The sequence below is a fragment of the Helianthus annuus genome, chromosome 1 (assembly GCF_002127325.2).
Source record: "Helianthus annuus cultivar XRQ/B chromosome 1, HanXRQr2.0-SUNRISE, whole genome shotgun sequence".
In the NCBI taxonomy this organism is placed as follows: domain Eukaryota; kingdom Viridiplantae; phylum Streptophyta; class Magnoliopsida; order Asterales; family Asteraceae; genus Helianthus; species Helianthus annuus.
In genome coordinates this window covers 76,829,586-76,961,717 of record NC_035433.2, presented here as the reverse complement: position 1 = coordinate 76,961,717, position 132,132 = coordinate 76,829,586, and the positions used below count along the sequence as shown (strand labels likewise).

Sequence of the window (132,132 nt, the reverse complement as noted above, 5' to 3'; positions counted from 1 at the left end):
AATACAACTCTATTTTAAATAAAATTTATATCCGAATGTAGAGAAAAAAATAGCGCAACCGCGTGTTAAGTTTTTATAAACAAAAAACTAACCGACGAAAGTAATAAAAAGGTAAAATGATTTGGTTAAAAATGCATACTATTTGTAGTATATGGCGTGTAATTGGAATTTAAAAATTAGAAATTAAAAAAGATAGTCAAGACAACTATTAATTGAAACTTAAAAAAAAGAGTCATGACAACTATGTTCATTATAACAACCCTCCTATAACCCTTAACGTGACCCTAAAACGTTCGTAATATACCCCGTACGCGAGAAACGAGCACGAAATACCCTTTATTTATAAAAATCAAGAAAAACAAAATATATAGGGTTGTCGCGGGCCGCGACCCAGACCCCCTTGGTCTATCGCGGGGCGCGAGCTCCGATTTCTTGTCGGACACCCAGGCCGCCACATGTCGACATGTAGCAGGTCTAGATACGCTAACTGGCCAAGCCTACAGCCTAACCTATGTTTATCGCGGGGCGCGAAGGCCGAAGCCTTATCTTAAGCGTGCCGCGAGCCGCCATAGAGAAAGCCTATAAATAGGATCGATCGATTTCATTTGAATTCGTTCAAAATTTCTAAATCTCTCTCAATCTCTGTAGGCAATTATTATACTCGGGCATAATACCCACTTTAAAACGAAACTCTGCCTCGTTGTAAGTATTATAACCCTGCTATTACCCTACATGATCGATTTAGGGCTTTGTAACGCATGTCAAGGCTCTACCTGACTCAGTCGTTGGAGTTCTGTCTTGTGTTACACCCGATTGATCTAGGACTCCGTAATGCATGTCAAGGCTCTACCTGACTCAGTCATTGGAGTTCTGTCTCGAGTTGTACGGTTAATGTGATTTGGGTTATTTTACTAACGCGTGTGCATTGTTTAAATTTTAATAGATAATAACCAGGAGAATCACCAGGAAGCTATAGTATTATCACCTAAGTCAACAATGTAAGTACATTCACTTTTTCTCACTATTTGAGAGTACATTTTTGTGAGTCAAAATGTTTTACCAAAACCTCAAATGTTTTCAAATACAATTAGAGTGATTAAGTCTTTGTAATTCTACAATTGCTGCCAGTATTTTGGGGTTTCTATATAGTACTTGATAACCTTCACAATTGGGTACGGGTATTCAATGTGTGATATGACCATAGTGATGTGCGTGAAGTGTGCTATATTTTTGATGTATATTTTAAGCCCTTTTACACATTTTAGCTAAGTTTTAAATTTATAAAACACGATATTTACTAACACTAAACACACATATGGGCAAGTGCACCCATCGTGAGCGTAGTATAGTGTTGGTAAGATACCGAAGTCGTCCAAGGACACAAGAGCTTTTAGTACCGGTTTATCCTCAACGTCTAATCAAATCAAAAGTTAGAAAAAGGTTTTTAAACTAGAAAAATAAAACTAACTAAAATGCTGAAAAATAAAATAAAAGTAAAAACAGATATACAAGATGAATCACTTGGATCCGACTCGTGTATAGTGTAACCTTTGATTATTTCCGCACTTTTGCACTGTATTTGTATGCTCAATAAAGGCTCAAAACTCACTTTTCGTGGGAATGGGTTTTTATGTGATCAAATATATATAATCAAATATTAACTAAACTTGTCATGTCGTTTCATAATTTTCTTATGTTGGTTCTTTTTATCACGACTCTATCGGTTGTAAATTTGTAAAAATATAACCTTTTTAGAACTTGAAATTCCCAAATTAAACCTAGACAAGTAAACAAATGAAAATTTTTTGAAAAAAATTTGGGGTGATTAGCGGTTCCAATAGAGTTTTGTGTAAGGCTTGTAATTAGGACTTGCAAGATTCAAGGTTTTAGCATCCCCCCACACTTAAATTACACATTGTCCTCAATGTGTCCCCAAAATAAGTTTTTAGGTTGATTGAATGTGTAAAAAGGTGTGAAAAAGCAAAATTTTATGTTACTGGGCGTCTGGACACGGCCCCGTGGTGTCTGGGCACGGCCCCGTGTTCAGCTCGCCGGTAACAAAAGTTTGTAAAAAGAAACAGAAGCCTGGGCACGGGGGCGTGTTCAGTGAGCACGCCCCGTGTCCAGTTACCTGAACTGGGCATTTCCTGCAGATTGTGCAGCACGGGGCTGTGTTTGTGACAACTCGTATTTCCGAACTAATACATGTGCTTAATGTAACGTATGTGAACTTGGTGTAATTATTTGATATGCTAAATTAATGAATGTTATGTTTGATATGTGCTATGTGTAATATACGTATGTATGCAAACGAGCCCAAACGCACAACACACGCCCAATCGCACAATCCCATTCGGGCTATACAACTTGTATTCGGATCAAATGGGCAGCCCAAGTGAGGGTTTGGCCCACTCTCTTTCATGCGCATAACAACTAGGGTGTTAGTAACCATCTCACATTTTAACCAATACACTTTACACACAAAACCCTAGTGCTCTCTTCCTTCTCTCTAGAACTCGACGGCAACAACACCCTCTCCCTCGAAGCTTGTGATTCGGATTAACCCTGATTCATCTCTAATCCGGTTAGTGTTTTAAGTGTTTGTTGTTATTTGATTTTATGCTTGATCGATGAAGGTGTATTGTCATATGATTGCTTAAATCCGTTTAGGGTTCCTGTTTGTGGAATCGTTAATAATAAGGCTGCATGATGTTGTGATATATGTATGTTTTACATGATGATTTGGGAATGATATCAGATTGATGGTGATATAACTGTTAATGTTAATGTCGTGAAATCGGCTCATATGTGTATGATGATGTTAATCGGATTAGAGCTACAATCGAGTATGATGTGTTGTGTGATTTAATTCCATGATTTCATAGTTAATATGTAGGTTGTTGTTATGATTTAAATATTATTAGAGTTCACATGAATTGCTGATGATTACTTGGTTTGATCGAACATTAGTTAGGATAGAAACTGTTGATTGATAATGGTAAAATTGGAAACTATTGAATGATTGTAACCGAATGGCATGATATCCGGAATATTTAAACCAATCGCACAAGGCTCCTGGTCGCACAAGATCAGGTTGTACACGATCTGATCTGATCGCACAAGGAGTCCAGTCGCACAAGATGATCCAAACACACAAGGTGTCCCCAGTCGCACAAGGCTTATTGGATCGCACAAGTTGTATTATTTGTTTAACTGTTGGGCCGGGTACACATGTTGGGTTGGGCTGGTTCGGATCGCACAACCCAATCGGATCGCACAAGCCATCCGGATCGCACAAGACCAATGTTTATTTGTTTGGGCCGTTGCATGTTGGACTGTTTATGCTTATAGCGGGCCGGATACTATTGGGCTTCTAAGGGTGAATCGCACACGGCAGTTGGACTTGTGCGAGCTCGATTCCTTAAATCGTACAAGAGTGATTACGTTATGTATTTATCTGTTAAATGTGATGATGTGTATTTGCCATAATCAATGTGAGTTCTTAAACTGCAAGCTTACGTGATACTTATGTGCAACTCGAAACCAAAACCTGACTTGTATGGTAACCCTGTTAGGACGTGGTTGACCACTCTTAGTTCAAGTAACCTTTCGTGTAATCTGCCGAGCAAACCAAGGTGAGTTCACACTCTTACCAAGGCATGGGATTCCCAGGGTCGGGAATGGGTTTGGAAGATTTCTTATACTTAAGTTGTTATCGGGATTACGTACTATGGGCCTCGGGAGAGGAAGGATAATTGATAGATACTGCTAGACTAGTGATACAAATACTTCTCTTCGCACACACGCCGGGAATGGCTGCGATAATAGAACCGATCTTCGCACACATGCCTGGAATGGTTGCGAACCATATACTAAACTTCGCACACATGCCGGGTGGGCTGCGATACAAATATACCTAGTCTAGAATACTTGGGAAACTCCCACTAATCTTCGCACACATGCCTAGAGGGCTGCGATACAAATGCATACGATACATGGATTACTAAACGAACATACGATTTACAATACGATTACTATAACTGAACAAACCACTGTGAACTCGCTCAACTAGTTGTTGACTCTCTGTTACGTGCCTTGCAGGACCTTAGGTAAACATGGAGCTTGCACAGGAGGCACAGTCGTTACGGTCATGGATCGTGGACGTTTTGATAAACACTTATGACAGTGAAAACTTATTAATTACGTTGGATTTTATACTATGCTTCCGCTACTTAAACTATGTTATTTGAACACCTTTCATATTGTGGGTTGATATACACTTACGTTTATTATTACTTATTATGTTCAATATGATTGGTGGCTTGATCCTGGTCATGTCACGCCTCCAAGCGGTGGTACTCCGCGGGTGGATTTTGGGGGTGTGACAGATTGGTATCAGAGCCATTGGTTATAGAGAACTCGGTTTTAATAAGGGGAAAATGATTTTTATTAAAACCAGACTATAACCAGAACAGTGCTCTCAACGATCCACAACGACGCTTCGCTCCACGTGCAAGACTCAACATTCTAGGTAATATGGTATACGTTTTATTGCCTACTTGCTAGATTATATAGAACTTTGCTCAGGGTATGCTTAGATACACATAACCACAATTGCTAGAGAACACTTGTGTGCTTACTCTCTTCTGTCATCGCACTTTTCGCGAACCTCTCTCACTTATGTTACCTTTGCTATGAAGATCATGTCTGGACGTATTAGCATGACCCAAGCCCAGTTGACGGCTCTCATTAACGAACAAGTTGTTGCGGCACTTGCAGCCGCACAGGCAGGAGGTATACCCTGCAGTTGTAACTCACACTAAGATCTTTAGATCCTACACTTCTAGACCAACTTTTGTGTTTAACTATGTCCTATTCGTACACAATAGGTCAACACGCACAGCAACCTGTTTGCACTTTCAAGAACTTCATGGACTGTCGTCCAAGCACGTTTAGTAGCACAGAAGGAGCAGTGGGACTCCTCTATTGGTTTGAGAAGCTCGAGTCGGTGTTTGAAATGTGTGAATGCCCTGAGGCTCGCAGGGTGAAATACGCCACTGGTACTTTGGAAGGAATTGCGCTGACTTGGTGGAACGCGCAAGTTCAGATTATAGGGCTGGCAGCTGCTAACGCCACCCCTTGGAACGATTTTAAGGAACTGATCAAGCGAGAATACCGCACGCGTGATGACATCCACAAGTTGGAAGTGGAGCTTTACCATCTGAAAATGACAGGATCGGAAATCGAGGCTTATACGAAACGGTCAAACGAGCTGGCCATCTTGTGTCCAACCATGGTGGACCCTCCAATCAAGCGCATTGAGTTGTACCTCAAGGGTCTAGCCTCAGAAATTCAGAGCCATGTGACATCGGCTAACCTCGACAATATCCAAGACATTCAGCGTCTTGCTCATCGCCTCACGGATCAGGCAGTGGAACATAACAGACTGCCTAAACGTATCAGCGCTACTGCTACCGCTACCACTTCTGCTACTCCCGCTACTCCCAATGACAACAAGCGGAAATGGGATGGGGATTCCAGCAAGGGCTCAGCTACCATTCAGTCTCAAGCACAGCAGCGCAAGACTAACGATTACCAGAGTCTAGGTCAGCAAACTTCTGGTAGTCAGGGGCAGGGTGGATATCGGGGAATTCACCCACTATGTAACAGGTGCAACAGACACCACAGTGGTCAGTGCCGCAAGGGCCGCTGTCAGAGATGTCTCAAGATAGGGCACGAAGCTAGAGATTGCAGGAGCTCACGACCTGCGAATCAGAACCAACAACAACCACCAGCTCCTCAAAACCAGCAGCAACAACAGGGCAACAGGGGATGCTATCAGTGTGGTGCTGAAGGCCACTTCAAGCGGGATTGCCCCAGTTGAACCAGAATCGCAACAACAACAACAATCAGGGGAATGGGAACAACAACGGTGGAAACAATAATGGCAATGAAGCTAGGGGACGTGCTTTCGTGCTGGGGCCGGGAGAAGCAAGGAATGGTCCCAACGTAGTTATGGGTAAGTTTCTCCTCGACGACTTTTATGTTACTGTATTGTTTGATTCGGGTGCGGATACAAGTTATATGTCTTTGAAAGTTAGCCAAATGTTAAAACGTGCACCAACTCCCTTAAGCACCAAACATGTCGTAGAGTTAGCTAACGGTAAAAGTCTAGAGGCCACACACATAGTTCAGGGTTGTAATCTTATCCTCGCTGGTCAGACTTTCTCGATCGATCTCATTCCCATAGCTCTGGGTAGTTTCGACATCGTCATTGGAATGGACTGGTTATCCCAACAGCACGCAGAGATCCTATGTAAGGAGAAGATCGTTCGTATTCCCCCGTGCTGGTAAAGAACCTCTCGAAGTTCAAGGCGACAAGAGTGGTGCTGTGGTAGGCATCATCTCCTTCCTAAAGGCTCAGAAGTGTTTGCGTAAGGGCCACACTGCCATTCTGGCACTTGTTACCGATGCATCAACAAAAGAAAAGAAATTGGAAGACATTCCAGTTGTACGCGACTTTCCTCAGGTGCTCCCTGAAGATTTACCTGGTCTACCGCCTCATTGCCAGGTCGAATTCCAGATCGAGCTAGCTCCAGGAGCAGCACCCATAGCTCGAGCACCGTATCGCTTAGCTCCATCAGAGTTGGAAGAACTCTCTGCACAGCTACAAGAACTCTTGGATAAGGGATTTATCCGACCTAGCTCTTCACCTTGGGGAGCTCCAGTATTATTTGTGAAAAAGAAGGATGGTACCTTCAGGATGTGCATTGATTACCGTGAACTGAACAAGGTGACAGTGAAGAACCGCTACCCTCTTCCACGTATTGATGACTTATTCGACCAGTTGCAAGGGTCGAGCTACTACTCCAAGATAGACTTGAGGCCAGGTTATCATCAGCTGAGAGTCCGGGATGAGGACGTCTCCAAAACAGCATTCAGAACTCGCTACGGCCATTACGAGTTTCTAGTCATGCCTTTCGGGCTAACGAACGCACCTGCAGTCTTTATGGATCTTATGAACAGGGTGTGCAAACCCTACCTAGACAAGTTTGTCATTGTCTTCATCGACGATATCCTGATCTATTCCAAGAGTCAGGAGGAGCACGAGCAGCACTTGCGACTTATTTTGGAACTTCTTCGATCAGAACTGTTGTACGCCAAGTTTTCAAAATGCGACTTCTGGCTTCATGAAGTCCATTTTCTAGGCCACGTGGTAAACAAGGATGGGATCCATGTTGATCCATCCAAAGTAGATTTGATCAGGAACTGGCCTGCACCACGTACACCAACGGAAATACGCCAATTCTTGGGTTTGGCGGGTTATTACAGACGATTCATTAAAGATTTCTCAAAGATTGCACAGCCGCTTACACTACTGACACAGAAGGGTGTCACCTACCATTGGGGTGATACTCAGGAAACCGCTTTTCAACACTTAAAGGATAGACTTTGCAGTGCACCTATCCTCTCATTGCCAGAGGGCACAAACGATTTTGTGGTCTATTGTGACGCATCGATACAGGGGCTTGGTTGTGTATTGATGTAACGGGATAAATTCATTGCTTACGCTTCGCGCCAACTTAAGGTTCACGAATGGAACTACACGACGCACGATTTAGAGCTGGGAGCTGTTGTTTTCGCGCTCAAGATATAGCGACACTACCTGTACGGTACCAAGTGCACGATCTACACCGATCACAGGAGTCTCGAGCATATCTTCAAGCAGAAGGAATTGAACATGCGTCAACGTCGATGGGTTGAACTACTTAACGATTACGAATGTGCCATCAAGTACCATCCAGGCAAAGCCAACGTTGTGGCAGACGCTCTCAGTCGAAAAGACACTCTACCTAGACGCATGCGAGCACTATAGCTTACCATTCAGTCTGGTCTTCCTGCACAGATACGAGATGCTCAGGTAGAAGCACTGAAATCAGAAAACGTAAGGGCTGAAGCCTTACGTGGCTCAAGGCAACGTTTAGAACAAAAGAAAGACGGCGCCTACTATGTAACGGGACGCATTTGGGTTCCACATTATGGAAACTTACGCGAGCTGGTAATGGATGAAGCTCACAAGTCTCGCTACTCGGTACATCCAGGTTCGGATAAAATGTACCACGATCTCAGAACTACGTACTGGTGGCCTAGCATGAAGGCCCACATTGCAACTTACGTCGGCAAGTGTTTGACTTGCGCGAGAGTCAAGTCGGAATACCAGAAACCATCAGGCCTACCTCAGCAACCCAAGATACCACAATGGAAATGGGAGGAAATTTCCATGGATTTCGTTACTGGCCAGCCTAGATCTCAACGTGGAAACGATACGATTTGGGTGATCGTGGATCGACTCACAAAGTCTGCACACTTCCTGGCTATTAAGGAAATGGACAAGTTCTCCACTCTAGCAGACGTATATCTCAAGGAAGTTGTCTCAAGGCACGTGGTGCCAACCTCTATTATTTCGGATCGTGATGCACGATTTACTTCAGAACTGTGGCAAGCAATGCACAAATCTTTCGGCTCACGATTAGACATGAGCACAGCATATCACCCTCAGACGGATAGGCAGTCTGAGCGTACCATTCAAACTCTTGAAGACATGCTTCGAGCATGTGTTATTGATTTCGGCAACAGCTGGGAAAAGCATCTCCCTTTAGTGGAGTTTTCGTACAATAACAGTTACCATACCAGCATCCAAGCCACTCCATTCGAGGCATTGTACGGACGTAAATGCCGGTCACCTCTCTGTTGGGCAGATGTGGGGGATAGTCAAATCACAGGTCTAGAAATGGTAGTTTATGCTACTGAAAGGATTGCACAGATACGGCAACGCATGGCGGCGGCTCGTGACCGTCAGAAAAGCTACGCTGATAAGCGCAGGAAACGTAGTATCTGGAACCCTTCAGATTGGCAAACGTAGTATCTATGTGTTATTCGATACAGGAGCAACTCATTCTTTAGTATCCCACTCGTTTACTAAGTATCTTCCGATAAGACCAACTCTCTTAGATCATACTTTAACCATTTCCACTCCCATAGGAACTTCGTCCGTAATCACTTACGTATATAAGGATTGTCCGATCCGTATTGAATCTATTGTGTGTAAGGCAGACTTATTTCCAATACATATGTGTGACTTTGATATTATTCTAGGAATAGATTGGTTGTCTAGACATCGTGTAACTATAGATTGTCATTCTCGCCGAGTTATTTTCGGTAATCTTCATCATCCTGATATTATATATCAGGGAACTCAAGCTCATAAATCTCTTAAAATTATCTCTGCGCTTAAGGCTCGAAAATCCATATCAAACGGCTGTGCTGGATTCCTAGCATCGATTAAGGATATTTCTGCTAGTATTAAGAGTATCGATAGCCACTCCGTTGTCCGTGAATATCCTGATGTATTTCCGGATGAACTTCCGGGATTACCACCCGACCGTCAGTTAGAATTCACCATCGACTTGATCCCTGGTGCCGAACCTATTTCTAAAGCTCCATACCGTATGGCCCCAATGGAACTGAAGGAGTTGAAGGAACAATTGCAAGAATTGTTAGATTTAGGATTCATAAGACCCAGTGTTTCACCTTGGGGTGCTCCGGTCTTATTTGTGAAGAAGAAAGACGGTAGTATGCGTTTATGTATTGACTACCGAGAGCTGAACAAGATTACTATTCGTAATCAGTATCCTCTGCCTCGCATTGATGATCTCTTTGATCAACTTCAGGGGGCTCAGTTCTTCTCAAAAATCGACCTGAGGTCTGGGTACCATCAACTAAAGGTCAAGAATGATGATGTTCCCAAGACCGCTTTTCGTACTCGATATGGTCATTACGAATTTTTGGTTATGCCCTTTGGGCTAACTAATGCACCCGCAGTCTTTATGGATTTGATGAATCGCGTATTTCACCAATTCCTAGACAAATTCGTTATTGTCTTTATCGATGACATTCTGGTATATTCTAAGAGTCGCGAAGAGCATGAAGCACATCTACATATAGTACTTGGAACCTTGCGGCATGAGAAGTTGTACGCGAAGTTTTCCAAATGTGACTTTTGGCTTAGCCAAGTGTCATTTCTAGGTCATGTCATATCAGCGGAGGGAATTATGGTAGACCCAACAAAGGTTGAAGCTATTACAAAATGGCCAAGACCCACTTCTGTTACCGAAATACGAAGTTTCTTGGGTCTTGCTGGCTATTACCGAAGATTTGTTGAAAAATTTTCGGTAATTGCTTTACCACTCACAAAACTCCTAAGAAAAGGGGTGAAGTACTCCTGGAATGAGGAACAAGAGAAAAGCTTTGAAGAATTAAAGAAACGACTCGTATCCTCTCCGATACTCGCTCTCCCTTCTGGATCAGGAGGTTACCAAGTCTACAGTGATGCCTCAAAGAAAGGATTAGGTTGTGTGCTAATGCAACATGGGAAGGTTATCGCTTATGCCTCCCGTCAGTTGAAGCCTTATGAAGTTAACTATCCTACACATGATTTAGAACTGGCCGCAGTCGTTTTTGCACTTAAGATTTGGCGACACTATCTGTATGGTGAAAAATGTGATATCTTTACCGACCACAAGAGCCTCAAGTATATATTTACGCAGAAGGAGCTAAATATGAGGCAAAGAAGGTGGTTAGAACTTTTAAAAGATTATGACGCAAATATCCAATACCATCCCGGCAAAGCCAATGTTGTAGCTGACGCATTAAGCCGAAAGAATTCCGGGACTATATCTTGCCTACAAATTCAACCTCATATTAGGAGGGATCTTGAAAGGATGAACATTTGGCTTCAGGATAGTAAATCTGATGGATATCTAGCTAGAATACAGATTGAACCCGACCTCATATCCCGGATCAAAGATGCACAAAAGCAAGATGGAGAACTTTGGGCAATTGTGCAAAATCTCGAGTTGGGTAAGCAATCTGAATTTAGTATAGACCATCAGGGGGTGATTTGGTGCGGCAAAAGACTTTGTGTACCCGATGACTCCACCCTTCGTGAGTCATTATTAGCCGAAGCTCACAGCTCACCATTTTCAATTCACCCAGGATCTACCAAGATGTATAGAGATTTAAGACAGAACTTCTGGTGGAATGGCATGAAGGAAGACGTTGCTCGATACGTAAGTAAATGCCTCACTTGCCAACAAGTGAAAATTGAACACAAACGAGCAAGCGGTCTGTTGCAGCCATTGGATATTCCCATATGGAAGTGGGATGAGATCACAATGGATTTTGTTACTGGCTTACCTAAGACGTTCAAGAAGAATGACGTTATATGGGTTGTTGTTGATAGATTATCAAAGTCAGCACATTTTCTACCAATTCAGCAAGGATTTTCGGTTAATAAGTTATCCGAAATATTTCTTCAAGAAATTATTCGACTCCATGGCACACCATCTTCCATTGTTTCCGATAGAGACCCACGTTTCACCTCACGATTTTGGAAAGGTTTTCAGGCAGCTTGGGGGACACGACTAAAGTTTAGTACGGCTTTCCATCCACAAACAGATGGGCAGTCAGAACGTACGATTCAGACCTTGGAAGACATGCTCCGAGCATGTGCACTTGAATGGTCTGGAAACTGGGATGAATATCTATGTCTTGTTGAGTTCGCTTACAACAATAGTTGGCAAGCAAGTATTGGCATGGCACCCTTTGAGCTTTTGTACGGTCGGAAATGTCGTGCACCCATATGCTGGGATGAAGTCGGAGAAAAGATTATTGAAGGGCCAGAATTAGTTCAGATTACAAATGAAAAAGTCATTATAGCCCGAGAAAAATTGAAAGAAGCTCAGAGTAGACAAAAGAGCTATGCCGATCAAGATAGACGACCCCTCGAATTTAAAATTGGTGACCACGTATTCTTAAAGGTATCACCTTGGCGTGGCGTTCGTAGATTTGGAATTAAAGGAAAACTTAGTCCCCGTTTCATCGGTCCGTTTGAAATCCTTGAAAGAATTGGAGAAGTATCATATCGACTGGCTTTACCGCCTCAACTCTCTCACGTTCATAATGTTTTTCATATATCCTCTTTAAGAGGATATAATTATCATCCACTCCATGTCATTAGTTATCCGTTACTTTCAATTCACGAAGATTTGTCCTACGAAGAGGAACCAGAAGCCATCTTAGATCGACAAGAAAGGGTTTTACGTAGGAAAGTAATCCCGTTCGTTAAAATCCTTTGGAAAAATCACTCTGAACGCGAAGCAACATGGGAATCCGAAGAATCAATTCGTTCTCTATACCCTAATCTATTCTCGCAATAGAATTTTAGTCGAGTAACGGTAAATCTTGCTATTTGATATATGTTCATTTGTTTCTGTTTACGGTCATTTATGTTTTACCTTATGAGAAGATATTTTAGCTATAACTAAGTATATCTATGTAGGAAATTTCAGTACTAATAGTCACTCTAAGTATCTGAAAATCTCTATTAAACTTTTCATACGGTAAGATATCTTAGTAAGAAGGACCATTAAGGCACATATATAAGGTAATTGACAAGTATAGTCATAACCTTAGCTATGAATTTCAAATACCCATGTGTAGTTAGAAAATTCGGGTTATATAAGTTAGTAACTCTGCTAGGAAAGTTTCGTTTCTGTTACTTATACGATAGGTTATATTCTTATTTGCAAAATTTCGAGGACGAAATTTCTTTTAAGGGGGTAATAGTTGTAATGCCCATAAATTTAAAATCATTTTTATAGAAATAAAAAGAATAATAGTAATTATTTATTAAGGAAACCCTAAATGAGACACCCAAGTAAATTGGCATGAACCCTAAAAATTTTTAGAACAATAGGAATCAGGATCAGGGCCCCTAAAACTCAGGGGGGGCAAAACCCTAGTTACGATTATCTAAATAACTTGCTGGCCGTTTTGAATTTTACAATTTTATCAACTCAGCTAAGCTACTTAGACACGAAGCTACCTATAGAAAATAGGTGACCACTCGCGTAGCGCGACACGTATAGGGGTTACCCCTCGCGCTACGCGACAGGGACAAATTTCGCCTAACATAAATTACCAATAGCGTAGCGCGACGCCTACAAGTGATACCCCTCGCGCTACGCGACGGTGTCAAAATTCGGGTATAAATAGAGGAGTCTGGGACTTGATTTCTGGCACAAAATCGACGGAAAAACTCACAATATACACAGAGTTATCGTCGTTTTACTTCAATTAACACACACACTATTATCGAGGTGCTGCCGCAATCAGGGTAATTACTCGATCGCTATTACGATTCATTGTCCGGAATCAATATATCCCAAAGAATATCTAAGTGCTGCCCATATTTGGGTTATGCTTCATCTATCGTCGGTAATCCGATGACTGAGTCGAAGCAGTGTACTTTATCGTTGTCGATGATTCGATATACGAGCCGAAGTACTGTACTTTATCGTTTGTCATTTTGATAAATGAGCCGAAGTATTGCACTTGGACATTCATTGTACAAATTGATCTCGGGAAATTATCGTAATCGTTGTATTGATCAATAACTCTGTTTTGTGTGCATTATGGTAAAATTAGGTTAAAGGATTGATCCATAGTCGAAACTCTAAAATATTAGCATAAGGTAGCTTACTTTGAAGTTTTTAAGGTACGGATCCTTACCCCACTCTTTATTGCTTCAATTCAAATTGTTATAAAACTACTAAATTACTATATCTGTTAAAAACTCCTCACGTCTTTGATTATCGATTCATTTGACAGTCCGTTCGATTCCTATCCTAATCATTTGATTTAGCTTTCATATCATGCGATAGTATTATGTTATACTCATTATCGCATGTTCCAATATATGTTCCGTTTTATTATGAAAATAAGTTTTATAAGTTATGTGAATAAGACCATTTGTACTCTGATACCCTGAGTATCGCTTCTCGTGGAGTGTCCCACGAGCATGTTGTTGTGGCATCAACATCGTGTGCTCCATCCGTGACGGAGAGATTAGTTCACGGCGTCTCTTAAGTACAAGTGTGGTACATAAAGCTATTAGGATGCGTATGGATCGATCCTAGGATTTAAGTATAAGTATAAGGAGGTGGATAACGGGTATGCCAATTCGCCATCTCATGTGATAAATATACAGGAGTAGCTACCTGTGTATTGTCACGTTTTAAGTTTGCTCATGGGTACATCCGTAAGATATGATTATGAAATTTTATTCTTGCATCGTATCATTTTCGCCTAAAGTTCCATCCGGATAAGATTTCATATGAAGCATTTATTTGTTATTTGAGCCTATAATTCCGTACTGAGCATTCGGCTCATTCCGTAAACTTTTTGTACATACAGGTCCACAAGTTACTTTGGGAGGGGAAAAGAGAGAAGAATAAAGCATAGGAATAAATCTGAAGATATTAAGTTAATTAAGATCAATATCTCCGCTTGTGTATAAATTTTAATAATCATATGATTGTATCCTTATCAAATAAATAAATGGAATTATGACTTTTGTTATGCTACCGTTATTGTGACACGTCAGCCCTTCCGGGTTGGGGTGTTACAGCTATGGTATCAGAGCAAAGGCTCTTTCCTGTAGAAAACTTGAAGATAGTAATTAAGACCTGTGAGGAATGGGTAGATATCTATGATATGATTCAACTTGATCTCTTATTTGATTTAACTCCTATGTCTATTCTTATAGATGCCTCCTCGTCGTCCGCCACGTAGGAATACTCGTACTAACCATGAACGTAATAACACTTCTTCGAATGAGACTCCAGTTGATCCAAACATAGTTAATGCTATCAACCAGGCTGTTGCTGGGTTGCTTCCAAACCTTGTTGCCCAAACAGCTGAGGCCGTTATTCAACAAACTCGTCATCCAGAACGCACTAACACTAATACAACCTTAGGTGGTGAAACTCGTGAGAATACCACGAACAATATTACGTATACTATAGACATATGGATTAGTAAATTCCAAAAACAAAAGCCGAAATCCTTTAGTCACGCTACTAATCCAGTCGAAGCAAGAAATTGGATAGCTCACATTGAAAAGATCTTCGGAGTTCTTGGAGTTCCGGAGCAATACAAAGTTAGACTGGCTACCTACAAATTTGAAAATGACGCACAAACTTGGTGGGAAGGATATAAGCAAGTCAAAGGAGGGGATGATTTTGACGCTAATCTTTCATGGGTCGACTTTCGTAATATCTTTTACGACAAGTATTTTTCGACCGCTGATAAAGAAGCTTATATCAGGGAGTATGCAGTGATTCGACAGGGGAGTGATGAACCAGCCTCTGAGTTCATTACTCGATTTTCAAGATTGGCTAGTATTGTAGGAGATGTTGCAGGATCAGCCGAAGTCCAGGCTGAAAAATGCAAGTGGGCAGTTAATGATCGAATTCGGAAGTCGATCATGTACATAAAATTTAAGGATATCACCGAAGTTGCTGATGCAATCAAAACTTTTGAATTCGAAAGGAAAGAATTCCTATCTCGAACTGGGGATAATAAGAAGAGAAATAGGGAAGGCCAATTTAAGCAGGAAATCGGCCAATCATCCACTACACCACCACATCAAGCTCGCAAAGTGCAAGGAAATCCAAACTTTGGAAATCAAGCACGTCCATGGCAACCTAGACTTCAAAACCCGAGACCTGCTCAAAACCAGATTCAGTTATATGCAGAACCTATTAGAGCTCAACCACTGAATCAACAAGTAAACCCGAATCAGATTACATATCCTCCATGTAATACTTGTGGTAAGAGACATCAGGGCGTATGTCACCGAAGTACAGGAGCATGCTTTAGATGTGGCCAAACTGGACACATGATCAAGGAATGTCCTAAGAAAGATACTAAGAAGAATAATCAACCCAATATTGGAGGAAGAGTTTTCGCACTTTCTGCTACTGACGTTGCTAATGTTCCAGGTACTGTATCTGGAACCCTTCAGATTGGCAAACGTAGTATCTATGTGTTATTCGATACAGGAGCAACTCATTCTTTAGTATCCCACTCGTTTACTAAGTATCTTCCGATAAGACCAACTCTCTTAGATCATACTTTAACCATTTCCACTCCCATAGGAACTTCGTCCGTAATCACTTACGTATATAAGGATTGTCCGATCCGTATTGAATCTATTGTGTGTAAGGCAGACTTATTTCCAATACATATGTGTGACTTTGATATTATTCTAGGAATAGATTGGTTGTCTAGACATCGTGTAACTATAGATTGTCATTCTCGCCGAGTTATTTTCGGTAATCTTCATCATCCTGATATTATATATCAGGGAACTCAAGCTCATAAATCTCTTAAAATTATCTCTGCGCTTAAGGCTCGAAAATCCATATCAAACGGCTGTGCTGGATTCCTAGCATCGATTAAGGATATTTCTGCTAGTATTAAGAGTATCGATAGCCACTCCGTTGTCCGTGAATATCCTGATGTATTTCCGGATGAACTTCCGGGATTACCACCCGACCGTCAGTTAGAATTCACCATCGACTTGATCCCTGGTGCCGAACCTATTTCTAAAGCTCCATACCGTATGGCCCCAATGGAACTGAAGGAGTTGAAGGAACAATTGCAAGAATTGTTAGATTTAGGATTCATAAGACCCAGTGTTTCACCTTGGGGTGCTCCGGTCTTATTTGTGAAGAAGAAAGACGGTAGTATGCGTTTATGTATTGACTACCGAGAGCTGAACAAGATTACTATTCGTAATCAGTATCCTCTGCCTCGCATTGATGATCTCTTTGATCAACTTCAGGGGGCTCAGTTCTTCTCAAAAATCGACCTGAGGTCTGGGTACCATCAACTAAAGGTCAAGAATGATGATGTTCCCAAGACCGCTTTTCGTACTCGATATGGTCATTACGAATTTTTGGTTATGCCCTTTGGGCTAACTAATGCACCCGCAGTCTTTATGGATTTGATGAATCGCGTATTTCACCAATTCCTAGACAAATTCGTTATTGTCTTTATCGATGACATTCTGGTATATTCTAAGAGTCGCGAAGAGCATGAAGCACATCTACATATAGTACTTGGAACCTTGCGGCATGAGAAGTTGTACGCGAAGTTTTCCAAATGTGACTTTTGGCTTAGCCAAGTGTCATTTCTAGGTCATGTCATATCAGCGGAGGGAATTATGGTAGACCCAACAAAGGTTGAAGCTATTACAAAATGGCCAAGACCCACTTCTGTTACCGAAATACGAAGTTTCTTGGGTCTTGCTGGCTATTACCGAAGATTTGTTGAAAAATTTTCGGTAATTGCTTTACCACTCACAAAACTCCTAAGAAAAGGGGTGAAGTACTCCTGGAATGAGGAACAAGAGAAAAGCTTTGAAGAATTAAAGAAACGACTCGTATCCTCTCCGATACTCGCTCTCCCTTCTGGATCAGGAGGTTACCAAGTCTACAGTGATGCCTCAAAGAAAGGATTAGGTTGTGTGCTAATGCAACATGGGAAGGTTATCGCTTATGCCTCCCGTCAGTTGAAGCCTTATGAAGTTAACTATCCTACACATGATTTAGAACTGGCCGCAGTCGTTTTTGCACTTAAGATTTGGCGACACTATCTGTATGGTGAAAAATGTGATATCTTTACCGACCACAAGAGCCTCAAGTATATATTTACGCAGAAGGAGCTAAATATGAGGCAAAGAAGGTGGTTAGAACTTTTAAAAGATTATGACGCAAATATCCAATACCATCCCGGCAAAGCCAATGTTGTAGCTGACGCATTAAGCCGAAAGAATTCCGGGACTATATCTTGCCTACAAATTCAACCTCATATTAGGAGGGATCTTGAAAGGATGAACATTTGGCTTCAGGATAGTAAATCTGATGGATATCTAGCTAGAATACAGATTGAACCCGACCTCATATCCCGGATCAAAGATGCACAAAAGCAAGATGGAGAACTTTGGGCAATTGTGCAAAATCTCGAGTTGGGTAAGCAATCTGAATTTAGTATAGACCATCAGGGGGTGATTTGGTGCGGCAAAAGACTTTGTGTACCCGATGACTCCACCCTTCGTGAGTCATTATTAGCCGAAGCTCACAGCTCACCATTTTCAATTCACCCAGGATCTACCAAGATGTATAGAGATTTAAGACAGAACTTCTGGTGGAATGGCATGAAGGAAGACGTTGCTCGATACGTAAGTAAATGCCTCACTTGCCAACAAGTGAAAATTGAACACAAACGAGCAAGCGGTCTGTTGCAGCCATTGGATATTCCCATATGGAAGTGGGATGAGATCACAATGGATTTTGTTACTGGCTTACCTAAGACGTTCAAGAAGAATGACGTTATATGGGTTGTTGTTGATAGATTATCAAAGTCAGCACATTTTCTACCAATTCAGCAAGGATTTTCGGTTAATAAGTTATCCGAAATATTTCTTCAAGAAATTATTCGACTCCATGGCACACCATCTTCCATTGTTTCCGATAGAGACCCACGTTTCACCTCACGATTTTGGAAAGGTTTTCAGGCAGCTTGGGGGACACGACTAAAGTTTAGTACGGCTTTCCATCCACAAACAGATGGGCAGTCAGAACGTACGATTCAGACCTTGGAAGACATGCTCCGAGCATGTGCACTTGAATGGTCTGGAAACTGGGATGAATATCTATGTCTTGTTGAGTTCGCTTACAACAATAGTTGGCAAGCAAGTATTGGCATGGCACCCTTTGAGCTTTTGTACGGTCGGAAATGTCGTGCACCCATATGCTGGGATGAAGTCGGAGAAAAGATTATTGAAGGGCCAGAATTAGTTCAGATTACAAATGAAAAAGTCATTATAGCCCGAGAAAAATTGAAAGAAGCTCAGAGTAGACAAAAGAGCTATGCCGATCAAGATAGACGACCCCTCGAATTTAAAATTGGTGACCACGTATTCTTAAAGGTATCACCTTGGCGTGGCGTTCGTAGATTTGGAATTAAAGGAAAACTTAGTCCCCGTTTCATCGGTCCGTTTGAAATCCTTGAAAGAATTGGAGAAGTATCATATCGACTGGCTTTACCGCCTCAACTCTCTCACGTTCATAATGTTTTTCATATATCCTCTTTAAGAGGATATAATTATCATCCACTCCATGTCATTAGTTATCCGTTACTTTCAATTCACGAAGATTTGTCCTACGAAGAGGAACCAGAAGCCATCTTAGATCGACAAGAAAGGGTTTTACGTAGGAAAGTAATCCCGTTCGTTAAAATCCTTTGGAAAAATCACTCTGAACGCGAAGCAACATGGGAATCCGAAGAATCAATTCGTTCTCTATACCCTAATCTATTCTCGCAATAGAATTTTAGTCGAGTAACGGTAAATCTTGCTATTTGATATATGTTCATTTGTTTCTGTTTACGGTCATTTATGTTTTACCTTATGAGAAGATATTTTAGCTATAACTAAGTATATCTATGTAGGAAATTTCAGTACTAATAGTCACTCTAAGTATCTGAAAATCTCTATTAAACTTTTCATACGGTAAGATATCTTAGTAAGAAGGACCATTAAGGCACATATATAAGGTAATTGACAAGTATAGTCATAACCTTAGCTATGAATTTCAAATACCCATGTGTAGTTAGAAAATTCGGGTTATATAAGTTAGTAACTCTGCTAGGAAAGTTTCGTTTCTGTTACTTATACGATAGGTTATATTCTTATTTGCAAAATTTCGAGGACGAAATTTCTTTTAAGGGGGTAATAGTTGTAATGCCCATAAATTTAAAATCATTTTTATAGAAATAAAAAGAATAATAGTAATTATTTATTAAGGAAACCCTAAATGAGACACCCAAGTAAATTGGCATGAACCCTAAAAATTTTTAGAACAATAGGAATCAGGATCAGGGCCCCTAAAACTCAGGGGGGGCAAAACCCTAGTTACGATTATCTAAATAACTTGCTGGCCGTTTTGAATTTTACAATTTTATCAACTCAGCTAAGCTACTTAGACACGAAGCTACCTATAGAAAATAGGTGACCACTCGCGTAGCGCGACACGTATAGGGGTTACCCCTCGCGCTACGCGACAGGGACAAATTTCGCCTAACATAAATTACCAATAGCGTAGCGCGACGCCTACAAGTGATACCCCTCGCGCTACGCGACGGTGTCAAAATTCGGGTATAAATAGAGGAGTCTGGGACTTGATTTCTGGCACAAAATCGACGGAAAAACTCACAATATACACAGAGTTATCGTCGTTTTACTTCAATTAACACACACACTATTATCGAGGTGCTGCCGCAATCAGGGTAATTACTCGATCGCTATTACGATTCATTGTCCGGAATCAATATATCCCAAAGAATATCTAAGTGCTGCCCATATTTGGGTTATGCTTCATCTATCGTCGGTAATCCGATGACTGAGTCGAAGCAGTGTACTTTATCGTTGTCGATGATTCGATATACGAGCCGAAGTACTGTACTTTATCGTTTGTCATTTTGATAAATGAGCCGAAGTATTGCACTTGGACATTCATTGTACAAATTGATCTCGGGAAATTATCGTAATCGTTGTATTGATCAATAACTCTGTTTTGTGTGCATTATGGTAAAATTAGGTTAAAGGATTGATCCATAGTCGAAACTCTAAAATATTAGCATAAGGTAGCTTACTTTGAAGTTTTTAAGGTACGGATCCTTACCCCACTCTTTATTGCTTCAATTCAAATTGTTATAAAACTACTAAATTACTATATCTGTTAAAAACTCCTCACGTCTTTGATTATCGATTCATTTGACAGTCCGTTCGATTCCTATCCTAATCATTTGATTTAGCTTTCATATCATGCGATAGTATTATGTTATACTCATTATCGCATGTTCCAATATATGTTCCGTTTTATTATGAAAATAAGTTTTATAAGTTATGTGAATAAGACCATTTGTACTCTGATACCCTGAGTATCGCTTCTCGTGGAGTGTCCCACGAGCATGTTGTTGTGGCATCAACATCGTGTGCTCCATCCGTGACGGAGAGATTAGTTCACGGCGTCTCTTAAGTACAAGTGTGGTACATAAAGCTATTAGGAGGCGTATGGATCGATCCTAGGATTTAAGTATAAGTATAAGGAGGTGGATAACGGGTATGCCAATTCGCCATCTCATGTGATAAATATACAGGAGTAGCTACCTGTGTATTGTCACGTTTTAAGTTTGCTCATGGGTACATCCGTATATGATTATGAAATTTTATTCTTGCATCGTATCATTTTCGCCTAAAGTTCCATCCGGATAAGATTTCATATGAAGCATTTATTTGTTATTTGAGCCTATAATTCCGTACTGAGCATTCGGCTCATTCCGTAAACTTTTTGTACATACAGGTCCACAAGTTACTTTGGGAGGGGAAAAGAGAGAAGAATAAAGCATAGGAATAAATCTGAAGATATTAAGTTAATTAAGATCAATATCTCCGCTTGTGTATAAATTTTAATAATCATATGATTGTATCCTTATCAAATAAATAAATGGAATTATGACTTTTGTTATGCTACCGTTATTGTGACACGTCAGCCCTTCCGGGTTGGGGTGTTACAGTTCGGCCCACTCTCTTTCATGCGCATAACACCTAGGGTGTTAGTAACCATCTCACATTTTAACCAATACACTTTACACACAAAACCCTAGTGCTCTCTTCCTTCTCTCTAGAACTCGACGGCAACAACACCCTCTCCCTCGAAGCTTGTGATTCGGATTAACCCTGATTCATCTCTAATCCAGTTAGTGTTTTAAGTGTTTGTTGTTATTTGATTTTATGCTTGATCGATGAAGGTGTATTGTTATATGATTGATTAAATCCGTTTAGAGTTCCTGTTTGTGGAATCGTTAATAATAAGGCTGCATGATGTTGTGATATATGTATGTTTTACATGATGATTTGGGAATGATATCAGATTGATGGTGATATAACTGTTAATGTTAATGTCATGAAATCGGCTCATATGTGTATGATGATGTTAATCGGATTAGAGCTACAATCGAGTATGATGTGTTGTGTGATTTAATTCCATGATTTAATAGTTAATATGTAGGTTGTTGTTATGATTTGAATATGATTAGAGTTCATATGAATTGCTTATGATTACTTGGTTTGATCGAACATTAGTTAGGATAGAAACTATTGATTGATAATGGTAAAATTGGAAACTATTGAATGATTGTAACCGAATGGCATGATATCCGGAATATTTAAACCAATCGCACAAGGCTCCTGGTCACACAAGATCAGGTTGGACACGATCTGATCTGATCGCACAAGGAGTCCAGTCGCACAAGATGATCCAAACGCACAAGGTGTCCCCAGTCGCACAAGGCTTATTGGATCGCACAAGTTGTATTATTTGTTTAACTGTTGGGCCGGGTACACATGTTGGGTTGGGCTGGTTCGGATCGCACAACCCAATCGGATCGCACAAGACCAATGTTTATTTGTTTGGGCCGTTGCATGTTGGACTGTTTATGCTTATAGCGGGCTGGATACTATTGGGCTTCTAAGGGTGAATCGCACAAGGTAGTTGGACTTGTGCGAGCCCGATCCCTTGAATCGTACAAGAGTGATTACGTTATGTATTTATCTGTTAAACGTGATGATGTGTATTTGCCATGATCAATGTGAGTTCTTAAACTGCAAGCTTACGTGATACTTATGTGCAACTCGAAACCAAAACCTGACTTGTATGGTAACCCTGTTAGGACGTGGTTGACCACTCTTAGTTCAAGTAACCTTTCGTGTAATCTGCCGAGCAAACCAAGGTGAGTTCACGCTCTTACCAAGGCATGGGATTCCCAGGGTCGGGAATGGGTTTGGAAGATTTCTTATACTTAAGTTGTTATCGGGATTACGTACTATGGGCCTCGGGAGAGGAAGGATAATTAATAGATACTGCTAGACTAGTGATACAAATACTTCTCTTCGCACACACGCCGGGAATGGCTGCGATAATAGAACCGATCTTCGCACACATGCTGCGAACCATACACTAAACTTCGCACACATGCCGGGTGGGCTGCGATACAAATATACCTAGTCTAGAATACATGGGAAACTCCCACTAATCTTCGCACACATGCCTAGAGGGCTGTGATACAAATGCATACGATATATGGATTACTAAACGAACATACGATTTACAATACGATTACTATAACTGAACAAACCACTGTGAACTCGCTCAACTAGTTGTTGACTCTCTGTTACATGCCTTGCAGGACCTTAGGTATACATGGAGCTTGCACGGCAGGCACAGTCGTTGTGGACATGGATCGTGGACGTTTTGATAAACACTTATGACAGTGAAAACTTATTAATTACGTTGGATTTTATACTATGCTTCCGCTACTTAAACTATGTTATTTGAACACCTTTCATATTGTGGGTTGATATACACTTACGTTTATTATTACTTATTATGTTCAATATGATTGGTGGCTTGATCCTGGTCATGTCACGCCTCCAAGCGGTGGTACTCCGCGGGTGGATTTTGGGGGTGTGACAGTGTTGGGCGGGCACGGCCCGTGCTGAACTTGCTGTAATGTAGAAAAATTTGTCGGGTGGCCCTGTTTTTGTGCTTGGGGTGCTGGTTCAAGTTTCCCCTAGTATCCTTCACCTCCCGAGTGTGTTTTATCCATTACAACATCATCTAAACACCAAATTAACTAAAACCGTCATTCATTCAAATAGAGAGAAATTACATAATATTCCTAATAAGTTAAAATCCTAGATAAATAGGACAAAAAAAGCACAAGAAGTTTAAACCAAGAAGTTCTAGCCTAAAATTTATTCTATTAGCAAAATTTCTGAAAAGATAATTCTCTCGGTTGGATGTGGCTTGAAGAACTTCTTTCTCCGGGCATGGGTTCCTCACACGTCGGCGAGCCACTCCTCTATCTCCCTTGGGAGAAGAAAGGCGGGCTCATTGGCATCGGTTTGAGGGGGTGCAACCTCCACCGGGATTTCTTGTAGATCTTCAAGAGGAGGCTCCGCTGGAATGTCATCCCATCCGGTAGGATTGTTGACTCCAAGTGCTAGGTTCCAATCCTCTTGAGGGAGGATTGGTTCCATGGGAGGTGTTACAAGAATGTTCAACCTCTGGTGCAAGAGGTTGATCTCTTGAAAACTGTTTTCCAACCCCACCGTAAGATAATTAATACGTTCTATGAGGACCTCCTCTACCGGTGTTATCTCATCAAGCGGCTCACGTAATGCCATCACGTAGCGTACGAGAGGTTCTTCAATTGAAGACCTTCTTTCCCTTCGATTGTTTCTGGAGTGCGCAGAAGAGGTTCCACTGCTTTGGCTTGACATTCTACGAAAATAAACGGAAAAGAGTTTATTTTAATGAAACAGTACCCTCGGACATGGCCCCGTGCTCAATGAGCACGACCCCGTGTTCACCTTTCTGCAGATTTTTGGAACAAGGAATCTTGGAGTTTTAAATTATTTTTCCAACTTTTAAAGCATTTTTGAGCAGAAATAACTTAAAACAATGTTGCAAAACTTATTTTTAACAAGATTCCTTGAACAAAAACCTAACAAACATCACAATAAAGCTTGGAATCATGGTGATTTCAAGCTCTAATGGAGGTGTTGAGGTGGAGAAGAAGGTAATGGACAAAAGAGGAAAGGACAAGATGGTTGTTAGAACCTTGTAGATCTTCTTGGGTATCCTCTTGAGATGAATTAATAAAATCCATCTTAAGTTCTTTTAACCAATTAAGAATTAGATCTTCTAATTGAAATAGTTCATCGAGAAGCATTTCTCCTAGAAGGTCCGGTTGAGAGCATTCGAGGGAGAGATAGGGATTATTTTTACTTTCGCCCCTCTTAAGGCTACAGGAAAACAATGGGTCTATATAATGGGGCTTATTATTTAGAAATTAACATTCTAATTCTTTATGATGGCCTCCACATATTTGACACCACGTACCATAAGAGTGCCGAAAGTAAAAAGTATCAGTATCACTCATGTTTGTGTCAGAAATTACCAACCGCCGGGATCTTACGGTTCTGTTTTCAGTAACTGAAACTTGGGCACGGGGCGTGTTGACTGGGCACGGCCCCGTGTTCAGCTTACTATCTGACTTAAAACAGGATTGCTAGTTCCAAAGATTGGGCACGGGGCGTGTTCAGCGGGCACGACCCGTGCTGAGTTCTGCAGAAGCTGAAAAATTAAGAAAATCCTAAAAAAAACAGAAAAATTAGAAAAAAAAGATTAGGCTGTTGATTCCTAACTTTCTTAAAATCCTTGTGTCCCCGGCAACGGCGCCAAAAACTTGATGTGCGTGAAGTGTGCTATATTTTTTATGTATATTTTAAGCCCTTTTACACTTTTTAGCCAAGTTTTAAATTTATAAAACACGATATTACTAACACTAAACAAACATATGGGCAAATGCACCCATCGTGAGCGTAGTATAGTGTTGGTAAGATACCGAGGTCGTCCAAGGACACAAGAGCTTTTAGTACCGGTTTATCCTCAACGTCTAATCAAATCAAAAGTTAGAAAAAAGGTTTTTAAACTAGAAAAATAAAACTAACTAAAATGCTGAAAAATAAAATAAAAGTAAAAACAGATAGACAAGATGAATCACTTGGATCCGACTCGTGTGTAGTGTAACCTTTGATTATTTCCGCACTTTTACACTTTTTAAGAGATTATCTTAGTTATTGTAGTAGGCCCCTCTTTTGAAGGTGACGTTACCCTCAACCCAGTAGTTTGAGTCAGCAAGGATACAATCCTAAAGGGTCGGATTATTGAAAGATAATTAATTAAGTTATTAATGCATAATGTGGTAGGCCCCTCTTTTGAAGGTGACGTTACCCTCGGCTAAGTAGTCTGAGTCAGCAGGGATACAGTCCTAAGTAGCCGGGTTAAAGTTTTAATAGTAGCTTACATATGAGGGGATCAAAGAGTTTGGACCCTCGCCATCCAATACCGGTGGGTATAGAAGGAGGTCCTACTAAATTTGACCCAGGTCCTTGCAGGATCTATACACTGAACAAGGCAAGACTCTTACCAAATCGTTCCCTTAAACCCCGACCAGGTAGCCAACATATCTCCATATAGACCGTGGAGATATGAATGGTGAAAATCTTTTATTTTATATAGACAGTAAAATAATGCCAAGACACCACGGACAAACGATAAGGAAGAATCACCTTCAACATAAGAAACTAGTTATTAAAGTCATTAATACATAACCAAATAAAAAGTGAGAAAAGATTAAAAATAAAAAGTATTACACTAGACACTTGTCTTCACCAAGTGATGTAAGAGACTTAGGCAAACATGGCCTTTGATTGTCAAGAAATCTGACGATCAATCTTGGATCCCGAGACGACTTACACACTCTATGATGGATGATGGATGATGGTGGTGGATGATGGTGTTGTGATGGTGGTGGTGGTGATGGGTGGGTGAAGTGTGAGAGAGGTGGTGTGCCAAGGGATGGTTGGCAAATGAGCCAAGCACCCCTATTTATAGCCTGAACAACAGCTCGGGCACGACCCCGTGTCCATTGGGCACGGCCCCGTGTCCATCCTCCTTCTCTTTCTTCATTAAATGCAGTTTGTCTGCATTAGTTGACCACGCCCCCGTGTCCGCTGGGCACGACCCCATGTGCAGAAGCGTATCTGTACTATCAAGATTTCCCTAGATTCTCCGAATCTTAGAGTTGACCACGGCCCCGTGTCCGGTGGGTACGCCCCCGTGGTGGGTGATAGAAGCTTCCACAACTTTGTCTTTTCTGCAGACACTTGGGCACGCCCTCGTTCTCACTGAGCACGGGGCGTGTTCAGCCTTCTGTTCTCTTGTTTTGCTTGGGAAGATGCTGTCGGGAGGTCGGGCATGCCACGTTTGTTCCTTTTCTTGTATTTATGTTAGATTTAGCTGCCTTTTTGCTTCTTTTGTTCATTTGAGCTCATTTATTCCTGAAAATACAAAAGGAAGACAAAAACACACTTTTTCCAACATTAGTACTAAAAAAGGTTTAGTTTTATGCCACAACTGATGTAATTTATATGTTGCATTTTGTGTACATCAATAGTCACAAATCCGTCGAGTGACACGTACTGACTGAGTAATTGTGTAGATATAAACATTGTAATCGCCCTTAATACTATAATGTGTAAACAAGTGATGCTTTACAAAATGGAATGTACTTGCCAGTATTTCTTGCTGATAAAATGTTTTTAAAACGTGTTTAAGGTAACACAATGTGAAAGCCAATAGAAGCCAGCTGGAGAGCACCGAAGGCTTGGAAAAGTGGCTATAAAAGTTACCTAAATAAAAATGAGTTTTTATTTTTAATAATTAGGGTTTATCCCTACAAATGTATGGTCAAATGAACTTGGTTTTTATCCCAATGATTTGTTATAAAAAGTTTGTGTTTAAACTCTGATAAAAATATTTCCTAACTACGGTCCTGATGTATTCCGCTGCCAAATTAATAAACTCCGATACCACTGATCTGGATCTCGCGGCGCCCGCTCCCGGGGTAGGGGTCGGGGGTTGCGACATTCATGAAGTATGTATAATTTCTATTTGAAAAAGAGTTGTATTTGAAATAATGGTAAGGCGACGAATCTAGTCGGTATTGTAATATTTACAATGATTTTACTACACAAAAGTTATATCATGTAACTCAAAACATAAATTCATGTTTTACATCTATAAAAAAACTTAAAAAGCGAACAAGGGACAATAAAAACACAAATGAAACTAATGACCTATTGATTTATTACGGGCTATATGAATAATCTAAATTACTCTTTACATTGTTTATCCTTTGAAAAAAAAAACAAGATTCGCGCGAAGCGCGTGAGGTCATCACTTAGTTTATATTTTAATATACAATGAATGAATGAAATAATTGTAATATATAAATTAGCATGTTCAGGAGTCGGCACAATCTCCAATGGAGGTAGCCACATTGTCAAGAGCATTGTTGCAGTAGGAGACCATATCATCCTTGAGCTTTAATAAGTATGCCTTTAGCCGGAGACAAACCGGTCGAGAAACATGACTCCGACACAAGGGACATGTTGGATGGTCCTTTAACCATGACTCAATGCGCCCATCATGGAACTGGACCCCATGCTCACAGTTAGTGAGCCTTTTGGACCCACTATCTTCTGGTGCTACTTCACAAAGACATACCACACATTCATATGGAATCAGCCCACGAGCATCACAATTATCACCGGCGTCCGACACATCGTTTTTTTGTGACAACACCGTCACTATGTTGTCATTTCGGTTGTTTAACAACCTTGATTTAGCATGCGACAACCGGTTCGAGTGTAGGCAGGAACACCACTTTGCTGAGGTCAAACCATCGACGACCACAACCATGGTAAGTTTTTTTATCATTAGAAGTTATTTGTAGTTTCGCCATTTAACCACAAAACTTTCTTATAGTCTCTTCACCTAATGCTAGACTTTTGTTTTTGTATAAATGGTGATGGTCATATGGTGTATATATATATATTTATTTATATAGTGATGTATGTGACAATATATAGATTCTTCACTGTTGATCTTGATAGAGGTGTATCTTCATGTTCAAAGTTTGACTTTTGACTAAACTTCTATTTACGTGGAATGTGGATGCATATTATGATTTTTGTATAAAATAATTACAATACTTGTTTGAGATCCATTTAATAGATTCTTTTTTGGCAAATGAAGTATTAAAACTTTTCAAATGTCACCGCCTGTACTAATTTTAAAAATTGCATTATGTAATAAACTTGTAAAATTTCTGGCAAGTTGCAGTAGAAATTCAGTACTCGTTTGATTCATTATGGTATCGATACTCGTTTACTATGGTACCAACACTTGTTATAGTAACCAAACGAGAAAATCTAAAAAATAAAGTTGCGATATGCCAAAAAGATATAGACACTTGTTTTACATAGATTGAAGATTATAATATCGATACCATTATGGTATCAACATTCGTATAGAATAAAGTCACGATACGTCGTACATGGTTGCTTTTGAAAAAAATTCTCGCCATGCGGATATAAGTTTTATTTGAAAAAGAATTGTTTTCGAAATATTAGTGTGGAGCCGAACCGGGTTGATATAGTGATATTTACAATTTTTTTTACATAAAAGTTGTGTGATATAACTCAAAAAATTAAAGTCGTATTTTACATCGATAGAAAACCATAAAAGCGACTACCGATACATATTGGTATGAAAGTTGTTCGGTCGGTGCCGACTTAGTTCGTCACCATACCATTATTTCGAATACAACTTCGTTATTAATAAGATTTATTTCGGAATGTTGAGAAAATTTTTTAGCGCAACTGTGTAATTAGTTTTTATTTAGCGCAACCGTGTAATTAGTTTTTATTTAAAAAAAGCAAACAAACGAAAGTTATAAAAAAAGTAAAACTATTGGGTTAATTGAAACTTAAAAAATAGAAATAAAAAAAAGTCAAAAGAAATGTTAATTGAAACTTTAAAAAGGCAAGACAAATGTGTTCATGTAAATTTTATTTGAAAAAAAGTTGCATTCGAATAATGGTAAATTGGCAAACAAAGTCCATATAGTAATATTTGCTTTGGTTTTATTACACAAAAGTTTTAAGATGTAATTAAAAAATAAAGTCGTGTTTCACACGTGTATTAAAAACTTAGAAAGTAGACACAAAAAAAAAAAAACAAAGATGAAACTAATGAACCATTGATTTGTTAGAGACTGTATGAATGACCTAAATTCTCTTTACATTGCTTATCCATTGAAAAAAAAGCATGATATGCAACGAAGCACGAGGTCATCTAACTAGTTTATATTTTAAATTACATTGAATGAATGAAATAATCGTAACATATAAATTAGCGTGGTAGGAGTCATCATAGACCATAATGGAGGTAGCCACATTCTCAAGAGCATTGTTGTAGTAGGAGACCATATCATCCCTGACCTTTATGCCTTTAGCTGGAGACAAACCGACAGAGAAAATGACTTCGACACAAGGGACATGTTGGATGGTCCTCTAACCATGACTCAATGCACCCATCATGGAACTAGACTCCATGCTCATAGTTGGTGAGCCTTTTGAACCCACTATCTTCTGGTGTTACTTCACAAAGATACACCACACAATCATATAGAATCGGAACATGAGCATCACAATAATCACTAGCGTCGGACCCATCATCTTGTTGTTATGGCACTGTCACCATGTTGTCATTTCGGTTATTTAACACCCTTGATTTAGCATGCGGCAACTAGTTCAAGTGTAAGCAGGAACACCACTTTGCAGAGGTCATACCACCGACGGCCTCCGCCATGACAAGTTTTTTATCATTAGATGTTATTTGTAGTTCTGCCATTTAACAACAAAACTTTCTTAGTGTCTTCACCTAATGCTTGATTTTTTATTAGGACTAAAAGGTGAAGGTGATATTGTCTATAAATATATAGTTGTATAATGATGAATGTGACAAAATATAGATTCTTCAACCATTGATTATGATAGAAGTGTATCTTCATGTTCAAAGTTTGACCTTTGAGCAAACTTCTACGTATGCGGAATGTGGATGCTTATTTTTATTATAAAAGAATTACAATACTTGTTTGAGATTCGTTTAATAGATTTTTTTCTTGTAATTTTGAAGTGTTAAACTAGTTAAATTTTCTGTGAATTGCAACGGGAATTGTTGACCTACAAAAGAACAAATGATATCCAAAAGCCAAGACATGACGATCAGATCAAGAAATAAACAGTCAATGAAGCAATTCTCTCCCCAAATATAGTGAATCTTGAACACCTATTCAGAACATCTGTTCAAGAGCATGGCTAACATCTGATGAAGTCTTGGAATCGCTGTTCAAGAGTACCAACAACTGTTGAAGGCTAGCATCTGTTTGAAGGCCAAAGCTCTGATAAAGCAAAGGTCTAATGAAGAAGGCCAAACAACTGTTAGGCCAAACAGATGTTTGGACAACTACAACAGAGGATAGCTTAGACAGTGTTTTCTATTGTTGTTATTTCATCAGTATTTAGCCTAGATCAAAGGATACGATTTGCTCAGATGTTTGCAAACATCTGAGAATCTTTTCTGTTAGGAATGTTAGATGTCATTATCAGGGTGATGTCAGCACATCACGAACATAACTTTAGTACTTGTATAAATAGATCACATCTGTTAGTGATCTATTCATCACTTCACACACATTCTCTTTTGTACGAATAGCTCTAGTGAGTGATCGGCTGAAGGGGAGACTGTAAAATAATTGCTGTAAAACTTTTGAGTATTTGAATCAATAGAAAACAGTTTATGATAATATCTCTCTATTTGTGAATTGTATTGTGATAATCAATATTAGTTTGCAAATATCAAACTCAGATCTTAACAGGAATTTAGTGTTACTAGTTTGTTTCATTAAGGTACCAACACTTGCTATAGCAACCGAAAGAGAACACATAAAAACTAAAGTTGTGATATGCCAAAAAGATATTAAAACTTGTTTTACATCAATCGAACTTCTTTTAATTTTTTTCTCGCCATGCCGATATAAATTCAATTTGAAATAAGAGTTTTTTCGAAATATTGGTATGGTGACGAACTAAGTCGATATAGTGATATTTACAATGGTTTTATTACATAAAACTTGTGTGATGTAACTCAAAAAATAAAAGTCGTGTTTTATATCGATCGAAAGCATAAAAGTAAATACTGACACCGAATTTGATAACACTGATACCGATACCGATGGTGTTCCATCGATACCGATTCAGTTCGTCACCATACCATTATTTAGAATACAACTCCGTTTTACATAAGTTTTATATCGGAATTAGCGCAACAGCGTATTTGGTTTTTATAAACAAAAAACTAATGGACGAAAGTAATAAAAATCTATTTGGTTAAAAACGTATATTATTTGTAGTATAAAGTGTGTAATTAAAACTTAAAACTTAGAATTTAAAAAAAGAATAGAATTTAAAAAAAGAAAGTCAAGACAACTGTTTGAAACTTAAAAAAGTAAAGACAACTTTGTTCATGAAGTATATATAATTTTTATTTGAAAAACAACTGTATTTGAAATAATGCTAACTTAATGAATGGAGTCGGTATAGTAATATTTACAATGGTTTTATTATACAAAAGTTATATCATGCGACTCAAAAGATAAAATCATGTTTTACATGTATAAAAAGAAACTTAAAAAGTAGATATGGGACAATAAAAAACACAAATGAAACTAATGAACCATTGATTTGTTACGGACTACATGAATGAACTAAGTTACTCTTTACATTGTTCATCAACTAGTTTATGTATTTTAATTTACAATGAATGAAATAATTGTAACATATGAATTAGCATGTTCAGGAGTCGTCACAATCTTAATGGAGGTAGCCACATTATCAAGAGCATTGTTGCAGTAGGAGACCGTATCATCCTTGAGCTTTAACAAGTATGTCTTTAACTCGTGACAAATTGGTCGAGAAACATAACTCCGACACAAGGGACATGTTGGATGGTCCTTTAACCATGACTCAATGCACCCATCATGGAACTGGACCCCATGCTCACAATTGGTGAGCCTTTTGGACCCATTATCTTCTGGTGCTACTTCACAAAGACACGCCACGCAATCATATACAATCGGCACACGAGCATCACAATTATCACCGGCGTTGGACCCATCATCTTGTTGTGACGGCACCATCACTATGTTGTCATTTAGGTTATTTAATGCCCTTGATTTAGCATGTGACAACCAGTTCGAGTGTAGGTGGGAACACCACCACTTTACCGAGGTCATACCACTGACTGCCTTTGCCATGGAAAGTTTTTTTTTTTATCATTAGATGTTATCTGTAGTTATGCCATTTAACCACAAAACTTCTTAGTGTCTTCACCTAATGCTTGATTTTTGATTGGGTATAAAAGGTGAATGTCATATTGTCTATAAATATATAGCTGTGTAATGATGAATGTGACAAAATATAGATTATTCAACCGTTGATCATGATAGAAGTGTATCTTCATGTTCAAAGTTTGACCTTTGACCAAATTTCTACTTATGCGGAATGTGGATGCTTATTTTTTATTATAAAAGAATTACAATACTATTCGTTTAATAGATTTTTTCCACGTAATTTTGAAGTATTAAACTTTTTTCTCATAATTTTAAAGTATTAAACTAGTAAAGTTTTCCGCGGATTGCAGCAGAAATTTAGTTGTTACTGGTTTGGTTTTTTATGGTATCAGTACTCGATATAGCAACCGAAAGAGAACAAACTAAAGTTGTGATATGCCAAAAAGATATGGACATTAGTTTTAGATCCATTGAAAAATATAATATCAGTACCGGTACGGTACCAACACTTGTATACGTTAAAGTCATGATACGCGGTTGCTTTTAATTTTTTTTCTCGCCATGCTCATATAATCTTTATTTGAAAAGGAACTTTTTTTTTCCAAATATTGGTGCGGTGACGAAGTCGATATAGTGATATTTATAATGGTTTTATTACACAAAAGTGGTATGATGTAACTCAAAAGGTAAAAGTTGTTTTTATATGGATCGAAAACATGAAAACATAAAAGCGAATATTGATACCGAATTTGATAAAACTGATACAAGTACCGATCTTCTTTACTCGGTGTCGACTCGGTTCCTCACCGTATCATTGTTTTGAATACAACTCCGTTTTAAATAAATTTTATATCGGATTGTAGAGAAAAATTTAACACAACAGTGTATTTAGTTTTTATAAACAAAAAACTAACGACCGAAAGTAATAAAAAAGTAAAACCATTTAGTTAAAAACGTATATTATATGTAGTATAAGGTGTGTAATTGAAACTTAAAAATTAGAAATAAAAAAAGAAACTCAAGACAACTATTAATTGAAACTTAAAAAAAGACAACTCTGATCTTCAAGTATATATAATTTATATTCCAAGAGAGTTGTATTTGAAATAACGGTAATGTGACGAATGAAGTTGGTATAGTAATGTTTACAATGTTTTATTACACAAACGTTATATCATCCAACTCAAAAAATAAAATCGTGTTTTACATGTATAAAAAAAATTTTAAAAGTAGACATAGAAAATAAAAAAAACACAAATGAAACTAATGAACCATTGAATTGTTACGAACTGTATGAATAAACTAAGTCATTCTTTACATTGTTCATCCATTAAAAATAACATAATCTGCAATAAAGTGCGCGAGGTCATCAACTACTTTATGTCTTTTAATTTACAATGAATGAATGAAATAATTATAATATGTGAATTGGCATGTTTAGGACTCGTCACACTCTCCAATGGACGTAGCCACATTGTCAAGAGCATTGTTGTAGTAGCAGACCATATCACGCCCGAGCTTTAACAAGTATGCCTTTAGCCGGAGATGAACCGGTCGAGAAACATGACTCCGACACAAGGGACATGTTGGATGGTCCTTTAACCATGATTCAATGCACCCATCATGGAACTGGACTCCATGCTCACAGTTGGTGAGCCTTTTGGACCCACTATCTTCTGGCGCTACTTCACAAAGACACACGACACAATCATATAAAATAGGGGCATGAGCTTCACAATTATCACCGGTTTCGGACCCACCCTCTTGTTGTGATGGCACTGTCACCATATTGTCTTTTTGGTTGTTTAACACCCTTGATTTAACATGTGAGAACCAATTCGAGTGTAGGCGGGAACACCACTTTGCCGAGGTTGTACCACCGACAACCTCCCCCATGGTAAGTTTTTTATCATTAGAAGTTATTTGTAGTTCTGCCATTTAACCACAAAACTTTCTTAGCTTCTTCACCTATTGCTTGATTTTTGATTAGGTATAAAAGGTGATGGTCATATTTTCTATCAATATATAGTTGTATAGTGATGAATGTGACAAAATATAGATTCTTCAACCTTTGATCTTGATAGAAGTGTATCATCATGTTCAAAGTTTGACTTTTGACCAAACTTCAAACTTCTACGTGGAATGTGGGTGTTTATTTTTTTAACAAAAGAATTATAATATTTGTTTGAGATTCCTTTAATGGATGTTTTGTTTTCTTAATGAAGTATTAAAACTTTTCATAAGTCATTGTCCATACCAGTTTTAAAAACTGCTATGTAAAAAACTAGTAAATTTTTCTGAGCTTTGTGACGAAAATTCAATTGGTATTGATATTGGTTTGGCTTATTATGGTACCAACACTCGTTGTAGTAACGAAAGAGAAAACCTAAAAATTTAAGTTGCGATATGACTAAAAGATATTGACACTTGTTTTACGTGGATCGAAAACTATAAAATCGCTATATGTATCAGGGGCGGACTTGTTGTGTAACCAGCTGTAGCATGGGCTACGGCTCAACTTTGTACCGGTAGTGTAATTTTTTTGTTTTGATTTTTATACAAAGGAAACCCCTAAACAACTACAAGGACACCCCTAAAAAAATTTAAGCCCAAATTGAAGTTGTAAATAATAAGCTCGAATCAGTTTATATAGCCCAACCCATTGTTATTAAAGCCCAATTATGAAGTGCTTACATTCATTCAATAATGAAGATTGTAAATAACAAGCACAACCAATTGTTATTAAACCCCAGTTATAATGGTATATGTTAGTCCAAACTCAAAGGATCAAACGTCACGCCACTGAAGGATACCGCATAATTCTTGTCCTTAGTTTATCGGGTAGTGAAGCTAACTTTGCTTTTATCGGTTGCAGCAACTGCAACCGTTAAAAGATGTTTTTAAAAATTGAAGCTTGCTAAGACGGATTTACGCAATCGAATGGGCCTGGAATTTTTTAACAGTGCTATGGTTTGTGCGGTTGAAAAGGATTTTTTTTTACATGAAGTAAAAGACGACGATGTGATAGAACGATTTCAAGCTATGAAAAAGTTTTTTGTATGATTGCACGATGAATTTTTTTTTGGGATACCCCTGAGTTAATGTTCTAGTTTTGCCACTGATATGTATGGTACCAACACTCGTATAGGTTACAGGTTAAAGTAGTGATACATGTTTGCTTTTAATTATTTTTCTCGCCGTTCCGAAATAAATTTTATTTAAAAATAGTTGTATTCGAAATATTGGTATGGTGATGAACCGGGTCGATATAGTAATATTTACAATGGTTTATTACACAAAAGTTAATTGATGTAACTTAAAAAATAAAATTCGTGTTTTACATCACTTAAAAACCATAAAAATGAACAATGATACTAGTATTAATGTTGGTTACTCGATACTGAGTCAGTTCGTCACCATACCATTATTTTGAATACAACTCTGCTTTAAATAAAATTTGTATAATGTAGGTAAAAACGTTAATACAACCGCGTATTTAGGTTTTATAAAAAAACTAACAAACAAAAGTTATAAGACCAAACAGTGTGGCTCAGCGCCCCCTGCCACCTCACCATCGTTGGCGCCCCATGGCGCCCCTCCCCCATTTCCTGGGCGCTACAGGGGGTATCCATCGTATCGTCAGCCACATAACAGGCGTCACGAGCTGAAATCAAGGAAGATGGGTCAAAGATGACTTTTTCCCGTCATATGTTAAAAAAAATTAAAATTTTTGTTTTATATATTACACAAACCAATCACAAACTTCATTCATTAAAACCTACAAATTCCCTACAATCATTTTATAAAAATGTCACCCGACTCTTCATCCGATTCGTCCGGCTCTTCATCAGAGGGAGTGATCGATGATATGGTTATTGCAGTGACTCGGAAGGCGATTCAGTATTTGCGAGAAGAAGCCGAATTGTCTACAACACGTAGCAGACAATCGCCTCTTGAACGAGATCGGTTAGGTGCTCATGACCATTTAATGAATGATTATTTTTATATTACAAGAAAAAACATGAGTCGACAAGAAAAGTTGTCAGAGCGGGCTTTCTGTGTATTAAAAAGAGATGATCTATCATTGCCCAACCGTCGAGGATACTTGAAAAGAGTAAAACGAGAAACATCATGTATACGTGCATCATCATGCATAACGCGATATTGGAGGACTCAGGCAGAGCCTTTTGTGTCGAGTATGATGAAGGTAACCAACCGACGAACCCACTACTAACCTACGCTAAGAAAAAAGTTGTCCGAGCGAGGATACATGACAGGGGCTGTCAGAAACTCAAGATCGAACAAGGATTTTATTAATACTTTCGACAAAAGGTATGAACAGAGCCAGTACACAAACGATTCAGTCAGCAAGATCGACTGAATGATATTACAGAAGTATTACTAACGAGATGATCTCACAACAAGAAAGATTTAGACCTCACGAAATACATATGAAATCTAAGATGAAAGCACAAACACCGATATATGTTGGTGAGAAGGATCGAGACTGTGTATCTTCTATCACACTGACAAAAAGAATTTATAAGCTCAGGCTGCAACCGTCCTTATAATCTCCAGCCCAAAGACAGCTAATTCCAGCCCAAAAAAACAGCAACGGTCCACTTGAAAGTCAGCCCAAACATCGCATTAATGATGTAACAAGAAAAAAGATACGTTAATAAAGAGAATAAAATATTAAAACTGAAGATACGACAATATATTTAACACCCCCCTCAGTTTTAATACTAAAAGGATTAGATAAACCTAAAGACTTACACATTTTGTTATGATCGGCTGGAAGTAATCCTTTCGTGAAAATATCAGCCAATTGATCACCAAAGCTAACACCAACAGTTTTAACTAACCCAGAAGCTATCTTTTCTCTAAGAAAGTAAAGATCAATCTCAAAGTGTTTGGTTTTGTCATGAAACACAGGATTTTCCGCGATAGATAAAGTAGCACTACTATCACATTTCAACATAACAGGTAAATCAACTTTAACTTGTAACTCTTGCAACACATTGATCAACCACATAATTTCACAAAGTGCAGCACACATAGATCTGTATTCTGCTTCAGCATATGATCTAGATACCACACTCTGTTTTTTACTTTTCCAAGAAATTAAAGCATTTCCCAAAAAGATGCCAAAACCAGTGACAGATTTTCTACTATCAACACACTTTGCCCAATCTGAATGTGCAAAAGCAGATAATTCAAAATTTTCACTCTTTTTAAACATAAGACCAGCACCAGGAGCATTCTTCAAATACCTTAGTAACTTAAAAGCAATTTGAGAATGAGCTGCAGTGGGCTTATGCATATATTGAGAAAGATAATGAACAGTGTATGCTATATCAGGTCTTGTATGGGATAGATAAATCAACTTCCCAACAAGTTTCTGATATTTGCATATATCAACAAAATTTGAAGCTTCCTTTTTGCACAAGTTTGAAACAGAATAGTTTGTCTCAATAGGACAACTCACAGGCTTACAACCACTCAAGCCAAATTCATTTAGAAGATCTATACAATACTTCCTTTGAGACAAAACAATACCTTCATCAGTTCTTATAACTTCTATTCCCAAAAAGAATTTTAACTGACCCAAGTCTTTGATTAAAAATTCTGATTTTAAAAATGTTTTGACATTATTGATTTCTTTTTCATTGTTCCCTGTCACAATTATATCATCTACATAAACAAGGAGAACAATAAACACACCATCATTATTTTTTATAAACATAGAATAATCACATTTGGATTGAACAAAACCAATATTTAGCAAAACATTAACAAGCCTCTCATTCCACATCCGAGGGGCTTGTTTCAAACCGTACAAAGACTTGTTAAGTTTGCAAACTTTATTAATGTTATCACCAGTTTTCAAACCGTCAGGTAAATCCATAAACACTTCTTCTTTCAAATTTCCATATAAAAATGCATTATTGATATCTAATTGAAATAATGGCCAGTTATACTGAATGGACAAACTAATAACACATCTTATAGTGACCATTTTTACGACTGGCGAGAAGGTTTCATCAAAGCCTATTCCTTCTCTTTGATTGAAACCTTTGGCAACAAGTCTTGCCTTATACCTTTCAATTTCACCGGTAGACCTATATTTTACTCTATATACCCATTTACAACCTATAGGTCTTCTTCCTTTTGCAAGATCAACAATGGTCCAAGTATTATTCCTATGAAGGGCACTAACCTCTTCATTCATAGCATTTATCCAGTTAATGTACGTAACAGCTTCAGCATAAGAATTAAGCTCAACAATTTTGTTCACATTAGAAGCAAAACAAACACTTTCAGATGGCAAATTAGCATAGTTGACAACCCTATCATATCCATACTTAACTCTACCTTCAACAACATAATCATCAAAGTGTTTAGGAACAGAAACAGATCTAGTAGACTTCCTAGTTGCAACATGAATACCCTCAGAAAGGTTTGATTCATCATTACTACTAGACTCAGCCCTCACAGAACTTGTTTCAGAAACATCCAATTGTTGATCACTAGCCACGCCACTAGAATTTGATGGCTACTGAGTGTCAAAAGAAGATGATTCAACAGGATTACTGTGCTGCTGAGTCACAGTAGTTGAATCAGTTTGTACCTCCTCTTCATCATCGGGATTTATTTCACTTGAAAAATCAAGGTTGTCAAAAAAATTTGAATGATTTAAAGACTTATTACCATCTAGATCATTTTGTAAAGTCACGTTAGCCTTATAAGGAAAAACATCTTCATAAAAGCTAACATCTCTTGAAAAAATAAATTTTCTTTGATCTAGACTCCAAACTTTATAGCCCTTTTTGTAATTAGAAAATCCCATAAAAACACACTTTTCAGCCCTTTCTTCAAGTTTATCGTTATTAGTTAAAACAATAATGAAGGGGTAAGGTCCCAAAAACCTCATAAGAAGCGCTGAGGACCATACCAAAACCTTGCTGGTCAACCTTGTACCTTGCGCGGCCGCGCACTGGTCTCACAAAAGAGATTTAAAGAACAGTCAAACTGTTAACACTTGCGCGCCCAAAGGCAATCATAAACCTTTGCGCTTTCTCCCATAAACAAAGGATGAAAATCCTGAGGTAAACATCCCCGCCTTTATATCCAAACTTGGATATTATTTACCCAGACTTGGGATTTATTTATTCACCTGTCTCCACACGATAAGGTGCCACACCAGATTACAGCAGTAATCTTCTAGAAGAAATACAATCGTGCACCACCAAGACGGTTACAACCGTCTAGACACGTGTCACCATCTCATGCATCCCTGAATTCACAACGGAAGCATGCAATTGGAGAATAATCTCCAATTGATCACTTTATATGTCACACCCCCAAAATCCCACACGCGAAGTACCACCGCTTGGGAGCGTGACGTGACCAGGATCAAGCCATCAATCATATCAAACATAGTAATCAATAATAATAAAAGTCAATAAAGTAGTTTATCATGACATGATTGATGTTTCAAAACCAAGCATTTTTAAGTAGCGGAAGCATTGTTGTAAACCCAAGTTAAAAATACTGAAATGTCATAAGTGTCTAACAAGTAATACGATCCTTGTCCACAACGACCGGCTACTCTTTGTGCAAGCTCCATGTACCTAACGATCTGCAAGGCATGTAACAGAATGATCAACAAACTAGTTGAGCGAGTTCACAGTAAGTAAGTACGTAACAGTAAGTACAGGGTGGCTCTACTGGGCCGATAGTAAGTTATATATGTGGGGGCTTCCCATGTTATGTGACCACTAGACTATTCGTATCGACTACTCGTATCATCCCTGTTCTTCTTCCGAGAACAGTAGCGCGTATGGGGTGTACGTAGGTCTTACGTACGTATCCTTCACAACCGAGGATAGGAGACGCGGGGGTGTACGTGGGTTTCACGTACGTATCCTTTGTACCGAGGATAGAAGTAAGTAATGCGTACACGTAGGTTTTACGTGCGTGCCTGACATCCGAGGCAATAATGGCATATGACCACGTAGGTGTTATCCTAACCTACGGAACCGTCCTGACATCCGAGGATCATGGTAGGTGATAGTCTAGGAAAGCATATGTACGTTCTTAGTCAATTGGAATCTTTATCCCATTCCCACGACCCGGGAATCCCATGCCTTAGTAGGAGTGTGAACTCACCTGGGTTTGCTCGGCAGACAGTATAATGCTCAAGTATACAAGTAAGGAATCAACCACGTCCTATCATGGTTACTATGCAAGTTAGGTTCGTATGTAGCATGTTTGTATCACGTATGGTATCAAGTATGATCATGGCAAATCACATAACCGTAACAGCAGTTCATATCAAGTAACGAGTCCAAGTAGTCGGTCCAATTAACATAAGCAGTCCAATTAGCAACTAAGTAAACAGGTCCAATAACATAACAGTCATAAGGTTGGGCCCGTGACAACGTAGGCCCAAAACAGTGTACGTGTAAATGATGGTCTCGAGTCGCAACGGAGATCTCGAGTCGCAACCGGAGATTACGAGTCGCAACAGCTGGTCACGAGTCGCAATGGAGATCTCGGTTCGTCATGGTCTGGTTACGAGTCGCAACGGGACTCGCAACCGTTGTCTCGGCTTGTGCTGTTTGTGGTCTCGAGTGGGGTTCCGACTCGCAATGAGTGGTTCCGAGTCGCAACCGTGTGTGTAACTGGTTTCCATAATTCCTGCATTGACTTATCCGTGATTCTAGCAAACAACTTAGGCAGTTTCACAATTCAGATCAAACAATGATTATTCAACATTCAATCATATTCATAATATCTTCAAATCATCACCATCTAGCATGATCATAACAGCATCAAATCAAAAATCGGATTATCACACAAATCTAAACCGGGTCATAAACATATCATCGAACTAGCATGCAACCTATCCGATTACCATTCATACAGAACCTGATATATCTATTATCATGAAATCAATCCGAAGACCAATAATAAACAACATAATCTAACCGGCCCTAGTTCACAATCATGCGGATTCTAATCGGTTTCATCTAAACATGAAATCATAACATCACTTATCATAAAAACATAAACAAAACACTAACCGATTACGAGTAAAGAAGGGTGATCCGAACCAGAGAATGATCGGATGTTCTTGTGCCTTCGATTTCCAAGCAACGAGAGAGAGAGAGAGAGTAGAGAGCAATAGGGTTTGTGTGTGTTGTGTAAATTGTAACAATGAAAGAAATCAAACCCTTACCAAGGGATTTGTGTTTGCGAGTGGGGAGTGGGCCGAGCCCAACTCGGTTACCCAATGGAGTCCGATTCAAGGTGTGGCCCAAACGGGCTTGTGTGACCGGTTATAATGTGTAATCGGGTTTTAGTGTGTGGTTTGGGTCCGTGTACACACAACATACATACACACATAATGCACATAAACATAACATACCAAGTATTCGTTCGATTAATAATGTTCTCGTAAACACGTATCGTTACATCAAAGCAAGTCTAAAATTCGAGTTGTCACATTATCCCCAACTAATTGGAAATTTCGTCCCGAAATTTGGTATGCACTCACTGAGGAAGCTAGGTAAGTTATAGCATTCACTGGTTTTCCTGGGGTGTCACATCCTCCCCCCGTTGATCTGGAATTTCGTCCCGAAATTCCGAAGTAGTAGCTTCGGCCTCAGTAGTGGTTGCATTGGTTTCAAATAACTGGGGGTACTTTTCTGTCATTCTGTCTTCGCGTTCCCAGGTGTACTCTGGGCCACGTTTGGAGTTCCAACGAACTCGAACAAGAGGGATTCTCTTGCTTTTGAGGACCTTCACATCCCGGTCCGTGATTTCTACTGGTTCCTCGACGAACTGCAACCGCTCGTCGATAGTGAGTTCCTTAAAAGGAATGATGAGGTTTTCGTCTGATAAGCACTTCTTTAAGTTCGATACGTGAAAGACATTGTGAACTGCTCCGAGTTCAGCTGGTAGGTTCAACTTGTAGGCTACCTTGCCAATCTTTTCTAAGATTTCGAATGGTCCGACGTACCGCGGATTCAGTTTGCCCCGTTTGCCAAAACGTACCACACCCTTCCAGGGTGAAACTTTCAATAAAACCCGGTCTCCGACCTCAAATTCCAAAGGCTTTCTACGCTTATCCGCGTAGGCTTTCTGACGGTCGCGTGCTGCCGCCATGCGTTGTCGTATCTGTGCTATCTTTTCCGTGGCGTCCACTACAATCTCTGGACCCGTAATCTGACTATCTCCCACCTCTGCCCAACAGAGAGGTGACCGGCATTTACGTCCGTACAATGCCTCGAATGGAGCGGCTTGAATGCTGGTGTGATAACTGTTATTGTATGAGAACTCCACCAAAGGGAGGTGTTTTTCCCAGCCGTTACCGAAATCGATAACGCATGCTCGAAGCATGTCTTCGAGAGTTTGGATCGTACGCTCAGACTGCCCATCGGTCTGAGGATGATATGCTGTGCTCATGTCTAATCGTGAGCCGAAAGATTTATGCATTGCTTGCCAAAGCTCTGACGTGAATCGTGCATCGCGATCCGAAATAATAGAGGTGGGCACTCCGTCCCTCGAAACAACTTCTTTGAGATAGATGTCTGCGAGAGTGGAGAACTTGTCCGTTTCCTTAATCGGCAGGAAGTGTGCAGACTTGGTGAGTCGATCGACTATGACCCATATTGTATCGTTCCCACGCTGAGATCTAGGTAAGCCTGTAACAAAATCCATGGAAATTTCTTCCCATTTCCATTGTGGTATCTTAGGCTGCTGAAGTAGACCAGCTGGTTTCTGATATTCAACCTTGACTCTCGCACAGGTCAAACATTTTCCAACGTACGTAGCGATGTGGGCCTTCATGCTAGGCCACCAATAAGTAGTGCTGATGTCGTGGTACATTTTATCTGACCCTGGATGTACTGAATAGCGAGACTTGTGAGCTTCGTCCATCACAAGTTCGCATAGACCGCCGTAAAGTGGGACCCAAATCCGGCCCGTTACATAGTAGGCGCCGTCTTCCTTTTGTTCCATTTGTTGTCGTGAGCCGCGTAAGGCTTCAGCCTTGACGTTTTCGGGTTTCAGTGCTTCTGTCTGAGCAGCTCGTATCTGAGCAGGAAGGCTAGACTGAATCGTAAGCTGTAGCGCTCGCACGCGCCGTGGTAGAGTGTCTTTTCTACTAAGGGCATCAGCCACAACATTGGCTTTGCCTGGATGGTACTTGATAGCGCATTCGTAATCGTTGAGTAACTCGACCCATCGTCGTTGACGCATGTTCAAATCCTTCTGCTTAAGGATATGCTCGAGACTCCTGTGATCGGTGTAAATCGTGCATCTGGTACCATACAGGTAGTGTCGCCATATCTTAAGCGCGAAAACAACAGCTCCTAGCTCTAGATCGTGCGTCGTGTAGTTCCGTTCATGAACCTTTAGTTGACGAGAAGCGTAGGCTATCACTTTGTCACGTTGCATCAATACACAACCCAGACCCTGTATTGATGCGTCACAGTATACCACGAAGTCATCTGTGCCCTCTGGCAATGAAAGAATAGGTGCGCTGCAGAGCCTATCCTTTAGATACTGAAAAGCAGTTTCCTGCGTGTTGCCCCAACGGTAGGTGACACCCTTCTGTGTCAGTAGCGTAAGTGGTTGCGCGATCTTTGAAAAGTCTTTAATAAACCGTCTGTAGTAACCCGCCAAACCCAAAAATTGGCGTATTTCTGTTGGCGTATGCGGTGCAGGCCAGTTTCTGATCGAATCTACCTTGGATGGATCGACGTGAATCCCGTCCTTGTTTACCACGTGGCCTAAGAAGTGGACTTCACGAAGCCAGAAGTCTCATTTAGAAAGCTTGGCGTACAACTGTTCCTTCCGAAGGAGTTCCAATATAAGGCGTAGGTGTCGCTCGTGTTCCTCCTGACTCTTGGAGTAAATCAGGATGTCGTCGATGAAAACAATGACGAACTTGTCGAGATAGGGTTTACACACCCTGTTCATAAGGTCCATAAATACAGCAGGTGCGTTCGTAAGTCCGAACGGCATAACCAAGAACTCGTAGTGACCATAGCGAGTTCTGAATGCTGTCTTAGAGACGTCCTCCTCGCGGACTCTCAGTTGGTGATAACCTGACCGTAGGTCGATCTTGGAATAGTAACACGACCCTTGCAACTGGTCGAATAAGTCGTCTATGCGTGGAAGAGGATAACGGTTCTTCACCGTCACCTTGTTCAGTTCCCTGTAGTCTATACACATCCTGAACGTACCGTCTTTCTTTTTCACGAATAGCACTGGAGCTCCCCAAGGCGAAGAGCTTGGACGAATGAAGCCCTTTTCCAAGAGCTCTTGTAGCTGCTTTGACAATTCTTCCAATTCTGATGGAGCTAGACGATATGGTGCGCGAGCTATGGGTGCTGCTCCTGGAGCGAGCTCGATCTGAAATTCAACCTGACGGTGAGGCGGTAAGCCGGGTAAATCTTCAGGAAACACCTGAGGGTAATCACGTACAATTGGAATATCCTCCAATTTCTTTTCCTTTACTGATGCGTCTGAAACAAGAGCCAAAATGGCTATGTGACCTTTACGTAAGCACTTCTGAGCCTTCAGGAATGAGATGATGCCAACCACAGCACCACTCTTGTCGCCTTGAACTTCGAGAGGTTCTTGACCAGAACGAGGAATGCGAATAATCTTCTCGCTGCATAGGATTTCTGCCTGGTGTTGGGATAACCAATCCATCCCAATCACGACGTCGAAACTACCCAAAACTATGGGAATGAGATTAATAGAAAAGGCTTGACCAGCTAGGATAAGGTTACAACCCTGAACTACGTGCGTGGCTTCTAGACTTTTACCGTTAGCTAACTCTACTACGTGCTTGGTGGGTAAAAGTGTTGGTGCACGTTTTAGCAGTTGACACATTTTCATAGACATATAGCTTGTATCCGCACCCGAATCAAACAAAACAGTAACGTAAATATTGTCGAGGAGAAACTTACCCATAACAATGTTGGGATCGTTCACTGCGTCGCCACGACCTAGTACGAATGCACGGCCCCTTGCCTCGTTGCCGTTGTTGTTTCCCCCATTGTTGTTGTTGCCGTTGCCCTGGTTGTTGTTGTTGTTGTTCTGGTTCCTGTTGAGCTGTGGGCAGTGTCTCTTGATGTGGCCTTCAGCACCGCAATTGTAGCATCCTTTGTTGCCCTGTTGTTGGTTAGGCTGAGCGTGAGGCTGCTGCTGATTTTGGTTCGCAGGACGAAGGCTTCTACAGTCTTTGGCCTCGTGACCCATCTTGAGGCATCTTTGACAACGACCCTTGGTACACTGGCCGTTGTGGTGCCTGTTGCAGTTGTTGCACTTTGGAAGATTTCCGCGATATCCACCCTGCCTGTGGCTACCTGACGACTGCTGGTTAGGGCTTTGATAGTTGTCAGTCTTTCGCTGCTGATTCTGGGACTGAACCGAAACTGATGCTTTGCTTGAATCCCCCTCCCATTTCCTCTTGTTGTCACTGAGAGTAACGGGAGTAGCTGAAGAAGTGACTGTAGCAGTAGCGCTGACACGCTTAGGCAGTTTATTCTGTTCCACTGCCTGATCGGTGATGCGATGAGCGAGACGCTGGATTTCCTGGATGTTTTCGAGGTTAGCCGAAGTAACGTGGCTCTGAATTTCTGGCGCCAATCCCTTGAGATACAACTCAATGCGCTTGTATGGAGGGTCCACCATAGTTGGACACAGCACGGCCAGCTCGTTTGACCGCTTGGTATACGCTTCAATCTCCGACCCAACCATTTTCAGATTATACAGCTCGTTTTCTAGCTTGTGAATATCTTCACGCGTACAATACTCTCTCTTGATGAGTTCCTTAAAATCGTTCCATGGGGTGGCGTTAACAGCTGCCAACCCAAGAATCTGCACCTGCGCGTTCCACCAGGTTAGCGCGATTCCTTCCAAGGTGCCAGTAGCAAACTTGACCTTGCGAGCTTCAGGGCACTCGCACATCTCGAATACTGATTCTAGCTTCTCGAACCAGTGGAGGAGTCCAACCGCTCCTTCTGTGCCGCTGAAAGAGTTGGGACGACAGTCCATGAAGTTCTTGAAAGTGCAGACAGGCTGCTGCGCGTGTTGACCTATTGTGAATAGGACGAAGTTAAATACAAGAGTGAATGTAGGATCTAGGGATCCTAGTGTGTGCCTATACTGCAGGATATACTACCTGCTTGAGCTGCTGCAACTGCCGCAGCAACTTGGGCTTGAACAAGAGCCTCTAACTGGGCTTGTGTCATGTTAATTCTTCCAGCCATTGATCTTCATGTCAAAGGCGAAATAGGTGAGAAAAGTTCGCGAATAGTGTGATGACAGAAAAGCGTAAGCACGTAAGGGTTCTTAAGCAATAGCAAATAGTGAGCATTGTAGTCTAAGCATACCACGAGCAAAGTTCTAAGTAATTCTAGCAAGTAAGCAATAAACATAAACCTTATTACCTAAGATGTCGAGTCTTGCACGTGGAGCGAAGCGTCGTTGTGGATCGTTGAGAGCACTGTTCTGGTTATAGTCCGGTTTTAATAAAAACGTTTTCCCATATTAAAACCAAGTTCTCTATAACCAATGGCTCTGATACCAATCTGTCACACCCCCAAAATCCCACACGCGAAGTACCACCGCTTGGGAGCGTGACGTGACCAGGATCAAGCCATCAATCATATCAAACATAGTAATCAATAATAATAAAAGTCAATAAAGTAGTTTATCATGACATGATTGATGTTTCAAAACCAAGCATTTTTAAGTAGCGGAAGCATTGTTGTAAACCCAAGTTAAAAATACTGAAATGTCATAAGTGTCTAACAAGTAATACGATCCTTGTCCACAACGACCGGCTACTCTTTGTGCAAGCTCCATGTACCTAACGATCTGCAAGGCATGTAACAGAATGATCAACAAACTAGTTGAGCGAGTTCACAGTAAGTAAGTACGTAACAGTAAGTACAGGGTGGCTCTACTGGGCCGATAGTAAGTTATATATGTGGGGGCTTCCCATGTTATGTGACCACTAGACTATTCGTATCGACTACTCGTATCATCCCTGTTCTTCTTCCGAGAACAGTAGCGCGTATGGGGTGTACGTAGGTCTTACGTACGTATCCTTCACAACCGAGGATAGGAGACGCGGGGGTGTACGTGGGTTTCACGTACGTATCCTTTGTACCGAGGATAGAAGTAAGTAATGCGTACACGTAGGTTTTACGTGCGTGCCTGACATCCGAGGCAATAATGGCATATGACCACGTAGGTGTTATCCTAACCTACGGAACCGTCCTGACATCCGAGGATCATGGTAGGTGATAGTCTAGGAAAGCATATGTACGTTCTTAGTCAATTGGAATCTTTATCCCATTCCCACGACCCGGGAATCCCATGCCTTAGTAGGAGTGTGAACTCACCTGGGTTTGCTCGGCAGACAGTATAATGCTCAAGTATACAAGTAAGGAATCAACCACGTCCTATCATGGTTACTATGCAAGTTAGGTTCGTATGTAGCATGTTTGTATCACGTATGGTATCAAGTATGATCATGGCAAATCACATAACCGTAACAGCAGTTCATATCAAGTAACGAGTCCAAGTAGTCGGTCTAATTAACATAAGCAGTCCAATTAGCAACTAAGTAAACAGGTCCAATAACATAACAGTCATAAGGTTGGGCCCGTGACAACGTAGGCCCAAAACAGTGTACGTGTAAATGATGGTCTCGAGTCGCAACGGAGATCTCGAGTCGCAACCGGAGATTACGAGTCGCAACAGCTGGTCACGAGTCGCAATGGAGATCTCGGTTCGTCATGGTCTGGTTACGAGTCGCAACGGGACTCGCAACCGTTGTCTCGGCTTGTGCTGTTTGTGGTCTCGAGTGGGGTTCCGACTCGCAATGAGTGGTTCCGAGTCGCAACCGTGTGTGTAACTGGTTTCCATAATTCCTGCATTGACTTATCCGTGATTCTAGCAAACAACTTAGGCAGTTTCACAATTCAGATCAAACAATGATTATTCAACATTCAATCATATTCATAATATCTTCAAATCATCACCATCTAGCATGATCATAACAGCATCAAATCAAAAATCGGATTATCACACAAATCTAAACCGGGTCATAAACATATCATCGAACTAGCATGCAACCTATCCGATTACCATTCATACAGAACCTGATATATCTATTATCATGAAATCAATCCGAAGACCAATAATAAACAACATAATCTAACCGGCCCTAGTTCACAATCATGCGGATTCTAATCGGTTTCATCTAAACATGAAATCATAACATCACTTATCATAAAAACATAAACAAAACACTAACCGATTACGAGTAAAGAAGGGTGATCCGAACCAGAGAATGATCGGATGTTCTTGTGCCTTCGATTTCCAAGCAACGAGAGAGAGAGAGAGAGTAGAGAGCAATAGGGTTTGTGTGTGTTGTGTAAATTGTAACAATGAAAGAAATCAAACCCTTACCAAGGGATTTGTGTTTGCGAGTGGGGAGTGGGCCGAGCCCAACTCGGTTACCCAATGGAGTCCGATTCAAGGTGTGGCCCAAACGGGCTTGTGTGACCGGTTATAATGTGTAATCGGGTTTTAGTGTGTGGTTTGGGTCCGTGTACACACAACATACATACACACATAATGCACATAAACATAACATACCAAGTATTCGTTCGATTAATAATGTTCTCGTAAACACGTATCGTTACATCAAAGCAAGTCTAAAATTCGAGTTGTCACATTATACGTGGCAAATTCCCAGCCTTCGATCTAAGCCACGATCCGTGTGCTCTCACATCGGATCAAGAAGCTTGACGGAAGGGACTGTAACCGCTTACGGGGTTAGCATCTTCCGTCAACTTTTCACTAACGGGTTTTCCCGCCTAAAATAACTCCCGGCTATAAATACGAGAAAGAACCCAGGTATGAATCCAAGTTACACACTTACAAAATACATCTTCTTCTTCATTACCAATACTGATTCTCACACCGGAGTCGGATCAAGGAGAGAACCCCCTTTCTCCCCGTGGCGAGGCTAACGGTGCTCTTTTTTGCAGAGTTATCGGAGAAGAAGATCAATCGGATCCGAATCAATCGAGTGGAAACCAGCCTTTTATGCGGATTCAAACCCCCTAGATATCTCGGTTCCGACCATTTATCTAGTGTTTCTTCATTGGCGCCCACCGATTCCTCTGTTTTTTCAGTTTTCATCTCGTTCCGATTCAGTTCTTTTTATCCTCTGTTATGGCAGAAAATTCATCATCTCATCGACAAACCGGTCTTCGACCGAACATCGAGAACAATGTTCAAGTAGAAGGAATTCCAGAGGATGCCTCGGATTACAACGAGGTTCAATCCAACCGAGCAAACGATCCTCCAGAAATGTTACCAGCAAACCCTGCTCAATCAATTTTGCCACCAAGAGAAACTCCAATATCCTGGTACGTCAGGTCTCAAGGGGCACTAAACGTAGTATACACACGGCTGTGTGCTCAGACTGCTCCCTTAACTCAGTCACGAAGACCAGGACCTCGGGCAAACGCTTCCCAACGGGAAAATTCAACTTACGGGGGTACAAAAGTTTACGCCAGATCCACATCACAACGTGAATACACTCAGACAGGAAGCCATCAGAGAGAAAGTCATGGTAGATCACATCCTCACCGAAGACAATCGGTCCATGACAGGTTAGGTTCCCAATGAAACACCCACACCGACGAGTCTGATCCAACATATCGTTTAAGTGCAAATACCAGTGTGTTCAATCGATTGCAGCCAAATTATAATAAATGCAGGCCTCGAGCGGTTTATAACCCTGAGGCAGAACACAACTATGATTTGATTTACCGCCCTGCGGAAGCAACAGAAAATTCAAAGTCATCATGGAAATAGCTTTGGCTCCACTCGAGAAAGCTAAATTACCATCCAACGTGGGTAAATTTAATGGGCTGACAGACCCCGATGACCACCTAAGAGTATTTACCAGCGTAGGTCTGGTTGGGGGTTGGACCCTCCCACTATGGTGTCATCTGTTCGTTCAGACCCTGACCGGACCAGCGCGAATTTGGTTTGATAACCTACCAATTGGACAGATCGAATCTTGGAAGGATCTGCGTGAAAAGTTTTTGACACACTTTAGCCAACAACGGCGTTCCATTCGCGATACATCTGACGTCATGAACATTTGGCGTCGCGATGACGAGAGTTTGGAGGATTTCATTACTAGATACAACAAAGAGGTGTTGGAGATTGGCGGAGTTCATGAGCAACTAATCCGCACACAATTCAAGTATGCGGTTAGATGTGACGACATGATTAAGGTCTTATCTGGAACAGAAGGCCTTCCAAAAAGCTGGGAGAAGATAATGGCGGCAACCAAGGTTTACGCGCAAACTGAGAAGAATCTTACTACAAATAGGCCTGCAGATTTAAGCTCAACCGGCGAAAGAAGGTCAAAAAAATCATGGCGTGAGTCTGGACCAGGAAGTCGTTCGTCTGAAGATGCCCGCACAACAATCAACAAACTCACCGCGCAGAGGGAGAACAAACATGAAAATAGGGAGAGGCAATGGACTCCCCTAACAAAAACCCCGATGGAGGTCTTAAGTACTGAAGACTATCAATTCAAACCTCCGATCCCAATGAAAAGCAAGCGTGGACAACACCCGGCACAATACTGCGAATATCACAAAGATAACGGGCATACCACTAACAACTGCATCTCTCTACGCACAGAAATAGAGAAAGCCCTCAAGAGCGGCGAACTCACACATTTACTCCAAAATGTGCGCAAAGAGATTAAGCAGATAAACCGGGGTGAAGAAGGCCTAAGCAAACGGGCGAAAACCTAAAAAACAACTCTATAAGTTTCCTGCAGAAAGACATGATTCATCAAGCAAAGCGGAAATATTAGAGAGTAAGTTAAGTTTCACATAATTATTTTAAGCAAAACTTTGTAAAAGCCTCTGTGCTCTATCCGTAAATAAAATTGCAAAGTTTCTATTATTTCTATGTTTACAAAGTGCATGCAATTTCTTTTAGTAAGCGCAAAAACATTATGGTAGTTCTAAAACAAGCTTCATGAACGGTCAGTGATAACATCACAAACGGCCACAAGTTCAAACATAAGCTTTATACCAACTTCATTCGCCTTACTCAACAAAAGCAATCATACTCATGCAAGATATTGTAAACAAACAAATAGAAACGTCATCCTATTCTTAGCGTACAGATACGCCCTAAAACAAACAAAAAAAATAAAACTTTCAAACACGGCAGTGTTTAAGTTACTCGCGCAGCAGCGCACCAGCAGAAATAGGGATTTACATCCCAAATATTACAAGAAAATTGTTCAAAACATTTTTCATCCTATGACAAATCTTCACCCTCATCCGGAAAGATTTCCCTTAGCTGCGCTACGTGATCATCAGATTGCAGCGCAACATTTATCAAATCCATAACCGGCAGTTGCAAGTTGTTGAACTCTGTTTTCAAGGCAGCAAGCGCGGCACCAGTATCCACGCCAAAGGTTGCAGACTTACTGTTGTCCCAGTCAACCTTTAAAGCACTGTTCACATGATGGGAACATTCAGCATACCCTTGCGCAAACCCATCTCTTCGCGCAGTAACCATTAAACGAGCAACGGTTTTATCTAACTCTTCAGAGTTCAACACAGATTCAGCAACCTATAAAAAAAAGAGAAGAGAGAAAAGATGAATAAACAAAAAGCGCGTTAACAGTTTTACAACAAAAAGGAGAAAAGAAACTTACACAGGCAATACCGCGATCTTTTAACCAAGCCATATCGTCCTTCAAAGGTTCAAGCTCGCTTTCCGCTGTAACCCGCGCCGATCTGAATTCTCCAACTTCTCTTTAGCTTCAGACAAACTGCGGGAGGTTTCAGTATTCTCGGAATGCGCAAGCTCCAGATCCTTTCTAAGTTGTTCCTGATCAGCAACCAAAACAGTAAGTTCTTCTAACTCTTTATCTCTAAGAGCAAGAGTGGCTAAAGCTTGTACCTCTCGTTGCTCACTGCGCTCCCTATGAGAACGCGCCTCCGCTAGCGTAGCTTCTACATCAGCTTTCTCCTTCTTCAACCTGTCTACCTTCGCATCCTCATCCTTCAATTTTCCAACCTCAGCTTTAAGGTTATTAATGATGTCACGAAGTTTTGATTTCTCAGCATTATCTTTTTCGCAAATTCTTCTCCAGTTTTTGCGTTCCTCAGAAAGGAGAGCAACTTCAGCTTCCGCTTTTCTTTTCCAGCCAGCTACAGACCATTCCTCAGTCTTGCGCTCAGCTTCAAACTTGGCCTGATCAGCTTCCAATTTAGCCTTCAGCTGAGCCAAGCGTTTCTCATCTTTGGCGAATTTCTTTTGAGACGCCATAAAAGATTCCTGGTCCTTATGCATACTATACCACTCATGCACTACGTGATGAGTGGTTGACACGTGAGAAGCAGTCTCTTCAAAAAAAGATTGGTAAGTTTGTTCATAAGACCGGCCTTCTTGAAACTTGACTTCTCCAGGCGGAAGTATTCCCTGCATCCAGTCTTGGCACACGTGCCAATTCGAGAAGGTGTCACATTTCTTTAAATTCCAAACAGGGGTGTGAGGATCAGAGGCATCTTTCTCCACATAAGTCCGGTAGTAATAATCTCCCAGAGTTTCTTCCGGACGGATTGGAGACTGTTTACCAACACCAGCAGATGAGCTTTGCTCCTCAACCGTCACCTTCTCAACACGCTCAGGCATAGCATCAGAAGGCTTAGGGGAAGAAGTCGAAGTTTTTTCAGCAGACGTTTCTTTCCCCGGATCTTCAGCAACAGTTTCAGGGGTATGTGTCTTACCAGCATCATCCGCCACACCTGGATCAACAACTTTTTCAGCCTCTTTAGCAGTATCAACAGGCTCCCTAGCCTCAACAATATTCTCCGCACCACCGTCAGCAACCCCTGTAGGCTCTAACTGGTCAACCCCAGGAGCATGTGGAGGGGTGGATGGAAGCTCTTCATTTACCACAGATTGCAGTTCTGTGGGAGCAGGGGAAACAGGAACCTCTGAAAAAGCAACTAAAACCTTTAAAAGATTTAACGCACATAAAGGAAACATGAAAGGACAACACTTACCAACGGATCCTGAAATAAAAGAGTCAAGATTCCCTTTTCTGGTAATTTTCTTCCTCTGAACTTTCTTAGGAGGTTGACCCTCCGTATCAGTATCAGTTTGTTTCCTTTTACCAGCTTTCCTGTGCACCAAGTGTTCGGGACTAGAATCCAAATCGATAGGATCACTTGGGTTGGATGGGGGATATCAGCAGAATCCCTCGGTTTAGGTTTCGGCACTCGTACAGTTACTGCAGGGGTAAGACCCTCCAAAGAATCAGAAACCACCACATAATCACACCTGGAGTCAGAGGAACGACGCATACCTTTCTTCTCTCCAACATTTTTTGTCTTCAAAAAATGAGCTTTATCAGCGCCACCTTTCTTCGGCGCAGAAGTAGAAGATACCGCGCGTTTCTTCCTTTCAGGGCCTATGCCCAAATTCAACAACTCACCTACAAAGGCGCACACAAAAATTTACCCATAAAGCGCAAAAAGGAAAAACAAAAACAGATATAGCTTACCAGCACCAGTAGGTGGTTGGGCAGACAGATCCGCATCCCGCGGACAAACAAAATTTCCTACAATACGATGGTACCAAAGTTCCTCGTCAGGTTTCTTCTTGATGGTACCCATCCTTCCGCCTTCCCTCTTAAAGGCAACAACATATAAAGAAACAACTGCAAGCAAAGAATACCAAGTCAAAAAAAAAGAAGAGAAGAAAGATGGAAACGGGGAAAACCCCAATCTTACCATGACCATCCTTGGTGTATATCGGTTTATCATCACGCTCCATCTTCCAATTCAAACTCATGCCGGCCCCAACAAGAGCTTTCTCCGGTAAAGCAATATTGGGCACATCCTTCAAATCTTGATACCAGTTTTCATCAACAGGGGTCTGAAGCGTCTCGATCGGAACATCTTCTTTCCCCCTTAGAACCATCCTCACCGGAATTATTCCGGCCTTGATAAAAAAGAATTTTTGTTTCCAGTCGTGAAAAGATTTTGGGGGTTGCTGTAGAATCTTCTTTGCAGAAGCCCTCTGAACAAATGAATAGAACCCTTGGGTACAATGCATCTGATGAAAAACCCTAAATCGGGAAATGGTTGGCTCAACATACATCGTCCGACACACAAATTCGAAATGTCGAACCCTAACCATACCGATAGGATGAAGTTGGGAGATGTGCAGGTTGTAAAACCCAAGGATTTCAAGAAAAAACTTAGTAACAGGCAAGCGAAAGTTACCTTCACAAAAGAAATCCCAAAAAAGGGTAATATACCCAGCCAGAGCATCCGCTGCAGTCTGCCCCTCTTCAGGATACAGAGCACCACAGTTTTCCGGAAATTTTAGATTCCGAATCAAACCATCAAAGGCTGCTCTGGACCACTTTAACGGTGGAAGAGCAGTTGACATTTCTTCAGCAAGATCCTCTTGGTGTTCTCCGGTCGACATAAGATGAGGCACTGATAAACCTTTTCTCAAAAGAACGGAACAGGAGAAGTTTTCAACAAAATAATGATTACACAGAAGGAGGAGTCACTCAATCGTTATATATACTCATCGCAATAAATGGCATAGGTAACCGCCACAGCAACTTTTTTGAAAAACACAGTTCTCCAGGCAGCAGAGAGAACAGTAACGGACACAAACGTGCCTACACACGCGCGTATAGGACACGTACAGTAAAAAACAACTAACAATGACAGACTGTCATTCAGGTGCACTATACCAAGTCTCGTCCAAAGCCAAAAATTTTACAAAAACCTTTACAAAAAAAAATCAAAATGAAACTTCCTCCGGAAGTTGTCCCCTCATTTTTCATAACAAAAAGTATTTCCCTCTCAAAAGTCCAGTGTTCCACTTACTTGCATTAGTACAACACTAGACTGGGGGGACTTGAAGGGGTAAGGTCCCAAAAACCCCATAAGAAGCGCTGAGGACCATACCAAAACCTTGCTGGTCAACCTTGCACCTTGCGCGGCCGCGCACTGGTCTCACACAAGAGATTTAAAGAACAGTCAAACTGTTAACACTTGCGCGCTCAAAGGCAATCATAAACCTTTGCGCTTTCTCCCATAAACAAAGGATGAAAATCCTGAGGTAAACATCCCCGCCTTTATATCCAGACTTGGATATTATTTACCCAGACTTGGGATTTATTTATTCACCTGTCTCCACACGATAAGGTGCCACACCAGATTACAGCAGTAATCTTCTAGAAGAAATACAATCGTGCACCACCAAGACGGTTACAACCGTCTAGACACGTGTCACCATCTCATGCATCCCTGAATTCACAACGGAAGCATGCAATTGGAGAATAATCTCCAATTGATCACTTTATACGTGGCAAATTCCCAGCCTTCGATCTAAGCCACGATCCGTGTGCTCTCACATCGGATCAAGAAGCTTGACGGAAGGGACTGTAACCGCTTACGGGGTTAGCATCTTCCGTCAACTTTTCACTAACGGGTTTTCCCGCCTAAAATAACTCCCGGCTATAAATACGAGAAAGAACCCAGGTATGAATCCAAGTTACACACACTTACAAAATACATCTTCTTCTTCATTACCAATACTGATTCTCACACCGGAGTCGGGTCAAGGAGAGAACCACCTTTCTCCCCTTGGCGAGGCTAACGGTGCTCTTTTTTGCAGAGTTATTGGAGAAGAAGATCAATCGGATCTGAATCAATCGAGTGGAAACCAGCCTTTTATGCGGATTTAAACCCCCTAGATATCTCGGTTCCGACCATTTATCTAGTGTTTCTTCAAGTAAAGAAACATAGACAACCAAAGATTTTCAAGTGATTAAGAGAAGGTTTGAACCAAAAAGTAATTCATACGGAGATTTACCATTTAACACAGAGGAGGGAGTCCTGTTAATTAAATATGAAGCAGTAAGAATGCATTCAGACCAAAATTTCAAAGGAATACCAGATTGAAACAGTAAAGCTCTAGCAATGTTTAATAAATGCCTATGTTTTCTTTCAACAATTCCATTTTGTTGAGGTGTGTAAGTACAAGAGGTTTGATGTATTATTCCATGAGTTTTAACGAAATTAGACATTTGTGAATTAATAAACTCAGTTCCATTATCAGTTCTAAGAACTTTAATTTTAACCTCAAACTGAGATTCTATCAAATTGTAAAAACTTTAAACATTTTCAAACACTTCAAACTTGGACTTCATCAAATAAACCCACACACAGACCTAGTATAGTCATCAACAACATTAAGAAAGTATTTATACCCTTCTATACTAGACACCTTATAAGGCCCCCAAACATCTAGATGAATTAAATCACCAACTTTTTTTTACTTGTGTTCGCTTAAAGGAAAAGGAACTCTATGTTGTTTGGCTCTATGACATACATCACAAGGATCAGTATTACTACTGGATTTGAGATTTAGAACGTTTAAAACTTGAACAGATGGATGTCCAAGTCTTGAATGCCAGAGTTTTACTGTTTCAGCTTGATTAAAGCAAACAATAACAGAATTGAAAGAATTACCACATAAATACAACCCATCAGTTTGTTTACCAGTCACCAGGGTTTTCTTTAAGCAAGAATCCTGAATATAACAAGTATTTTCATCAAAAACAACTTTAAGATTATTATCCTTAGCTAACTTGTGCACATAAATTAAATTGACACAATACTCAGGAACAATAAAGACATCTTTGAGAATGACAGAATTAGACAATTTATAACAACCTATTTTGGTGACCTCTGCATTAGTTCCATTTGGATGTTTAACAGAAATGTTGTACTCAGACACATCAACCAAATTAAACATGTTGTCACTGGACATAATCATATGTTGATTCGCACCAGAATCAATTATCCAACTCATATTATTATTAGACCAGACTTTACTATTAAAGCAATACGTTTTCTTATGCCAACCTAAAGAAGAGAAAACATTATGACTAATACCTCCTACATTTTTCTTTGAAGTATCCTCCATCTTTTTCTCATTAAGCAATCCTAACAGTTTAGAGAATTGTTCAGTAGTAAAAGAGTTCAAAGAATTATCAGCAGATGAAGAACTAGCAGATTTATCATTCACAGAATTGTTTGACACTCCAGATTTAGACCATTGATTGTTGTTCTTAGGTCTATAATTTGGAGGATATCCATGTAGCTCAAAGCATTTATCAACCGTGTGACCAACTTTGTTACAATGAGTATACTTTAGATTAGGATTTGGTCCTTTATTAAACTTCTTTTTATTTTCATTAAACTGATTTGCCTTAGAAACAAAACCAACATTAGGAGTTTTCAAAACACTATTAGACTCCCTATGTGACTCTTCTCTTGAAATAATTGAAAACGCAGTTTTTACAGTAGGCAAAGGATCTCTGGTTAACAAGTTGGTCCTAACAGGTTGATAAACTGTCACACCCTGGCTTTTGCGGAAGCGTGGGTTTAATTGGTGTGACTTCTTAATACCATAGCAACAATCATAACAATGCTATATGAAAATAAAACACATGATGATCATCCATTCATTAAATTTAAAGTTACCACAACATCATTGTTTAAAATGTCGACACATAAAATGAGTTAAAACCATGACATAATTAAATCGTGTTCTCATGACACAACAAAAGACTTAAATAAAAACGTGGTTTAAAGACATGTAACCCGTCCAGGTAAGGGTTACGCCACCTAAACCTGGATGACATCATTATTCACTACGCAGCTTGACACAATTGCACACTTCGCCAGATCCATTAATTTCCTGAAATACATGTAATTTGAAAAATCAACAAAAGTTGAGCGAGTTCATGTAAAAATGAGTATGTATAAACCTTTCAAGCATGAATAAAAGTCCCTGGTATGTAGCAATAAGGAAAAAGAGATCACCAATGGGTTGCAAAGCCACTGGTATGTGTGAAAAGGTGTAGGAAGACTCAAACCTAGCAAATTTGTTACCGGGCTTCGGCTGTAAGACACAGTCACCTCTATGGGCCGCCCCGGCCTCATGGGTGTGGGCTCGCTACACCCAAATAAATCTATCACTCATGTCTCTCGGTCTTAACAACGAGTATTGATGGCCTTAAGTGTTGTACCCACCCTTCACATGATCTAGTAGTAAAAACCCTCCCTACGCTAACCATACCATGTAAATAAATGTCTGTAATAATTGTCGCATGTATTTCACCCTTGAAGTATAAAACTAAAAATAGTAAAGAGAAAAGGGGGACATGAACTCACAGAAGTGCGTCTCCTGAATCGTAACGTTAATCTCAAACTTGATCAGCTATCCGACGACCTACAACGTACTAATGTCTATTAGACGAATGGGTCGTGCCTTGGCTTAGGGTTTAATGTTTCGAGTTGCGTTACTTTGACATTATTCCAAGTTTGTGACTACTTGTTAAAATAATAATAATTATTTTAATTGAACTTTTGTTTTTAGGAAAAATAGTTAGGTAACTATTTCGTATCCACATTTCTCAAGTATTTTATATGTGTATATCCTTCCCAAGGATGGGGGTATTTATACATGTACACTTGTAATTCCGAAAAATATATTTTAAGTCCCACTTAGAAAAATATATTTAAATTATTTGTCTAAAACATCTTAATTCAAAATATACATATTTTTCCCAAAAATATTATATTTTACTTCATAACTTTTCCAGAATAATATTTTACCCAAAAATGTACGTGTAAGGGTATTTTCTGAAATATCACATAAGTTACGTTTTAGCGTTTCGTATTGCAATTATAATCGCGTAACTTAAATATTTATTTCGTGAGAGTTTTGGTATTATTTTGGAGTCAGTAAGTAATTTCATGGTATACATAAGTTATATTATTTTACCCTAAAAATAATATAACTAGTTCACAAAATAAACAAATAATCACACAAGTGTTTTAGTATGAAATATATATTCTAAATATATATTTATCAAATTTTATTTACGAAAATCAACCACCGGCACTTAGTATTTTTGTAATAAAAATCATGGCGAAGTTTATTTTGAAAACGAGGTTAAAAATATGTTTGTAAACACTTACTAGAAAAATATTTTCTAAGTGTTGGAATTTTAGAAAAATTTCGCCAGAGTTTCCTTTGTAAATGGAGGTGTCAATGCTTACTAGCATATCATTTTCTTTTCAAAAATTCATTCAAACAATTCTCAATCATCAACATACAATCTCTATTTACCAAACTTGTCAAACACAAGCATAAACTATAAACTTATGAACTTGAAAATTTATAAAAGTATGTAGTAACTTACTAGCATACTTAGTAAGTCTTGTTTCCTTTAAAAATGTGATTAGTTCCTTAAAAACTTCATTTTTAAAGAGTTTGAATGTTCACAACTTCTAGTCATATTTTCTAAAAATATTTGTTTGTGAAATTTTCTTATTACACAAGTGCTTCTACACTTGTTTATCCACCAAAAATGTGATTAGTTTATGTAAGATCCAAGTTTTAACGAAACTCATACTTTTCACTTGGTTCTTTCGAAAAACCACTTATGGATCTTTTGATCTACCAGATTTTAACCTACTTTGATCTTTATTTTTCAAGAAAACATTCATTCATTCAAGTTCATAGTTTATGTGTGGATGATTCCATCATCCTACAACATTTCTATTTTCTCATCTTGCTAGATCATGTTTTTAATCATGATCTAGCAAGACCATATGATGATCCATTATCATTTCTACTAGCAAACAATAATCAACAAGCATCACAACACAAAGAATATCATGATTTCTTCATCATTTTAACCATACTTTATCACCAAGTTAGTTTATATTCAAGACTTCTTCATAAGATTCATTAGGGTTCTTAACATTTTGATCATTATACATCATTAACCACTTAAACAACATGTAAAATGCAAGGATCTCAGTTCTTACCACTAGCTCAAGACTAGGGGAGTTCAAGTGTAGAAAAGTGGTGGATAAAAGAAGATAAGAGAGGTCCTTGAGCTTCCGAACACACCGAGCTTCGTTTTCTGATCTCTAACACCTTTGGATCACTAGATATTGCATGAAAGAGCTTGAATGATGATGATGGTGGTTGTGCTTGGGGTCGGCCGAAACAAGGAAGGAGGAAAGGAGAGTGTTTGAGTGAAGTGGGTATTGTGAAGTGAGAAGATGATGAACTTGGGGTTAACACTTATATCCTCCAACAAGCTATTGTCTCATGTGTAATATGTTTCTTAATCCACCAACATGATCCATTAAAATATTGCAACAAATCCATGGGTGGGGACACCCATGGTAACCGCCTCCAGGGGGGGTATAGGGTTGGGTTTCAAGTATTAGTTACTAATTTAGTTAGAATTCAAATGTTATAGTTAGTGGTTTATGGTGTGTTATTAAATATATAGTGTGTTAGGGTGTTCGGGGACCCTAACTAGTTTAGAAAAATAAAAAAAAATGTGTTTGACAATTTTTTTGTGTTCCGGGTAAAATCCGGTTGTTCGGTTGGGTGTTGTTCCGTTAAAGTGCTTAATTAATCCGTAATGTGTCTTTTATATTACTTTTTGTGTCACAATTAATTCCCGACACTTTGGAAAGTATCTAGGACCATCTTGTCAAGTTTTTGCACATTAATAGCATATTTAAATGCTGAATTTTATTATTAAGTGCAGAATTCTGCATTTAGAGTGTGTTTTAGGCACTTCCCGACACTATAACTATCACCTAGTGACGCAGTTTTATGGTCCTCACTTCCCTACACTCCCTACTAGTGTAGTACCCTGTCTCTGGCTCATACTGGCCTCAAAACATTGTCTGTCTAGGTGCTGGCATTGTCAGCATGTTTTCTGGGTTATCCGCTCAGTGTGCTAACTGTGCTTTGTGCATCAAGTTCGTCACTTAAGTTTGTGTGAAATAAATGAAGTGACAGTATGAAATGTGATGCATATGTATGTATGTAACAGAAATCAGAAAGCAGTTTAATCACAGTTGTAATCAAGCACAGTCATTAAGCACAAGTTTAAATATTAATTAAGTGTACGGATACCTTCACTTAGGGTTACAAACTGTGAGGCAAAGAAAATATCGAGATGCTCTATGAACGAAGCCTTCCTTGATCTGGATCTAAACTTCGAACACCAGAAAACCCTAGAACTGACTTCAGATTTAGAAACCCTAAATCACGAGCTCAAGATGAATCGATTAACAAGGATTGTTAATCAACCTTTAGCAGCAGCGGAAGAACACCAAGAACACTCAATTCAACCTTTGAGCTCTGATACCATGTCAGAAACTCAAGATCGAACAAGGATTTTATTAATACTTTCGACAAAAGGTATGAACAGAGCCAGTACACAAACGATTCAGTCATCAAGATCGACTGAATGATATTACAGAAGTATTATTAACGAGATGATCTCACAACAAGAAAGATTTAGACCTCACAAAATACATATGAAATCTAAGATGAAAGCACAAATGCCGATATATGTTGGTGAGAAGGATCGAGACTGTGTATCTTCTATCACACTGACAAAAATAATTTATAAGCTCAGGCTGCAACCGTCCTTATAATCTCCAGCCCAAAGACAGCTAATTCCAGCCCAAAAAAACAGCAACGGTCCACTTGAAAGTCAGCCCAAACATCGCATAAATGGAAACATGTAACAAGAAAAAAGATACGTTAATAAAGAGAATAAAATATTAAAACTGAAGATACGATAATATATTTAACAGGGACACACACCATAACCTTCGAGCTGATCTGACCGAGCAGCTATGGTTAATCATGGACAGGGAGACGATCGTGCGGTACATTGTTTCATCAGAGTTCCACATGATCAAAAAATTAATGTAAAATCATCGATTATATTGCTATTTCAGATTACTTTAGACAACAGCTAACGTGAGATGTTTCTGTGGTGTAGTGGTTATCACGTTTGCTTTACACGCAAAAGGTCTCCGGTTCGATCCCGGGCAGGAACAGCTATGTATTTTTTATTTATGTTGTAAATAGCTGACCGGATTCATATTTGATATTAAAGTTTCAGTGAAGACAACGATCGGACAAGTCGATTGAAAATAACTTTGGAACCATTTATCGATTTGTGTTTCTTATCCATGTGCACGGCCATGCTAATCTTCTTTGTATCGTTTCGAAGAGACAATAACAATTGCTCCGCTCGGCTATACATAGAAGTCGGAAGTTCATTAAAGAAAGAGATTAGCTTTTATGAAAATGATGATGAGATGGTGATCCTCCACTAAAGAAAACAGATAAAGTTGATGGTGGTTTAGATGATCAATATGTATTGATGAAAGATTCTGATGAGGATTGAGGTTTAAATATGATGACATTATACATGATGTGATCCTTAAGAGAAAGATAAAGAATGTCAGGGTTGATTCATTGGTCCTCATGATGTAAGTTTAGAACTTAGTCAATTCAACGATGAAGAATAAAAAACACTCGTTCCGCGACCTCGTGTAAAAATAGGGCGCTGGCAACTGTGTCGATGAGTACCAAACGAGAAAAACGATTGAGAAAAAAATTTGGACCATTTCTCGATTTGTGCGTGTCATCCTTGCGCAATGGTCATGCTAATCTTCTCTGTTCCGCGACTTTGTGTAAAAATTGGGCGCTGGCAACCGTCTCGATGAAGTATGAAACGAGAAAAGGAAGAAGAAAAAAATTTGGACAACCGTCTCGATGAAGTATGAAACGAGAAAACGATTGGGAAAAAAATTTGGACCATTTCTCGATTTGTGCGTGTCATCCTTGCGCAGGGGCCATGCTAATCTTCTCTGTATCGTTCCAATTTTATCGGATGTCCACCGCTTCCCACCTCGGGTATACATACAACCCACAACTTCATCTCTGGGCCGATGTGGGACGAACTGAGTTAGATGTGATCTCTTTATATGAGCTTAATTGCGTCTCTTTTAATCAAACTACATGTATGGTGGAAATGCTTCAATGTTGAAACAACAGACTGACGAGAAAGAGGCCAGTTAGAGTAAGTATGTCTATGAGATAAAAGGATTGATAATGAAAATCGCGTTATTTATATTATAAAATCATTATGTTATGGTTCAGACTAGGGCTGTTCAAGTTGCTCGGCGCGACGCTAGTTCGATGCTCGCTCGGAATTTGCTCGTTCAATTCAGCTTGATTAAAAAAATGCTCGGTTCGGATTGGTTCGGTTTGTAAATGAACCGAGCACGAGCAAAGGTCCGCTCAGTTCGGTTCAGCTCGGTTGGCTCGATTTATTTTTTAATATATATATACATATATATTTGTGTTTGTGTGTGTATCATTTTTAATAAAATGACTGGAGACCAACGTTAACAATGTTTGGTCCAAGATTCAAATAGAGCTCATTTAAGTAATTAGAATTGAAATCTAATACCAATAGTCAATTATCCAACACTTAAATGTCCATTTGAGTATTTGAGTCAAAATTTCAAAATCTAAAATGTGAAGCGTCGACCAATACTCAAGTCTCAACCCGCCATTTGATTCAGAAGTGCAAGACCCTAATCAAAAATCCCCATTCGCCATTGTTATTCGATTTCTCCATCACCACTCGCCAAGACGCCAACTCGTCAGGGTTTTGCTTCAATCGATTCATTCAATTTCAAACTTCCGATAGAACAAGGATATGTTTTAATCGGTCGACGATTTATCTTCCCGCTTAGTTAATCTCGATAGAACTAGTTGAGTGTTTTTGTATTCCTTGTTATTTGTTAAAATTTTACTTGTGTTTTATTGGACAAAACATCAGGGACGAAAACTGCATTTTATTCTAATAACTAGCATTCCCATCGTCACTTTCCTTGTTTATTCTGCGATGCTCGATACTCGCTCGACGTTCGTTCGAAAAATGCTTGGATCGAAAGACACTCGCTCGACTCTAGCTCGGTTGAAAAGACGCTCGGTTCGGTTCGGATCGGTTTGTAAACGAACCGAGCACGAGCAAAGGTCTGATCGATTCGGTTCGGCTCGTGAACAGTCCTAGTTCAGACATAGTTCTGAAATCATATTCAACACATAATCAGTGGCGGACCCAGGAATTTTTCCATAGGGGTGCGGAACATTTTTAAAAATTTTAGGCCCCTAGGTATATAAGTAAAAAATCGGTTCATATCGGGTCGGTTCGGGTCAGGTCATGTAAAACAAAAGAAATCGCGCCATAACGTCCCTACTCATGGTTCCTATCACAAACAAATTGATCCCTAAGTTCATCGCTCCATAACCTGATGTTTCAATTTTAATTTTCAACCCTAGAAATCGTGTGTAATCACCCTAAAAATCATCTAAACAACATAATCACCCTAAAAATCATCAACAACCATAAACAACGTCAAAACACATGAAATTTCAAACCTATTTAAGAATTTTGTTACCCTTTGGTGTCGGACGGCGGTGGTTCACGGCTGCTGATGACGTGTTGTTATGATTGCTGTTGTGTTCGATGATCGCTGGCAGGAGACGACCCAAGAGAGAGAGGGCGGGAGGAATTCTAAGGGACTATTGTGCTTATTTTAATTATTATAGTTTGAACTTAGGTTGAGTTTGGTTAGTGGGCTAGTAATTAGTGGGCTAATTATGTTTAATGAAATAGTGGGTTAAGATATTGGTTATTTGGGTTAAGTTGGGTAGTATAAGTTTATATAATTTAGGTAGTTTTTTTTAAATTAGAGTTTACTAAAAAATTTAAAATATAAATCGATAACATTTTTTACCTAAGGTAAAATTCCAAGGAGTGCGGATGAAAAAATTCAAGGGGTGCGGACGAAAAAATCCAAGGGGTGCGGACGGGATTTTCAACGGAAAATAGCACTAAATTTTTTTTTCCCGGGGGTGCACCCGCCCACCTTGGGCTAGGGGTAAGTCCGCCCCTGCACATAATTGCTAAGCAAAATAATTAACAATTCCGTAAATACCTTATATTTCAGCAAATGACTTTATAAAGCATACTTGACACATAATTGTTTGTTAAAAGAAATTTATTGATTCAATCAGCATGCAAGACCTGTTTAACCTGCTTTGACCCATTACCAAACTTCTCATTTGTCACGAGTGCATGAACTAGCTAGAAGTTTCCGTCCTAGTGCGTGTAACACAAGTCGACCTGACAGCATTTCGTTAAGCAGACTAATCAACAATTCTGTATTTACCATAAATTTATCATAACAGTTACCTAGTGTACAAAAGCATGCAATCTGACATGAACAAATGTAACCTAAAGCATAAGTAAATAAGGGTGTTCAGTTTGGAATTCAACCAGATATCATGGCAATTGCTTATAATCATCATTGTTGTTACGCATTTTTTAATCATAATTATCGTAAGTCATTTTAAGCATCATAATTTGTTACTAAGCAAATAAATTGGCCAGATTTATTACTTGAAATATAGTTTACAGAATAGCTAGTATGATGTCACAATAATAAACTATAAAACTGAAACACATAGATTTTACATAACTTTTAAATATTAATTTTTTATAAATACCTCCTCAAATAAACCATCATAAGATCCAGAAAAAGGGATTGCACCCAGATTCAATACAGTTCTCAAATACTGAAATTTCTTATCAACATATTTACAACCCATCACCTAATCTGTTGTGTTCAAATAAGTGTGTTATGCCTTACATAGGTCATGCTCTCGGGTTACACGATTTTAAGTATGTCCCAGTTAGGAGTTATGTTGGCATGTATCGATATATGATCATGTTCAGGCTCATTATGTTAAACCGGCCAACCTGACATAATTACAACCCTAGTTTTCCCCTCCAAAAATTCACCTCAACCCATATTTTTTTCGCCAATTTCACCTACGTCTACACTCCATAAAGCTTTTATATGGTCCAAGGGCGAAGGATTTAAGGGGCGGGGAGAGGCGCCCCCCCCCCCCTCCCCGAACTTTTCGGTCAGCAGTGTTATATATGTACGTTTCGTATAGGATTTTGTAGGTATATACGTTTTCGACCCCCCGGTTTTATAAAAAAAAATTAGGTATATATGTTTTCGACCCCCCGGTTTTAATTTTTTTTTATTTATATAAATAAAATATTTAATCAATCCAAATATTATAGCACAGATCATTATATTTGGTAGAATACTAGAATGTATATTATATAACCAAAATCAAAACATTATATAGCCCAACTTAAAAGCCCAGCCTATCAAAAAAAAAACCCAAATTCGTTTACTTTGGGACATCCGACCAGAAGAACATAAGCCACAAGCCAGAACTGCAGAAAGGAGGGGGGGACGCAGGTTCCAGAACTGTTCGACTTCAGCTTCTTGTTCAAGAACAGAAGCCAAAACACTGCTCGTTGTTGTGGTCTTCTATTTTTGTTCTGACTTCTTCAATCTTCATAAGGTTAAAGGTATGTGTTTTTTTATCTTTAGGTTTAATTTAGAGCTGCAATTTATGTGATTTAGGTTGAAAGTAGTGGTGAAATTGGTCCGAATTTTTGCCCTAAACTTGTTGAATATTTCTGTAACTATGTCTAATTTTATTTGTTTAATCTTATTGTGATTTGATTTAGATAGAAATTAGAGTTTGAAATTTATGGTGATTTGTTAACTTGTTTTGTTATTAGATTATGCTATGTGGAAGAATAAAATGATAACTTCTTTTTAAATGATTGAGAACGTTTTTTTTAGATTATGCTATGTGGAAGAATAAAATGATAACTTCTTTTTAAATGTTTGAGAACGTTTTTTATTTGATATTAATGTTTGACCCGACCCGACCCGAATCGAATCACCAACGTCCGACCCGAACTTACACTCCAAACTACGCGATAGAAATTTTTTTTAGGTCCGTTACTTTCCGACCCCCTGAACTTTTTTTTCAAGCTTCGCCACTGATATGGTCTGTGGAATGCAGAATATAATATGTTTATCTTATGTAGGATTTTGATGTGTGCCATGAAACCCACGTAGTGGTCCATCATGCATTTACATTATTTAAGTTTAATTATATCTGCATGTATTACTTTTATTTGTTAGTTTAGTAGTAGATAATGGGTTAGTGGGTGGTTAGATTATTTACTAGTTTCATCAACTTATGTACAACCAATATAATGGCAGTAGGTGTTTTGAGATTATTAGGAATGAAAATGATAAGTTGAATCTCTTTCAAAAGTCTATCAATTCTCTCAAGCTTCTACCTTTTTTCTTGGACCATTTGAGAAACGATTCGGTTCATATCAGATTTTGACTCTTGCTATACAAAACTTATGGAGTCAAAGAGTATTAGAGTTGCCAGAATTGGCGGATATAACTCAAAACAGATGAAGAATCAATAAAAATGCTCGATCCATGAACCCGTGCTCACAACAGTGTCGATGAAGAACGAAACGAGAAAACGATTGGGAAAAAAAATTTGAACCATTTCTCGATTTGTGCGTGTCATCCTTGCGCAGGGGCCATGCTAATCTTCTCTGTATCGTTCCAATTTTATCGGATGTCCCCGAGGGGACGAGTACCGCTCCTTGCCCTGGCTATACATACCATTTACAACTTTATCTCTTAGCCGATGTGGGACGAACTGAGTCAGACAGGATCTTGTAAGCCTTATCCAATGGGAGAGTCTGTCTAAAGAGGAAGCCACCTGGGAGGATGATACTGAGCTCCAACAACAGTTTCCCAATTTTCCGCTTGAGGACAAGGTGGGTGCTAATGGGGGCGGTATTGTTATGAGCCCAACGGACGAGCCCAATAGTAACACAACCCATCTTATAGATCCAAGTCAATTAAGGAAGAGTGAAAGAGTTAGGACTCAACCCAAGAAGTTTCGAGATTACACCATGAGTGCCACATCAGAAGGAGTCTAACAGAATTCTGTTGTCTTTCTATTTAATGTAATTATTGTGTGATCATGAAGTTGGCAAGTTTGTTAGATCTCAGTGATCTCATCTTTTTCTCCCATCCCATTTTGTACTCTATTCTATTCCCACCCCAATTTCTCTCAGAATTTTCAATGAAATCTTAAGCTTTCTGCCCAGTTGTTGTTAATTTCACTTTCCTTTAGTTTGATCATTACATGTGGTTTGTTCACTTCTCCCATTTCAGGCTAAATTTCAAAATTGTAGCATTTTCCTCCCTACATTCTCGAAACGCGCCATTTCAGTCTAAAAAACTAACCCCGGTTAAAAAACCCCAGTTAGCTCAGGGACGAAAATGACATTTTATTCTAGATTTTTTGGACTGAAATGACACATTTCAAGAATGTCACGGAGAAAAATGGTACACTTTTTAAATTTGGTCTGAAATGGCAAAAGTGGACAAACCACAAGAACGTAGATGGCACTTACTCAAAAAAAAATCAGGAAGCATGAAAACTTATGTAGGTGGAGCCAGGGGCGAAGTATAGAAGGGGCGGGGAGGGGCGCCCGACCCCCCGAACTTTTCGCACAGTAGTGTTATATATGTAGTTTTCGTATAGAAAATTTTGGGTATATACATTTTCGACCCCTCGGTTCTATAGAAATTTTTGGGTATATATGTTTTCGACCCCCCCACCCCCCCCCCCCCCCGCGTCATTTGGGTCAAGCTTCGCCACTGGGTGGAGCATCTTTTGTGAACAAACTCAAGAAGAACCGGTGCTTCTATTTAAAATGATGGTTTTGTGAACAAACTCAAGAAGAATCATGCTTCTATTTTGTAACCATCTATTATACAATTTGTAAAGAACAAATGTTTGTAAAAAAACTTAGAAAGTAGTCATGTTACGGTAAAAAAAAACACAAATGATTAAGTGAAACTACTGAACCATTGATTTGCATAGACAAATGAAACCCTGGCGTTCATTCACCTCATTCATAGTTTCATACCTAGCCTAGGGTTGGCCTTGCGTAGTCACAAACAGTTTTTGGATTTAAAAGCCATGCATGTGAAAGTGGAGGAGATAATTTCTAAATGTTAATAATAACTTTACGAAATCAAATTAAGAAACTACAAGAGACTTAAAGTAGCTTAACCCAATCACGAAATTTCTTGTATGGCTAAAGTAGAAATCATTTATTTTAGTCTCAAACATGTAGAAAAACGATCGTGCGGTACATTGTTTCATCAGAGTTCCACATAATCTAAAATCATCGACTATATTTCTATTTGAGATTACTTTGGACAATAGTTAACATAAGATGTTTCTGTGGTGTAGTGGTTATCACGTTTGCTTTACACGCAAAAGGTCTCCGGTTCGATCCCGGGCAGGAACATTTAGTAATGTTTTTGTCATAAAAAAGCTAATAGTTGGCCGGATTCATTTAGAAAACTGCACAACTTAAAATTTGATATATTTGAAACCATCATAAGATCCAGAGAAAGAGATCACACACAGATTCAATATAGTTTTCGCAGATTGTAAGTTATTTTGTGTTCATTAAGAAATTGTGAAATAATTTCATAAAACCTCCATATAACAGAGTCAATTTCACAAATTTTACATCATTATAACTTGCAGCCACAAGGTCTTTTAGGTACAGATTAGATATAGATTTTGAAGATTTCATTTTGAAATTTGAAATTAAAGTTTTGGTGAAGACGACCGGATAAGTCGATTGAAAACAAATTTGGAACCATTTATCGATTTGTGTTTGATATCCTTGTGTAAGTTTAGAACCTTAAGTGAATGATGAAGAACAAAAATCAGTGTCGATGAAGTACAAAATGAGAAAACGATTGGGAAAAAAATTTGGACCATTTCTCGATTTGTGCGTGTCATCCTTGCGCAGGGGCCATGCTAATCTTCTCTGTATCGTTCCAATTTTATCGGATGTCCCCGAAGGGACGATTACCACTCCTCACCTCGGCTATACATACAACCCACAACTTCATCTCTGGGCCGATGTGGGACGAACTGAGTCAGCCAGGAGTTCAATATGCGGGAAAAGTGTTTCAGTGCTCAAACAAATGTCTGCAACTTGGATTACAGATTGACGATGACAGATGGAGACCATGTTTTATTTCAATTTGTTTTACGGGACGTATATTATTACTTTTATGATAAAATATTTATTAAAAGTATAAAACAATAAAACACGTAAAAGCATTCAAGTTAAAAATGCAGAGCAAAGCATTCGAAGGCGTAGTTTGATGAATACCCCTCAAATGCAAACCAAGACGAAAAGGGTAACTCGCGTATGGAATGCCCGCTCTTGCGCAAGGAAGGTTTAGTGTTTATCCGAGAACGAAGAAAACAACAGGAAAATATATTTGGACCCGGGGTTGGTTACAACACCAAGAACAATTATTTGCTACACATGGATGGAAGTATGATGCGTCAGGCGTTCAAACTACATGTTTTGACCAGCTTTTTATTTCAGGAGATACGACGTATATGAGAAGACGACATCTTGAAACGTTAACATCAATTATGTGACATTTATACCTTAGGAATAATGTTTAGGTAATGTTCTTTCATTACATATGGTAAACGAATAATAATTTCATAACATATTTTACACATATATACATGTGTTATGAATGCTACTAAGTTTATACAGTACAAAATTAATGAAAACCTACCAAGTGCAAAAAGATTGTAAATTCAACATAAAATGATATATAAAATGCATTAACAACATATGAAACTGAAGTAAAGCAAACAATATTCAGTGTAAGTTGTATTAAGTTATCAAAACGAGTGGAGCTAATAGATTTACAAGAGTCGTTATTATTAAGACATAATTATGTTATCATATTTGACATAATTGTTTGTTGAAAGAAATTTATCACTTCAATCAGCATGCCTGGCCCGTTTAAACATGCTTTGACCCATTACCAAACCCGTCATATTGGCACGAGTGCATGAACTAGCTAGAAGTTTTCGTCCTAGCGCGTGTAACACAAGTCGACCTGACAGCCTCTCGTTAAGCAAACTAATCAACAATTCTGTATTTACGATATATTTATCAAAACTACCTAATGTACAAAAGCATGCAATCTGACATGAACAAATGTAACTTAAATCATAAGTAAATAAGCGTATTCAGTCTGGAATTCAACCAGATATCATAAGTCATTTTAAGCATCATAATGTGTTACTATGCAAAAAATTGGCCAGATTCATTACTTGAAATATAGTTAACAGAATAGCTAGTATGATGTCACAATAATAACCTAAAAAACTGAAACACATAGATTTTACATACCTTTTAAATATTAAATTTCCATGACTACCTCCTTCACTGGTATTTCGTCAATTTGCATAGTTACAATTATCATTATTTGAGAATACTTTTAGACACTAGCCTGTTGGAAATTTTCGTGTAACTTTTAGAAAATAATTTTTAGTCAATTTGTCAAACAAACTGAACGCAGCGGAAAACATGTACACGAGGTTCGGTTCTAAACCGATTCCATCAGTGATCTCACTACAATCAAAATAGGTTAAAATAAAATAAAGAATCGTGACATCCAAGAAAGACACCTTGGTTCAACGAACGATCTCGCTAGATGATCGTTGACCACGAAATATGATTTGTTCGTTTAAAACAATTTCAAACGAAACCTTTAAACTAAAGATAAAAAAAGTTCAAAACTATACTTACCTTTTTGCCAAATAAAAGAAACAAACACGTTCAGCTTCCTTTGATGCAAGAAGTAAGAGCTTGAATTTTTTTGTGATTTTTCTTATTCTTGTTCGACCAAAAGGCAGCCAACAACAGAACCTCCTTTTTCCTTTTATTTGCAACGATGGTATATCTCATTCAAAACGGTGAGCCATATATTATTATATGGAGATAATTATTATATATATCCTTTAGATTAAAACCATAATTAAGAATTGTAATCTAATTACAATTCTATTATAATTATCTTATAAGTATAATAGTTATCTCTCATTTTAATTATCTAATAATTAATAATATATATATATATATATATTATAATTAACAAATTAATTATAATATTAAATCGGGTTCTCCGTAATTATTCCAAATAATTACCCGTTTATTTCATTACGCTAATTATTTCGTGATCCGGTGATTAACGATTAAAACACCGTTAAATGTTCGTTGCCCAAAGTGTAACTCTTTGGGTCGTACCTTGACGGCAACATTGAATTATAATCGACAATTGAACAAATATCCAACAATCTCCCACTTGGTCGATTGGTCGATTAAGTTTCAATGTAGACAATAGCGGGTGCCTAGCTGCATCATATTGCCCCCGGCAAGGTATGACAAATTTATGTCAACTAATTCTTTGCACTAATCAAACCTTTGGTTATGCAAATAGTATAGCCCTGGTTATCGACTCATTTATCCCTCTGTATTGAACACTTGTTGAACATGAGACATGGATCCAATTCATTCTCATATATTATTCAACCATTTCTAATTTCGTTCCTGATTTGAAGTGATTTATCAAACTACTACTAGTTCGAGCGTGGCCACGCATTAACACCAGTTCAAACCAACAAAAGGCGCCAGAGTGTTCTTCTTCTAAGTATAGAAGCACAGATCCCTTTGGCTACAAACAACTCCCACTAAACTTCAGATCATTCCCAAAACTATCCTTATTACTGCCAGTTACGTACAGCGTTAGATAGAATCAAAGAGCAACCATTCATTTAAGTTAGTTCTAGTATGTACCGCAGGTCTAAGGATACAATGATCGTACCTATTCAAAATGTCTTATGACTAAGATCCATGAAGATCATTTTGAAACGAGTTACGCCCAATATGATTCAACTAATCATATCAGTGAATATGGTTCTCAACACTTTGAGTATCCATGATATGGATCAACCATCTAATTCACAATAGTCTTTTACCAGATTGGTTCTCACGAATCTGATAGACTACGGACATTTTAGAATACAATATTCATAGATACTTAACGTACTAATATTTGAACACAAATATAATAGTCTAAAAGACATTCAACCATTAAATTCAAATAAACATAAAATACTGTTTACAGTTCAAAATGCACCAAATTACTAAATTACAAAATCAGACCCAATGTCTAGCATATCTAAGACCTATACAATCAGCATGCTTCTCGTGTCTCACTTGAGGTATAGGCTTAGTAAACGGGTCCGCTAGATTCTGATCAGTATCAATTTTCTCTACTACGATGTCTCCTCTTTCCAAAACTTCCCGTATGTAATGGAATTTTCTGAGAATATGCTTCGTGCTGTGATGCGACCTTGGTTCCTTTGCCTGAGCAATTGCACCTGTATTGTCGCAAAATATCTCGATAGGCTTCTGTATGCTTGGTATAACTTCGAGATCAGCAATGAACTTTTTCATCCAAACAGCCTCCTTAGCAGCTTCTGAAGCCGCTATATATTCTGATTCAGTGGTCGACTGGGCCACCACGCTTTGCTTAGAACTCTTCCAAGTTATAACACCACCATTTAAAGTAAAAACATAGCCTGTCTGAGATCGTGAATCGTCACGATCCGTTTGGAAGCTTGCGTCAGTGTAACATTTTACTTTCAGCTCTTCTTCCAAACCGCCAAATATCAGAAACATATCCTTAGTTCTTTTTAAGTACTTTAGGATATTTTTCACAGCAATCCAGTGACTTTTACCAGGATTTTGTTGATATCTGCTAGTCAAGCTCAGAGCAAACGATACGTCCGGTCTAGTACATAACATGGCATACATGATGGAACCGATAGCAGAGGCATATGGAACCTTTTTCATATCCTCTTTATCTTTGTCCAATTTGGGACACTGATGACTATTTAGTACGGTTCCACTTGCCATTGGCAAGAGACCCTTCTTGGAATCTTGCATCGAAAAGCGCCGAATGACCTTATCGATATACGTACTTTGACTAAGTCCAAGTAGCCGCTTAGATCTATCTCTATAAATCTTTATTCCTAGAATATAAGCAGCTTCTCCAAGATCCTTCATTGAGAAACATTTACCAAGCCAGGATTTAACATCCTGCAGCATTGGGATATCGTTTCCAATGAGAAGTATGTCATCTACATACAAGATTAGAAAAGTAATAGAACTCCCACTTGCCTTCTTGTAAACACACGGCTCATCTTCGTTTTTGATAAAACCAAATTGTTTGATTTTCTGATCAAAACGCAGATTCCAGGTTCGAGATGCTTGTTTCAATCCATAAATGGATTTATTTAACTTGCAAACTTTCTTAGGATTCTTAGGATCTACAAAACCTTCAGGTTGCTCCATATAAACATCTTCGGTAAGGTGTCCATTTAGGAACGCGGTTTTGACATCCATTTGCCATATCTCGTAGTCATAATACGCGGCTATGGCAAGTAGAATCCTAATAGACTTAAGCATGGCTACTGGCGAGAAGGTTTCCTCATAATCAACTCCTTGAGTCTGAGTAAATCCTTTAGCAACCAACCGAGCCTTATAGGTTTGCACATTTCCATCCATGTCTGTTTTCAACTTGAAAACCCATTTACTTCCTACAGTCCGACATTCAGGAGGAAGTTCAACCAAATCCCAGACTTGGTTGTCATACATGGATTGCATCTCGACGCCCATGGCTTCGAGCCATTTTTCAGATTCGTTACCTGAAATCGCAGCTTTGTAGGTTGAGGGCTCTTCTTGATCAATCATCAAGATGTACCTATCAGGTGAATACCGATTAGGTTCATGACGATCCCTCGTACTTCTGCGGATGCCTAGTGTTACATCAGATTCCTGAATCCTATCAGGTTCAGGTCCAACAATATTTTGTTGAGAGGCAGATTCGACTATTGGTTGATTAATTTGTGGTTCTCGAATTTCCTCAAGATCCACAAGATTATCTCCAATTCCTCGCGCCATAAGCTCATCCTCTAGGAATGTTCCCCGACGCTTAGTGAAAACTCTATTTTCAGCAGGATTATAGAAATAATAACCAACCGGATATGCATAGCCAATGAAAACAACTTTTTCACCGCGAGGATCAAGTTTGTCCGAAGACTCACTGGTAACATAAGCGTTACATCCCCATATGCGAAGGTAAGAGACTTTAGGTGGTTTACCATGCCACATCTCATATGGTGTCTTTTCTACCTTTTTAGTAGGAGCAATATTCACAAGACGTGTAGCAGTTTCAAGAGCATAACTCCAAAAGGAGTGTGGTAAGTTTGTACGACACATCATTGATCGAACCATATCTAATAAGGTTCGATTTCTCCTCTCAGACACACCATTGAGTTGTGGTGTTCCGGGTGGAGTTAGTTGGGATATAATCCCACACTTCTTGAGATGTTCATCAAACTCTTGATTAATGTATTCACCACCTCGATCGGATCGAAGTGCCTTAATCGTTTTCCCTAGTTGATTCTGTACTTCATTTTGGAATTCTTTGAACTTTTCAAAGGTTTCATGTTTAAACTTCATAAGATAAACATATCCATATCTACTATAATCATCAGTAAATGTAACGAAGTATCTTTCCCCGTTCCTTGACATAGTCCTGAATGGACCACATACATCAGTATGTATGAGTCCTAACAGGTCTTTGGCCCTTTCACTAGTTCCGGTAAAAGGGGCCTTAGTCATCTTGCCACTTAGACAACATTCGCATAAATCATAAGTCTCTTGACCCGTGGATTCTAGAATCCCTGCAGTCTGGAGCTTCCTCATGCGATTGATGTTAATATGGCCAAGACGACAATGCCAACGATATGTTTGATTAAAGCTAGTTTTAACACGTTTATGGGAAAGAGAGCATACTATATTATTTGATCTACTGTTAGAAGTATCTATTTCATAGACACCATTGTGAGGCTTAGCCTCAAAATAGAACACACCATTTAAAAATGCAGAAATGCTACCATTAACAATATCAAAAGCATAATTAAAACCTTGTTTTCTTAAAGCAGAAACAGAAATAATATTCTTAGTCAAACTAGGAACATAAAAAACATTGTCTAAAGTAATAAACAATCCAGAAGGTAATTCAAGAATAAATTCTCCAACTGCCTTCACAGCAACATTCTGCCCGTTCCCAACGTGCAGCTCTAAGTCACCCTGCTTCAGCTTTCTAATCCTTTTTAGTCCCTGCAAATCATTACAAATGTGAAAACCACATCCAGTGTCAAACACCCAAGATTTGCTCGAAAAGGAAAATAGATCAATAACATGTATACCTGAGGATTCTCCAATCTGCAGCTTCTTAAGCTTCAACTCAGCCAGGTACTTGGGACAATTCCTCTTCCAATGCCCGATCTCATCACAGTGAAAACACTTGGCATCTTTATGAGGCTTTGCCTTCGGAGTGGCAACCTTTTTGCCTTTGCCCTTGTCTTGCTTACTCGCCTTGCCTTTTCCCTTGGATTGCTTCTTCTTGGTAATTCTTCCTTCCCTGATCGCCAGCACTGGATTGCCCTTAGTTGGGATGTTTGTCTCAGCAGTTTTTAGCATCTGATGCAACTCTGGGATCGTTCTTTCCCACCCATTCATGTTATAGTTCATTACGAACTGATGATATGAATTGGGTAGCGAGTTAAGGATCACATCCGTAGCTAACTCATTACTAAGGGGTGCGTTCAGACGCTCCAGTTGATCAACGAAAGACTTCATTTTCAGTACATGAGCACTGACCGAAGTACCTTCCTGCATGCGACATGTAATGAGAGATCTCATCACCTCAAAACGCTCATGACGAGCTTGCTGCTGAAACATGTTTTTCAGCTGCTCACTCATCTCATATGCGCCCAAGTTTTCCAGATTCTTCTGAAGTTCTGGAATCATCATAGCAAGCATAAGACATGTCACATCTTGGGAATCATCAACATGTTTTTCCCATGTCCTACGGGCTGCACCCGTATTAGCAGCAGGTGCTTCGGGAATTGGTCCTTCAAGGACATAAGCCTTTTTCTCCGCCCTGAGAACAATTTTCAGGTTGCGGTACCAATCCATGAAGTTAGAATTATCAAGTTTAGCATTTTCAAGGATGGACTTAAGCGAGAATTTGGTGTTATCAGAATTGTTTGTAGACATCTATAGAATTTAGAAGAAAATTTTATTAGTAATTTTCATGCATTAACCTAATTCAATTTTGACCCAAGATATACAAAATTTTAGGAATTAGGATGAGATCCCATCTCCCCATAACTCAGTGAATGGACTTAGCACTCTTCACTGGCATAGATTGAAGGGTAGGTGACGATCACCAATTGTGTCAACTACACAATTCTCGGTTTGGGGTCGCATGACGAGTGTTGTCAAGCATTGGTACGTTAACCCCAACTACGCCCACTTTCACAACCGTAGAAGACGAATGCAGGGTAAACACTAACATTCGCTCTCGTGTCGCAAAAGTGATATTTGTCCTCAAATAAGAACCGTAGCCCGGCCCATGTAAGCATGGAAATCGCGGAACTACCCCTAACCAAAACCGTAGGCCTGGATGCAGGGTAAACACTAGCACCAGGGGTTCGGATAGATCAGTTCGGGTGTTCTTAATTTAGGGTGGCGTAGAATATCGATTTTAATTTGGGTTATATTTTAAAATTACCAGTTCGGGTCGTTTTAAAATACTTGTACGGCCTATGGCATGAACATAGGCTATACAATTCCTTTGTAAAAATCAATTTTACGTTTTAATTTGTGACGACTTGAAACACCTTTCAATCACTCGACCGATAAATTTTAAATACCCTATTTAATCTGAGTTGGTCGTGTCGCAAATTTATTTTAATTAATAACTTTTATTAATTACGGTTTTCAAATTAACTTTTAATTTTTGAAAAACCAATTTTGATTTTTTTTGTATTTTAAAATAAACTGTTTATTTTAATTACCTATCCAATACTTAATAAACCTTTTATTAAAATTGTCGTTTTAATGATCGTGTATTAGTAATTAATTTTATGGCGTAATAAACATCTCATGGCAAAACGCAAAATAAATAAATAAATATGCAATTCCGGGTTCATAATATGTTCGGTTCGTTCGAGCCCAAGAACGTGAACCGAGCCCATTAAGTGTAGCACAAACCCTTTTGTGCTCCCACTTAATCTTAGATCCAATCCTAAAAAAAACTTTAATATAAAGAAAACTTAAATTTCCTTTAGATATTGTAACGAAAAGACTTAACAAAATTTTAACTTTATTTTTAAAATAAAGTTTTTAGTTACGGTTTTTTTTTTTTAATATTTTAGTTTGGTATATATTAAAAATAATTATTTTAATATATTCGTTTTTCTTTAAACTAATTTAACGCGTGTAGCTCCAAAAACTAATTTAGTACACGTGTTATGAAAAACGATTCTAGACCCGGATTTGCATACTACGATCATTAAGCTAAACGAAATAGGTTAAGGCCAAATATTTTGTCAAAGAGAACTTTGACAAGTGTTCATGTTTGGCCTTAATAAAACTTGCCTATAACTATTATACGTGACAGGATCCTATGCCAAATCTACTCGATTTTAAGCATGCAATCCTATAACTATTTTATAGATCTACAAACACTATAATAAAATTAGCCTACTTTGATTTGTAAGGTGGCTCTGATACCACTGTTGGAAATTTTCGTGTAACTTTTAGAAAATAATTTTTAGTCAATTTGTCAAACAAACTGAACGCAGCGGAAAACATGTACACGAGGTTCGGTTCTAAACCGATTCCATCAGTGATCTCACTACAATCAAAATAGGTTAAAATAAAATAAAGAATCGTGACATCCAAGAAAGACACCTTGGTTCAACGAACGATCTCGCTAGATGATCGTTGACCACGAAATATGATTTGTTCGTTTAAAACAATTTCAAACGAAACCTTTAAACTAAAGATAAAAAAAGTTCAAAACTATACTTACCTTTTTGCCAAATAAAAGAAACAAACACGTTCAGCTTCCTTTGATGCAAGAAGTAAGAGCTTGAATTTTTTTGTGATTTTTCTTATTCTTGTTCGACCAAAAGGCAGCCAACAACAGAACCTCCTTTTTCCTTTTATTTGCAACGATGGTATATCTCATTCAAAACGGTGAGCCATATATTATTATATGGAGATAATTATTATATATATCCTTTAGATTAAAACCATAATTAAGAATTGTAATCTAATTACAATTCTATTATAATTATCTTATAAGTATAATAGTTATCTCTCATTTTAATTATCTAATAATTAATAATATATATATATATATATATATTATAATTAACAAATTAATTATAATATTAAATCGGGTTCTCCGTAATTATTCCAAATAATTACCCGTTTATTTCATTACGCTAATTATTTCGTGATCCGGTGATTAACGATTAAAACACCGTTAAATGTTCGTTGCCCAAAGTGTAACTCTTTGGGTCGTACCTTGACGGCAACATTGAATTATAATCGACAATTGAACAAATATCCAACATAGCCAACATAAAATGTTTCTGTGGTGTAGTGGTTATCACGTTTGCTTTACACGCAAAAGGTCTCCGGTTCGATCCCGGGCAGGAACATTTAGAAGTACTTTTTTTTCTTTTTTTCTCTTAAAAAAAGAAAAGCTAATGCACCAATTTAACTACAGAAGCAGAAAAACAAACTACTAGACCAAAAATATGCAGACATCTGATCTTATGTTATTGCATACAGATTTTGAATATTTCATTTTGAAATTAACGTTTTGGCAAAGACGAAGACTGGAGAAGCCCGGCCATACTAATCAATTAGAATGCTGGATCCATGAACTCATGTAGAAATAGTTAGCTCACAACAGTGTTGATGGAAACACGACGATGAAATGCGAGAATGAAATAAGGGTTTACGCAAAGACAACGAAAAAGGGAAGAGGCAACGAAGAAGAAGAAAAAAATTTGGACCATTTCTCGATTTGTGCTTGCGCAGGGGTCATGCTAATCTTCTCTGTATCATTCCAATTTTATCGGATGTCCCCGAAGGGACGAAATCCATTGCTCGGCCTGGTTATACATACCGGCCACAACTTCATCTCTGGGCTGATGGACGAACTGAGTCAGACAGGATCTCGTAATGTGAAGTTAATCAAACTGCATAGTTAAGGGAAAACACACTGAATCACACTATTAAAAAAAACCCATTTGTTTCTGCTAAGATATACTTCCGTAATCACAGTGAACACAAAATGTTTATTACAAGAAAACTATTGCATTAAACAGCACACCTGACCCGTTTTAACCTGCTTTCACACATTACCAAACTCACCATTTTGACACAAGTGTATGAACTAACTATAAGTTTTGATCCTAGTCCGTGTAACACAAGTCAACCTGACAGTCTCTCGTTAAGCGAACTAATCAACTATTCTGTATTTACGAAAAAAAAATTATACACAAAATACTACCATTTCTAGCACCTTTTGTTTTTCGATGTTTTTTATTCCTTGAATCACTGGAAGCAACCTCTCTATCATTTGCAATAGAGGTAAGGTTTGCTCTCATCCGACCCTCCACCGACCCTACTAATGAGAAGATACTCAACCAAAAAGCATCCAGTAACCAAAATGTCAAACGCATTGTTTCACCATGTACCATTTCTCGATTTGAACCCGTCAAAACTAATAGTGTTCCAAAAGTAAAAGGCCATATCTAACCAACCATAACCACTGTCAATATTACTAATTAAGTATCAAAGTCATCATGATCGACAAACTAAGTATAGACGAATAAACACCCAACAAGTTTGACCAAATTTTGACCCAATCCTTTTAGGCCATTGCCTAACACACCGGTTTAGAAATTACATGTTTTTCACCTAAACAAATCCCACAGTTCTTACAGAAATTAATGTAGAAAATACTTGTTTGAATTCAGGAAATAGAGTGAGGGGTAGGGATCTTGTACATTAATCCAGAAGTGTGAGAAGTGTATTATAACACTATATATAACAACATATAAACACCGTGTAACACTATATAACAAATATAACACTATACATCTATCATAGACATGCTATCAAACAAAATATAGTGTTATATTTATTATATAGTGTTACATAGTGTTATATGATCTTACATAGTGTTATACAGTGTTTACATGGTGTTATATATAATGTTATAATACACTTCTGGGTTAATGTACAGGATCCTCTATCATAGAATGAGTATGTATCATGAAACATGACGACGAAGTATGAAAAGAAACAGTAGGGCGATCACAACCACAGGACGGTGAAGAAGGAAACGAGAAAGCGATTGAGAAAAAAATTTGGACCATTTCTCGATTTGTGCGTGTCATCCTTGCGCAGGGGCCATGCTAATCTTCTCTGTATCGTTCCAATTTTATCGGATGTCCCCTAAGGGACAAACATGGTCACCGAGCCACACCATTTAAAGCAGCCCTAAGTTCATCTATGGGCCGATGTGGGACGAATTGTTTTCAAACAACACGTAAAAATAATTGATTCACTGTTATGCCTTGGTTGTTCCCATTTTCCTTTTTGGGCTTTATTTTTTACACTTCATTATATCATAATTGTTTACTTGTTTATCACATTTTTCATTTTTTCTAATTGAACGCCGTTCATTTTTATATCCTGATTATTATTATTATTATTGTAACTTAGATGATAATACAAGTGATACAAAATTAGTTCAATAAGTTTATTCGGACAATGTTTAGCTACAACCTACAATAAGTAAAATACAGTTTACATTTTTTGGGTATGTTAAATTCTCAAATTAAACATTTAGACCACAAACATAATCATTACATTTTTTGAATTCTTATTTTATTTTAAACTCAGAGATATAAATCATTTTCCTTGTTCTTTGCACGGTACTTCTGCTTCCTCCTTTCAAGCCGGCTCGTCAACCCACGAACCAGCAAGTTGTAAACTACCTGGGCTCAAGATTGCAACTCGATACAGGATTTCGAGCCGAGCCAGCTTGTATATTTTCAAGCTCGAGATCTGACTAATTAAATTATAAGTTATTAATCCTTTACGGCCAGAAAAAAAAATTACATACCAAACACATGAAAACTGTAAATATGTATAACTTCATATTGTAAAGGACACCACGCAATCGAGCCATACATTGGCGATCTTACACATACTATATGAGCAAAATAACTAAGAACAAAAGCCGATAAATCCTACTTTCATTAAATCTCTACAACTATAGGGAACTAAAACGGGATCAACTACCTCCAACCACTTTGTTGTTTGCATGCGCAGGTCCGTCTTTAACATCACTTGTACCTTTGGGTACAAGTCGTGCAAGCACGTTCTGCCATTCTGGATGGATACTAGCAGCTTCAGGTAGCATCATCTGTTCTTCCATCGGGTCACGATTCAGATCCCATTCTTGACCTTTGTTGTTACTACTCTCAACCATCATTCCTGGTCCAGGCCCAAATCCAAGCCCACCGCTGGATCCAGTCCGGTTGATAGCCGGAACAGGTGCTTTCTGAACCATTTCACTACCCGACTTTGCGATTTCTTGTTCAGCCAGCCGTTTTTTCTTGCGTAGCATTAACGTTTTGAACCGACGCCTGACTGTCGCGCACACGTTGCAAATGCAATTCGGTTTGTGTTTTCCTTTTCCGCTTGGTGGTTGAATGCAGACGATGCAACTGCAGCCTGGCCGGTGACGAGGGTGTCTTGTGGTGGGGCCCGCTAACGATTCGTTATGTTCACTACCGTTTTCTCCTAATACTGCCATTGTGGCTAACGCATCCAAGCCCGTGGGCCCTACTTGTTTGGTCTCCGTATTTTCTTCGAGCTTTTGTTTCTTAGATTCTGCTTAGATAAAAGTGAAATCAGAAAGGTTTGATAATGATAGGATCGAAGCTTGAAATTCAAAATAAAGGATTGTGTACCCTTGCTGAATTTCAAGACCCTGTACAAATGCTTCACGCCTTTCTCCTCGGGATGCGAACACGAACACCTGGCATATAACCATGCACAACATTTACAAACATCAGAAACCATTTATTCGTCCCGTTTCTAGAGTTTTTCATGGGTCCCGCCTAGGGGTGCAAACGAGCCGAGCGGCTCGCGACCTACTCGAGATCGGCTCAAGAAAAAGCTCGAAACGAGCCGAGCCTTATCGAGCCCGAGCCGGGCTTGAGCCTCAAAACAAAGCTCGTTTGTTTGTCGAGCCCGAGCTCGAGCTCGAGCCTCGCATGTGAAGCTCGTTAGGCTCGTCGAGCCTTAGTGTAAACGAGCCGAGTCGAGCCGAGCTTATTTAAACTTGTTTACAAGCCGACCTCGAACCTAAAAATAAGCTTATTTAGTAAACGAGCCCGAGCCCGAGCTTCACTTATCGAGCTCGCGAGCCTAAAAAGTCTATCATTTATATTATTTTTATTTAATATACTAATTAATCGCTAAAAAATGAGCCGAGCCCGAGCCGAGCTCGAGCTTGAGAAAATACAAACGAGCCGAGCTCGAGCTTTAAAAACGAAGCTCGAATCGAGCCGAGCTCTTATAAGTTAATCGAGCTCGGGCTCGGCTCGTTTGCACCCCTAGTCCCGCCTCTAATAATCCTAGTAACATGGGAGTGGGTCCAATTAGGATTGCAAACGAACCAAACGTTTGGCGAGAAGTTCATTTGTGTTCGTTCGTTTATTAAACAAACCAACACAAACAAGACATTTCGTTCGTTTAGTTAAATGAACGAATATTTGTGTTCGTTCATTTATGTTCGTGAACGTTTGGTAACGTGTTCGTTTGTGTTTGATACTTCATTAGTGTTTTTAGTTTTTACATTTTATTTAGAGTTAAATGCCATTTTAGTCCCTGTGGTTTGGGCTATTTTGCCAGTTTAGTCCAAAGGCTTCATTTTTAACCTGTGGGTCCAAAAAGGTTTCACAATTGCCATTTTAGTCAACTGGGTTAACTTCATCCATTTTTTCTGTTAACGAGAAGGCCAATTCGGTCATTTTATATGGCTGAATTGCCCTTTTAGTTAACAGAATTACATACAAAATGACCAAATTGGGCTTCTCGTTAACAGAAAAAATGGATGAAGTTAACCAAGTGGACTAAAATGGCAACTGTGAAACCTTTTTGGACCCACAGGTTAAAAATGAAACCTTTGGACTAAACTGGCAAAATAGCCCAAACCACAGGGACTAAAATGGCATTTAAGTCTTTTATTTAAATACTTCAAAATTTTGACAAATAAAATATTTAATAAGTGTCGGTGCATTATATATTCTATTCATGAACACTTGTTTTTGTTCGTTTGTTTCCATTTGTGTTCATGAACATTAGTTTCTGCTCATTTGTGTTCATCAACGTTCGCTGCCTAAAATTAACAAACAAACAAACACGAACATAAAATCTCATTCGGTAAGTGTTCATGAACAGTTAGTGAACACATATTTCTTAGCAAACGAACATGAACAACGTTCGATTCGTTTGCAGCCCTAGGTCCAATACAAATAACAAACAAAATACCTGTTTGGATCCGAAACATTATCAGAGCATGTCCATTTGGAAGGAACGAGAACATCTGAAGGTAACTTCCGCCATTTGGAGCAACTGTCGCATTGAACCCATTGTTCTTGTAACCTAAAGAATGATTAATTATGAGAAAAACAAAGATGTATAAAAGAATCCTTTGTCCTTTTAATAGTCTTCAACGTTCATAAATAAAATAAAATAAAATAATAAAAAAAAATAAGATGTATAAAAGAATCCTTACTGGGCTGCATTAGTTGTGAACATGGTCTTCTTACCAAAAACTGGCGGTTCCTGAATAAAACCACACACGATAAACCCAAAGTATATATTATAAATTTGACCCATTTACTTAAAATAGGTCCATTCAACTTATGTTTTCTTTTCCTTTTTACGTTAAACGGGCAATAATATAAACTCTTGTAAGAATATTTAAAGCGCTAATTGTTTACAAAAATAAAAAAAAAAATCTTACATCGTATTCTTCCAATTCACAATTCTCGATCGTGACAACAGTCGGTTTCGAAATAGGCGGGCGGAGATATTCTTGTGCTTCTTCCCACGTAAACTTGAGCTCCAACGCATCTTCACTGTGCATGTGAAGCCTCTTGCTTTTCGACCCGATAGTTCGCGTCTTTTTTTTCTCAGATGACTGCACTGAATCCCAGTTACTGGTGCCTTCTTGTGTCGTATTCTTTGCCAAAAACGGAACTTTAATTAGCAAAAGTGAATTAAACAGACCGAAAATATAATGAAAAGAAAACGAAGGTCCTACTGTCGGTAAGTTTCCATTGTCGGTACATGTAAGAACTCCACCATTAACGGGGTTAGGAAGCGCAGGTGCGTCTGCGAGAACCGTTGCCTTTCGACACCCTATTACAAGTTTATCTTCTGGATCTAATCGACTAAATATCACTGCAGAAATATAAATAAAATGACAAATTTAAAGAAAAGATGAAGTCAAATACTGAAATACCGACATACGTAAATACCACAGTCCACAGGGGTCATGAAAATTAAAATTACGTGAAATGGATCGTAAAACCTATAGATTAGCGTTTAAACGCATTCAAGACGGAAATTTCGGATAGATTAACTCAATACGGTATAGATAGACATGATAAGAAAGAATCGGCACAAATTTTATTGATACCGAAAGAATCAAGTGTGATATCTCCTCAAAAAAAAAAAAAAAAAAACCTTGTGTGGTTCAAACGCATGGCACCTCTATTCATAGACTCTATCTAGCCTATTCGCATAGTAACGATCACAAATATGCATTAACAGATACCTGTGTCGCCAGCTTGCAGCTGCATGTTCTGTATGCACGGGGTGACGCCTTCTAGAACATACATGCGGCTGTTGTTGTTGGGCCAAAATCTGAACTGAAACGTCCATTCTTTCCCTTTTATATCCCGGATCTTTAGTGGTACACCTTCGGATTGATTAATGGGTGGGAAATATGCCTGCACCGATATTTGATTATCTAAAATTTAGAGCCTGTGATAAAATGATAGAAATAGCTAAATAAGTAAAGAAAGAAGAAAGTCAACCCACTTCGGCGCATGCTTTTGGCAGGACTAAACGACCGATTCGACCTGCATCACTTGCACTCAGAATCTTCTCAAATAGCGGAGTAATAGTGCAATTGGAGTTTAAGCTAAACAAAGGTTAAGGTGAACAGAACACACGTATTTTCTAAATGTATACCAGTGGCGGATAAATTCGGCGGGTCAAACGGTCAAATTAAATGGGTTAATATTCGTTAGGCCTGTAAATGAACCGAACGAACACGGACATATAATCGAACACATTTTTTTTTGTTCATGTTCGTTTATTAAGAAAATGGGCAAGTTCGTGATTGTTTATGTCCGTTCGTTTGAAAAACCTAAACAAACAGTTGACGAACATAAACAAACAAACCTAAACGAAAATAACTTAACAAAATAAACAACACAAATGGACATAATTGAACAGACATAAATGAACACAATTGACTAAACATAAACGAATATAAAGTAATTTTTTACATAAATTAGTGATTAATTACGATAAATTCCATTGCAAAATCATTTTTATTACTAGAAAGCAAAATTACCAATTAGTTATTTTTATATAAGTAGTTAGAAAGTTCATTTTATGTTTAATATTCATATAAATATAACTACTTATGTATTTAAATTGAAATGAACATAAACGGACGATCACGAACATAAATGAACGAACAAAACGTGTGTTCATGTTCGTTTGTTTAATTAAATGAACAAAAAAACGTGTTCATGTTCATTCGTTTATTAAAGAAAACGAACCTCCCCCCCCCCCCCGAACAAGTTCATGAACGTTGGTTCATTTACAGGCCTAATATTAGTTGTGTTTTATCTCAAAACGGTCAATTTATTTTTTATGTGTACATGCATGCAAAAATAGAATATAACAAAGGATACTCTCCATGTATTTGCGACAATTCTTGGTCAGTCATCTTCGGCCAATATCTTGGAAGCAATTGAGTGCGGCCTCGGCCTTCACCTGGCGGCCTGCCAACTCGGTTATCCGGTCCAAACGACATCCCTTTGTTTGACTTTGACCGTATTTTCAACTGCTTCGGAACCACCTGGTGTGACTTTTGCTCTTTTTTAAATGAAGGAATGTTTTCTTCTGCAACGCCATTAGACGTTGGGAGTATGGAAAAGCCCAAAGATAGTTGGGCCGGTGGTTCAAAAAGCGAGTTTGACCCTGAATTCGGTTTGTTGTTATTGGGTTCCGTAGATAAAGGTAATTGGTTTGAAAAGATTGTGGATAATGGTGACGAGCTTTTGAAACTAGAGCCAATATCTTTAGAAGAATTTAAAGATGTGAATTGATGTTTCTCTAACCCGTCGGTTAATGGTGTGATGTTATTTGTTCGGTTGGTAAATATGGAGGGAAGCCAACTGCCGGCAAACCGAGAGAAGCCATTTGGAATCTCGTTAATCGGCTGAAATAATTGATACATCCAAAAATGAGATTCAAGATTAGGAAATATAGAAAGAAAGCGTAAATGAGAAAATATAAGTTTTGCGACAGACAGGGAGAAAAAAAAATGACATGACACAAGAAGTTATTTTTTGTTGGCTTAGATTACGGTTTTGTGTCTTATCTAAAAGGGAACGGGTCAAACGAGTTGAAAGTCAACTAAAGTCAAATTCTAATGCTACAACCTCCTAAGTCAATCATAAACAGTGCATTAGTCATTAGTGATTTACAAAAAAGATTTAGAATTTACAAAAAAAAAAAGTGTTTTTAGCCTTGTAGGTCAAACGGGCCTTTTCAACCCGAATATGTTTTGACCCGTCGCCGACCCGCCCATCTGAATGTATGATATTTTTCGTGGTAAAGGACATAGTACCTGTTTAAAGGATTGGGCTCTTATGCAATTTATACATGATATTCCACCGGAATCAAGGCATTCATGAAGATATTTCGAAACAACACATCCACAATGAACAGGCTGCAATGAAAAATTAGTAAATAAAATGATCAAAAAAAAAAAAAGGTGACGTAAAATTAGCTGGATACAAAAGTACCTTATCACAATATTTGCATTCTCTCCAACCCGGTTCATTGAGGTGGAATCGTTCACAGTAGCGTACACGATCATATTCAGTTCTGCACTCCACAAAAATTATACAAAAACTAATTAAATCCACAACAGATAAAAAAAAAAAAAAAAAGAAACAAGATGTTTTATGAAAGAGAAAAATAGAACAGAAAAGATGTCATGATACGAAAAAAAAAACGGTGGCATATTTTGCATTATTGTATATCCTGATACAAATGGACTCAATAAGGAGTTTCACATGAATTGCATTGTTCATAATTGTAGCTTCTGCGACAAAGATGGCGAATAGCGATGAATAACGATAAGGTACCTATATGCTACATAGCGAATAGCGATAAACAACGGGCGTTATTTTATAGATGGCGATACAATAGAAAAGAATATTTTAAAAATTTATATGTGTATTATATCAAAATACCCTGGTATGTACGCTATTTTACATGTATATTTAACAAAAACCTAGAAAATCCAGCTATTTTATAGCTATATTTAATCGTTATTTATATATATATTTTTTTAAAAGGAAATCCTGCTATTTATGGCTACATACCCTGTAGCGACCCTCGACCTATACGCTACGCTATTCGCTATAGCGACTGCTATTGACAACTATGCATGTGAGTGTGTGATTCAAGTCCTATTGCGACGGGTATTAATAGAATGGTAATCATCACCGGGGCAAGGTATGTCAGACGCCTATAAATCTCATTTGTTTGTATAACTTAAAACCTACAAAATCTAACTTTCCTAATACAACGCATGTAAATCATGCTTCTTGATCCTAGTATCATACGCATCCTCAAATTTCACTAAAACATACATTCCGTTCGATCGTATCTCATGCGTCATGCATTAAAAGTTAGAAGTTGTGTATCTTGCCAGAAATAGTCTCTATAGCAAAAGGATCCATAAGAACCAAGAAAATATAAGAAAGGGTCAACCTACGGTTAGAAATTAATGGTAAATATCACCAAGACCATAGTCTTGGTCAAAATAATTTGTTTAAGGGTAGCACTCTAAGTAGTTAAATCATTTAGTTTTTTTTGTTTTGTTTTTTTTTTTTTTTTGGCCACAACTAACCTCCGTTCTTGCAAAAGAGCCAAAAAATACTATTACTTTGCAAATACAAATTATTTTAGACAAATCATGACAACATCATCATCATACTCAGTAAATCCCACCAATAGCAAAGCAAAGGTAGGGTCTGAGGAGGGTAAGATGTAGACAGCCTTACCTCTACCCCGTAGGAATAGAGAGGCTGCTTCTAGTGAGACCCCCCGACTCGATAGTAGTTTTGCATCAAGCCTTGGACATAAGGCACATAACACTCATCAATCAGGACAAAGACCGATTAGTGCATGTACCCTTTTGTCTTTCAGCTATCAACGCCACCACATGATGCATGACAACGTAGATACAAAAGCAACCATCTCATGCTTTGGGCTTTGCCCAATTTGCTCATCCTTGCGGGAATCTTTTTTTTCTTTTTGCATACAAAAACAAAGTGTATATGTTTTGCGAAAAAAAAAAACAACCTTTTCGTTACTTTGACATCTTTTATCATATAAGGTTTTTTTCTTCTCATTGTAGTAGTATCAATTCAATGGTTCATTTACAAAGCAAAACAGTGGAACCACATACCAACAAAGAAAAAATAACAAAACGTCACCTTCACATAAACATTATAACGGTATGAAGATAATTATCGGCAAGACCATTGTGTCTTAGCTTTAAAGCCATCAATATATGCAGTTAAATTTATCGAGTGATGTTTAGCTTTTCCGCCACAAACCAACCGTCATTCTTGTCAATACCCCATAAACAAAACACAACATTTTGCAAATATAATGTAGGCACAAAGACAATCAATCGGGCTTGGTCAATACCTTATTTTTGTAAAATAAACATATCGCTTACAAAAAAAGAGTATTTTTCGACAAATTATGACAATTAGATGATACGAATATATCACTATTGTCTGCAATTACGCTTAATTTGCGACAGATTGTGAACATGCACGAAAACGACACGATTTATTTAAAAGAAATAGCAACCTTGAAACAACAATAGGGATTCAAAACTCTAATATCTGAATTCCTACATAAGTATATAAACCAACCAACACCTGCACATGAAAACAATGAAGGGTAAAATGGGAATAAAAAAGATCCATACCCACAAGCATAACAGAGTGTAGCAACACCACCGACTTTCATGGGCCACCCTCTCTTCCATTGAGCAGTAGTCGTAGCCCCACACAATTCATTCATGCAAATCTTCACCGGCAACAACGACATTTCACCCCCAAATCTCTCTAATCAAACCCCTACACATGCAATCAAAAAACCCCAAATCAAAACCCTAACAAAAATCCCCAATTTCCTTCACAGTTACCAGATCACAACCCAACAATCAAATACTCAAACCCCTCATCAAAATTCTAACTTTAAACAACACAAATCGAAGTCAACAATTACACATGCACGCATACGTATACAATGGTAGCGGATTCTGTTACCTAGTTGATGACGGCAGTTGACGGCGGCGGACGGCGGTTTGACGATAGATTGAAGTGGTGTTGAAAAACGAACAAGAGAGAGAAAGCATGCATGCACGATGCTAAAAGGGTTTGGGGGGTAATCTTGTTGATCAGATGAAGGGTCTTGTATGTAAAGTCATTGAATTTATAATTGGGGTTTGTTGTTGTTGTTGTAAGAATCTTTATATTATTTTCGACACGCTACGAGGATTTCGGGGATTCTTATGAAATTTTTCTTTTATTGTTCGTGTTTGGTTCCTTATATAGATAAGAGTTTGAAATTTTTGTTATGGACACATCTTAGAATTTATTTTGACACTTTTATATAGTATATGATATGTATAGGTTTATTAGTCATGTTTTTTAAGGAATTATTAGTATGCATTTATACGACTTGTATACATGTCAGGTAATGTCAGCTTTCTAGTGTGATTTGAATATATACGAGTCGTATACTTGTATATGACTCGTATATGAGGTGTACGTATGACAACGTATACTCTGTTCTTATACTTATTTGAAAGATGATTTTCAAGTGATGTATTGTTGTGAAAAAAAATTGTTGATTGAACTACATATATAAAAGTTTGTTTTTTTGTGAAATTGTTCAAAGAGATAATGATTTAGTGATAATTTTTTTTAGGTACCAACAATGACTTTATGTGTGGCGAAGTTGTTACGTTGATTGGGTTTTATGGTTTGGCTTGTTAGACGCTTAAGACTTGTAACTTTGTACTAGTGTTGGATTTGACATTATAGCGTGTTAAATTATCAATTAGCATGTGTGAATTTTAGAGATATAATAATAGAACACGAGGTGGGGGAAAATTTTAAAATTGTATAGCATTGTAACATATTATTGGAGGTGGTAAACCCAAATTCATCAACTCATATCAACAACTCAAAAAATCATGTTGAAGAATGTTTGAAGGTGGTAGCTTTAGATGGTGAGTTTCGTTATCGATGATGATAAAAACATTTGAATGCATATGTCTTGATGATTTTAAGATATGTAATAGTGTGGTAGTTTGGGTAAGGATGTGGTTTTTCGATTGAACTTTGAACCGATTGTGGCAAACAATAGTTGCTATATGGGGTCATCTTATGGATGGCGGTAGATGAGGTGCTTAATTGTTGTGTGTGATTAATTGGAATAAAGAAATTAATTCACCATGGTTGGCTTGGCTGAAGGGTTTACAAAAAGTGTTAGTGATTGCGGCATATGGTGTGGGGGCTTACTTTTTTTTTATTTACATGTTATTGTTGTTTTAAGTATGTCGTATATTAGTCATTTTAAACATTTTAACTCTAAAGTTTGACAAACATCCACTCCATGTACCAATCGTTTTACCTTTGAATAAACATTGAGGACAAAGCACATAATTTCTCATACACAAGGATCAAATCCATAAAACACATGTACCATAAAACTATTGTGCAACTCTTTCTCAAATTATATAACTACAAATATAAAAAAAACAGTAAATATATACATATATTAATAAGAATTTAGTGTTGTATTTAGGTTGTCGATGTAAACTTTATACGATTTATTTCGTTGATAAAAAAGCATGTTAAACCAGTGAGTGTTATGATTAAATGATCCTTCTTACAAACAATTTCGTGAACATATGTATTACATTAATATCCCAAACGCGTAATATACGTCGTCATGAATGTAACAATCACATATGCCACGTTGATCCTACATTTAATCACGAAGTGATGACTGATATACACGTGTACACCAATGTAAAATTCACTATAAAAAGGTTGTATTGATCCTTCTTATATAGTCACGATATATTGTACATATGTATACATAGGTACCATTTTAGTTGAGGCATATGTCATGTTACTTGGTTAATATTACTACTCAACTATCAGTTTTAATCATAGTTTATACATTACCTGACAAATTAAGGTTATGCTAATAACGTAAGGTGCTCGATTTGTGTCCCACGCATTGGTGTTACTAATGCAACAATTATGCATGTATAGTTAGTTACATGTCAAGTCTCGCTAAATTACGTTTTAAGAAGTTATATTATATGTATTTTGAACTTTTGTTGAGACTTGAGTTTAGGAAAGTCATGATATGAGTTTTATTTTTCACTTCCTAGAGGTATTTTTTTTTTCTTTTGACAATCTTTATTTATTTAGATAAAACCATAAACAAATATTCACATGTCTTGAAACAAGATATATTTTAATAAAACTTATATCATATGGTTTTTATGTTCATTTGTTTAGCTTTAATTTAACAAGCGAACGATTAGAAACATGTAACAAAAGGGATTTTATTGTTATGTACGTACTGTAAAAAATAATGTGTATGTGTTTGTTTATGTTCGTTCGTTAATATTATAAATAAACAAAAACAAACGTAGGTGAACGAGTACAAGTTAATGTAATGAAACAAAACAAAAGAAGAAAATCAAGCTTGTGTTCGCTTGCTCGGTATGTCGGTTATCCAAGTCTTGATTCTCTATGTCACACCCCAACTGATGGCGGAAACATCAGGGCGGGACGAAATAGATTGCAAGAGACTTCATAACACTATTTGTGACAATATTTAATAACATCAAAATTCATTTCATTGCTAGATTCAAGTACATCGTTTGAAAGCAAATTATGACAACATACAACAAGACATCAAATTACAACAAGTACTAAAATTTAAAGGTGCGTTTCTAGTCTTCATATTAGATTTCATTCCTCCTCATCATCATCAATTTATTGCATTACGTATTTAAGTATAGATCAATACATAAAGTATTGGCGAGCATACAAGTTTAAGTAATAGCGTAAGAATAAAAGTTTAAACGAATCCACATGGCATAATTGTTATCTTAAAACTATCATACGATACTAGCATGCAACTATAAATGCCAACCCAAAGATTCTCGTTAGCGTAATCTTATCGTAGCAACGATAAGACCGTTTGTTTAACTTAACATGACCTCAAGAATACGGGCGATGCATTAATCCTATAGCGCTATATATGTTAAGGGAGGCTCGTATGAAGTTAATGACAAGTACAAAGCACAAAGAATTCTAGCATATATGAGTTCAAGTATAACGTATTAAGCATGTATGTTGGATTGTTTGTTTGTGATTTAAGCATAAAGTAGGTGATTGCGTGAGTTTAATAGCATATACGTATTGCACCTAAAAGTGTTAAAGTAAAAAGGGGGTCATGCATACTCACGGTTTTGCAAAGCGTTCCGATTAAACCGAGAGTTGATGAGTGTTGAGACTAGAACACCGGAGTTACCCTACATGGGGGAAACGGAGGTGTGTGAGTATGTGGATTTGGCGAAGGGTTCGGATTCGGATTCGAATTTTAAGTATAACAAAGTATATGTATGCGAAAATATATCTTGTCTTAAACACTCGTTTTGACACTAAGTTTTATGTGATTTCATAGGTTCGAACTTGCTCATTAGAATCATAAACGAGGAATCTAGATCGAAGATAAAGTAAACTACATTCATAACATTTAACCATGATTTGGTTAGTATATGATAATTAGATGAGTTTCATAAACTTATTTAATTATTGGCTTAAGCAAATATTTGAAAACCATAAAATGGTAATTTTAAGATTTTGCCATTTTAATAAATTTTAGAATCATAAAATTATTAAATTGGTTATTTTGGTTGAATAAATGTGATTTGATATAATTCTAAGCCCCCAAATAGGAGAACTCACTTTCCTAAAATCACTAGGTTATCTTTCGTTTAGTATGTCGGTTATTTACAATACAGTTATTATCTTAGATTCCACATATTACAAGTTGTGCGGTAATTCTCGTGGATCATTTCTTCGCAACCTGGGAGTGATGTTTACTACTTTTCCCTTTTTTATTTTTTACAAATTTTGGGGTGTATCATGTTATACTTTTTGATTTACTTAACATGTTATGATCAAGTGTTATTATGTGAACGTCTTATGTGTATTCTATTAATTATGATACTGCCAATCTGAACACGGGGCTGTGCCCGGACCAACACGGGCCCGTGTCCAGACGCCCAGTATCATAAAATTTTGTTTTTAACACCTTTTTACACATTCAATCAACCTAAAAACTTATTTTTGGGACACATTGAGGACAATGTGTAATTTAAGTGTGGGGGATGCTAAAACCTTGAATTTTGCAACTCCTAATAACAAGCCTTACACAAAACTCTATTGGAACCGCTAATCACCCCAATTTTTTTTACAAAAACTTTCCATTTTTTTTTACTTGTCTTGGTTTAATTTGGGAATAACAAGTTCTAAATAGGTTATATTTTTGAAAATTTACAACCGATAGCGTCGTGATAAAAAGAACCAACATAAGAAAATTATGAAATGGCATGACAAGGCTAGTTAAAATTTGATTATATATACTTTATCACATTATAAACCCATTCCCACAAAAAGTGAGTTTTGAGCCTTTATTGAGCATAAAAGCATACATCTTTAAATTAAATGTTCATTTTTCGTTTCTTGTGTGAATAGCCACTTGGTTTCTTACGACTCTAGAACTTGCCATGACGATACATTCCCGGTCCTTACCAACTTAAACCCAAGTAAGTAAATGATGGAGGCATTAGGACTAACCCTTTTCTTTTCAACACCATTATTTTTCGTTTTTTTATCACCTACCCAAAATCCCCCTAGTTAACCCCTTTGAGCCTAAACCTTTCATTTCTAAACCCACAAAACAAACACCATTTACCCACCAAAACCCTTTTTATTTTTAAACCCTTTATTTTAGTAAAAAGCTCGGTTTTCATGTGACATTGCTTATCAAAAAAAAATTGTTTTGAAGTCTATCAATAAACAATCAAGTTCCTCAAAGAAACTTTGTTTGAAAATGCTTCGTTTGAATAAAAGTCACAAAAACAAAAAAGTTTTACGACGACCGATGCTTTTTACGCTTTTAGCCCTTTTTACTAACCACTAACCCAAAACCACCTACCTTTAACCCAAGCCTAACCCTTCCCCAATTCCTCTTGATATTTACAAATGTTTATAGTTAAAAAGGAAGAGGATTGATTGCTTGGAAAGCATATAGTAGAAGTAAGTTCCATGCCGGTCTCGAGTGTTTCACAAAAATACATCTTCGGCCGAGTGTTGAGTGATCTCCCGTGAGGTATGTGAACTTGTATATAAATGGAATTTTAAAAAGGCATGTTATGCCCAAATAAGTAATTTCTCTTATGAAACGTTCTAAATAAATCATAACGAATAGGATTGTAAATGCCCAAAACTTCTCTTCTACCCATTCCATTTGGGAGTGTAAGCCACATTATAAAGAGTTTTGCTTGAGGACAAACAAAGATTCAAGTGTAGGGGTATTTGATGTGTGTAAAATGCAACATATAAATTACATCAATTGAGGCATAAAACTAACCCTTTTTTAGTACCAATGTTGGAAAAAGTATGCTTTTGTCTTTCTTTTGTATTTTCAGAACCAAATGAGCTTAATTGAACAAAAGGAACAAGCATGCAACCAAATCTAACATAAATACAAGGAAAAGGAATAAACATGGCATGCCCGACCCCTCGACAACATCTTCCCAAGCAAAAACAAGAAAACAGAAGGCTACCACGGCCCCGTGCCCAGCGGACACGGGGGCGTGGCCAGTTGTCTGCAGAAAAGACAAAGCTATAGAAGCTTCAATTCCTGAAACGGGGGCGTGCCCAGCTCAACACGGGCTGTGGTCAACGCTAAGATTCGCAGAATCCAAGCAAATCTTGATAGTACAGATACGCTTCTGCACACGGGGCCGTGCCCAGCGAACACGGGGGCGTGTGGAGCTAATGCAGACAATTGCAATTAATGAAGAAAGAGAAAGAGGATGGACACGGAGCCGTGCCCGGGCTTCTGTGCAGGCTATAAATAGAGGTGCTTAGTTCACTTCAAAGGCATCCCTTGGCAAACCACCTCTCTCCCACTTCACCCACACTCCACCACCATTACAACCCACATCCACCACCATCATCCATCATCCATCTTAGAGTGTGTGTAGTAGTCTCGGGATCCAAGATTGATAGTAAGAGTTCTTGACAATCAAAGGCCATGTTTGCCTAAGTCTCTTATATCACTTGGTGAAGACAAGCATTTAGTATAATACTTTTGATTTTTGATTTTTTCGCACTTTTTATTTGGTTTTGTATTAATGACTTCAATAACTAGTTTCTTATGTTGAAGGTGAAACTTCCTTATCATTTGTCCGTGGTGTCTTGGCGTTATTTTACTGTCTATATAAAATAAAAGATTTACACCATTCATATCTCTATGGTCTATATAGAGATATGTTGGCTACTGTAACACCTCGGAATTTTGTGTCCAATAAATAAATGACACGTGTCGCATATGACAAAAGTATTGTAGACCCGGATGTAATTAAAATGTACGGTAGGATTTTTGAACATGTCGACATGTTAATTTTTACCTCTGAGCGACTTCTTTATTATAAATCCCAAGACCCTAAGCATAATTAATAAGCATCTAATATGTCTTAATCCGGTAATTACTATTAACCAAGGATGTCCAAATTGCTAATTTGGATCCTAAGAAAATAATGCAATACAAATAATTGTTCATAAGCCCATCCTGGTGCAAACCCATGATTCATTATGATAACTGACCAAGCATGGGTCAAAAAGGGCCTCATACTGACTTGTTCCAGATTCAAAAAAATCATGTATTGCAGTTGACCATTCAAATCATGAAAGGTTAAATTTCTGCCTCTGTTAAGCGCTTACGGACCGTAAGGGTCCTGCCTTACAGACCGTAAGGGGGTGAAAGGGTAAACTTGTTTCCGCCAAAGGCTTACGGACCGCAAGGACCATGCCATACGGTCCGTAAGCAACGCCCAGCGACAGAAAGTTGGCTGTTGGCTGTTGTAAACGGTAAATCATTAATGTAAAGATTTTCCAGAGATATGGGCGACCCCTAATCACTCCCTAACACTAAGGGACAGTTGTTGATCATCAAGGGACACTTGTAGGCCTTGTTGTGATGATCCTATGCATCTTCATTGCCTATAAAAGGCCACATTGTGGCAACAAGTTCCTCACACCTTTCTCTTGCACTCTTGATCACTTCTGGAGCTCCAAAGCAGGACCAAGCCATCCATAGTCGTGCACCAAGCTTCTGTAAGTGTGTCTACCCTTTTGTGGCTTAGTTTATGCATAGTTTAGCTTAAAAGTCAATCCGTCGTAATTAACGATTGACTTTACGATAAATCACAAATGGTCCAGTGGTTTGTCAAATCAAAGATAGTTATATGATGGTAATCATGTGGGCTTTAAACCCCTAAAAGGGCACCCTCTGATTCCCACTCTAACTAGTCCAAATATCAAGTCAAACGTGCTTAGAAAAAGTCAACATAAATGCCATTTTGCGATTTAATGCATAATCAGTAATGTAGATGACGTGTAACCTGTTTAAACACTCATTAAACATGATAATAAGTATATTAACTAGTCTAAGCTTGTTTGATCCGACCATTTACTGTTTTGACCCGGTTCGGAGCCGAAAGTCGCAAAGCTTTGACTTTTGCATTGACTTCAGTTCTGACCCGTTAAAGTATGATTTAGATATGCCTTAGGACTCTCTTAGGACCAGGTTACATGATGGTATAACCCTCTGTGACCGGTTCGTTGTTTGTCCGAGTCTTTTACACATTTCCGTTAAATGCTTAAAAGTTGACCGTAACGCCCTTTTTAATTTAAAAACGAGAATTTCGGACATGTGAAAGAACCATAACCTTAGTTACTGATTTCTAAGCATGTCCCTAAAATTTCACGTCAATCCAAGGTCCAGAATAGGAGTTATGCTAAATAGCGCAAATTACGGAAACTTTAGTAATTTAATAGCGCAATTAGCATAACGCCTATCTAAACCCAGATTTCGACACCAAACCTTCTACACAGATGTAAAATAATATTTTAGGGTTTTTAAAGATTTTTAATTATTTTTAACCTGCTCATAACCTGCGGTTATGGCAACAGTTCGGTAAATACCGAATATACCCTTTTCGGCCATAACTTGAGTTCTACAAGGTTTTTTGACCCGATTCCAGTTGCTACTGATTTTAAATAATAAATAAAGTATTTTAGACTTTATAAACTGTTTGGGAAACTCAGATTTCCTGTAGAACTCAGAAACCTCTTTTATAATCTTTAAAAAGACCGAAATACCCCTACGGGGCATAATATGAACTTAAACTCGTTACGGGCATTATGGAAGGTATCCTACTGATACCACAACCTCTTTAAAGCATATTGACTTAGGAAAACAGCGTAGGACTCTTACGGTTACCCGTTACGCCTTTTGCGCGCACGGTTCGGCTTATGTAACTAGTTTACATAAACTAGCCGAAACGGGTCAAACCATATTGTTTTGACCCCAAAATCCAGAGTGTGATTATTATACCCATATAAAACAAGTCTTCAAACTTGTTGGGTCAAAATCACATTCCAATCCCGGTTTTCGCCTTTCACGCGATTAAACCGTAACTATCCGTTGAAACTAACCGGTCTAAGCTACGGCTAAATTAAAGACCCGTTAGGATTCTAATAGGTTATTTTAAAACTTTCGTTCCAGAATAGGAGACCAGTAAAAGCTATCTGCAATTTATTTCGATTAAGGATTTATACTTGCAAAGGTAAATACTTTTAACTTATTTTCCGTTATACAGGCTTGGGTTACGGTATATAGCATACCGCTTGATCGGGCATCAAATTCTCCACCGATTGAGTGGGTAATTGAATAAATTTGATCGGCTCGTTTAAACAGTCTTGTTACTTAAAGCCTTTGGGGGGTTAATGACCATGTCCCGGATATCCCTGGCATCATTTTACGAAATGGCCACGACCTAAGCGCGGAGTGTAGGCGTACACTCGTCAGTGCATAAATAGTCGCTGCGGTGTGTCTATTGATCTTTAACCCGGACTTGATCCGGGCTACTGAACGCATAAGGAACATGTAATTCGTTCACAAGATTATATATTTAAATAATTCTCCCGAGTTATAAAAGAGTTTGTGCCTAGAGCATTCAAATCAATTTTAATAAACATTTTTCAAAAGTGTCGGTTGAATGTATTTACCAGTGTAAACTGACGTATTTTCCCAAAAAGACTAAATGCAGGTACTATGCGTAATTGGCTGGATATTCTCCTTAGCATCACAAAGAGTCTCGCAAGCTTAAGATGTCTTCGTCTGTTGAACAAACTTATATTTTATTTGATCCCCTGTGGATACATTTTCGACTATTCGTAATACATTTGATATTACAAACAATGGTTGAAATATAATTATCTTTATGCTTCCGTTGTGCATTCATATATTGTGTGGTTTGACTATATTGTTGCCAACTACGTCACGGTAATTCCCCACCGGGCCCACCGGTGAGACACGTGGAAATCGGGGTGTGACAGCTACCTGGTCGAGGGTTAAGGGAATGATTTGATAAGGTTCTTGCCTTGTTCAGTGTATAGATCCTGCAAGGACCTGGGTCAAACTTACTAGGGCCTCCTTCAATACCCACTGTTATTGGATGGCGGGGGTGCGAATGGCTTGATCCTCTCATATGTAAACTACGATTAATACATTAACCCGGCTACTTGGGATTGTATCCCTGCTGACTCAAACCACTTAGCCGAGGGTAACGTCACCTTCAAAAGAGGGGCCTACCATATTACGCATTAACAACTTAATTAATTATTTTTCAATATTCCGACCCTTTGGGATTGTATCCCTGCTGACTCAAACCACCGGGTTGAGGGTAACGTCACCTTCAAAAGAGGGGTCTACTACTATAACTAAGATAATCTCTTAAAAAGTGCAAAAGTGCGGAAATCATCAAAGGTTACACTAAAGACGAGTCGGATCCAAGTGATTCATCTTGTCTATCTATTTTATTTTTATTTTATTTTTCAGCATTTTTAGTTTTTATTTTCATGTTTAAAACTTCTTTTTTTTATTTGATTAGACGTTGAGAATAAACCGATACTAAAAGCTCTTGTGTCCTTGGACGACCTCGGTATCTTACCACCGCTATACTACGCTCGCGATGGGTGCACATGCCCATATGTGTGTTTAGCGTTAGTAGAATATCGTGTTTTATAAATTTAAAACTTGACTAAAGTGTTTAAAAGGGCTTAAAATATAACGAAAAACATATCACGCTACACACGCATCAGGAAGCAATACTGGACTGGGGGACTTGAAGGGGTATGGTCCCAAATCTCGCACCAGGCTTGGCCGCGAGTGACCATCACCAGACTCATTACCCCTATCGATAAGGATTCATCTGTGTTCATACGGGCACACGCAGACCCGGTTTGCTTTCCCACACGGGAAAGGATGAGAAAACTCACCTTGTGTGTGAAAACGGGTGTTTTCATCACAACAAGGGATGCGGTAATCATTTCGGTTACCGCACATAGCGATGCGGTCCAAAACCACATCTTGTTGTCTATACAAGTGGAACTGACACTTTGACTTCAGTGACCAAGCCAACAAGTGGTCTGTCCGGGCACACTGACAGTGGTCAGCTGCCCAACCCACATGCATGAAAAGTTGGCAGACAGACTAACAACCGCAACATGACGTGGCACCACTTCCGGATGCGTCCAACGCTTCTGTGACCTGCGCTTCTGATACACCTGCAAAAGGCTACGCGTTGTCAGTCTAGCCTCTTGGTTTTCCTCCTTCGCTCTTCGACTATAAATACTCATCCCGAACTAGGTTTGAGGTAACGCTAATCTGCTCTCTCACACATACTACTTAAACACACACTTTGCTCTCAAGCAGATCTTTATTCTCACGCCGAAGAGTGGTAACAAGGAGCACCCCCCACCCCATCCTCCTTGTTACGAGTCACGGTGTGTTTCCTTGTGTAGGAGACAAGTTAGAGGACGATCCGACCATTGATCGAGGAAGAAGAGATTAACCCTACTCGACGAGATTAGTGAATTAACCCTCCGATTAACTACTGTTTCATCAGCTTGAATGGAATGGGGCTCATATTTACGAGTTTTAGACAAGAGGTCATGGGGGACTACCATAATGTTAAAACCCTAGTTTTGTCAAAGATTTTAGAATAAGAAGAAAAAACTTCAAAAAATAAAAAATAAAAAAAAACCTCTAAAAGGAGTCGACCCCGTGACATAAAACATGAAAGCGAATAACTTAACGAGTCAGCCATATTTTAACTTCATTAGTGGTGTCATCCCTAATTTCTTTTATGGATTCATGCAAAATTTTCTGTTAACACTTCTACTAAAAATTTGAAATCGAGTGGGTTCGTGCGAACCCGTCACTCTCAACGTAGATCCGCCCCTGGCTAATAGGCTGTTTGGTTCCGTCTCTGTATTGTTATCTTTTTGTTAGTCTTTTGCGGTGATTCAGACGTCACAACCCAACTCCAATATTTGCCACTTGTTAACTTGAGCCCACTAATCAATATAACTCCATTCGTTGAAACCAAATTACGTTAGTTGCAGCCCAAGACATAAGCCTACAAAATAAATAAAACAATCAAATCATCATCCTATTGCAATGAAATTTACGTGAGAATCAAATTAAATACTATTATATTATAATAAAATAATAATTGTCAACATCATAATTAACACAATATATAAGGTGTATTTGAAATGCACCAATCAGTTATTTAAATAGCTAGAGAAAAACAAATAAATGAATTACCTCCGAAATAAATAAACTGCCAAGCAAAAACAACCTATTATTATTAATTAACTAGGTTTATCACCCTAGCCGCGTTACGGCAAACTTCTTTTGTTATTTAGTCTGTGTTTACATGTTTTTTAAAATCAATACGAGCGCGTTGCACACGGAACCACTAACAAGAATAAAAAGAAAATGTAAAAAATAATCGAAAGCAAATCAACCAAAAAAAGTTGTATGTTAATGATGTTGTTCGTATGAAACCCGTGGTCAGAGATGAGCAAATAATATTGGGTACCGGTACCGAATTTCCCGAACAGAAGGATTCTAAGTACGAATTTGGTACCGACTTTTGGCGTTTCTAGTACCGGTTCGCAACCGATTTTTAACTTCATATGCCGGTACTGTAACCGGTATTTTCGGTATCGGTTGCCACGGAGCTCTGATCAGGGATGAGCAAATGGTACCGTGTAGCAGTACCGAATTTCCCGAACTAAAAGATTTTCAAACTCAATCCGGTACCGACTTTTGTCGTTTTCTGTATCAGGTTGGTACCGATTTTTACCTTCATGTACCGATAATGAACCGGACCGTACCGGTATTTTCGATACCAGTATTAATTGACACCAAGTTTATCCAACTTAGAAAGTAAAGAATATAATAATAGTTATTAATATATTAATATATGATTATAATAACTGTTCATTTCATTTGCTTTTTTAATATATTGTATGTTAATGATGTTGTTCGTATGATACCCGTGGTCAGAGATGAGAAAATAATACTGGGTACCGGTACCGAATTTCCCGAACAGAAGGATCATAAGTACCAATTCGGTACCGACTTTTGGCGTTTCTAGTACCGGTTCGCAACCGATTTTTACCTTCATATACCGGTACCGTAACCGGTATTTTCGGTATCGGTTGCCACGGAGCTCTGATCAGGGATGAGCAAATGGTACCGTGTAGCAGTACCGAATTTCCCGAACTAAAAGATTTTCAAACTCAATCTGGTACCGACTTTTGACTTTTTCTGTATCAGGCTGGTACCGATTTTTACCTTCATGCACTGATAATGAACCGGACCGTACCGGTAATTTCGATACCAGTATTAATTGACACCAAATTTATCCAACTTAGAAAGTAACAAAGATAATAATAGTTATTAATATATTAATATATGATTATAATATATTATAATAACTTTTCATTTCATTTGCTTTTTTAATATATAGTAAAGTATTAATTATTTATTAATGAATATAAATTTAATTCATACTTTCAATTAAAAAATAGCATATTCATAGTACTCTACTTGAGTGACTGAGTGTTGTTTAAAATTATTATAAGTTCTAACAAAACAATTACTATTATTCAATAACAAAAATACATAATTATCCAAATATGAGTTGGCAAGGGAGGCGATTGAAACATATTATGGGTGGCGATCGAGATATTCACGCACGCATGACACTATTTTTTAAGGAGGGCGGCTGCGCTCTCGGTTAGTAATAGGTCCGCCCTTGCTTCCAAGCAACTTTGCGTCTATAACTTTGTACTAGGTTCCGGAAAATTAGTCCAAGACATAATGTTTCTAGATTTGCTCAGAAAGTTCTAGATGCTAACAATTACGATTTGAAGTTAAGCAGGTAATGACATCAGGAGGCTGACATGTCTTGGTTCTTTCTTACATTCACGATGTATAACATATTGTCTAATACTTTATTAGTCTAAGGGGCTATTTGGTAGCCTTTATATGGTAATTAAGAGGCTACCTCTTAATGGAACTATTAAGAATTTTACCAATGAGAAGGTAGAAGAATGTGACATGTGATGATTTACCATTCAGATGTTATCTCTTAACCATTCAGACTTGAGGTTACCTCTTATTCATTCATAAGTTTTAAACCATTAAGAGGTAGCATCTGAATGGTCATTAAGAGACTACCAAACAGCCTCTAATAGTAGTAGTAAATGAAGTATTATAATCTTGTTTTTTATTTTTAGAAAAATGTCATGTGTATACACTTCATAGGCTTCATTAAATGTTAAGTCATACTTTTTTCCTCATGAGTGTGACCCCCTCACGCCTTTAGAATATGGGGTATGGGCGGGGTTAGGGTTGGGTACAAATGCCCAAGTCACCACCACAGGTGGGCGTGGGTTTCGGTGTGGCATGTTTGGCGTGTGATTCAGCTCGGGCGTTGGGCGAGGCTACCCAAATGACATGGCGGAACCTCATTGGCCAAGAGCATTAGCCATGGTGGAACCTCATTATGATGTGGCTTGGCCATGCCATCCCAGCCACGCCCCACCATACCCCTTTGAAATTGGCTTTTGGTCTTGGGTGCCCCATACTCCACGTGTCGCACCATGCCCCCAACCCACGCCCCACCATACCCCACGGTCTTACATCGCTAACTCACTCACAAACATATAACATGGCGTTCCAGTAAGTATAAGTTGACATGGTTCGGTTTCCTCTCACATCCACGATATATAACATAAGCCCTAATTTCTCTTCAAAATGGGACTACAACGCAACTTGTTGCCGTCTCTCTGCCACCCTATTTCAAATTCCTATTGATCATGAAGTTTTAGTAGGGCTGTTCATGAGCCAAGCCGAGCTGAGCTAGGGCAAGCTCAGGCTCGGCTCGATTATAAACCGAGTTGGCTCGGCTTGGCTCGGATTTGAAACCGAGCTGAAAATCTAAGCTCGGACTCGGCTTGGTTTTAAACCGAGTTGGCTCGGACTCGGCTTGGTTTTAAACCGAGTTGGCTCGAGCGAGTGTTTTCCGAGCTACATCCGAGCAAGCTCCGAGCCACGAGGTTTTTAAACAGCCCTAAGTTTTAGTAAAAAAAAAATAGTATTAGATCTATTAAAATTGGGCCAACAACAACAATAAACGTGAGCCCAATTGTAAAATCTCGGCCCATGTACGAAATCCTAAAAATACCAAATCATCCCCACCACAAACCCTAGATTCAAGGCAGCGACTACCAAAACCAGAAGCAGCGGCAGCCCTATCTCCTCGTCACCACAAAATGGTTTGTTAGATCCATGATTTCGTTAATCGCATCCTTCATCGATCTATTCCGTTAACCTAATTTCTCTCTTTGCAGACTTTCAAGCGAAGAAACGGCGGACGGAACAAGCACGGTCGCGGTCACGTCAAGTTCATCCGCTGCTCTAACTGTGGAAAGTGCTGCCCTAAGGTAACCTAATAATAATATTGTTTTTTCCAATATATGTGACATTGTAGCAATGATTTGGTTATATAGTGTGCGAATGATTTAAGATGTGAATTGATTAGTTTAATTTCAGTTTTGTTTATGGAATTAGAATGTTTGTTTTGATGTTTTTAGTGGTGATATTTATAGGTTAAAGTTTAAAGGCTGAATTAAGTAATGTTGGTTATAATGTCTAGCACTTTATAGAGTGTCTTTGATGATTGATTGATTGTATGATTTTTGTTATCACTATATTTAATTATAAGTTTGATGTGTTTTTTTTTTTATATTATTTATTTTTTAGTACTTTTATTGTTGTGAATCGATTTTTCAAATGTGAGAGTGATAACTCTTGGCTTTTAACTGCAAGATTCAAAACTTTGTTTTTTTGGTTATCTTTAAATTTGTTTAAGCAACTGATGTTTTTGTTGTCTCTATCTATTTTAGTTTGAATTTTGTAAATTACTTTTTGATATAAGGTTGTTATTTACGGTTTTGTAAAACATAACACCTCGGTGGGTTTGCTGGACCAGCTAAACTGGCCAAAAGAGTTTGGTTTGAGTTATTTTTTTCCCTATAAAACGTTAGTTTGGATTAATATATTTTTACACTGGTAAAGGTGGTGCATAAGTTTTATACATACACATAATTGCATATTTAAAAAAAATTGAAAAATTCTTGAATAAGAAAGGTTAAACTTCAGGTCTTAAGATGTAAACAGTCAGTTGAACCATTAACACACGTTTTAAGCTGTAAACAATGTATCGAACTGTATAGTTTCTAAACAAGCTGCATCATTCAAGTTGCTTTGTTTTGGACGGTTTGGTTAGTTTAAAAGGTTCATGACCATCCCCATTTTGAGCTGAAACAAAAGTTTTTAATGCTAACTCGACTAGTTAAGCGTATGGTATGCACTAGCTCTTGAGTGTAATAGCTTCGACAGTTAAGTGTTATGATGTTAAGTCAAACAGTGTTTTTTTTTTAACTTTTAGTGAACAATACATTCTGTTTTTATAACATTACTGCTTCTTATTGTTCAGGACAAGGCTATTAAGAGATTTAATGTGAGGAACATAGTGGAACAAGCAGCTGTTAGGGATGTTCAAGAAGCTTGTGCATTTGATCGTAAGTCGTGCATGTGGTCTACTTTACTTACGAATAATCTATCTATCTATCTTGACTAATGTATCTTGTATGTCTCAGAGTACACACTTCCCAAGTTGTATTTGAAGGTGCAATATTGTGTTTCTTGCGCAATTCACTCGAAAGTTGTTAGGGTCCGCTCAAGGACTGATAGGAGGAACCGTGAGCCACCAAAGCGTTTCTCTCGCCCAAGGGTATGTTTAGTTAATTTTGTGTCTAGTTTTCAAACACGTATGTTAAAGCATTATTATATATAATATAGTTGTTACTTATTGTTGACTGGTTATTATGGTTATGATTTATGATATTCTTAGTTTGTCTAATCTCAGATTATGATAAATCTTTAAACTAACATTATATGGGATTAAAGATAAAGTAAACACTTTTGATATATCAGTTAATTTTGGTTTGTGGTTAAACATATATATCAGATTTGTGTTTCTTGATTCTGATATTATTATTATTATTATGTTTATGTTTTCAGGATGATGCTCCTAAGCCAGGTCAAGCCCCTCGTCCCGGGGGTGCAGGTGGTCCCCCTCCCGTGCGTTCTTAAGTTTTTTATCCTGATTACTGTACTTTGAGCTCCGTTTTGATTCGGTAACTATCATGTTTTTTTATATTATGAATTAGATTTTGTTCCAGATTATTGTTCGATTTCTTTTTTTTATGCTCAGAATAACTTGGGACATTTATTACACACTTGATTATCATTTTCTTTGTTTACATGCTATTTTTGTTTAAGATATGTATGCCACTTGCATCCAACTGTTTCATTGTGCATTTAGTTGTAGAAAAAATATTTCTTAGTCACTAATATTTTAAAAGTTATTATATTTTTATATTTAGAAAATTACTATTAAAAGGTTTAGAATTTGTGAGCTCTGGTAGTCATTGTGCTGGCAGTGATGTTGGTTTGGGCAGGTTGCGTCGAGTCGAGACCAACAGTTACGGTTCAAGTGTACCATAAGAATTTGTGAGCTCCGGTAGACACCTTAGAGAGTAAATAAAATTTATTTAGTGGACCATAAGATTTAGAGCTCAAAGCTTGGCTCAAATTTTTTTATCAGTTGAAGTTTGTAAGAATCAAGTAGTTTTTAGTACTTGTTTTATGTTTTATTTATAATACGTAAAGTGTGTTTTTATGGTATTTATGTTATGATTTTATGTGATAAGTATGCATATGTGTTTTCTTATTTTAAAAAACATGCTTTGTTTAAGTTCGCTAGTTAGGGACCCTTTAATTAAGCTTTTTTACAGCTTGATCTTTGGCTTTGCCAAATTCAAGCTTTTAGTAAGTCGATCTCAAGTAGGTTACAATGGGTTGTTGACCGGTATTGTTGATATGTGAGAATGGCTGATGATGTTATGTGGACGATATGTGGTGATGGTTTGGGATTGGTTCGATATTATTGTTTTGGTTGGAGATACAATAGGAAGTTTATTTGGTTAGGAAAGCTAGGAAGTGATCTTGACTATCCATTAAGTTAATCAAGGGCTAAGATTAAATCAGGGAAATTGAAAGGAAGAAAAGAGGCGTGAGTTTGTTCAAGGGCATTCTAGTTAATCCAAGCCAATAGTTTCTCTCTCCTCCAATTCCCCCCATTTTTTAAACGTTAATAACTCTTTCATACGACATTATTTTTTTTTATAAAAATTGCACCAAAAAAACGAGCGTTTTTTTATCTTTAAAACGAGTATACTATTGCTATATTTTAAAAAAAATTTAAAACTTAGTTGCGTAAAACGCAATAGAAAAACCACCAGTTACGTAAAACGCAATGAAAAAAAAAAACCTAAAAAATGACATTTTTCTAAAACCAATGCACCAAAAACACAAAAAAATGACTTATTTGTAAAACGCAATGGCCAGAAAACACACAGAAATGTCTTATTTGTAAAACGCAATGGCCAGAAAACACATAAAAATGTGTTTTACCTAAAACGCAATGCACCAAAAACACAAAAAAATGTCTTATTTGTAAAACGCAATGGCCAGAAAACACATAAAAAAATGTTTTACCTAAAACGCAATGCACCAAAAACACAAAGAAATGTCTTATATGTAAAACGCAATGGCCATAAAACACTTAAAAATGACTCATTCTAAAACGCAATGGACTGAAAACACCTAAAAATGTGTTTTACCTAAAACGCAATGACTAAAAAACATTTAAAAATGTGTTTTTTTTTCTAAAACGCAATAGTCAGAAACCACATAAAACTCTCTTATTTCTAAAACGCAATGGACACATAAAACTGTCTCTCACTGTGAACTGTCTGAATTGTCTACGAATTACTGTCTTCGAAATGAGCCAATTTCTGGAAAATTAATTTTTCTGATGCGTTTTTAGTACAGCTCAACCCCAGCCAGGGGCTCTGCCCCTTGGACCCCGCCCGCCCCTGGGACCCCGCTACCAGGGGCTACCGCTCCCGGACCCCCGCAAAGATCGTAAAACGCAATGACTGAATCAAAAACCCAGATCGTGAAAATGAAATTAAAGAATTTCTTACATGGATCGAAGCCGATTTCTTCATCAATTGACGAAATTTGAATGATAGAAACACTTATCAACGCTCGAATCGAACGAATTGAGTGATTATCTCCAAAATCACCGGAAAAAACAAGATTTTTTTATGAAATTAAACTGGGTTTTCTTCAAAAAAAAGCTGAAGAACACGTTGATCGGGTTTTGAATCATTGATTGGTGATGAAAATCGCACTATAATGTAGTGATTATTGAGATAGAAAGTGAAGAAATAGTTGAAGATGGTGGGTTTTGAAAAAGGAAGAAGAAGGAGTTGGATTGACTAAAATACCCTTTCTCTTTATTTTAAAATTTGCCACATGTCATAATTCTATGGCTTCCTATCCTTCCTAGCGAAAATTAACTTCCTATTTGATCTTTTCCCAAACAAGTTATACTAATAATTATATAATTCTTTAATTTATGTAAGTTATGAAATGACGCAAAGTGTGCAAATAATGCATAATGGTGTTGTTTCTCTAGTGATATAACATAAATTTGTGGGGTTAGGATAATAGGAATTTTATTTGCGTAGGAAGCCTAGGAAGTAATCTTGACCATCTATTTAATTAATCAAGGGCTAAGATTAAATGAGTGAAATTGAAGAAAAAAAAGGAGGCACATGGGTTTATCTAGGGGCATTCTAGTCAATCCAAGGCAATAGTTTCTCTCTCCTCTAATTTCCCCTCATTTTTTAAACGTTAATAACTCTTTCATACGACATTATTTTTTTACAAAAAATTGCACCAAAAAACCGAGCGTTTTTTATCCTTAAAACGAGTATACTATTGCTATATTTTCGAAAACCCAGTTGCGTAAAATGCAATGGAAAAATAAAAACTAAAAAATGACATTTTTCTAAAACGCAATGCGCAAAAAACACAAAGAAATGTCTTATTTGTAAAACGCAATAGCCAGAAAACACAAAGAAATGTCTTATGTCTAAAATGCAATAGCCTAAAAACACAAAAGAAAGTGTACTTTCTAAAACGCAATAGACTGAAAACACATAAAAATGTGTTTTACCTAAAATGCAATGCATAAAAAACACAGAAATGTCATTTCTTAAACGTAATGGTCAGAAAACACTTAAAAATGTGTTTTACCTAAAACGCATTGACTAAAAACACTTCAAAAATGTGTTTATCTAAAACGCAATAGCCAAAAAACACATAAAAATGTCTTATTTCTAAAACGTAATGGTCTGAAAACACAAAAGAAAGTGTACCTAAAACACAATTGACTGAAAACACATAAAAATATGTTTACCTAAAACGCAATGAACTAAAAATATTTTAAAAATATGTTTTTTTCTAAAACACAATAAAAATGTCCAGTCAAATTGTGTTTTAACATGCCCAGTTCATTGTGTTACAAAATAGAAATAAACATAGATACAATGAGATGAAAAAAAAACAATTGTGTTTTATAAATTCATTGTCATGTACAATTAAAATGAAAATCCATTAATTAATAATTAATAAAACCATTGCGTTTTATAATAAACTAGAAGGAGCACCCGCCACGTTACGGTCGGGGTTCAACTTCATATCAGACGTTTGAGTAACCCAGTTTTAGAAAGTAAAATACATCAACCAAGATAGGGTCTGGGGAGGGTAAGATGTAGATAGTCTTACCTCTACACCGTAGACATAAAGAGCCTGCTTCCAGTGAGACCCCGCTCGATAGTAGTTTTGCATCAAGCCTTGGACAAAAGGCACAAAACACTCAACAATTGGAACAAAAACCAATTAGTGCATGTACCCCTGTCTTTCGGCTATCAACGCCACCACATGATGCATGATTAACCGTCCCTCGTTTTTTAACATTATTTTCACGAAATTAGTAAAATAACACAAATTAACCGACCCATGGTTTCTTCAAAACAACCATACTTATTTCAATACAAATGGTACAAACAATAATGCAAACATATATTACTACTTATTATTATGAATAATGCTTTTGTATAACCATTGAATGCACAAAACACCAACATAGCATGGTGTACAACTTTTAATGCAACAAAATGTTGCAAATTATTTTCACGAAATTAGTAAAATAACACAAATTAACCGACCCATGGTTTCTTCAAAACAACCATACTTATTTCAATACAAATGGTACCAACAATAATGCAAACATATATTACCACTTATTATTATGAATAATGTTTTTGTATAACCATTGAATACACAAAACACCACATAGCATGGTGTACAACTTTTAATGCAACAAAATGTTGCAAATTAGAATATTATATAATGGTACTCAAAAGTCAAAAGTTGAATAGTTAAATCAACTTACAACAGTTAATTTCTGCAAAACCCATTCCTTTATGAAACTCCAAAATCCAAAACTCTCCCACGATTGCAAAACCCATTCCTTTATGACAGCAGCTCCACAACATTTGGTGGAAGATGAGAGAGAATGTGAAACTGTGTGTAGACCAAAATATAAAAAAACATATCCTCACTTCTTTTGATTTCTAGATGTTTACAATATAAAAAACATCACGGATCTGAACGGTTTAGAACGCATTCAGGGTGAAAGAGGAAGAGATTGAGAAGAAATCGGAGGTTAGAGAACGTGTTCAAGCTCAATTACGACGAATTGAGGAGGAAATGATGGGTTTAGTGACGATTTATGAGGTTTGATTTGTGTTTTAAAGTGTTAATTGGTTGAATCTGGGGAAGATTTGTTTGAATTTTAGGGTTTTATTCAGATGTGAACTGGGGTTTTTTGTGCGTGAAAGATGACAGAGAATGTGAAACTGTGTGTAGACCAAAATACCCCTGCGCGTCTAAATTAAAAAATTATACGTGGATGGCTAAGATTACTTCCTATCCTTCCTAGCAAGATCAAACTTCCTATTTGATCCTTACCCTAAACTTGTGTACTTATTTGTAAACTAACATAGCCTTGGAGGTCGTTTGAGTTGGCTATTTTAACCAAAAATAAAACTGAAATAGACGTAAGATTAAAATGTTTACAAGCTAATAAATTGAAAATATAGCCGGTTTCATTAAATTAGCTGAAAAACGTTATTAAAGTTCGATGCATATTTAATTGTAAGACTGTATAGTGTGGATGGGCTTGAAAAGAGGGCATGGAGCAACACGTGTCTGTAATGCAGGTAGAGGTCCAAGCACGGGGTGGTAGTGGCATGGGCAAAAGGGGCGTCGATCTTCAAGCCAACCATCAAGGCAACCAATCACAGCCAGTCATCAAAGTAACAACCAATCACCGCCATCCACATCACCTTCACATTAGCCCATGTGAGAATTTCGACACTAGTGCCCCACGCCATCCCAACGCAAACAAACCATGCACTCTACGGTTTGATCTATGCATTAGAAAACACAACTGTCAAGTTTACAAAAAGGTATAAGTTGTTTTTTTGGTTCTTTATAAAACTTTATTACTATAAATAAAATCAACTTTAATACTATATTACTATAAAATCTATAGAATTACTAGACCATTCAATATTTAGAACTCTCATTTTAATTTTAATTTATCAGATAGTCCTTGTGGTTTGCGCATTTTTCACATTTAGTTCCTAACCTTCTAAAATTACAGCTATAGTCCCCAATTTTTGCAATTTCGTTCCCGGATAGTCCCTGACGAGGATGAGGGTTAGTTTTTAGTGTTAGGTGGGTGCAAAATGACTAAAATACCCTTACCAATAAAAAAAAGTTATTATCCTATACACAAACAAACCCTCATTTGTCAACAACTTCACCTTCAAACCATCTGTAAACTCATCTCATGATTCCATCTCACACAACACAAAAAAATGGTGAAGGATCGTAAAGTAGGCATTGCAATGGATTTCTCAAAAAGCAGCAAATCCGCTCTGCAATGGGCGATCGATAACTTAGCTGGCAAAGGTGATACGTTCTACATCATCCACATCAAATCTCTTTCTAATCTTTGGGAGACTTCTGGCTCTAGTAACCTCCGATCCATCAACTACTCGTTATTCTGTTTCGATTCTTTTTTTTTTTTCAGTACGTTACTGATTGATTTTTTTTGTGTGTGTGATCAGCTTTGATTCCGTTGGTGGAGTTTCGTGTGCCGGAAGTTATGGCGTGAAAACGGATATTGATGTGCTTAATATACTTGATACTGGAGCTAGACAAAAAGAGGTTTCAGTTTTCACTATGTTTGTTCTTTGACGATGATGCACATATTCTGATTTAGATATTTTATTGTTGTTGATTTAAAATTTTGATTCAGATTTATGATTTATATATGTTTCGGATGCTGAATCTGGTTATTAGAACTTTATAGTTTGATATTTTATTGTTGTTAGGTTTTAGTAGCAAACCAATAAAAAAAAGTTATTCTCGTTTAGAGGGTGGTGGATGGGTGTGTAGGGGCTGTGGAGGGTGTAGCGGTGGTTGAGGGGTGGAGGCGGTGGAGGGTGGAGGATGAGTGCAGGGGTTGTGGAGGCGGTGGAAGGTGCAACGGTGGTTGAGGGGTGGAGGCGGTGGAGGGTGGAGGATGAGTGTAGGGGTTGTGGAGGCGGTGGAAGGTGTAGCGGTGGTTGAGGGTGGAGAAGAGATGCTGACCTTTAATAAAAGATATGGGCCCATCTGAATTTTTTGTATTAATTCTTTTTGTTTTAGTTGTTATTTTTTAATAGTAAGGGTATTTAGGTCATTTCACACCCACTTAATTGAAAAGACTAACATCCATCCGCGTCAGTGACTATCCGGGAACGAACTTGAAAAAGTTGGGGACTATAGCCGTAATTTTAGAAAGTTAAGGACTAAAGGTGAAAAAATGCCAAACCACAGAGACTATCCAGGCATTTAACTAAAAAATCAATTTACTTAAGATTTTACTTGTTGCACATAAAAAAGTTAAAAGAGTTCAAGAAGTTTTAGCAAATCTCAAACTTAAGATTTTACTTGTTGCACATAAAAAAGTTAAAAGAGTTCAAGAAGTTTTCGCAAATCTTAAAAGCTGATTTTATTATCTACCGTGTTGTTCAAGAAAGCTTTTTATTATAGGTATATGTAAGAATTTAAAGTACTTTTAACTTCATGATTGTACTCTTAATACGTATTATATTTTATATTATAACATGTGATATAAGTTTATAGGGATGAAATGAAATTACTATACTAGACTATTTTAATTCTTAGTGTTATCTTGTTGGCACAATTAAAGTGTATAGTTTTTAAATCACCAAGTCAATCCAAGCAATATGGATTCATAAAAAGATCATCTTGTGATCTTATGATCACGAGAATATCCCATGCATGATCGACATGTTTAAAATAAGGGGAATTGGCATGTAATAATCCCACCTAAACCTTATTGGCCATTAATAATCTCACCTCAGAATATTCCCCCCACCAGTCCCACCTTTCACATATTTTTCCTATAATGGTCCCCCGTTAAAAAAACTTAACGGAGTTAAGCTTTTTTCCAAATTATAAACAGATTTTTTAGGGCTTTTGATCAGAACGATGATACGAGTCCATTGATGTAAAACTTATTTCGAAATGGTGCTCCAAGTGACTTGATTTTGTTTAACTGGAAATTTAAACACCCGAATTGAAGCCTTGTTTTCATCGTTTGGAGCACCGTTTCGAGACAAGTTTTACATCAATGGACTCGTATCGTCGTTCTAATCAAAAGCCTTAAAAAATCTGTTTGTAATTTGGAAAAAAGCTTAACTCCGTTAAGTTTTTTTAACGGAGGACCATTGTAGGAAAAATAGGTGAAAGGTGGGACTGGTGGGGGGAATATTCTGAGGTGAGATTATTAATGGCCAATAAGGTCTAGGTGAGATTATTACAGGCCAATTTCCCTTAAAATAATAAATAACAATAAACAATATTCCATTAAAAAATTATAAAACTTCAAAATACTGAAACATTTGTCTCAACCATACATAATAATAATCTAGTCTAATCTAATCTAACTACTATAATAAAAGAAACTAACTTTTAACACGTGTCATTCATTGAAGGTATCCTGAAATTTATATTTATCTAAATAAATAAATAATAAATTAATATTAAATTTTATCATACTTTAATAAAATATTATCCTCAAATCTAAATTGTTAATTTAATATATGTTTAAAACAAATACCTCTCTTATCTACTTATCTTATATTAAATATATAAATAATAAATTAATATTACATGTTATCCTAATTATTTAAAAACATAACTTTTTTTATTATTTGGTATACAAAATTATGTTTATTCAACTCGAGTAAAACGCGAGGTTTTTAAGGATATATTTTTCTTTTATTATTTGGTAGATTTTTCTACCCGACTATACACGGGTTTTTTTAAAGATACGACGTTTTTAGTATTCAATATACAAAATTACATTTATTTATGATATAATTTTTTTTATTATTTGGTAGATTTTTCAACCCGACTATACACAAGTTTTCTAAAGATACGACGTTTTTAGTATTTAATATGCAAAAATATATTTATTTAATCTGTGTAATACACATGTTTTTTAAAGATATAACTTTTTTATATCTATACAACACGTGTAATATACGGGGGTTTTAAGGATGTAAGTTTTATTATTTGGTAGATTTATTCAACCCAATTATACACGGGGTTTTTTAAAGATACGACGTTTTTAGTATTTAGCATACAAAATTACATTTATTTAATCTGTGTAATACACATGTTTTTTAAAGATATAACTTTTTTATTATTTGATATATAAAATTACATTTATTTAACCCATACAATATACAATGTTCATAAAGATATAAGTTTTTATTATTTAATATATAAAATTACATTTATTCAACCCGTGTAATACACGGGGTTCTAACCTAGTTAGATAATATTCCAACTGAAAACAACATTTAACAACCCCAAGAAAGGTTATGCCATTTGGCATTATTCTACTTCTCTTTCCAATGATTTTCTTTTCTTCATATTATTCTGTTAATATTTTAGCTTTTGTGAGAAAACTTATTGGAAAAGTTAAACCAGGAACTTTGGATATTTGTGTTATCATTCTCGAATTATAAGATCAATGTGCATGTTTAGTTAACTATGAATTAATTAAATCAAGCATCTTGTACGTTTCTGTTTGACAACTATTATAAGCAACAAAATATCATTCATTTCATATTCTACATTAAACACAAACTTTTAAATCTTGGCTTCTAAATAAATTAAAATTAATATTCTATCATAGTATTTCTCTCTTTATCTCTCTTACATCACACACGCCTTTGTTATCTCTGAGTCCTCGAACTAGAGTTCTCTCTAGTGATGTAGAACATCGTTTGCGCATTATGTAAATGTGTAACGTTAGTGATGAAAAAGAGTTATTATATTTAAAGATTTGTTTGGATTGAATTTGGGATATGTACTTTTGTTTTTGGTAGCTATCATTTCTATTTGTCAGTTCGGTTTGTTTATGTACTGTATGTATTCAGCTATGGGTCTCTCTGAAAGCAGTTTCTCTATCTACATGGACATAAGTAAAGTTTGTCTACATCCCACCATCCCCAGACCCTTTCAATAACTTTTGCTATTTGTGGGATAGACTGGGTATGGTGGTTGTTGTTGTTTGGATTGAATTTGGGATGTTGTTTGTGACTTTTTGTTTATAGTATGTGTTTTGGCCAAAAATCACACAAGGATAATGCAACCAAATCTGATTTTGTGAGGTGTGATGCTTGAATAATTGAACAAATGTGTGAACAAATAGTAAATGAAATCAACGATGAACACCGAGATTTATACGAGGAAAAAGCCCTTGATCTTTAGAAGATCTCCGGCATAAAAAACCTCGGGTTATGGAAACTACCGATCACCAAATGCATTAAACGAGTAAAGGTTTACAACTTCGGAAGTTGATCAAGTGTTGTACAATATTTTCTAAAGTGTGAGTGTGTTTGAGAGCTGATATTCACGAGAGAAAGTGTGTGTTTTCTGCTGATTGCATAATGTGTTTTCTAAACTTGATCAACCCCTTAAATTAGAAATAACCAACAAGTCCGAAAATTAAGGAAGACCACGTTTTCTCCCCATGACCATCGTGAAAATAGCACATGTGGGGCATCTTGAAGGAATATTCCCGAGATTCTAGCTGAGATTTAGTCCACAACGTCCATTTTCTGCCTATAAACATTAAAAACGTGACAATTGTTAGAAATCATAAGTAATGTTAAGGATCCTGGGTCCTCAGACTCGTGATCCTCAGACTCTGGATCCTCAGACTCTCTGCATCATCCATTAAGGATCCGTGATCCATGCCCAGTCTCAGGATAGATGATCCTTAGCATAAAATTCATGCCCTAACAGTATGTACAATGTTTCATTGAACGTCAATTTCTACATCGTTTTGAGGTGTTACACATTGGGTTTTTATGTAGAAGCACTCACCGATAAACTTAGTTCTTTGAGACGAGAGAACAACTGATCATGCCTATTTTGACCTAAGTAGTTAATGCGGTAAAATATCGAATATCGGTTATCGTGGTGGGATATTGGTAATTTTAATGTTATGCTAAATTTATCGAATATCGGTTATTGTGGTGGGATATTGATAATTTTAATATTATGCTAAATTTATATATATAGCAATTTAACACTAACAATTCAATATACTCTCCTACAATTAACAAATTAATCTTTTGCAACTTGCAAAACATTAACAATTGTAGCAAGTAAGAATTGACTAAGACTTAAAACACGAACAACTAAAAATTAAGACTTAAAACACTAATAGTAGCAATAAGAAGAAAGAAGAATAGCATAACTAAGAAGAAAGGTACTCATATCAGGTTAATCGGTGATATATTGGTCATTATACTCAATATCATCGGTACGATATTCTGACCGATATTTTACATCGATATCTCGGCAAAGAACCGATAACCGATATATCACTGATATATCGAGATATTAACTACGTAGATTTTGACAAAAGCTTTAATGCTCGAAGTTGGTTTGAGTTCAAAGAAAACACACTACATCATGAACAAGTTAACAACCGTGAACAAACATGTATCCTTTTACATTCTCTTGATCTCAACCTTTCGGCCATTTCCTATTCTTTCTTTAAAAATAAAATTTTACTGTATGCATATTTATTTTTGAGCAAGAAAATTCTTTTACCTTTAGATAATGATTATTTTATTTGTTGTTAGATAACCTGTAGTAGGGCGCTATATGCCCCAAAAATCCAAACATAACGCCCAATGGCGCCTGGAACACCACTACGGGGGGCTTTATGGGGGAAGAAAATGGTGGGGGCGGTATGGTGATAGCGCCCATATGGAGAGGAGTTTCAAATCTTCCACCAATCAAAAAATAGTTAATGTTTTTTAATTAATTAATAAAACTGAAAATTAATAACTAGGTAATGATAGGTAGGGGCTTTATGACTACGGGCTCTAGTGATATAACGCCCCATAAAGCCCCTGTGTGACGTGGTACGACACGTGTCGCATAACGCCCACCCAAGGGTTTTATGACTACGAATGGCCTTAAAATTACGTTTGGTTGAGGTATGTGTGTGTACATATGACTTTTTAAGGTATGCATACCTGGAGACATCATTCTTTAAAGGTATGGTCATTTATGGTTGGATTCTTTTAAGATATGTGCACATGTGTAGTGGGCAGATCCCACTTTAATACTTCTTCCAAATTCAAATGATCAACTTGAATTCACATTGAGTTGATTCATGTGTCCCAAGAATAGGACCTCACATAATAAATACTCACATTTGATTTTTTTCCCATAAAGTTTCTCCCTCCTCAAATCTCCAACACTTATGGCAAATGCCGCTCACGGTCAACTTTGCTTTCGAGTACATCTAGATACCGCCAGTGAAATAATCACCGAACGATTCATGAAAGATCGTCATTCTTGATTCATAAGATCCATAAAGCTTTTAAGTGCACACACTTGTATGGTGTGTGCTAGTAAGTGCACACATTGTGACACATAAGCGCCACGTAAGACAAGGGGCTCCATTGTCTTTTTAGAATAAAGCCCACAGTATGGAATGAAGCCCATTCAGTGATTACCTATTTAAATTTTTTTAATGTTTCTAACTTTTCATTGTTATTTTTATATTTCTTACATTTAAATAAATAGATAAAAACCAAACATCTAAATAAATTAGAAAAAAAACATAACCTTTAAATAACTTAGAAAATAAACATAACATTTAAACAACTTACAAAAAAATAAGGCCGTGCTGCGAAAAGTCTTCCATTCTGGGCTCAGAAAACCCTCCAAGCCGCAACGTGATCAAACGACCTTAATTATATTGCTCCGTACGCGGCTCGTGCCTCGACAAGCGTTACATCATCGGTTACACCTTCCTCGCGGTTTAACGCGGTGGCGTAGCACCTCTCAAAATTTGAACACTTTAGGCGTAGATGCATAAACCTTCCGAGGAATTGTTCTCTTTCACGGATACTCTCACCTACACATTCGTAGAATGCGGTCCTAATCATGCTCAGAGTTTGAGGTCCTTCGTTGGGGAATCCTAAATCGATCATATCAGCCCAACTTGTGGCTAACGCGATATCCTCCTCCTCGGACAACGACGTGCCATTAAAATAAAAAGGTTTAAGAGTATAACAAATGATGAGAGTGTTAAAAATGAGTAGATGGAGGTGTTTTTTGTAGAATAAAATATGAGTGTGTGTATATATAGGATATATTATTTGATTTTTGATTTTTTTTTAAACTATCGTTGCATAATGGTCAAATGCACAATAGCGCCCCTCTATGGCGTCCACGGTATGGGGGTGGGGACGCGATTGTGGTTTTTTGGCCGAGGTGACTGTTGGTTGGCGCACCCATACCGTCCACCCTTATAACTAAGCTTTGAGACTTGACAAACTCTTTCTTCATTCAATCATCATCCAAGAAGCTCTAATATTCTAGAAAGTAATACCCAAAAGCATTTTTGGTGTTTGGTGTTTTTATTTTCTATAGAGGAAATGAATAACACTCTCAAACTACCTTACAAAAAAACCCACCAACATTGAAAAGTCACCTTTTCTCTCTTGCATTCAAGATTAGTGAACTAAAATATAGTGATAAAGTTGGCAAAAACACCAAGAATTTTTTGCCACCAAGGAACCTAAGATGCCTATCAAAAGACATGAGTGCTCAAGTACCTATGTGCCCTCTTTTGTTTTAAATACTAGATGACTTTTGTATATACTTTATAAACCAAACATGGAATATTTCAAGTGTCGAAACTGGTTAAAAAATCGGGTGGATTCGAGTGTATTGACCCCAAAACCTGAATTTGACAAAGTGCAATATTTCAAGGATGATATTTATAACTTTTTTTCAAGCATATTTATATTGATGCCAACACATTCAATATACAAAAGACTTAAAACCTATAGTATATCAATAATGTGTTATCAGTCATGTCATGTATGCGTATTGGGCATAATGAACAAGAGAGATATACTAAGCATGATCATATAGACTACCACTTTGGCAAGAGACTTAACACAAATTAACTTGCATAAGTATAAGAAAATGTCAATTTGGATAGTGGATACATAGCCAGTTTGGTAAAGTCTGTCACCTGTTCTTCACATAATACTAATAACTACTAATAAGTACGCTTATTAGCACAATTTATCATTATACAACCTACTTTTTCCTTAACAATATCAATTCTTCTCTATATTCATGATTTAGTTTTAGTACACAAAATTAACCATATCATTGCTTTGTGGCATTCATGCCAATGTGCCTGAAATGGTAATGATGTTAGCATGTGTGAATTGTGATAAGTGCATGTCCATGCACAACCAAACCCTTTGTATGAACCAAAGTGCTTAGAATACTAAGGACCATGAGGTTTTCGTTTGTTTTTAATATTGTTTTTGATATACTCCTTAAGGATATATATGAATACTCTTTATATGTTTATGGTGAATGATCAGGCCACCACACACCATACCAAAATACTACAATGAATATATAGAGTATTTTCTTGACTTATTTGTAGGCTAGATTTGTCTTGTTGGAAATTGCCTTTAATCATGAAGGTCTTGCTGAATAATAGAAAATCATTGAGTGGTTGCGAGACATTAGTCAGCTCTCACATTTTTTGCAAAAGTAAGTGATTTGAGATTCAAAAGAGTGCTTCTAGGTGGTCCAGAAATTTGTTTTCAAATCTAGGTATGTCGCTTAACCAAACAGCGACCTTCTACACACAATCTGACAGAATTCAGAAAAAGCTGAACTAAAGTAAAGTTTGTTGTTTTAATCAGCAATCTTCATACAAGTTCGCTGTTTAATTTAAATTTCTAAGACTAGTTCGCCGTTTGATGCAGGAAAGTAAGAGAAGTTCGTTGTTTGAAGCAGAAATGTATCAAAGATCGCTGTTTGAAGTAGAAATTTAATATTAGTTTGCTGTTTCATCAAGCAAACTTATTGAAATTCGCTGTTTTGAGTATGAAAACTCATGCTAGTGCGCTGTTTCATGCAGAAATGTATTATAAGTTTCCTGTTTGATAATGCTAAATATAATAAGTTGGCTGACACAAAATGCAACATATAAATTACATCAATTGTGGCATAAAACTACCCCTTTTTTAGTACTAATGTTGGAAAAAGTGTGTTTTTGTCTTCCTTTTGTATTTTCAGGATTAAATGAGCTCAAAATAACAAAAGAAGCAAAAAGACAGCTAAATCTAACATAAATACAAGAAAAGGAACAAACGTGGCATGCCCGGCCTCCCCGACAGCATCTTCCCAAGCAAAACAAGAAAACAGAAGGCTGAACACGCCCCGTGCTCAATGAGCACGAGGGCGTGCCCAAGTGTCAGCAGAAAAGACAAAGTTGTAGAAGCTTCTATCGCCCACCACGGGGTCATGCTCAGCGGACACGGGGCCGTGGTCAACTCTAAGATTCGCAGGATCTAGGGAAATCTTGATAGTACAGATACGCTTCTGCACACGGGGCCGTGCTCAGCGGACATGGGGCATGGTCAACTAATGCAGACAAACTGCAATTAATGAAGAAAGAGAAGGAGGATGGACACGGGGCCGTGCCCAATGGACACGAGACCGTGCCCGAGCTGCTGTTCAGGCTATAATAGGGGTGCTTGGCTCATTTGCAAACCATCCCTTGGCACACCACATCTCTCACACTTCACCCACCACCCACCACCATCACAACACCATCATCCATTGTCCATCATAGAGTGTGTGAGTCGTCTCGGGATCCAAGATTGATCGTAAGAGTTCTTGATAATCAAAGGCCATGTTTGCCTAAGTCTCTTACATCACTTGGTGAAAACAAGTGTTTAGTGTAATACTTTTTATTTTTAATCTTTTCGCACTTTTTATCTGGTTATGTATTAATGACTTTAATAACTAGTTTCTTATGTTGAAGGTGATTCTTCCTTATCGTTTGTCCGTGGTGTCTTGGCGTTATTTTACTGTCTATATAAAATAAAAGATTTTCACCATTCATATCTCCACGGTCTATATGGAGATATGTTGGCTACCTGGTCGGGGGTTAAGGGAACGGTTTGGTAAGAGTCTTGCCATTGTTCATGGTATAGATCCTGCAAAGGACCTGGGTTAAATTTAGTAGGACCTCCTTCAATACCCACCGGTATTGGATGGCGGGGGTCCAAACTCTTTGATCCCCTCATAAGTTAAACTACTATTAAAACTTTAACCCGACTACTTAGGACTGTATCCCTGCTGACTCAGACTACTTAGCCGAGGGTAACGTCACCTTCAAAAGAGGGGCCTACCACATTGTGCATTAATAACTTAATTAATTATCTTTCAATAATCCGACCCTTTAGGATTGTATCCTTGCTGACTCAAACTACTGGGTTGAGGGTAACGTCACCTTCAAAAGAGGGGTCTACTACTATAACTAAGATAATCTCTTAAAAAGTGCAAAAGTGCGGAAATCATCAAAGGTTACACTAAAGGCGAGTTGGATCCAAGTGATTCATCTTGTCTATCTGTTTTATTTTTATTTTATTTTCAGCATTTTTAGTTTTTATTTTCATGTTTAAAACTTTTTTTTTATTTGATTAGACGTTGAGGATAAACCGGTACTAAAAGCTTTTGTGTCCTTGGACGACCTCGGTATCTTACCAACACTATACTACGTCCACGATGGGTGCACTTACTCATATGTGTGTTTAGTGTTAGTAAATATCGTGTTTTATAAATTTAAAACTTGGCTAAAAAGTGTAAAATGGCTTAAAAATATACATTAAAAACTATACACACTTACGCACATCATTGGCTGAATCAAAGGGTGAAGTAATTGAAGTTTGTTGTTTATCTACTGAAATTAATAAAGCAGTAACTTCTCATAGCCACATAGGGCATGGCAGTTTTGGAGCAAGATAAACCTATATTCACAAGAAAATTTTAACTACTAAAGTCACTATCATATCAATTCTCTAATCTTCAAAATGTTCTTCACCTAACATTCTTTCAGATATGTAACTTAAGACGTCTGGTCCGAACCACCACGCTCCTGGATCATCAATGTGGGTTCACCATCTGAGCCATTTGATTTGACTTCTTCATTTTGTTGACTTGATGGTACTAAGTGAGCCCACTGAAGCAAGAGACAAACTTCACATTCAACTAAATCATGGTATATATCATCATGTGTGTGTGCTGTATTGATTGTTTGTTTCCTTAAATATACATTTGGTGTGTACTATGAGGGGGAAAAAGAAGAAAACTCATACATTTTTGGAAGCTGCACTGAAAGCTTGTTTATGAGTCATGTTAGGATGTTGTGTCTTCAGCCTTCTGATTTCCTCTCTGATGATACACATTATAAGTGTCACACCCCAACTAATGGCGGAATTATCGGGGCGTGGCATTAGGCGAATCAGATTGCTCAGGAGAATCCATAACAACTATTTTGTGACAATAATTAATGCTTTCATTATCCCATACTAATAAATAATTACAATCACATAACTTGTTACAGAGTACATGTTCTCTCGAACAATACAAATCCGATAACCTAGATTTTAGTTGAGTTTCTAGACTTCCTAGCTTGATTTGATGTAGACTGCGACTAACCTGCAACATACGTTAAAACAACGTCAATACAAAATTATTGGCGAGTATACAAGTTTTGATAGTGTAGCGTAAATAGTTAAAAGTGTTGCGAATTACCAAATACATAAACGAGATACCTCAACATACATGCATACAAGACTGATACTACCAGCTAAGTCACTCGAGCTGCGATTGCGATTGCTATTCATCCTAACTAGACCCCGTCGGGTGCTATTGTACTATACTAGTTAAGGCGGGACCTCGCGAGTATAAGTCCTATCACATATGTAACTAGCATCACGTGTAAATATGCATAACAATTATTCGCAAGTGATAAGCAGTTTGATTGAATAATTCATCTTGGTAAATTCGATTAAATAGGAACGTATGTTACACCCAAAATGCAATAAAAATGGGTTCGAGTATACTCACAGTCGGTGTTCGGAAAGCAGCCACAACTTGGTTGGATTGAAGGGAGCGCGTCTGAGATTACCCTGATTACATATCGATAGCGTGAGCGTTGAATTGTGTGTTAAACGGAGCTAGGTGTCAGTGGATCGGACAGTACTCCAAATTGTTGAAATTAAAGTCAAGTGTGGGACCCAAGGTGAAATCAGACTGTTCGGATAGCTGTCCTGTCCGTTCTGATGGCAGCCTGTCCGTTCGGATGACAGCCTGTTCGATCGGATGACAACCTGTTCGATCGGATTACTGTCCGATCGGATGACTATCTGATTGGACGGCAATCCGTCCAAACAATCTAGTCGTCCTTGGCACTTGACTAACTTTGAAGGGTTTTTTTTGGCAGTTTTGATCGAGATGGTGTTGTGACGTGCTAAATAAGAGAAACCCCCATCTCGAACCAAGGGACCCGATCGGAAAGGAATCACCCAAATCTGACCGGTTTACTGATTCGTGATGGTTGTTCTTGGTTAACCCGAAATCGGTCGTCTCTTTGTTAGAAACCAGATCTTGAACCAACACGACACTAAGAATGAGTAGAAGGTCGGTATAAGCCCCGATTCTATCGGTTTTGAGTGCATTGAGTGTAAAAAGGTTGTAAGAAAGTTGGAAAACCATCTTTCAATCCTTTTATTCATGATTATGTGTTGATCTGTGTGAAAATGTTGTTTATACTTGTGGAAATCCTTCGGATCCGAGTTGTTCTTGGTGGAATGAGGCCAAAGCTTGAAGTTCATAAGAACTCCATGATGACATCATCCTAGAACACCCCAAATCCATTGATTTCACGGTTTAAAGTTAAGATTCAAAGTTGAAAAGGATGAAGAAGTGTGTGTAGATTATAAAAGTACAAGATTTAGGTTGAAAACTTACAAGAATCGCGAGAAATCGAGAGAAAATAGCCCCAAAGCGTGCTGGTCGAGTGAGAGCTCCACATCAGGGAAAATGATGTGAGGGTGGGGGTATTTATAGGCAAGAGAGGAGAGAAGGCGGTGCAGTGAGTCGGATCGGATGGCTTGTCCGATCGGATGGCTGTCCGATCGAATGGCTGTCCAATCGGATGGCCATTCGATCGAAGGGCCATTCGATCAAACGCCTCCGGCGAGCTGAGTTTTGGCGTTCCGTTTCAACCGTTAAGCGTTGTGATAGTTCGGTTACACATTTTCATCCTCCTTTTCGTATATTCATTATAATTAGTCACATAGGGTCGTATACATATCCATATTTCAAAGTTGCGATACAATAACCGGGTTTCGTTTCGAATATGCGTTACTTTGCGACACTTCACTGCCATCGAGGAGGGTAGAATAGGTCCTCACTCAACGTCATCGTGAGCGTTAATGTGTGTGATGAGATGTGTTATAGCGATAAAGTATGCGTAATATGCGAAAATACTGCGAAATAACGATGTATGCGATATAGCTACATTATGATCCGAATCTCTGGTGCTAGGCGTAACGAGTATATCGAGTAGTAACAACGCACGAACGTGCGGGTTGTTACAATAAGCTATAGTTAAGCATTACTAAATCTGCTCCAAATAAGTATATAACTTTTTGTGAGTAATTTACTTGATGAATTTGTTATAAGCAGATGGGGCACGTTGCCTCTTTCCCGGTGCTACAAACAAACACATAAATTATATGACTTCATCATGAAGATATATGTATAAATATCTATTAGTTCTTGATGAATATAAAGAAGTTTGAGTAAAGTTTTACGCTTCTTGATGACGTGAACTTCAAGATCGTCTTCATCGTCTTCGTGTGATGACAATGATGAAAATATGAGAGGGGTAGAGCTATGTTTGCTCAAGGTTGGTTCAGGAACTTGTTCATCTTCCACAGACTAGAAATGTATTATTAGTTTGCATCTTGGTCTCACATTTGAACAAGAACTATATTCTGGTATCAAACAGCAAACTTAATACATTTATGCATCATTCAGCGAGATTATCTAAGTTTTTATTATCAAACAGCGAACTAAAACAACTTGGCATGACGATACAATGAACTTTAAATAGTTTTGTGCATGAAACAGCAAACTTAAATTAGTTTTCTGCATCAAACAACGACCTTACTTACTTTTCTGCTTTAAACAGCGAACCTATGTTACTTTTCTTCTTCAAACAGCGAATCTATGTTAATTCATGCATCAAACAGCTAACTTAAGTTAAATATTTGAATGAAACAACAAACTTAATTTAGGATTCAGCTTTTTCTGAATTCTGTCAGATTTGTGGGTAGAAGTTCGCTGTTTGGTTAAGTGACATACCTAGATTTGAAAACAAAATCCTGGACCACCTAGAAGCACTCTTTTGAATCTCAAATCACTTACTTTTGCAAAAAAAAAAATCCACATACAAAAGCCTTCATGTGTTGACTACAAATGTTCACACTACCATGCTTGTGATTGTCTAGACCATATCCGGTTATAGACTGGCTTTTGAGGAACTTTGGGATCTTTAGCTCTGAGCTCTTCCAGCTTTTTGTAAGTCTGAACTATGTTTGATTCAGACCATCTAGCAATGGATCTAGCTGAACCATAATTAGCAGCCACAAGCTCTGCTCTCATTCTTTTAAGCTTCAATGCCTTATCTGGATCCACTTCGTTGCCTTTCTTCCAATTTGGTGGAGTTGGCTTTATCAAAGGATCATTGAGCATTTTTGTATTTCTTTCAATTTCTTCCCTAATGGCATCTGATGAGCAGTCTTTGAATTGAGCTCTGGTTGCCTTGTATGATTTGTGCTTCATAATGTGTTCAATGTAACCATCCCTTAATTCCTTGTCAAGCTTAGGACTGATTGGCCTCTTAGACATGGATTTACTCAGGTCCTTAGCAAAGTCTTCAAGTTTTCTGACTTTGTTAAGCTCATGTGATAATTGGCCATGGTATTTCCTGTCATCCATCCCTTTGCTATCTTCTTTTACTATAAGCTCAGCATGTCTTGCTTTTAATTTTTGTGAGTGCATATTGTCTATCACTTCCGTCAATCCGGTTTCGTAGCAAAAAACTGATCAAAACAAGGCTTTATAATGTTAAATATAGGAGAATGGCAAACTTGTAAATAAGGAGTCTTGCCTTATGTCTTGCCTATAAATAGAGAGCTTTTAATGTTATTTAGAGACTTTTGCACTTTTGAGGAGCATTAGTGTGACAGTTGTATCATTCCGATTATCATACAATTAGGAATCCAATGAAATCTTGTATTTCATTATCGGGAGTTGTACAATTACATATGACAAGTACACATATCAAATTTCGTATGATTCCGAACTCTCGAGAAGTTTTTCTGGAAGTTTTACGTAAACTATTACACAAACCTAATTAGTTTAACGCAACGTTCACTCCGGAATAGTGACATAAACTTAACATACCTTAAATAACCTTTACATAACTTAGATATAAGTTTTGAAGGGTTTGGTATGGCAAAAACAAGTTTATTCGATCACATGGACTATTTGCGACAAACTGCAAAAGTCTGCCGATTCGTATAGCAAAAAACACCCCGGAACAAGATCATAAGCTAAACATACCCTAAATACCCTTAACATAGCTTAGAAATAAGCTTTGAGGGGTTCGGTGCGAGAAAATATGCTTATTTGATCAACAGGGACTAAAAGCGTCAAAACTGCGAAAGTTTGCATATACGTGCATATCTCGCGTTCTGACCATATCCGGACATCCAAAAATTTTTTAATCACTAGAATATTATATTTTAGTGATAGGAATGCAAAAATACCATTCGTCGCGTAATTTGGATCGTTTTCGCGTCCGTTCGAGTTTCGTCGTAATTAACCGAACAACGCGACCGTACGTGTGACATCCCGTACTTCTGAGGTTAGCACCGTTATAATAATCTTATATAATTGCATGAACGTGTGTGGCAAACTAATTACACTTGCCTAATATATTTTCATATAAGCGGTTACTTGAAGCCAAATCGTTATCGTGTCAAGCATAACCGAACTATAAATTGAGTAGTACATGCATATTATATAGTGGAATAATAATAATAACAATACTATTACATAAGTGAAATTGAGGAATCCAATCACAAGCCCTTCCCACGTTTGTGTTTTGTGGGAAGCCCACACCTCCACAGCCCTTCATGTAACCCAAGTGTTCAACCCACCTTGCCTCAAATCTCGGCCCACACCCACATTTTTCCACCGACTTTCAGCCATTATCTACGTGAGTTGTATATTTATTGCATAACGATCTCACCCTAACACAAACCCTACGGCAGCAAGAAGACCCACCCCTCTCACTGTCGCAAGTCTTCCTCCCTCCCTCGAAATTCTACGACGAACCAGCTATCACCATCTTCTTCTCCGGCGAGTTAAGTCTCCGCCGAACACCGGTAAGATCCTCTATCTCCCACTCGCTCGTAATTCTTGTTAAAAGACTCGTCACGGTTTCGGTTCAAGTCGTAGTTCATGTTCACTTAATGCCATGGTTAACTGTTCATGTGTATGTGTGGTGCTATATCTATGTGTGTATATGAACACCAACAAAGTTGAGAGTTATGAAACTGTGTGTGGAGTTATATGTATATATTCATGCGAACATGTCTAGTGAGTGTAAATCTATGTGTATGCGTAAATATGTAATCGTGATATGAACGGGCATCGTTACGACTAACCGGCTGTAGATTGCATGAAGGTGTGTAGGTTGAATGTGACATGTATGAACTGTCGATCTAATGTTATGTATGAATATGATAGTCTGAACGTGATATATGAACATGTTGATCTGATTATAGATGTAACAAAGCCGTGGGTGTGTAGACACGAAACAGGTTAACGACGCCGAGAACATATGAACGAATTATGAATATCTATGTGTTAATAATTGAGTGTTTTTCATGCAATTATTAATAGCAATACATGTACATCGATACATGGAGATTCCGGTTTGATTTCGTGTTTTTGGTATGAGTATGTGATGATTAGAAGGTTTAAGGTTTATGAATAATACTCATACACCTTGTTTGAATGATGTTTCTGTTAAATGTTTGAAATAAAGTTCATGATAATCTCCAATGATTAGCTTTATAGATGCTGGTAATTTTTGATAGGTGATAAAGCTTTATGAAATTAAGACCCGTTATACGAATATAGATCTAGGAACATGTGACAGACATTTAAATGCTTGGTGATGGGTTTTCATGGAAACATACAACCTGGTTGTGCACATATGAATGTTTTAAGGTAATGAAGAAGATGATGAAACAGTTGTTGATATGTGAATTTATTAGCTATTTGAGTGAAAACAACATATGCTAACGGATCGACTATGCACGGATTCGTTTGATAATCGTTGAAATATTCTTTGGAATGAACATGAAATATTGTTATTATTAATATTGTTACCATTACTTCAATATTGAATTCTTTATCATATGTAATATTTGATTTCATGATGTTATTACTTACTACTACTGTATGTATTACTTAGATATTGAATTCGGCATTATCTATATCTAGTAAATGAAGTTATCTTATATGTGCAGATCTAAAATATGAGGCTGCCATATAATGTTAAATGGAAATGTATAACCATCTATGCATAGGGTACATGTGTTGAGTTGTGCATGATTTGAAAACCTGGGTAAAGAATTAAGTTGTCTTTATATTAGAACTTCTGTACAAATCGAAACACTAGAAAAGTAATAGATTTATTTATTTAATTTTTTTACCATTTAGTAATTAGATTTTGTTATTTATCTAAGAGAAAATGATGCTTCTGGTTATACATGTCGCACACTCTATTCGAAACCGCACACTTGAAATATGATTGCGTTATGCCTATATGTGATGTATTAGATACGTGACGATTGATGTGTTAAATATGTGATATCGAAATACGATGTGTGCTAAGTGATGAATATCTGATTTCATGACGGTATGTTATTGCGAACCTAATTAGATGTGGTAAATTCTAATAGGACATAATTGAATAAAGAGTTTCAACCAGTAAATTGTCTGCCGAGCAAACCGAGGTGAGTTCACACTTTTCACAAGGCATGGGATTCCCAAGGGTTGGGAATGGGTAAAGGATTTAACCAAAACTGCGTGATCTCCTGGTTTGGAACACATACACACCCTCTTTATTGAAGGGTGACAACACGTACTAAGAACTTAATCGGAACCTGCGTAATCTCCTGGTTTGGGGATTGCGGACACACCCTCTTTACTGAAGGGTGACAACACGGATACTAGACCAAAACTCTCTATCATGAAGTCCCTCCTTTTATATCGACTTAATCGCCGGGCCAATGGCGAGCGGGTCATTAGTTAGATAGCGCTATTTAGGTTTGACAAGCCTCACACCGTGCCGCAGAGGACGGGCGTGAACTAATGGATCTGGGCACTAGTCAATGATGATAGACATTGACGTCAGGGCACCAACTTACTTTAGTCAGTGGTCGATATGGTAAACGGGTCTAATGGTTCACATGGGGAAGCCCCCACTGGTTATGGTTTGGGAAAGAAGGAATTGGTTAATCATATTTTCAACTATGGGGTAACCCCCACGGCAAGTAAGCCAGCTAAAGAAAAACTATGATTTTGAAACA

The 132,132-nt window shown here is 37.9% G+C and overlaps 4 protein-coding genes, 8 non-coding genes and 2 pseudogenes across 12 annotated transcripts; 6 read left to right on the top strand and 8 right to left on the bottom strand.

Moving 5' to 3' along the window:
* Window positions 1-34,293: 34,293 nt before the first annotated feature.
* On the bottom strand, window positions 34,294-34,794 carry LOC110914673 (RING-H2 finger protein ATL51-like). Its single transcript, XM_022159473.1, has one exon. The coding sequence runs from the start codon at window positions 34,792-34,794 to the stop codon at window positions 34,294-34,296; it is 501 nt and encodes a 166-aa protein (XP_022015165.1).
* A 15,977-nt stretch (window positions 34,795-50,771) lies between these two features.
* LOC110914550 lies at window positions 50,772-51,740 on the top strand. The gene has a single exon (XM_022159353.1). The coding sequence runs from the start codon at window positions 50,772-50,774 to the stop codon at window positions 51,738-51,740; it is 969 nt and encodes a 322-aa protein (XP_022015045.1).
* Window positions 51,741-62,866: 11,126 nt separating this feature from the next.
* On the top strand, window positions 62,867-62,939 carry TRNAV-UAC. The gene has a single exon. It is a non-coding gene; the product is annotated as a tRNA-Val (tRNA).
* Window positions 62,940-63,500: 561 nt separating this feature from the next.
* LOC118483175 lies at window positions 63,501-63,603 on the bottom strand. Its single transcript, XR_004869783.1, has one exon. It is a non-coding gene; the product is annotated as a U6 spliceosomal RNA (small nuclear RNA).
* Window positions 63,604-63,694: 91 nt separating this feature from the next.
* LOC118483166 lies at window positions 63,695-63,799 on the bottom strand. The gene has a single exon (XR_004869755.1). It is a non-coding gene; the product is annotated as a U6 spliceosomal RNA (small nuclear RNA).
* A 4,553-nt stretch (window positions 63,800-68,352) lies between these two features.
* Window positions 68,353-68,455, bottom strand: LOC118483151. Its single transcript, XR_004869688.1, has one exon. It is a non-coding gene; the product is annotated as a U6 spliceosomal RNA (small nuclear RNA).
* A 1,667-nt stretch (window positions 68,456-70,122) lies between these two features.
* On the top strand, window positions 70,123-70,195 carry TRNAV-UAC. The gene has a single exon. It is a non-coding gene; the product is annotated as a tRNA-Val (tRNA).
* A 470-nt stretch (window positions 70,196-70,665) lies between these two features.
* LOC118483004 lies at window positions 70,666-70,768 on the bottom strand. The gene has a single exon (XR_004869445.1). It is a non-coding gene; the product is annotated as a U6 spliceosomal RNA (small nuclear RNA).
* A 9,532-nt stretch (window positions 70,769-80,300) lies between these two features.
* TRNAV-UAC lies at window positions 80,301-80,373 on the top strand. Its single transcript has one exon. It is a non-coding gene; the product is annotated as a tRNA-Val (tRNA).
* Window positions 80,374-80,721: 348 nt separating this feature from the next.
* On the bottom strand, window positions 80,722-80,815 carry LOC118483170 (annotated as a pseudogene).
* A 1,274-nt stretch (window positions 80,816-82,089) lies between these two features.
* LOC118483150 lies at window positions 82,090-82,192 on the bottom strand. Its single transcript, XR_004869687.1, has one exon. It is a non-coding gene; the product is annotated as a U6 spliceosomal RNA (small nuclear RNA).
* A 636-nt stretch (window positions 82,193-82,828) lies between these two features.
* Window positions 82,829-91,669, bottom strand: LOC110869704 (B3 domain-containing transcription repressor VAL1). Its single transcript, XM_022118937.2, has 13 exons — window positions 91,414-91,669; window positions 91,071-91,221; window positions 88,861-88,942; window positions 88,683-88,784; window positions 87,742-88,271; window positions 86,855-86,957; window positions 86,589-86,763; window positions 86,073-86,212; window positions 85,773-85,991; window positions 85,542-85,591; window positions 85,295-85,408; window positions 83,710-83,777; window positions 82,829-83,629 (listed from the first exon to the last, which is right to left on the bottom strand). The coding sequence occupies exons 2-13, from the start codon at window positions 91,190-91,192 to the stop codon at window positions 83,028-83,030; spliced, it is 2,307 nt and encodes a 768-aa protein (XP_021974629.1). The 5' UTR covers window positions 91,193-91,221; window positions 91,414-91,669; the 3' UTR covers window positions 82,829-83,027.
* A 14,352-nt stretch (window positions 91,670-106,021) lies between these two features.
* On the top strand, window positions 106,022-108,228 carry LOC110869696 (40S ribosomal protein S26-3). Its single transcript, XM_022118931.2, has 5 exons — window positions 106,022-106,176; window positions 106,252-106,344; window positions 107,400-107,484; window positions 107,563-107,696; window positions 107,987-108,228. The coding sequence occupies exons 1-5, from the start codon at window positions 106,174-106,176 to the stop codon at window positions 108,056-108,058; spliced, it is 387 nt and encodes a 128-aa protein (XP_021974623.1). The 5' UTR covers window positions 106,022-106,173; the 3' UTR covers window positions 108,059-108,228.
* A 5,516-nt stretch (window positions 108,229-113,744) lies between these two features.
* LOC110937350 lies at window positions 113,745-114,331 on the top strand (annotated as a pseudogene).
* Window positions 114,332-132,132: the final 17,801 nt, after the last annotated feature.

What these genes read in the sequence shown, in the direction of transcription:
- LOC110869696 (XM_022118931.2), top strand. An exon ending in AGAAGCTTGTGCATTTGATC is followed by an intron (nt 107,485 to 107,562) that starts GTAAGTCGTGCA and finishes TGTATGTCTCAG; the next exon opens with AGTACACACTTCCCAAGTTG. An exon ending in AGCGTTTCTCTCGCCCAAGG is followed by an intron (nt 107,697 to 107,986) that starts GTATGTTTAGTT and finishes TTATGTTTTCAG; the next exon opens with GATGATGCTCCTAAGCCAGG.
- LOC110914550 (XM_022159353.1), top strand. Translation starts at nt 50,772, where the DNA reads ATGGAAATAGCTTTGGCTCCACTCGAGAAAGCTAAATTACCATCCAAC.
- LOC110869704 (XM_022118937.2), bottom strand. Translation starts at nt 91,192, where the DNA reads ATGTCGTTGTTGCCGGTGAAGATTTGCATGAATGAATTGTGTGGGGCT. An exon ending in ACACTCTGTTATGCTTGTGG is followed by an intron (nt 88,943 to 91,070) that starts GTATGGATCTTT and finishes TGTGGAGTGCAG; the next exon opens with AACTGAATATGATCGTGTAC. An exon ending in ACAATGGAAACTTACCGACA is followed by an intron (nt 85,992 to 86,072) that starts GTAGGACCTTCG and finishes TTTTTGGCAAAG; the next exon opens with AATACGACACAAGAAGGCAC.
- LOC110914673 (XM_022159473.1), bottom strand. Translation starts at nt 34,794, where the DNA reads ATGGCAGAACTACAAATAACTTCTAATGATAAAAAACTTACCATGGGG.